The following is a 144,179-nucleotide window of genomic DNA, read 5'->3' as shown; positions in this document are numbered from 1 at the left end:
CATTGATCCAATACGACAAAAAGAGGTCTTTATCAATTTTCCTCAATCTTGAGCGGAATGCTGTTAATTGAGATTTATTCTAATATATTACATCATTTAAATCCCTGACCTGTGATCACAACAGGGGACTTTACCATTCCCATCCCGAGGTAATTACCATCTAAACACCCAGCAAACACACCATTCAGGGGCTTTTGTCATGGTCTGAAGGTTCCAGTAAATGTCAAGTTATTATTTTTAAAAAAATTCCGTCTCGACATGATATCGCAGACAGACAGGACGATATCCTCGACCATCACGTCTCTCTTTTATTTATTCTTCACCTCAGCGTCAATCTGAATTCCCCATTTGGGTGTTGTGGACCTCCAGCTCTAGATTGCTAGAAGAAGGTGATGCAATTTTTGTACAACCCACCCCTCCCCCGATGAAATAAAGGATGAACCATAACACAATGAAACCTCCGTCGCAATATTGTTTACCACAAACAAAGACTGACATTCGTCAAAACCATTCACCATCCGTCCTACATGTCACGTCATTCATTTCTCTACTTTATCTATACATTCCTCTTATTCTTTATATTCTTCCACTTTCATTCGGTTTTATTTAAAAGTATTCTCTTTTCAATTTTAATTTTCCTGTTCCTATTTTCTTCTCCTCTGCGGCCCCCATCTATTTCTCGGTCTGTCTGTGAGTTTGGCTATTTGATTTGAGATAATAATGATGTCATCACATTCAATTTGGCCATTTTTCATGAATATTCTCCCATACCTGATTATTTTTCCTTTCAAAGTCCAAAATTTGACTTTGACTATTAGAAGTTACAAAATTTGATCAGAGTATGGGGTATCAAGATTATCCAATTGAATTATCTTTAAAGTGATGTAATGGCTACTTTCAGTTTAAAAAATGTGTACTCATAAAAATTGTCTGACGATTAAACATAAAAAAAAGTATTCCAAACGAGGGTGACTATTAAATCGGCAACACAATGTATTATATTAAAGAAACTGTGTGTTATTTCAGGGACTTCACTAGAATGCCAGATGAAAATACACCAAATAAATGAACTAATCTTCTTTATCAAACTTGTATTTCTCACTTTTCATCTCTTCTCAAAGATACACAAATATATGTACTTTTAAGGATCATCACTTATTTTAATCGCTACTTATCCGTTCATAATATTCCTCATTAACATAAACTAACTTGTTAGTTTATGTTTATTTTTTTATTACTCATAACGAGGAGGTTTTAGCTGTATATCACACATCGATTACTCTCCAGCGAGGTCTACGTGACAAACCTGAACAGTATAAGGTGATAAAAATACTTATATAGTCGCGCCAGACTGTTTGATTATACCGGAAAACTTTATTCTTTTACTTTAGGTTGATACCCAGTACGATGAAAAAATACCAAACTTCGTATCGATAATGTACATAAAAACGCATAGTTTGTTTATGATACAACTTAAAAATTCATGACAGGAGTTATCATTATTCTTTGGCGTCACCTGTACATGGGGTGAGAAAAGCGCGCTAAATCACTTTGACCAACAGGGGCCAGTTGCATAAAACTTTTTACCTGAGAAAACTCAGGTTGTTTTTACCGAAGTTTTTGCCCTGTGCTAAAGTCAACGGCGGAAATCAGACTAACCTTAGTTTTCAGTTTTTACCAGAGTTTTCTCAGGTAAAAAGTTTTATGCAACAGGCAGGCCTCTCCTCCCGATTTGATTAATGATTGGGGTGAATAGTGCAATGGGTTCTTAACAAGCAAATGTGGCGACCCTCCTCTATACGGGGCCCCATTTTACGTCCTTTCTGAGGGACAGAGCGTTTTCCACTGTAACATAGCCTGCATCTGTGGAACAGGGGACAGGCTTTAGTCATCCGCCCGAGGTGGACTCGAATCAGGAACCAACTGAGCTAACTCGCTCCCTCGAATGAAGAGATAAAGGTTGATCCTTTTCTTATTTTTATTTACTGAAGAAACAACATTGTCTACATGAAAATGAATAATAATAAATTAATTTTGATAAAATCTTTATGAATAATTCATTGTGTGAATTTGCTCGGTTTATTAATTTTCTGATGATTTAAACTCCAGTCATGAGCTACTTTGAATTGATTGGCATGTACAATCTTCAGTATTTTGATAAGCATTTCTCATCTGGGACTTTTTTTTAATTATTATTTCATGAATTTCTAGGGTTGATTTCTGTTTTTAAAAAAAGAATTACATTTGTGTATATAATCTGGAATTATAATTGTATGATGTAATTGATCCCTTGTAATCTTGTAGTAAAAATCCAAGATTCTGTCCCACCGTCATATCTCATTCTTGGAAAAAATTCTACATCATGTGCATCTTCCACTTTCCACTGCAGTTTAATTTGTTGTCTTCAAAAAGTTACGTCTTTGAATTTCTTTCTTTGCAATAATTGAGTTGGGTAACTTTGTTCTACCACCGTGACATTATAGAGCGCCTTACGAAACATACCTGGTGAATTATGAGATATACAATTTTTTTTAAAGGTATATTGTAATACCTTTTTTACCATTGTCATTAGAGTCTGGCATGCTTTTATCCATGATTGATAGATTATAAAAGGCATCGTGTTACAATAAGAAATACTTCCTGGAAAATGCATTTTCTCAATACTTTACATCGTTTTTTTTAAATGAAATGTCATTGTAATGCTTTATGACTCAAGACCCTCAGAAACGTTCTAGGCATCCTTTTTGTAAAGAATACCCAAATATTATCATAATATCTTACATTTTAGATGGCATTTGGGCTACACATGTGTAATAATAAAACAGATATAAATTTATATGATTATTTTATATCATAAGCTGAAGAGAAACCAGTTTTCCTGATTTCTTTTCAGAAGAAACTTTTAGAAAAAAGCAAAAACAACAAATTGTCAGTATCGTATGAATTACTGCAATTACAGAGAAAAATATGAAAGCGCAAGAATATTTGATCTAGTAGCAATTATGTTATTTTTGAATGATGATGTCTAATAATGTATTCAATTTATCTATTTTCGATAATCCCCTTTCAAAAAATCAATAATATCATGTAAGAAATACAACCACAAAAATCGGTAAAATATTAGTTACACTTACAACTATTTGATATCTGCCAACACGTCCTTCTCCTCCAAACTTTCCAAAAAGCCTCTCTCGATCAGTTCACTTTGTTGTTCAGTAATATGTGGTTTGACGATGGAGATGAAAATAGAGCCTGGGCTGAAACACAAAATAAAAAGCGAAACTGGCAAATGCTATCTCTTCAACCACCCAATATGTCTCAGTTTGGCCGTTGTTTCCTACGGTATGAATATTCTCAATCCCTTTCCCAGTCTAGTTTAATTGCGCTACTTAAAAAAGAACCATCATTTCGCACTACCACACGTCTTTAAGTCGTCATCTGAAATGAACGCGAAGCGCTTACCTTCCAAAGATAATGCATCGAAAAGGAACCACTCGCGAGCCAATCAGAACACTTGATTTATCATCGCACACCTTGTCCACGACGTCCGGCCAATCATACCGTAGTTTAGATACAGGGGGTGAATGCTTTGGCGTCTCGGCTCATTCATTACTTGATAACAAAATGTATGGAAGAGATGTATACAATTGTTTTTTGGCAACGCATGGTGCAGAATCAACCCATTCACCTACGTATCAAATCAAATATCCTCTACCCATTAGTAAGGGAGGCATATACCGCACTCTTGTCGTGGTACAATGTTTCGAGCGTAATGTTATCAATTCTTTTAGCCCGTCTTCCCACAAGAAGCTTTGCGAAGCTTGCCATTGTCGTCTAACAGCATCAATATCATCTTATTATTCCTCCAACCCTGTGCGGTGCCACGTTCGTAAAAACATGCATGTAAATTATAATATCTTGTGCCTTCCATATCAATCCTAACACACGGCATATTCGATATCAGAAAAAAAAAATTGCTATGTCACTATACGTCTATACCAGTATGCTGCATATGTAGGCCCAAGCCCCAACGCCCTAAAAGATGGCAAGAAAATACAACAAAAATGTGGGATATTACACATTTAACAGTGCTCTAAATAGTCGTGGATTGATTCGATCAATCTAATCTAATATCCACTGTCATAATCATCACAGTGGCGATAGTGTGTAAATGGTATGATATTTCTTGTCTGTCTCGTTTTGCTAAAAAAAAGTACACATCTAGTTACCAAGATTGCGTATAGCTTTCTGCATTTAGTTGAATGTATATAAAATAGCACTGTTCGGCATTAGCGCCGTGTGAAACATCGAATTCCCGACTTTCATCGTGTTCATGTGTCTATAGCCAGACGCTTTATACCACTCCGCACCTCTACTCCCTCAAAACCTGAAAAAATGGCATGTTACTTACTGATCACGACTGTTAAACAACCATACCCACCGGAAGTGGTGATTACACATGAAAACGCCATTTTCTTCAGATTCCTTGCTGATAATAATTTTCACAGAAAAGTGTAGGCCTACATGATAAAATCTGTAGTCAGAATCTTTGTCCGTCGCTCACCCCCTCTCTAGTAGAAACATAAAAGTTCCAGATGGCATCAAAAATGCCCGAAAACAGTACTTCAGTTGTTTATATAACATTCTTATTATTCACTGTGATATTCTTTCTAGATGATAACAAAACTGATAAATTCCATTTCCCTGTTACTCATCACTCATCTCGATACTGATGTCATGTGGTCAAATCATAATTGATATTCCTAAAACTATCAAAATATGACAATGAAGTGAGATGTAAAAGTTTATAAGATGGCCTGAAGTAGATATCTATTCCGTACTGAATATATTTAAAAATATCATTGTGTCAAACTTAAAGTATACTCAATGCTTTATTATTTTATCCCGTATTCCATACAAAAACTTTTATCTACAGAATGATTAGAAGGTGCGCAATGCCGCCTGTGAAAAAAAGTGGCTTCAATGAGCTGCTATATGGGTTCTATCACCAACGATGATGGCGCCATGGTACTATATTAACCCGTTGCTTTCTTAAATGGCGTATCACTATGGAAATTACATATCAAGCAGTAAATGGGCAAGGATGGTAAAAAAAAAGTGCGGTTTATTCATTAAGCAGTTCATTACTGTTGGTGAAGATGATGGGCAAGCTATCGATTCTAAGATGAGCATGATTTAGCTCCTTACCGAAGCCTAGCTAAGGAAAGATGGCGTGTACATGTGGTTGATCAAGGTAGTAATAGTATATCTCGTAAGCTGACAGTATTGAGGTCCTTATGGCAATCATTCTTTTTTTTTTTTGAAACTACTATCAGGAAAATCAATCATAATTATCAACTGGAAAAAAAAATTGAGAGAGAACTAGAGACAACACTGCTGATTTAAACAAAAAAGAACTCTTTAAAAATAAGGAGTTGAAAACAATTCCACTTGATTTAATGAATTATAAGGTGGACGGAATAAGACTTCGAGTTTTTCCTTAAAAACATTATTATCACAGACAAATGTTAGCCCAGAAATATAGCTGGTTAGAGTGGCTTCCTATGCTTTCTTACGTATATTTTCTAACCTCTTCCGGTGAAAGTATACATCTAAAAACCTCCCGCCCTCGATAGTAAAATTTCTTTAAAGTTTCATCTACAATTTTTCATCATCATGCAAGAGTATTCGATTTGCATCGTTTTATTCAATAAATCAAAAGATCAATCGATCGAAGCAAATTACTTTAATTAGCTTTGTTCTTACCATTAATAGAAAATGCCACTTGGATTAACATCATTCAAACGTCACCAGAAAAAGATTAGATTCCAATTATGACAAGGAATGACTAGACATATGAAGCAAACTAAATCAAAATTAAGCATTTGGACTGATCCGTAGTTGTTACATTCGACCATTTTAATTTTTTTCATGACAAATTTATATCTGTGCTTGGAATACTCAATTTTCTCCAACCCATTATTCTTGAAGCAAAATGATGACAGATTTCCTTTGTATAGCAGTTTTTATAAAAAATAAATAAATTTTAGCGCCTCTTTTTTTGTATTGTTTTAAGAGACGCGTGTATAATTGCGATGTAAACTGAAATCTAACTAGGAAAACAAGAAGGGCCCTGCTATTATTATTACCCCGGCTAAGCTATATAGGCAACTGATTAAGGCGCACACACCTTTTGAGAAATTACTTTTCTGCCGGTACCCATTTACATCACCTGGGTCGAGCGCACCACACAGTGGATGAATTCCTCGCTGAAGGAAATCACGCCATGGCTGGGATTTTAACCCAAGACCTCAATCGTATTTTTCCCCACCACACATCCCCACTCACACACAATTATTCGAAACTCAAACGCACACTCCACCACTACACACCCTCACCCGCTCACAATCATTCGAAACTCAAACGCACACTCCACACTGCACACCCTCACTCACTCACAATCATTCCGAACTCATGCACACTCTACCACTGCACACCCTCACTCACTCACAATCATTCCGAACTCAAACTCACACTCCACCACTGTACAACCTTACTCACAATCATTCGAAATTCTCACACTCACTCACAATCATTTCAAAGTAAACGCACACTCCACCACTGCACACCCTCACCCATTCACAATCATTCCGAACTCATGCACACCCTCACTCACTCACAATCATTCCGAACTCAAACTCACACTCCACCACTGTACAACCTTACTCACAATCATTCGAAACTCAAACGCACACTCCACACCCTCACTCACTCACAATCATTCCGAACTCATGCACACTCTACCACTGCACACCCTCACTCACTCACAATCATTCCGAACTCAAACTCACACTCCACCACTGTACAACCTTACTCACAATCATTCGAAATTCTCACCCTCATTCACAATCATTCGAACTCAAACTTACACTCCATCACTACACGCCACTATCACTCACAACCATTTCGAACTCAATCTTACACTCCTTCACTACACGACACGATCACTCACAACCATTCCGAACTCAATCTTACACTACACACCTCGATCACTCCATTATCAACATCACCCACAATCGTTCTGAACTCAAATGTACACTCCACCATTACACACCCACACTCCACCACGAGACACCCACACTCCACCACTACACACCTCGATCACTCACAATAAACCCGAACTCACACTCCACCACAACACACCCACAGTCACAATGATTCCAAACTTAAACCGACACTCTAGCACTGTACACCCTCACTCACAACTCAAACTCACATTCCACCACTACACACTCTCACTCACAATCATCCCGAACTCACACTCCACACCTCGGTCACATGATCACACTCCGCCATTGCACACCCTTACTTACGCACAATCACTATATGCACACATTAAGCACCCACAAACTATTCCGTTCTTCACGAATAAAAAAAAACAAGAGAGAAAAGAATCGTACTGATTGCGCTGCCATGGATCAATTCACTCATCTTTATCTCACTCCTGTTTGGACAAAAGAAGGAGAAGAAGATCTGCCAATAAACACTTGTTATCCTGACCGGTGTGTGACTGTTATCATACCTACCTATCCATGCTTCATAACACCATCTTCAGATCATTTCAAAGATGCGTTCATACACTCACCTCGTGTCTCCTTAACAAACCTACTGGCAAGTTTTCGACATTCTTGTGGCTTTAAACACATTGGGCTTCGAACACCCCCCCCCCAAAAAAAAGATCGGCATTAGAAAAGCTTCTAATCAGAGTGAACACCCCCCCCCCCATAATAATATTATTGTCCTGGTGGTAAAGAGAAATATTGCGAACCTCTGAATTCATATTTATTATATGTAACAGTTGTTACAGCAACTACAATAGGGTACACACCATAAAAACATAGATGGAACCTGTCAATCAACGAGTTCAAGATTGGTAGAAGTAACAATCACCTACAAAGCTAACGTACTAATTTTCCGCTATACCATGGCAGATAAAAATATTAACAAACAATATTTGCACTCTCGTACCAGATTTGATTTAATCAGTAACGCTAAAGTGATGACGATTATTCTTTTCTATAATAAAATCCAAAGCTTACAATATACGCAGTTTTTATTTTTTAAAAGGGGAGAGAATTTTGGGGAATTGAAGTCATTCAGAATACAGTTTGAACGCGGTGTAAAGTTCTCATGCTTGCTGATTTCCCTTGTTATAGACAGGAAATTATGAGACTGAAGGGGGAGGTGAAATAGAGGAGAGAAAGAGAGAGAGGGAAATAGAAAGAAAGAGGGAGAGAGAGAGCAAAGCAAGAAGATAAATATGATAAAAGAGGTATTAACCAAAGTCGTCAAGTGAAATTATAGGTTTACTACCTAGTCCATGGAATATATTGCTTCTTACACACGTAAATTTCGATGATTTTTTTTTCTTGAGTTGATGTTGTATTTTATCAGGGCCTTATAAAAGACCACAACTGTGGTAGAACTGTGGGCTATCTTAAATAAATGAAATTCATGTAAGAAAATGTAATAGGCCTATGGGAGGTTTGAAATTATCATATTTGTCGGAATTATATTTAAATACGTATGTATGAATTCATACCTGTAATGTTGATGTGGCCTGATGTTAAACAACGTCTTTTTCATTTCAAGTGCTTTTGTCCATCTCTTACCTAATTTTAGGGTTTCAACATTATGAATCTAATGACTCATGCAAACAGAGGATATAAGTGCTATCTTTTCCAAACAAGCAGTTACATTTTATTTCATCTAAGCCCATAAATAAAGGCGATGTAGTGTGCATAATGCTAATTATTTTGTTTGGCGAAAACCCACGCTTCCAAGAATGATACTTCACTTCCGTTTGACTTCATTTTCGTGAGAAAATAAAGAGAAAATTTTAACAATTAGACGCCGAGTTCCCTATTCGCCTTCTCAAGTCCCATTCATAACAAACTGTGTGATTAACAACTGTTATTTCGTCCACGCGACCGAAAGATAAACCGAGCTGTACGACTAAAGTTTCTTTTTCAAGGGGTCTGGTAAACGATCTCAGTCTAAGGACTCATCCTGGACGTCATCACTCTCATAACTTACGGTTAAGGATAGAGCATACAAGAAGCAGTTTTTTCTCTATTGGTTGTTTGTGTATTTGCTCAGAAGTCCTGTCCTTGCATGCAACGCGAGAGGAATGAACGAAGAGACGATGGGCTGTTTCGCAATGTTTTTATTATCATCTAGATATTCCTAAAGAAATCACCCTGAATCTATTATTTCTATTTAAAAAAAAACAAGTGCAGGTTATATACACCATTCTTAATTCCGATCGCATTTTAGCGCAGTCGTATTTTAACCGCCGCAAGTTCTTGAAATGTAAAATGAATATAATCTTTTTCTAAATCAAGCAAAGTCGTGAAGATATAGCAGAGATCCAACATTCCTCCCATTTAAATGCGAATGCGCCTATTTACAGAATTGCCGAGGAAAACTAAACTAAAAAATTTAATCAAGTAAAAACTATATAATATTCATGCTTTTTCAAACGAATTTATTCAAAAGTAACATTCTTTCGTTTCTTTGCTTAAAAAAAACACAAGGGCTTCTTTGGAACAGTGTTTATGGTCTTCAGTTGACATCGCCGAAATTGAACCTTTACTAATGCCCTTGAACAGACTACGAGATAGTGATAGCAAACATGAACGAATGGGATGCTTTCTCGGAGAAATGCATTTCTCAAAGGAATATCATTTTGATAAAGAAAGGCGTGCTTGAATGCCTATTGAAAACGCGGAATATCACACCTTGCAAGAGCATGAAGAGAGATGACAGTCGTGTATTTCATCCGTTTGCTCTCTGATTCTCTATCACTTATCATGTTGAAAGCTCAAAAAAAAAAGATTGGTGTCTAAAGGAATGTGGCCCGTTCTCTCTGTTCATGCTGTTGGTATCACATTTTCTCCATTCCTCTATAGCTCTCTCTCTCCTTCCCTCCTACCTGATCTCTCTCTCTCTCATCTACTATATTACTATCTCTATGTCTAATTATTATACATCTACATCTATATTCTTCTTCGTTGTATATATATATATTTTTTTTTTTTTTGGGGGGGGGTTAAATATATATATTTTTGTTATATGATTTCTAATTCACTTTTGCTTGTATATATTTCGTATGTTCTACATTGTAAAGCGCTTTGATATGGATTACATGAAAAGCGCTTTATAGGACTAAGTTATTATTATTATTACTAATGTGGACACACTTCAGTTTCCTTTTCATCGCTTTATTTCATTTTTTCTATACGTTTCAATTTGTAACATTCCCCCCAAAAAATATGATTAAGATACAGCTTTTCTCATTGCTTGCCAAGGCAGAACACTGTTTTCTTTCCTCCCTCCCTTCTCTTCATTAAAAAAAGCATTAGGTAATCAAGGTTAAATTGAAATAAGGGCAATGAAAATATTAAATGGACACATTAATACGTAGCTCTTCTCATTTCTTACCAAGGCAGATCTGTTTAGTTCCCTCCTCCCTCCCTCCCTTCTCTACATTGAAAAACACTAGTTAATTTGAGGTTAAATAAAAATTGCAATGAAGGTAATGAAATACAATACAGCCACGAAAGTATTTTCTCATTTAATTTTATAGGGTTACAACGATTTGCTAGAGTAGAATGACCAGGGGGTGTTTCACAAAGATTTAAGTATGACTTAGAGTCGCACTTAAATGCCTAGTTGCGCGCAGTATAAAAGGCATGACAGCATTGGTCAGATCATGCCAAGAGGACGCGCACTACTGCGTATAGATCAGTAAGATTGCGCGTTGCATATCATACGCGTCGACATTTAACTGCGACCTAAGTCATACTTAAATCTTTGTGAAACATCCCCAGGTCTGAATTGCGTATGTATTAATTTTCGAATATAATTACGGTTTCCCGGATAGGCCGACAGTCATGTAATATATAGAAAATAATCACACAGTCGCATATTGTGCAAATAATTTATTGGAAAGATACTATACAGATAGAAACAAAACTTGATAAAAAGCAACTAAAAAGCATAATATTTAATGTGATAAATAGAACGATAACATGATCCGTTCTTTTGAAGAAATGACAATAACTACTTTTTTATAATCAATTGGACGTCGAAAATATATACAGGGCCGTCACCAGCTTTTTTCTAGGGGGGGTGCTTTTTATGAAAAAAAACACAAAAACACAAAAAACAACGTATTAACTCAATTTCATGCAGTTATATAGCCCGCCGGCCAGATCTTTTTCAAAAGAGCCCTCAAGTATCCCTACCCCCCCTCCGGTTGTTTGTTTTTTTTTTTTTTTTGTTCTGAAGGGGGGTGCGTTCGCACCCTCCGCACCCCCCCTGGCGACGGCCCTGATATATCAAATATATATTAACTACTAAATGCAGAATGATGCTCACCAACTCAGGAAATTCGAGTATGAAATAATAATTCAAATGTGTTGTTGTTTTTACCTAATGGTATCCACATTGTGCTGTATATGTTATGGAGTATTTCAGATGGTTAGGGTTAGCAGCAGTCATTCCCAAAATAGTTCACTTTCATATAAAAATAATGTACTTCTTCTAACATCAATGATCCCACATACAGAAAATACTTTATTAGCATTTTGGAAACAGGGAATGGTGGTATGCTTGTCGAGGGTCTTGCCTAAACATGTTTACAATCATGACTTGTCTTTCATCTTGCTGTTATTGAGTGCAGAGCAGTATTCTTGATTGAGTAAAATAAATGTGATTTTCAATTTCAACTGCAATTTCAAGAAACATCTTTCCCCTCGCTGAATTTCTGTATCAGTCACCTTGGTTGGATGATCGAATGTTTGTTTTCATTGTTTTTCTCACAACATTCCATGCTTATCTGACTCTGCTGAATAACAAAAGCTGTCGCCATATTTGTTTTATCCATTCTCCTAAAGTGATTATTGTAATAACTTGTTCTCTACTCCTTCGATGTAGACATCGCTGCATTAATTTCATCTTTATTGTTTTCTAAAGTGCATTTCCCAATTACAATATTGATTACTTTTTCAGTTTTCCCGGGTTTCTGCCGTGTTCATAAAAGAAGTCTTACCATTTCATCTCAGATTTGTTAATGAATAAATTCAACATGGTCATCGCACAATCAACCTATTTACTTACCTTTTACAAAATGTTAATCGATGAAAGATACGCTAAAATAGAAGCTACAAGATATTTTTTCTCATTTTACTCATATCAATCTTCGGAAAATGACTAAGAACTTGATACGAAATCTCTTGCTTTTAACTTTCGTGATTAATCAAATACATTTCACGCACATTGTGAATGAACCTAAATAAACAAACACAATATCACATGAGATTTATAAATAGATTTTTAAAGCAAAATATTATACAATGAAGGCCACAGCTAGCCAGCTTGTAAATTATTTTGATATTCCAATGTCATGTTAATCCGAACAAACATTCCATTAAAAGTCGAAGTCATTAGCCGTCCTCATCACACTTCTCTCCTTATTCTTTTTGTGATTTAGTATTAACAAACTGATTTTCTTACAAAGTGCTTGAAATACAGAGCTTAAATTGACCCTTTTTCAGATCGGAATATCAAATATTTTAAGCTCTCGCTTCGCTCTCCCTTTATTGATTTTCATGATAAAAAAGGTATTTAGAATGCCCAGATTCTTGGTCGAAATCTTCCCCCATGTTTATTTAGATACGCACTTTGTCCTATCTTTAGATCATTATCCAGTTTCAGATCAGAATATAAAAAAAAATCTGCTCGCGCTCGCATTATTAATGTAGGATGATTTCAAATTACTCATCCTTTCAGTGATTTACAAAACATGAATAGAGTGTACCATTTTTAGTTGTAAATCTCGAATTTTTACGCTCGCGCTTCGCGCTTGCATCAATTTTTAGTTATATAAATATCATTTTCACGATTACAAAAAGTGTTTATAATTTCCAATCTTCAGGTAGAAATGTCAAAATTTTCAGCTCGCGCTTCTCTTGATTCTTGATATATGTAACGTCTTCATGGCTAACTGCAAGCAGCCGATAACAGATCCTTTTTTATCAGATCAAAACGTATACATGTAAATCTCTTTAAAATTCCTGCTCGCGATAAAAATCTCGTTTAGGATCACAAACATTGCACAGAATGTTTAAATTTTAGGACGAAATAAATGTAAAAAAAAATAGCTCGCACTTCGCGCTGGCAGTAATTATTTAGTTGGATAAAAATCTTGATTAGGATCACAAACATTACACAGAATGTTTACATTTTAGGACGAAATACATGAAGAAAATAGCTCGCACTATTCAAATAAGACCTGAGATTATTATATATAAGAATAAAGCTTAGAAGTGACAATTAGGACTACCCCTTCAAAGAAACAAACAAAAATCAACTTCGAGCGGCCGATCGGAGAAAAATGTGGCTAAAAAAATCCTGGCCCCCTATTGGCAAAGGCTAGGTCCGCCCCTGCTTCTAACCCAATACTTATCACTGACAAGACATAAGATTAAAGTAAGTGGCTAACATGGCGGGTTTTGAAATGTCAAATCAGTTGAAAAGCCAAGGTAATATTGTCCATTGTCAAAAAAAGTATCAGGTAATAAAGCACGACAGGAAAAATGAAATGAAGTATCCATTATTACAGCGATCGTAATGTTGCACGATATTCAGTGAGCAATCTATAAAAAGACGAACCATCATTTTTTTTAATGGTGATATCAAATGATTCGACGAAGAACTTTGACGTTAACCTGAAATCAACACCTACGCATTTTTTTCTTTGAGCTTTTGATCTACTGTATACTCTATCCATCAACAACAAAAATCGTCGTATGTCATAAATTTAGTTTAGATGACCGGACGTGGATCTACACGTATATCGTATCCATAAAAAGGTACTAATTAAAGGCACTACAACTGCCACTTCTTGCCCACTAAATGATGACAGGTGATAATAAATCACAATCCATTGACCGGCTTTACCGCCAGCTTTTTAAACAATTGAGAAAGCACCAAACAATCTCGTAAAAGTCATTGCATATGTGGCTTAATGTGTTCTTAATAAGAACCAAAGATTTTGGTCACTTCTTTTTCATCGTATACTGGTGTACTTTGAAAGTAGGCTACTTTATAGAAAAGGGGAGAGCATTAAAGAGTGACTCAACGGTTGTCTTAATGGCCACGCCCACGGAATGAAGATAAATCAATTTAGGCTGCAAAAAGGTCTTCCTCGGGATTTTAATTGCAAATAAATAATGGCGCATCACACAATGTCATTTTATTACAAAGAGACATATATGAAGGGGTATCTTACAATAACGATTTTACTAGTCGAAGATTTATCCCATCAATATATGACCAATGAGGCGTCCGCGCGTTGCAGCGGGAGGGGGGGGGGTATCATTTTTTTTTAAAATGTAACTTTCATCGTAAAATGAATACTCAAATTATACATGTAATTGAAATGGTTTATCGCCATTATCAATGCAGAGCAGAATTCTCTTAGCTAATATACGTGAAATTGAAACTCTTCATGAATTAAATTACGAGAATTTCAAAATGAAACCCGACAAGATAAACAGCTAATAAAGAGGAAGGGGATAATCAGGAAAATTACCAGACACCTGTAAAGACCCTTGATAAGTCACGTAACAATACATTTCTTAGCTATACCATGTATACCAAGGGCAATATCACTGAGAAAATGAATAATGAGGTATCTATTAAGCATAAAAAAGGCACGGAACAATGATGGGGGGGGGGGGGCGTTCTTCGCCTCAATATGCATTATACACTTCATTTTTGGAGATGGTAAATTAAGATTACAGGTATATGACTATATGTACCAGTGCATATTTCATGGAATTATGAAAGAATCATAATCTACGAATCATTTGTGTTTTCGTAATTTCAAGTAAATGAGTTGTGATTCTAAGATGCGTCCAACATTACATCAAAAGGAATTTGTGTAAATAAGAATAAGAGATTTGCACCATTCAACTCGCTCTGCATTACTGAAACTTTCTGAAAGATAGATAAAAAACATTTCATTGAGTGTGTGTATGTGAGTGGGTTGGTGAGTTTGTGTATGTGTGATGGGGGACTTCGAACATTATACGGCGTATCTGAAAGTGAAATTCATAGCACTTTCGATTGGGTTTAAGAGGGAGCACATCACGTTCAAGTGCCCGTTGTTGTGGGTATGTGGGGTTAAGGTGTGTGTGTGTATGATTTGTTAAGATTCCAAACTTGGGATGGGGTCTTTTAACAATGCTCGAAATCCGTTTCCACACTATTTATTCTTGCAATAAAACCAAATATGGAGAGTTAGGAAGCAAATCCTTGCTAAATGAAACAGAAAAAACATCGAATATAAATGATCAAGTGTCGAGGAGGGAGTCAAAGACGTTTGTTCATTTCGTGAAGTACTTGATTATTCACCAACAAGTACATGTAATTGCTTCTTCATAAAACAGTAACTCCAAAAAAAGATATTGACCACAATCTGAGAAGATGAAAGAGGGCTGAACGTCTTCTTTTACTATACCATGGACCTACTAGTAGTAGGTCCATGACTATACTGACATTGCACGTTCTGAACAGTGATTCAAACATTTTGAAAATATATATTTCATCTAGAGATAGGTTTCTCTGGAAAAAGAAAATACCGTTGAAGACTGAATACGCATTTTCCCTCACTATCAGATAACTCCCATCCAGTCATTGAATAAGCTAGATAAGGAGTAAAAAAGGAAGCTTGTTATGGAATAGAATCTTGATGGGGATATGTTAACCAAGCAGGCACGCCCTCTGACAATTTACCATGCCGAAACTAAACACGTTATACCCATTCACCCCAAGGCAATGGTTTTCCCGTTAATTCAAGCTAACTTTGACCGTGAAGGTGCCACCGGAGGGCCGATACGATGACTATACACACAACGTCATCCAATGCCTACACCTGTGCTTGGAGAAATGCAACCATCACTTTGTTCAAAGTTGTAGGTAGGCCGGGCTGGGATGGGATGAAGCCTCATCGATGTCGTCTTGTCTAGGGGCCATGTGCCAACTGGTCAATGACTCTTCCAACAAATCGCTCTTCTGCCTAAAAACAACATCAGGTGAACGCACAAATTAAAAAGATCAATTCCTTGTCTTCGTACCCCTAAAAGACCTCTTATTTTGCCTGGACGTACAGAAATAGAGAAAGAGAGGGGGGAAGAGAAGAAATAACGAGGAAAACGAAAGAAAGTCGATACATCCATTGGGTTCGTCTTTCGGAATGAGTTAAACGAAGACGATAATTTGAGTTCGATATTGATCGGTCCAATCAGAGAGTAGTGTTAACCAAACAAGATAGCAAGGGATCATATGCAGAAAGAAACAAACGGATGCGATTCCCTGATAATTGTTCGATGTTTTTGTACCATTTTGCAAATTAAAGTTCACTCGCCGGGTTTATATCCGCACTCCGGCAACAGCAATGGATCACAATCTAACTGGATAGGAAGCAGCGCATGTTTTTAAATTCTTCGCGCTTCTTCAGCCCGCTTTTTTCCTAGTTTCCTTGTAAACCTGAAATCATTTCATTTGCCCATGTGTGAAGAGGAGGAGATATAAAGATTGGCCAGAGACCGATCTTTCTAAATGTTCAACCTATTTTCTGATGGATCGATACTAATTACTCATATGATATACATTGCATATTCCAGTTGTGGTATCGAATAACTTTGACCAGGTATAGAGGGAATCTAATTAATTATAGATGGGTAAATATAGTAACTACATACCGGTAGATCATGATAAAACATGGCTATAGGGCTTGCTGCAATGTAATTGATAATTCAATCAAACTTAAAGGCCTGTTAAAGGCCAAATATACCATGATTTAGGTGGCCTTTGAAGAAATGCAAAAAATGATAGAAACGCATCAATCAAAATAAGTCGCAAGTTTTCTATCATTAAAAAATTATAAAATTTTACTATCAAAATTAATTTCAGTTAAATGCAAATCAAATAAATAATTCTATCATAGAGACATTCTCGAGGAAGCAACGTGCAAAATAGTGTCATCTCGAAAATCACTTACGCAAGATGCTGATCTTTGGAAGTGGGTGTGTATCATAAATGAGAAACAATTATACACATCGATCATCGCAGTGATATGATGTCAATGGTAACAATATTTTTCATCTGATAGGACAAGATTCAAACATCTTTCATCTGTTCTTAGCAAACGATTGAATTTGAAACGATGATTATATTACGTCACCACCAATAACATACACACATCTACTCACACACATACACACACCCTCTACGTGTTAAACCAATTTACACGTAGAAACGTACAAGTAGTGTTTTTTTTTTTATTTCAAATTGGCGGCATCTGTGTAGTTTTGGCGACTGTCGTTTGTTTGTAAATGATTTCAGCGCAATTTTCATAGTCAACTCGAGCTTTACAAGGCAGTGCTTTTTTATTCTACACCTTTTTTCTTCTAAATCTCTCACCCCCACCCATCAGCGCTTTCCAACCAATACCAAACAAACACTGTTAACGAATAACACATATAAACATAACCAGAAGGAGCGTAAACTGCAAAAATTTCGGTGTTGATTTAACACCAGCCCGGAATAACACCAGAGTAGTATTGAAACGAAATCAGTTTGGAATCAAACCGATGCTGTTTTAATACTAATTGGTGTTGTATAAAAACCTACCTGGTGTTAGATCAAAATCAAACTTGTCTTGTTTAACACTTCTTGGTGTGTGTATAGATTCCGGGCTGGTGGAAAATCAACATCGGAGTTTTTGCAGTGTAACACTGAGAACCAGTTTGGTTTTAAAGTTCGGGATTTACACATTTACTTTAAAACCAGGTGGGTATATTCTCACACTCCTTTTCATTTTAGATTAGAGTAAATTAGAGAGAAACTGGACGAAGTAGGGAAGAATATTGGCCAAAATCCCGAGGTTTACTGACAAAAAATGTACCCATTCTTGAGGTCACTTAGTGATTTCCAGGGAGATTTCGTGAAGAAGCAGGAGACAAAACCTTGGACTTTCCCTGTACATGTATTATATCCCCACTGTAGAAATGAAGTGTGGCTATGCGGGTGAAATGACCTACACTGTAAAATCATACTCTTGTTGAAAATGGCTGGGTGAACAATATAAATTTCTAGGATTTAAAATAAATCCAAATAGGTTGTGAATAGTGACCTGGCAGGGGGGGGGGGCGTTTCATCAACATTTTTGTCCGACAAGTTGTCAGATCTGACAACTTTTCTGGGTTTTGATTGGCTGAGAAGCACTGTTACTATGGTAACTGTCGGATAAAATGGGACTTGTCGGATAAAATGTCTGACAAGTCCTTTCATGAAACGCTCCCCAGGAGTACATTGGATTTAAACTTTTAAAATCTACAGGAGTCCCGGGGGGGGGGGGGCACTTCCATTCACGAGTGGATACCATGCGCGACCATTGGGTCTCGAAAAGCACCCTAAACACGTAATTTTCATATTCTGAAAATGCACCCCTTAACAAGTATTGGCGTGTGAAACCATACCCTCAAGAAGTATTGGAAACAAAACGATACTCTTGGCAAATATTCCCAGAAATGAACCCCTAAACAAGTACAGGAATGTTTTATTGTTACGGGTCCTTCGGTCGTCGGCTTTACCTTATTTGGTTTAGTACGACCCCACCGTCTACACCTCGCGCAAATCGGACTCTAAACACGAAGTGTTGGGGCAAAAAGGACATCCTTTATAAAATATTTTAAGTTTGTTTTATGATCCCCGCAAATTCGACCCTAAACACGTAATTTTCCTAGAGAAATAGATACCCTTTTTTCATTATTTTTGTGTTTTTGACACCCTTATCACGTTACGTACGTGCCCTATCGTGAGAAAGACATCCTTTTTATGTGTTTTTTGGTCGCTCATGGTATCCACTCGTCAATGTGAGTGGCCCCCCCCCCCCCCGGGACAGGAGTTCAATTCAAAGCTGATAGATTGGAATTCAAATCTTACTTTTATGTACAAGTTAATCATCACGATCAAAAATAAATCCAATGACCGGCTGGTCTGTATGCAGAGCCGATGTGAATTTATTCTAATTCCTTGAAATTTAGAGTGAAGGCGTCAGCTCTTTATTGTCAACTTTATATTCATAATTGACTATAAAAAGTCATTGACTTTAGACATTTTCGATTATGATTAGACATTACCTGCATGTTGCATCCTTGCAGCTTACTACTACTGATCTCGTTGTTTGAATTAGTTTGAACTTTAGATTTAGTGAGGAGAAAGCGCGGAGCTCCGCCAGTAACCATTTCCTTGATGTATTGGTGTCATTGTTCTCACGATAAAAGAGAGAAACATAATCCAAATTGTATAAATCCGTAACAAGTGCCGGAGACCTCCGGGTTTTATAGGGTTAAGTTTTGGGTTGCAATAGGGTGTTATGTTAAACTTGAGGGTTAAGCTTAGGATGGGGTATAGTGCTAAATCCATGTTATTTGTCATTCCTTTAATGTGTGGAATTTGAAAAAATTGCTCATATGCATCATTGATGAGCTACAACGAATCCATGACACATGCTCCGGCGACGATTGCTCCGGTGACAAATGCTCCCCAAAATGCGACATTTGCTCCGCGACATTTGCTCCTCGACATTTGCTCCGCCGACATTTGCTCCGCCGACATTTGCTCCGCCGATATTTGCTCCGCCGACTGTTGCTCCGCCGAAATTTGCTCCGCCGACTGTTGCTCCGCCGACATTTGCTCCGCCGACAGCTGCTCCGCCGACAATTGCTCCGCCGACAGTTACTCCGCCGACAGTTGCTCCACCGACAATTGCTCCACATTTAGCGACAAATGCTCCGGCGACAAATGCTACCTGAACGACACATGCTCCGGCGACAATTGCTCCGCATGTAGGGACAAATGCTCCGCCAATAATTGCTCCATCGACAGTTTCTCGGCATGTTGCTTTAAAAAATAAATATAAGACCTAAATAAAATACCTGCGACAAATGCTCCTCGAATAACAATTGCTCTGCTCACGATTGCTCTACCGACAGTTACTAGGCCTAAAAGAAGACAAGACACTTGCTCTGATGACGTAAATATTTGTTACATCCTTTTGCGTTACATACTTTTTTGTATTGTTTTGTTTTACCATTCAAGTTGTTGTGCCACTTTATATCATAGGCGGATCCAGGGGCGAGGGGCCCGGGTCCCCCCTATTTGCGGAGCAAAAAAAGAGAAAAAGGGGAAAAAAGAAGAAAAAACAGGGAAAAGGGAGAAAAAAGAAGAGGAAGACAAGTGAAAGACTTGGAAAATAAAAAGAATCTTTCATATTTCACTATATAGAATTTTCGCTCGCACTTCGTGCTCGCATTGCCTGTTTGATTTACATAATTATCTTGTTCAATATGGAGCTTAAATATCAAGTTTGGAAGTCAATATGTAAAAGATATTTCGCCGCGGATATCGAACTTTCATTATTTTGTTTGATTTACAAATTGATTGTTTTAAAGTGATTTTTGAAAATGTTAGTTTTACGATCTGAACATCAATTTTTTTCTGCTCGTGCAGCACGCTTGCAAATGTTAACTTATCAGTTACCTTTATTAATTTCGTGTATTCCATAAAGTTTTCAAAGTATCCCTTTGCAGGTCTGATAGTCAAAACGTATCAGCTAGCGCTGCACGCTCGCATTTTGATTGGCAAGTAATGTATGTCTCAATATTGATTATACAACAAGCTTCTTAAAATCCACATTTCGTGTCAGTCTATCAAAAGTTTCGGCTCGCGATTTGCGCTTGCATTAATTGTTAAAATGTATTCACTCATTCATCTTATTCATTACCAAAGTTCTTGAAATGTCCGGTTTTCAGGCCATGATTTCGTGCCCTACTTAGGCATATTAGCTTAAGAAAGAGATAGGAGAAGATGGGAGAGGTTGTAAAAGAAATAAGGAACAGAAGTCATGAATGTAGAGAGAGAAAAAAAAATTTAGTACAGGAGAAGAGAGGGACGGGGGAGAAAGTGGTTTTCAAGAAAAAGGGAGAAATAATCGAGATAAAAGCGCTGATGGGAAATTTAAGTTCAGCCAAACTATTTCTTTTCGCTGAGCAATTCAATTAGGAATGTTAAAAATGTATAGAATAATGATAAAAACCATACAGCTTTGGAGAAGAAGCGTTGTTAGTTTTACAAAAAATAAATTATTTTTTAGTGGATAGCATTTTCGACGGAGCATTTGTCCCTACATGCGGAGCAAATGTCGGCGGAGCAACTGTCCCTACATGCGGAGCAAATATTGGCGGAGCAATTGTCGCCGGAGCATGTGTCTTTCGGGTAGCATTTATCGCCGGGGCATTTATCGCCAAATGTGGAGCAAATGTCGGTGGAGCAACTGTCGGCGGAGTAACTGTCGGCGGAGCAATTGTCGGTGGAGCAACTGTCGGCGGAGCAGCTGTCGGCGGAGCAACAGTCGGCGGAGCAACTGTCGGCGGAGCAACAGTCGGCGGAGCAAATATCGGCGGAGCAAATGTCGGCGGAGCAAATGTCGACGGAGCAAATGTCGAGGAGCAAATGTCGCGGAGCAAATGTCGCATTTTGGGGAGCATTTGTTACCGGAGCAATCGTCGCCGGAGCATGTGTCGGGTTACCGCTACAACTGCTCTACAGTAGAGCAGTTGTAGCTCATCAATGATGCATATGAGCAATTTTTTCCAAATATACTAGAATATTTTTAGTGCTAGATTCAAGAGAACAGGTAAATCGTTACTTTTTAATGTAATTCATGTGACCATAAATCACTGTAATTCCTCCAAAATTTATTTCTTTACTTCATATTAAACAGTTCATAGAACGGTGACCTCGCTTAAACTGGAAATGATTTTAAGTGTGGGAATGGAAGGTATGAAAGAAAAAAAAAACCTTGTCCATTTAAACATGAAAGAACAAAGGATCGAGTTTCATTTGAAAATATATAGATATGATCTGTTAGATTATGGTTACTTATTCGTAACGCAACCGGTCGATTACGGATTGAGACCTAACGTCCCATTTGAGTTCAAAATTTACGAAATATGAATTCAGGGTTTTTTTTTAGTTTTATATAAGACTTATCCTTTTTTTGGTACTAAATGGTCTACCTTCTTGAACAGCATTTAGGACGTGATTTTCGTTGATTACACTTTGTGACATACATACTGGTATTCGATCCTATCGAAATACTCATCTACTTTCTCGTGCCAATTAGGTCAATTTATTTCTCTTTATTTAAGCGAGTTTGAAATGGGATGCTACTATCTCAACTTTCCCAGCTACTCAGCATATAGATTGCTCTATCAAAGTTTCATTCTCTTCTCTTTCCCTCGTCTGCGTACTCGTATAGGGTTTGATTATCGCAAAGATTATCACAATGAAACGAATTGTAAAACGACTCTTAGGCAAACTCGAATTCAACAGAAGCGTTACGACAAAATGATTTTATCAACAATGTACCTAGCTTAACGTAATGTCCTTTTTTTACTGTTGATAAGGTGTGCGTGATATTTTTTAAAATAGTTAAATAATCTCAAACAATAGTTTGAGATTATTGATCCTCTTTACCTGCCCCAAAACATACACACCATCCACGTATCCATTCAATTTTGTTTTTGATCAATATTAAAGTCTTAATTTCCCGACCTCCCCACTCCCCTTCTACCTACTACAGAGGGCGCGTCGGGTCTAGTGGTTCTGACTCTCGCCTTTCAAACAGAGGGTCTAGGGTTCGAATCCTAACCATGGCATATTTTCCTTCAGCAAGAAATTTATCCGCACTGTGCTGCACTCGACCCAGCTGAGGTGAACGGGTACCCGGCAGGATTAATTCCTTTCATGCACTGAGCGCTGGTGATGGTAGCTCGAGCTAAAACCGGGGTAATAATAGCAGCGCTTTGTATCCTCAGGCAAAAGGCGCTTTATAAATACAGCTATTATTATCATTACCTTTCGCCCTCTTTCTTTCACACTCTCCCTCTCCCTTCCACTCTCTTATTTTCTTCTGTTTGATGTTATCTTTAAACTGAAACACTAATAAATTTGATACATGATGTTTAAAAGGCCTCAGAAATAATAATTAAAAGCACATTTACATAAGCGAACACTCTTCGTGATAATCATTTACATGTACAACATAATTTTTGAAAGTGGTAAACCGATATTAAATTTCACGTTTTTGTCAACATATACCACGTTTTTCATTTTAAGTGCGCAAGGCGCCCATAAACGTTCAATAACAAATTTGCAGTTTATAAATAGATCTGAATAAATGAGAATATCTGCCAATAGACAGGTTTTCTCACAAGTTGGAACGCCAAGATAAATAAAGTTGGACAAGTTCCAAGTTAGCATGGTTAGCGACTAAAGAGTCCCTGTTTCAATACAGAGGATAATCCGACATGCAGAGAATAATTTTCTTCTCGTTACTAGTATACATTTCCTAAGAAGGGATAATAGAATCGGTCAAAAGTTGGAAGGAGATTTTTCAAGGGTTGTTGCGTATGTTACACCACATAGGCAACACTCTCTGGAAATCAGGTTGCTATGCTAAAATGCAGAATTTCGACCAAACTCGCCTTATGTTTCGAGTGACAACTTTTTTAGGGGTTCGTGTGGAGCCGTGATATGTGCAAACGCCGGGATATGTGCAAACACCGGTATATGTGCAAAATTTCACCGGGATTTGTGCAAACAACGGAATTTGTGCAAACGCCTCGCCGGGAAATGTGCAAATCTGTCAAAATTTATCAACGGCATCTGTGCAAACGTGACGACGGGATATGTGCAAATGAACAATTTTCACGGGAAAAGTGCAAACCTCCGGGATATGTGCAAATCACTGTTTTATTTCCCCGGGATATTTCTCATGAAAATTAATGTTTCATAATATTACTGCTAAAATGACAAACATGCCTGCATAGGGGAGAAGCTACAGCTAGTGTCATCGGCAATGAAACGCTTTTCAGAGAGGCAGTGGGGGGGGGGGCACCAGGCTTAGTGGACATTTGCTCCGGCGACACTTGCTCCGATGGAAAATCTATACATTAACGAAACATTAAAGGTAACCTCCAAAACTAAATACACCCTTATCGTAATCGTGACAATATTCTGAACCAAAAAGTCTATCACAATCCTAACACTAATACTATGCCTTCTGAGATATTAATTGTCGCAATTGTCGCAGGAGTATATGTCGTGTCACCTTAAAGAGACATATTTAGTACTGTTTCGAACACTGCATGGGGCAATTAATTAAGGGGGTGGGAGGGGCAAGCATGATTTCCACTGATTCACACATTGAACTTGATCTGTTGATTTCATTTCCAGATTTCATCAGAAGTTGTCGAATTTCTTTAAAATTTAATTATAAACCCAAAATGTCTTGATTAATATGGCTCGGAGGCCCCCCCCCCCCCCCTCAACGAGTCGCCCGATATTTTCGCCGCGCAAAATTTTTTGACCGCGCTGCTCGCTGACATTTTACTTTCAAGTCTTGCACAACATTTGAGACCAATTTTGCGTCACCCGGGTACGTGGTTCCGAAGTTACGCAATGTTATGTAGTAAGTGCATGTCAGACCAAAAATTGCTCAAAAACGTGATTTCGTGTACAAAGTCAAGTAAATTGTGTTTTCATTCAAAAATCATAAATATGTGATTATTTTTAGTTTTGCTGGCCTAAATGTATGTATTTTATGCTGTTTATGATCTTAGAAGAGTCCCCAACGAATTTCATTGAAAAAAACAATGAAAAACAAAAGTCCAAAAACAAAGAAATACATAAGAAATTGCAAAAACAATATAATACATAAGATATTGATCTGATATCACAAATTTTTCATGTACACTTGCTAAGAACATCACAAAGGGTTTCTATGCCAAAGATTAGAACATTTGGAGCTTTATTTATGGAGTTAGAGGAAAAAGTATGATTTCGCATACTAATTACGCATAAATTAGCATAATTACGTAATAACGATTTACATGAAATAAATTACTATATAATTTTGTAGATTATATCACAGACAACATGCGTGCTAATTTTCGGTGCGATCGCGCGGTCGAAGGCCGAGATCTCAAGGAGGCCCCCCCCCCCCCCCGGCCACATGAACTCCAAAAATACCCCGGCCTAGATAAGGTTAAGTTGCCCCTTTTCAGAGTGAAATTCTTCTTCTGTAGTGTGTACATTTTCACCTTTGATCAAGTGCCCCATATGAATATTCTGATAAATGCCCCTTCTCTCTGCTTTGATCAAATGTCCAATTTGCTAATATAAGGTATATGTATTTGCAATTAGCGTCCTTTCTTTTATGCCGGGGCATCTGAGCCGAGGGAGGGCACTTGCCCCCTAAGAAATGGACCTCGTTCCATGGACCCCAAAAGTTTTCAAGACCAAGAAATAGAAAGGAAGAAAAGGAAAGAAAAGTGGTGAAATATGATAGTGTTCTCTATGTCAAAATCTATCGCAAATGCTATTTTTTCATTAAATATTTCAAAATTTTGCTTGCTCGCTCACAGCTTTAAAGAAATTTTGCCCCATACGCCATGTTTGTCCCCCTCAATCATTTTGCTCATTAAACTACTAGGGTACATATGCTATTTGTTTTAAAAAAGTTTTTTTGTTTCGAGTGCCCTTTTCAAAAGAGGAAGTTCCCTTTTCGCTGTGCCCTCCACTCCCCCTATCAATTTTGCTCTGCCGACCCATGCTGGTAGTCTCCTTTTCCAGACCTAATGCGACCTTACCCTACAAGATGAAGGTTATTAGTCTACTTTTTAATACTCAGTCTTGGCCATATATTCTTCCAAACAACAGGATTAACGCTATACCTGACCTAGCTAAGCGTAGTCTTTACTCAAAACCCGGTGGTTAAAAAGCATATGGATATAGAGTTATTATTTTCTCCAGACCCAGTCATTTTTTAAAAAAATATCAAGAATCTTCGAAACTTCAATCCCGTCATCTTCAATACTAAGTCCGTGTAATGTAGCACATGGGTATACAGCGTAATTATACAGTGTGTGTACAGTGTAGTTTTTTTAATAAATGGGTATGGAGTAAAGGCTATGTTATAGGTACCAATACTATGCAGACTAGGAATGGCTCGTGAGATGGGATCTGCTACTGGTTTGCGAAGCAAACCAGCCTGAAAGGGCGAGCGAAGCGAGCCATTTCTGCAGCCTCAGTCTGCTATGCAGACTCGTTGAATCAGCTGAGGTACACACACTGCAGATGTGGGTCTACATTTGTAGACTAATAGGTACCCATGCTTTGTTATATACTATTAGTTTGGAACATGATGGGGACTTAGTATTTAAGTTTTTTTTAATCACCAGGTTTGGAGTAAAGACTACACTCTATATCAATTTTTTTTCCCACAGAGATGAGACGGTGGGGTCGTCAAATTGAAGATCTCCTATTTTTTTCTTAATAACAGCGTCTGGGGTAAAGACTGTGCCCATATGTCCATGCTTTCTTACAGGTTCTTAATTTTAAAGATTATAACATAATTTTTTAAAACGGGTCTGGAGTAAAGACTGCGATATGTACCTTTGCTTTATAACGGAGTCTTAGGCTTGGGTCTTAATTCTGAAGGTTTTTTAATCAAAGGTCTGGAGAAAAGACAATGCTTTATATCCATTCTTTTTTCACAGGAATGAGACTGTGGGGTCTTGAAAATTTGTTTAAATAAACTGGTCTGGAGAATTGAGAATACGTTATATACACGTTCTTTATAACAGAGTCTTAGTAGTGGAAGATGGCGGGCGTAAATAATTTTGAATTTGTGTAATCACCCGGTCTGGAGAAAAGACTACACTTTAAACCCAGTAACCACCGTTAGTTCAGTTGGTAGAGCGGAGGACTGTAGATGATTGACAACTGTTAACCTTATGTCGCTGGTTCGAATCCGGCTCGGTGGATGTGTTTTTTGGGGGGCGCAAATATTCACTACTGAATGACACGCGTCGTATAAGCTAAAACAACAACAACAACTTATTCCATAAAGATTAGACGGTGAGGTATTAAATTTGATTTTTTTGTTATTGAAACAAGGTCTAGGGTAAAGACTACATTCTATATTCATTTCTACAAGGTCTTAATTTGGTAGACGGTGAGGTGTTGCATTTTTAAAATTATTTTTGAATGGCTATGCTCCTTATGTATGCTTTAGTACAGGGTCTTAGTTAAAGGGGAAGTTCACCCTGAAGAAAACTTTGTTGTAAAAATAGCAGAAAAAATAGTAAAAAATATTGGTGAAGGTTTGAGAAAAATCCTTTAAAGAATAAGAAAGTTATTAGAGTTCAAAGTTTTGGATTTGTGACGTCATAAACGACCAGCTGCCCCATGTGTTATGTAATATAAAATGCATGAATTTCAAATTTTATATGGTTGCTGATGACTTTTGTTTTCTATTCATGATCGGGTGTGAAATGATTTGTCTATTGATATACAAAAGGTATAGTAAAAACCATTTTCAATTTTCTGAGAAAATGACATTTCACTGATTTTTTTACCATTCGCTATGTAGGAATGCTGCTCGCATATGACGTCACAAATCAAATAATTGAAATTCTAGTAACTTTTTAATTATTTGATGAATTTTTCTCAAACCTTCGTCATTTCTTTTTATTATTTTTTCTGCTATTTTTACAATAAACTTTTTGTCAGGGTGAACTTCCCCTTTAAGAAGGATCTTCAAATTATTAAATGACCGGGTCTGGAGCATTAAAGACTACACTCTACATCCATGTATTCCAAACGATAGTGGGTCTTTAATTTAAGGTTGGTCCCCCCCCCCTCCCCTGCCTCTCTGAAAAGCGTTTCATTGCCGATATCACTGTAGCTTTTCCCTTAATATGCAGGCATGTTTCTCATTTTTAACAGTAATTTTATGAAACATTTCATGAGAAATAGCCTTTATATGGATAAATGCAGTGATTAGCACATATCCCGGAGGTTTGCACTTTTCCCGTGAAAATTGTTCATTTGCACATATCCCGTCGTCACGTTTGCACAGATGCCGTTGATAAATTTTGACAGATTTGCACATTTCCCGGCGTGGCGTTCACACAAATTCCGTTGTTTGCACAAATCCCGGCGAAATTTTGGACATATACCGTTGTTTGCACATATCCCGGCGTTTTCACATATCACGGCTCCACAGTTCGTCTTCTGCTTGTATTTTTTCTCCTGACAAAATCACCTTCATTTTGGAGTGAAAATTTTTAAAAAATTGCTCGTTAATTTTTTGGTTCCCAAACCAGCACCCCCTTTTCAAATGCCATTTACAGGGCCCTAATTTTATGATTGAGATCTTATTTAACTTTACACATAAACTCACGAACCTATAGAGGAGAGAAATTTAATCCATTCCCACCATAATACCCTAACCCTAATTCCAAATACCATAATGTATATCTTTTGCAAAGCATTACAGGATTTTACATTTATCTTTCTTGATTTCTTTATTAACTTAAAAAAAAATATTACTACTAAGGGATAGAGAGATTTAGAGGCAATGAATATTTTCCAGAATATCAAATGTTTTTTTAAATTTGCAGCTAGATTGAACTGTAGGTGACCTGGCTATCTCTTCACTCATCATGGCGCAATCTTTGTAGATAAGATTCCCCCCACAGAAAAATTATAATCATACAAAATCTTTAAAAAATATATACCAAAAAAAATTGTTACTCCCAACAAAGTGGTAAATTGTCAGATCTTTCCGTGCTCTACAACGACATATAACGTGCAATTTCTAGACTTTTTTTAACGAAATAATTGTAATCTAATATCACAGGAATTTTGATTCACTTGCTGAATACTTCAAATGATTGCATTATACAGTGCGTATCAAAAAAAGTTTACACTTTGAAAAAGCCCTGGGAATTAAAAAATAAACAACATGTGGGTAATTTTTTCACATATATTCTTGGGTTTGGGTCTCATCTTTCCAATGAAAGTAAAAGTTTTGACAGAATGTTACACTTGAGTGAGCACTGTCCATTTTTGTAAAGCTAGCGGAAATCTGTTTGCGCAGAAATGCTTGTTTTCACGCTGTGTCAAGGGGGAAAGGGCGAAATCAAACTTACCCTGCGAAATATTTCTCATACATTTCCATTGCACTTTTAGTCAATTGAAATAAAACGGATACATTAATGTATTTTGTAGCATTTTGTAGCTATTTTGCCACCCAAATTGAAATTTCCACACTTACTAAGCACAACCTTTACATTTTTTGTGCCAGCTGGATCTGAGGACATAAATGAATCTGAACAAAAGTTTATATCAGACATCTCCAGCATTTTTTTTCACTAAGTTTTTTATCATTTAAAGTGGGTTTACATTTCAGTTTTCATTTAATACTTGTTCCTCCGCACTTTTCCCAAGCTTGACAATGATTAACAAAATGAAAATCAAGCCTAAGCCATATCATGTAAATCACAGCTCATATGGTCACGATGGCCTTGGTGTGTGGGGGAGTGGGGTGGGGCGCAATGCACTCTTCGAAGTGTTTTGGACAAGGAAACAAGTTAAAAAAGGTAAAAGATATCTTCATATCAATTTTACTAGCTAAATTCCATGTTTTCTTCAATATTAAGGTCTACTTTTATTCGCACAACTATTTCAAAGTTCTGCGCAAATCATTTTTCACTAACTTTTCAAAAGTAAGTGATGCTCACTCAAGCGGAAATATATTCGACAGTTATATCGTCATTTGCTGAAATGGATCTGTACCAATGTTAAATTGTGGAAAATTCTTCAGGATATTACAAATGTATAATTTTACAGGGTTTTTTTGTAAGTGTAAACATTTTTTTATACGCACTTTATATGATGCTGGTGTCGCTGGCGTTAGTCCCGGGGGATGGGGGAAGGGGAGGGTGGCCTGTTCGATCATCCCCCAACTCCAACCCCCATAAATTTCAAGGCAGAAACGATATTTTATCATATAAATATCATCAAATAATAAATACTCCTTTTATTGCGTGAATGCATCTTTAAATGTTACCAAGGTGCTCAAAATTGCTCAATTCTGCATTTAAATTCCACAAAATTTCCATGAAAATTATGGCTACAATATACTCCTTTATTTGGCTTTTTGCAAAGGCTATATCCGCTACATCACGAGAGCGTGGTTATAATTATGAGTTCATTAATGAATTGTATTATTCCAACCAATTTTAGATATGGCCATAGCTTTTACCATAAAACAAAATATCCTTTTAATACACTGGCATAATTGGGAGGGGCATATCCTCGCATCTTTGTGAAGTGGGGGATAATTTGTACAGCCCTACAGCAAGTTAAATCTACAAGGAGTTCAATACTGATGACATAGATCAAATAAATAGTGTTGATAATAATACATTTGGGACAGCAATAATACCCATATCCATACTATTCTACCAATCAAAAATTGCATTAGCTAGCATAACAATCTGATATTATTAACAGATTTTTATTCAGAATTTTTAATGTAACATCTTCTCTGCATACAATTTTGAAGATCATTTGCATCATAGTGCTATTTCAAGTCTACATTGTTGTCTGTGATGGCCTATCATTCATTTCATAAGTCAACGATGAGCATAATCCCATATTTTTCCATTCTCATCTCACCTCTCAACTAGTGAGGAAATGAGTTTTCATTGCAGAAATCTGGACTGTTTATTCCTCATTTGCTTGTTTAAATGAGAACCCTCTATAATTTATGTCCATTATTAATTTAAACATCTGTATGCAACTTTTTCAATGCTCGCTTGGAGAAATATTGAATTTTCTATCAACAATGAGCATGGCGAAAATTCTGATTATCAGAGAACGGATTTCATTTACCAGAGCAGACTCAACGTGATCTAGCACCAAAGAAAGGGTGATGCATCTCTGCAAGTCACCTAAAGATTCAACTATCAACATCCAGACATGCTTTCTCCTCAAGATGGTTTGTTTGAATTGCCAAATCCAAAACAAACTTCAAATAGTACAGGCCCTAGCCATCGCAGTGTCCTACAGAAGGTGCCATAGACTCATAACCAGGGCTTGGAGTTAGGTTAATACGTATCTCCACTTTGCACTTGGAGTTAAGTTAATGTAGGCACCTCTCATCTACTATGGGATTAATCCTCATAACCAGGTTTAATGAAAAGGACCCAAAGCTGATGAATATACAAAAACATGATGACAAAGCCTTGATGATTGCGTGGAAGTCAGGTAATAAATCCAACACTTTACAACCGGAGGGACATTTCTGCACTGAATACTTTAAGTCAAGAGATTTCATAATTTTACACATACTTCCCAACTCATTTACTTTCACTAATCTTCTGACACCCTTTCATCTACACCCGCACACATACACTCTCATAGACCCCCAAACCACACATGTACTTACATAGATCTTCAAACACATACCCCTCCCCCACTTCCCGAACCCCATTTACTACCATTATCTTTCTATACACTCTCCCACCCTCAGATGCCTACATACCCTCACATACTCAGTAACCATCACCCATGTGTTATGGGCCATGTAGCAGATCAAATGCAACCTGGGGCTGGTTTGAAAAGTATGTTCAATGTACGACTGGCAACCGCTCTTGTGGTAAACGAGATACAAGAGCTTTTCCATTTGAATGTGATGGGAGTTTCCAATAAACCTAGTCAAATCTTGAAAATATTGAATTTCCAATGCAGATGCTTGTTTAAAAATAAAAATGAGAATTTCAATCTACAAAGATCGGGGCCCCTTCTTACAAAGAGGTGCGATTGATGCGATCAACCACAACTATGGTAAGCCACCAACGCCAACATGTAAAAGGCATTTGTTCAGTTACTTTCTAGATACAACATATTTTTATACATCCATCATTTTCTTTTAAATTCAGTGTGCTTTTCTTTGCTTACAAAGGACCATGTGCAAATTTCCTATGGAAAATAAAATATGATGGATTTCCAGAAAATTGATATTGATCGGATCAATCGTTACTCTTTGTCAGACGGGGTCCGGATTTCATCTGTAGCTGATGTGAATCAAAATTATTGAGAATCTGACTTACTACCCAGGATTGGGTCTTGCCTAAACTTTTGCGTAGTTTACAAATAACCTATGAATCACCTTTCTGAACTGTATCTAATCAGTTGTGTTTATACTGAATGTTTCAGATTTTGATACCGTATCTACACTTAATCGGCATTTGGTTCAGAACCAAAAGCCGATGCAGAATTGGTTTTTGGTTTGCGTTTACACGTTGTTACAGCTCGCAGTTCAGAACCGCAAGCCGATGCAAAAACCTGAAATGATACGCACACTAACAATATACATCATAATAAAACAACGCTGGATCAGTGTGCTTACAATTATGTCAAAATGGTAAAGTAAATGAAATGCGCACAAATTGCCGATGCAGAATTGGCTTTCTGTTTACACGTAGTAAAAAAGCCGATTCTGCATCGGCTAAAGGTCAAAACCTACTACTTGATGGTGGTTCAAATTGCCGATTCTGAACCGCGAGCCGATGCAAGTTACTCGCGTTTACATGCTATGAAAAAGCCGATTAAGTGTAAACACGGTATGAGCTGCACAAAATGCACACTACATATACATAATTATAATAACTAGCAATAAACTAATTTGTGCACATTTCTTTTCAAGAAATATTTATAACAGTAATTATGATGTGGACTTCTTTAATGCCAAATCCACTCAGTAGGTTGCTCAAGGCACATTTAAAGAAATTTTTAAAGGAAATGCAGAAGAAATAAAAAGGAATGTTATTGGTGTTGAAGATGTAGTTTAATCACTTAGCAATACAATATATTGCACCAACGAACAACTTAAATAATATTAGTTAATGTCGACAAAGTCAGGGTAATCAATATTAATGATAATAATGATAATAATAATTCAGGCTATTAATATTGCGAATATATCCACCTTATAAGGTGCTCAAGGCACTTTGTATTACCCCAGCTAAGCTAGGCTCCAGGTTTTTCTTTAGGAATTCATTCCTGCTGCTATCCATTTACCTCACCTGGGTCAAGTGCAGCATGATGTGGATGAATTTCTTGCTGAAGGAAATTGAAGCTGTGGCTGGGATTCAAACCTACAATCTTCTGATTGCAAGAAATGATGATTGCAAGAAATGGGTCAGAACCACTAGACCATTTTCCTTTTTGTTCATCAAATGCAAAACATGACCATGCATAAATCCACACAAGTATGAAGAAACATCAAATTTGAAGATCGCCAACTAACAAAAAAAAAATGCAAATCATGCCCTTTATTCCACAATAAGGCATATATTGCACTTCTTTGACACAAGGAACAAAAGTTCAATTTCCCGTAAAAGAGCAAACGGTGTCTGTGATTTACAAAGATATCAACGCATGAGCACTGTAGTTTTCCAGCATTTCATGGGCACTTTTTGATGAAATATTTAATTGAGGAAAATAAAAAAGGACAAATTTAAACAAATTCAAAGCTTAAATTCTGTAATGTGTTACTTGCTCCCATTTGTGAAAGTTGGGCAGCATAGGTATCAGAAGAAACCAACCTGATGAGGCAGTTAAGATCCTGGGTCGATATAAGTTCACCAGCCATCTTCTTCTTGGCCCGGAAGAAGTGATGTAATAGCTTTGGTCTTGACCAAGGATAGAACATCCGTCTCCTTGATGGACAATGTTGGATCTAGACATGGTGAACTATATAGTCTTCTTCTTCAGGGTGAGGGGCTCTAATTACTTTGGTCTTGACAAATGATAGAACATCTGACCTATTAATGGAAAATGTTGAACAAAGAAAAGGTGGACTTCAGTCTCCTTCTTTGATGTCTCTTGAGGGGCAATTCTGAATCTGCTGGACTGCTCAAGCGATTTAGAGTTGTCTTAACTTGGGTTCTGGCCCCAAAGTGCATGTCTATGCTTTAGGCTTACATGAGTTTGTCTAAACTGCTAAATTAACTGCCTGGTCTTCAAGAGAGAACAACACCATTGGAGGACTAGAAATTATTCTTAGGCGATAGTCTCCAGTGTTGGACCTCCTCATCAGCTCTTTCTCTCAGGTACATGGCCAGCAGGTAGTACACCCGTGACTTTATAGCTGAAGCTGTACCATAATCGAGATATAATTGAACAACTGGTTGGACCACATCACCAGCTCTTCCTCTCAGCTACATGGCCAGCAGGTAGTACAACTGTGTTCTGATAGCTGAAGCTGTACGATCATTGAGAGATGAATAACGACTGGTTAAACCTCTTCATCAGCTTTTCCTTTCATCTACTCGGCCAGTTGGTAGTACAACCTTGTCCTGTTAGCTGAAGCTGTATGATCGGCAAGAGATGACTGAATGACTGGTTGGAACTTCCTGTGAGCTCTCCCTCTCAGCTACATGGCCAGCAGGTAGTACAACCGTGTCCTGATATATGAAGCTGTACGATCATCCAGAGATCATTGAAGACAAGCTTCTGACCTCTTGGTGTACTGCTACGTTAAGAATAAAATCTGTAGAAGTATAGAGGAGAGGATGAAAAGGGAATATATAAATAGCCGTTATAACATCGAAAGTTCAATTCATACTGATACATACATACTTACAATGCAAAGAGTTGAGATTCAAATGTTAATAAAATCGAAGTTCCATATCCTCTTATCTAAGTTCCCGACATTAAGCAGATATTTGTTCTGTCTCGTTGTAAGATCTTGCAAATACTAATATATTCATCCATAAATAAAATGTAATTTTTATTTTCCATAACTAAAATGTCATTTATTCTCAACAAATAAAAAGAATGGTTTACAGATTTGTGATTTATTCATTTTCCATTCACAAAGCACAACAAAATCAAAGTAACAATACACAGCCAAATTTAAAGTAAAACATCAATCGGAATAATGCATAAGAATTGGAAGGTATAAACAATGAGAACTAATGCGAACTAAAGTAATTTTGACTAATAACTCGTGTTACAATTTGTGTTTATCAAATAGTTTGAAATGAACAATTTTAAACAGGACTTATCATATTACATACTTTGTCCTGGTGTGGTTTAGAGCAAAATAAAATAAGTTCACTCTTGTTGACTACTGTTAACTATTGAAATGAACAATTTTAAACAGGACTTATCACATCACAGACTTTGTCCTGGTGTGGTTCAAAGAAAAGAAAATAAGTTCACTCTTATTGACTACTTGTTGGCTGACTTGTTGACTACTGTGGAGCGTTGTGGCCCAGTGGATTAGTCTTCTGACTTTGAAACAGAGGGTCGTGGGTTCAAATCCCAGCCATAGCATAATTTCCTTCAGCAAGAAATTTATCCACGTTGTGCTGCACTCAACCCAGGTGAAGTGAATGGGTACCCGGTAGGAAGAAATTCCTTGAATGCTTTGAGCGCCTAGGCAGCCCAACTAAAGCCGGGGTAATAATAATAGCAGGGCCCACTGGGAAAACAGTTTTCAGAACTGAAGTGACTTCCCTGGGTAAATATACCTATATTATTATTATTATTATTATTATTACTGTTAACTATTGTTAAGACATGCCCCAACTGATGTAATTTCAACATGCTTACCACCCTATCTCATTTTTCCAGGTAGAAAATGTAAATAGCTGATTATTACATACCATCACTAGGATTAGACAAAGAAAAATTGGCACACTAAAAATTTCAATCACCAGTGGAGTGATCTTAAAATAAATCTTACCATTCTATATAGGCCATCAAGCTTTGACTGGACGTTTGAACCAAAAGCCTTCAGATTCCGGTGGTCATTCTCCATCTTTTGCATTGTTTCCTGTCAAGGTATGAATAATGTAAGAAGAAGAATGATAATAATATCTAGGCCTGGAAGTAAAACCCAAACCATCGAAGCATTCAATCGGTTTACCGACAATCAGCGACCGAATATGACTTTTTACACTAATCAAATGCTGATTATTGATTTGAGACATTTGATTACCGAAAGTACATGGCTATAATCTTCGGTATTTGAAAACAACCACAAGACAGCAAAAGGAATTTGTTAATTTGTAAATCATAATGAATTCCAAAAATTTTTACTCTTTCAAGACATGAAAATGACGGTTCCGCCAGCCACCGCGCATCATTCAGGTGTGTCATAGGTGCTGAAATGGGAAGCTCAAATGAGTCAACTCCCTCATTATTTGTGACCACCAGTAGGTCGTGTTTTAAAGTAGGTCTACCTGTTTCTGTGATCTGTAATCCAGGAATTGAGATTCATGGATTGTTTAAACCATTCAATTGTGTACCATGATGAGCAATCGAATGGTAAAAAAGGGTACTCATCCTAGGCCTAATCAAATCTATCAAAGCCTATTTCAAGTATTGCTAAATCTTCCAAAAAGTGCATTTCACCATTCTAATTCACTAATCCAGGTGGGTGTTTCATAAAGCTGTTCGTAAGATACGAATGACTTTAGGCACGACTGGTACCCCTTTCTCATGCCAAGTGATATATCCTTATGTAATTGAGTTAGGACCCAAGATTATGTTCCAGCCGTTCGTAAATTTGTGAGGATCACATAAACATGTTTGTCCTAAAAAAAGTTATGATGTGGAAGATATTAAATGAATAATTCTGGATAAATGTTGTAATATCACATGAAAATCATGAGCTTGATAAAAATATAAGAAAGGCATCTTTTTTTTTCATATAATGATCCCTTTTATAAATCTAGAATCATTAAAACAATCACTCAAATATGCCAATGCGGAAAGTGTGGAACAAACTTCTCAGTAATTTGAAAATCTCTAATTCAGTAAACAGCTTCAAATCAAATTACAAAAAAACATTTCTTAAAAAGATCGTTCCTAACCCTATTTGGATATCTAAATGCTTAAGCAACTTTCCCCTTCATAAATAAATTTACCTACTGTAAGCCATCTATTATTGACTTATGTAATTCCACATTTTGATGACATAAACATTTAGTTGAATATTTTTTTGTTTTTATCGTGTAAACATTTATTGTCCTTTTGTAATGACTGTACATTATAAATGTTTGATTGCTTCCATTTGTTTATAACGCTTCATTACTTATCTCCAATAAAATAGTCTTGATTTACTCTTATGCTACCGTGTATTTAGTCTGTTGAAAAAATATATGTGTACATACGTCTTTCTATTTTTGACACAAAACCAAAATGAAAAACAGTGTCATGAACTTGTTACCTCGCTTACATACCTGTGAATAAAATAAATAAAATAAATATACCAATCTCCTCTAACAATTTTCACTATACATAGGACCAAGACAGGAAGGACTTTTGTTTGAGGGGGGGGGGGGGTGGGTCAAAATATATTTTGTGTTTACTTCAGACGGGATTAAGACATTCTTAAAGTTCAGGAAAAACAAGCATATTTGATTGCTGATTGCAGGTATTCTACAGAAACAATGTATAATTTGAAGGGTGGGTACTAGACAGCAGTAGCACACTGATATACAATGACAATTTACTAGAATCTGTCATTAAAAGTATCAAACCCTTTAAAAAAATTACTGAACTCCTGTGTTAGTGTCGAGCCTTGTTATCATTCAAGAAAATGAGCCATAAAAAGTCAAAAGAAACATGAGTTTGAAGATGATTACAAAAAGAGAAATATGTGCTCTGTGATTGGTACTTCCACCTCTCACAATATTGTGATTTATGGGGTCAGCATGTCAACCTAAATAAGCAATAATTGCCACCGGAGAAATATTGCTTCACCAACGATTTGGCGGAAGGGAGACTTTCTTTCAGCGACATCACTGATTTATTCACTCATAAAATTTAGGCTCTCTTCCTAGTTTCTCTCTCTCTCCCCTTCCCTCTCCCTCTCTGCCCCTAGCTCTTCTCTCCCTTTCACCATCTCTCTTTATTTTCCTTTCAAGAGCCCCCCCCCCACCTCTCTCTATCTCATATTACCTCTTTCATTTCCCCTTTCAAAAGTCCTTCTCTCTCTCTCTTTCTCTCTCACCTCACCTCTCTTTGCTTTCCCCTTTCAAAAGCCCCTTCGCTCTTTCTCTCTCTCTCTCTCATTACCTCTCTTTCCTTTCCCCTTTCAAAAGTCCTTCTCTCTCTCCCTCTCTCCTCTCTTTGCTTTCCCCTTTCACCCTTTCAAAAGCCCCTTCGCTCTCTCTCTCTCTCTCTCATCATCTCTCTTTGCTTTCCCCTCCCAAATGTTCCTTCCCTCTCTCAAGTGCCCCTACCTCATTTCTCTTCTCTCCCAGTTTATCAACAGTATTTGTTACTGATTAGAAACTTGGACACTGCTGCCCAATATCTTGCTATGCTTCACAGTATAGAGCAGGTCCTTATACTTTCTTATTGATTTTCAATGTACAATCAACTTTGGAGCAATTGTACTCGGCAAATCGAGTAATTTCATATATTCCTTGGTAAATAAATCTAAGTCAAAGCAATTTTTTATGAATCGATTATGCAAAACATGCCATACAAGTTTGAACCTTTTTTAAACTTTTGAGACCAAACTTGCGACCCACCGATAACAGATTCTGAAATTATCTGATATTTCGTAAGTGTAAGCCAGAACCCAAATTGTTAAAATGTGACTTTGTATACAAATCCAATGCATTTTTTAATGCCAAAATTCATATGTATATTTATTTAAACTAATGTTCATTAAACTAAATAAAACTTATCTTGTTCATTATCAGAATAAAAACACACTGGTAATTTTTATATGAAAAAAAATTAATAAAGAAACAAAAGTAAAACAAGTGGAGCGCCTCTGGCAGTCTCACCTGCATCACGCAATTCAATATAGCAGCACAGGATGTTCAAGGAGACTTGATTACTCTTTATGTCCAAGTTCAGTTGTATGAACTAGACCAATAAACTTTCACAGTTATGATGGTAATTTAACAAAGACCCCCAACTTGGCCAAAGTTTATTGACCCTAAATGACCTTTGACCTTGGTCATGTGACTCAAAACTCAGGCAGAATGTTCAGTAATACTTGATTAACCTTATGTCCAATTTTGACTCCCCCAACATGGTCTAAGTTCATTGACCCTAAATGACCTTTGAACTTGGTCATGTGACTAAAAAATCTGCCAGGATGTTCAGTAATACTTGATTAACCTTAAGGCCAAGTTTCACGAACTAGGTCCATACTTTCTCTAAGTTATGCTGTCATTTCAAACACTTAACCTTTAGTTAAGATTAGGTGTTGACGCCGTCGCCGCCGCCGTCGGAAAAGCGGTGCCTATAGTCTCTCTCTGTTTCACAGGTGTGACAAAACCCCCAAAATACATAAAAAATTAAAAAAACAATAAAATACACAAGAAAACAATTATGATATATTTTATAATGTACATTTGATCAAAATCCTAAAAGAGAATCAGTGGATTAAAAAATAGCTATTTTGGGGCCTTATTTGGTCAATTAGAGCAAAACTACGATTTTTTCTATAAATCAGCATAATTTATGAAGTATGAGATTGAATTTGATTAGACCATTTTGTAGATTATGCAATGAGTAATCATTAGTAATGTATGTGCCAATCAGTTTTTCATTGCGATTGTGTGGTCAATCCACCCCCCCCTCCCCTGGGATTATTTATACTTCAAAATATCCCAGTCGTTTCAGGGCTATAAAGTAAAATTCCTCTATCAGTCAGTAGGCACTAGACAGGGCCCAAAAATGTGGCTTCGTTCATCCAAGTGATATTCATGACTAGAGAGGTTTTGCATATTTAATGAGCTTGATGCAGATCAAAAAACCTCTTTTAATTCGGTCATTGTTGCTCTAAAATTACATCAAAGTTCATGATTTTGGTAACATTATAAAGGAGAAGAATCACTCTTTCAGGTCATGTGTTCAGATTCATTTAAAGATTTTGTAATACTGATGAATTTTTTTTTCCTTAACATGCAACAAAAATTATCATTTTCACTTGACAAAAGTTGTTTTTCTTACACTTTATTTTTGTTTGAGCCCAAATGATTTTTAGAGCATGATAAAGCTGAATATTTATGCTTTGAAATGGTACAGGATTCAATACAAAAATTGGTTTAATTGGGTCAAGATCACACTCTTCATTGGCAAAGTACATAAAGCAGCTTGAAAACAAGAATACTGCACTCTGATTGGTCAAAGAGACCACACACTCAACAGTTCCAGCGCTGGGTTCAAGGCAAGGTCACACTCTCCATGTGGTAATCTCATCAAATTACGCACGGTTGTTAATTTGAAGCCTCATCCAGCCAATCAGAACACTAGATTTCATATGCTACTCCAAAATCTCGTCTTGAACCTTGGTGGGAAAATTGTGCTCTTTGCCCAATTAAAAGGTGCCGCATATTAAGAGTGACATTGTGAGGAGGTACAGAAATACAACTTTGTAGTGATAAAGATATCTTTGAGGCTCAAGTAAAAAGTTTTGCAAAATTTTCAACAACAAAAAAACAGAGGAAGAAAATTCAGTTTTGATGCACATTTTCAGGCCTAAAATTCACTTATTAATCAAAATATTTCATACAAAATAATTTACCAATATGAAAGAGTAATATTCATTCTATCTGACAGTGCAATGATATTTAATTTGACTTGAGATTAAAGTAGGTAAATTCTTAGAGAAAGAAATTCTCATGAATCAATAGATTTTGTAAGGAGGATTCAGCCACGAGATGATTTGGATGAATCTGGCCCATTTGCTCAATAGCATACGGACCTGCGGTCAGACTGTAAGTTGAAAAGTTCTGTGGTCCCAATAGTTTCAGCTATATAACAAAGTTATATTTAATTCTCAACCGACTAAATACCTGGAGCGTCCCATGAAAGGATTTGTAAGAGATTTCATCTGACAAGTCCCAGAGTAACATGCTTCTCAGTCAATGACAATCAAAGAAAGTTGTCAAGTCTAAAATCTTGTCGGACAAAAATGTTGAAACGCTCCCCTGGTATTTCGTATGAAGAAGAAGGTATGAACGCACTGACGGACAGAACAACAAATTCCAAATTATCTTGTACTCACAAATCCCGAATGGGGGTTATTAAGTTTGTTTTTTCAAATTAAGGTAATGTTGTTTTGAAGTTTGTACCAAAAGGGTATTACCATCTAATAAGCAAATGTTTCTATGGGAACATATAATCTCCACAGAGAATGTAAAACAATATCCAGGGACCAGTTAGGGATGCAAACTAAAGAAAGAAACCACAAAAAGCTTCAAGTTTATTCTTTTAACACAAATGATCCTGTTATCGGGAAACATTCAGCTTTGTTTTTTTAAATTGCCATCATTTAAATGCAAAGCATCAACCACAATGAGAGCTTGATTTCCCTGTTGAAAATTCAAGTCATCAAGTTTAACAGAGAATGTGTGAGAGAAAGAGACAATAAATCAGAGAAAGTGGAGAGGAGTGTGTGGCAAGAAAGAATGTTTAATTAACAAGGCAAAAGTGATTAAAAAGTAAAGGAGAGTGAGTGGTAGGAAAGAATGGTTTAACCCTAAATAGACTGGGCTATTTCAACACCTAAGAAGACGGGGGGGGGGGGGGCTGATTCAGCCCCCCCTTATGATCTCGGCCGTCGATCGCACGATCGCGACGAAAATTGGCACATGCCTTACCCATGGCATTATCTACAAAACTATAACATCAAATTCTGCAAAAAATCTCATGTCTCATTGATTATGCTAATTTATGCATAAAATCATAAGTTTGCTCTAATTAATAAAATTATGCCCCTGAAATGCTAATTTTTGTTTCACATACTCTAGATAGGCATCTGATCAAATTGATTTTAAAAAAATTTCAAAATCACTTTTATTTTCTTATGTATTCTATTGTTTTCTAAATTTCTTATGTATTTCTTTGTTTTTCGACTTTTTGTTTTTTATTTTTTTTTCAATGGAAATTGTCAGGGACTTTATTTTGACCATAAAAAAGATGAAATTAATTGATTTTAAGCAGTAAAAGGAAAAATAATGATACATTTATGAATTTTGGCTAAGAACACTATTTGCATTGGATTTGTACACAAATTCACGTTTTTGAGTAATTTTGGGTCTGCATGCACTTACGAAATGTTAAGTAATTTTGGAACCGCGTACCCGGGGGTCACAATTTTGGTCTCAAAAGTTGCGCGAGACTTGAAAGTAAATAGTGAGCGACGCGGTCAAAAAATTTCGCGCAGCGGATTTATCGCGAAAAATGTCGAGGGGGGGCTGAATCAGCCCCCCCCCCCCCCGCTTTTTAGGGTTAAGATTAAAATGCACTTGGAGAGGAAAGACGGGCACAAATATGGGACAGAGCACAGTTTTACTTAAAATTTATAGTCCAAGAAGAGTATAAAAAATAGGAAATCAAAAAATCAAAAGTAAAGAGGAAATGAGCTTCTGGAATGAAATAAATCATAGCATGCTAAAATTAGACACGAAGTATAACTCAAATATCATAACTCTAATAGTTTGGATTAAGGGCAGAACAGGCAATAAAAGGTTGCCTTTATTAATATCATCTTTTAAAAAATGCTGAAATACTATTATGTGTGCAGCGCAGACCTGGAAATTGGCAAAGATAAAATAGTATAACTCAAATAATTTGCATTATAAAAGTGCAGAGCCGGCAAAAGGGGGCAATTTGAAAAAGTTTTTTTCATGTTATTACCAAAAAAGTCTGTACTTAATTTTATGAGTGTAGCAACGAAAGTGAGGACTTTTCATAATGAAAACTGCTTGTGAAGAAGTGTATAAAATTTGATATTCAATCATATGGGCATGAAAGTAGAAACCAAATAACCATTGACCACAGAGTCCACACTAAATGATAATCTTATTCAGGATTTAATTCCAAGATGAAATTAAGTACGCCTATAGTGCAGAGTATAACGTACTTGAGTAGTACCGACTATTCATTCTTTTTAAAGAAATAGATCATCTAAAGTCCACACCCACAAATAAATGAAATAGGCATTAGGATAAATACTTATCCAAATAAAAATGAAAATTAAATTTTTCTGGGTAGTTAGAAAGTTAGAGGCAAAAGAGCGAGAAAGAGTCAGGGAGAGAGGGAGAGAAAAAAGGGATTTTCAAAAAAAATTCTCACATTTTGAAATCAAAAGAGAAAAAAAGTATCCCACCTGTAAAATCTTGTACTTCCTGCGTAATGACATCTGTTGATGAATACTGATTGCATGGTGACGTCTTAATTCCCTCAGCTCTAACTCTCTCTCTGAAAAAGAAAAAAAAAACACAATCACAGGAGGGATCTAAAAAAATCCATAACTAATCATCACAAGCCAAGGATGGATCAGGATTTCATTATTGATCAAGGAATGAACATGCCTAGAATAATAACATATTTTGTAAAGATTTTCTCAGTGCTTCCAGAAGGCTTACAGAAAAAAAAAACTTCAAGAAAAACAAATCTGAAGAAAAATATAATTTCAAGTTGTTACAAATTGAACCATGTAATGATAATATGATGACAATGACATTAAGTTTTATCTTGAAAATACAGTAATAAACAGTGTGCTCTTTGAGCTGTCATATTTTTGAAATTCAGATTAAGATTTAAAAGATTTCCTGATATTGTTATAACATATTTGTAAAATGATTAGAAATGTCTTCTGATATAAGCACATAAAAAATTGGAAAAATTATCATTAAACATTTGAAAATATAAGAAAATATGCACAAATTTTGCAACAAAATTACATTCTAGAAATCAATGGGCAATATCATGCAAAGTCACACTGTCACAGTAATGAAATGTCAGGCATCGTAGGGCCCAAATTCTGAAGTAAAGTTTTTAACTTTAAAAATATCAAACTCTGCTAAAATTATGGGAATCCTAAGATGTCAAAATACTGTTTACATTTCATATTTCTAATATTCACTAGGCTCTTTCCGTATTCTTAATGGTGAAGTTAACTGTCTTAAATTTAGCATCCCTGACAGTTACGAAATGACTTGGGTGTCAAATAAGCTGATAAACTGAACCTATATATATAGTTAGAGATTTGTAACCATACATGATTTGGCTTTCCATACATGTAATTACACCACAACTATACACCAGAGTTTAGAATATGGGCCTGGATACATTATTGACATGTGATATTTAGTTGATGTGACTGCAGTATTATACAATCCATCTGCAATTTACAATAAGCTGATATAAAATAAAGTACAGAATAAATAGAGTATACAATGATGTATTCTCGTGAATGTTGTATTCGGGATGGACTGCCCCCCCCCCCTACCCCCTCCATCGACTTTTCAAACTACAAGCAGTACAATAAAAATCTGAATTTTTTTTATTTTTATTTAATATGAATAAAAAATGCAAGTTTATTCATGATAAAAATTATTTGCAAACCCAATTTCACCTCAAATTTTCTTTCTTTTTCCACATGTCATCTTTGTAATCTAATTTATTAAAGGGTTTCCACAAAGAAAAATTGAGAGAGCTAATTTTTTCCTTATGTATCTATTTGTTTTTAGAATTTTTAATGTATTTCTGTGTTTTTTCATCTTTCGTTTTTAATTGTTTTTTCAGTGGAAATTATTAGACACCATTTAACAACTAAATTAAACCCTAAATTAATTAAGCAGACCAATTAGAATGTAAATAATCAAACTTTTATAAATTTCATCTCCCACAGACTTAGTACACAAAGTAGAAAACGAGCCATTTTCGGCATGACATTGTCTTGTAAAAAGTCCTGTAGCATCGCAATGCTATACATGTATGTTGCGAATTTGGTTTCAAAAGTTGTGCGAGGCTTCCCACAAAAAGGTTTGCAGCACTATCTGTTTGCATTTGGAAATATTGCGCGAAGTGTCGAGGGTGGCCATCATAACACCCCCCTGTCCTTTTAGGGGTATAACACTTAACCTCCAAAACTAAATAAACCCTAATCCTTATCTTTATGTTAGTCTGAATCAAACACTCTATTATACTTCTATCTCTAACCCTATGCCCTATGAGATATTACAACCGAGCAAATGTGGCAGAAGCATACGCCGTGTCACCAAAGATTCAGCGTGAAACGTACCAAAATGTAGATCCATGAATGTTGATCTGAATCCCTCGGTATGTGGCATACCATCTTTGAAACATTCACATGATTTACAATCATCTGATGTTGATGGTACCTCAGGTTGGGACCCGCTCTCTTCCAGTTCATCCAAACCAAGGGTTTCTTTGTCCATCTCACCTGTCAAGATATTGAAAAATATTGACTTATTTTTTTTCTTTTTTCATTTCATTTATTCTTCTACAAATCAATAAATTACAAAATAAAGAACTGATTCTGGTAAAGTTAGCTAATTATAAGAAGTAGAAATGCAAAATGAAGAGTTTTTCATTCAAAGTGAAGTGACTTAAAGTGAAGCATGAATTGTATACATTCAGGCCCTCAAGTATTTCAAGTCTTATTCAAATATAGTGAGACAAAACTCAGCAACACTGCTCAAAGTACTTAGACATGGTGAGATTAATTACCCCAATCCTGATAATAAAAGCATAATATGCTTACAAGCTAGGTCTAATTATTCAAAATAGGGTTCACAAACTCATGATATAATTCATGTTCCCATTTTGAAGTCGTACTTATAATTTATCATAATGATTTTATCATAATTTCATAAGTGATGTTTAATGAAAATACATAGAATTTGATGTCAGAGTTGTGTTTTTATACACAGAGACTATAGCAAAATAATAATAATATCATTCTCTCTGCACACACATTTTTCTTAAAGGTCAAGTTCACACCAAGAAAATGCTGACTTGAATAAATAGAGAAAAATCAAACAAGCATAGTGCTGAAAATTTTATCAAAATCGGATGTAAAATAAGAAAGTTATGACATTTTAAATTTTCTCCTATTTTTCACAAAACAGTGATATGCACAAATAGGTGACTCAGTCGATGATGTCCATCACTCACTATTTCTTTTCTTTTTTATTGTTTGAATTATACAATATTTCATTTCTTATAGATTTGACAATAAGGACCAACTTGACTGAAGCATATAGTATCAAACAATGATAATTCCACATGTTCAGGTATCACTTGACAATGAGAAAACTAGAATATTTCATCTAATAAAATACAATAAAATAGTGAGTGGATGATGTCATAGTCTCCTCATTTGCATACCAGCCAGGATGTGCAGATAACGGTTTTGTGAAATTAAGCGAAATTTTAAAAAGTCATAACTTTCTTATTTAACATCTGATTTTGATAAAATTTTCAATGTTATGCTTGTTGGAGTTTTCTCTTTATTCAAATCAAATTTTGTTGGGGTGGACTTGTCATTTAAGCAACTATACTACACACTCCCTCATGTGCGTCTCTGTGCTATAGATTGCCAGCATACTACTAAATTTATTGGCCTAGTTCTCAATATTCCATGTTTGTAAATCTGATAATTAACATTAATTTTAAAGACTTTCACTCGAAATTGATTGTTCAGTGCAACTAGTCGAGTTCGGGTTCAATTTGATAAAAGCATGCAATGCTCTGATATACTTACATATTTTTGCAGCCAGTATGGTCATGTGATATTTGCCAAGTAAATGCTGCGACATGTTATGATCACTGTGAAAATACATATTACACACTTTGCATTGAAGATAATTGCAGCCCTAATGAAAGAGAGAAAAGAGAGAAAAAGAAGGTAAAATAGACCAATCCTTAATGCACATTATAAAAACTATATTCAATAACCAGTAGTTAACAGGTAATACAGCCAAAATAAACTTTCAGGTAAAACTGATCCATTAACATGTTCTTTTTTATGTCATACTCTCCACACTCCAAACAGTAATAAGACATACAGGTGTACAACATTCACAAATATACATGGGGTAATTTGATGTTCACATTTACTAGTAGAAGACTGCTACATGCCTATACGTGTAGTATGCTTTGTGTTCATGACATCCAAAGTAAGTTGTTAGCATCACGGAACACAAAGCATGTATTGTGTTCCCACTATCCAGGTGAAAGACATTACTTGAGGGAATAAAAATTCATAACTTTCTTACTATCTATCCATTGTGTTTTGTTAAAACATATACTAGGGCACTGTTTCAAAACTTTTTTGCTATAATGATAAATTTACAATCATTCAATTAGATTGAAGACTTGTACTTATTTTTAACTGATATTGCAAATTTGTTATTGAAACAAATTTTATGAAAGGGGCCCCTGTCTGCTGCTCTGCCATTTTTGCCTCTTGAAACAATTATCCATCTTATTTATTTTTTATTTCCATTTTGATCAAGGGATACTTACCAGAATATCATTCTTGCTCATGTTTGACACCTGTTCATTCATCGCTTCATCACTTTCTACAGAGTAAGATAAAGAAAACAAATTCAAATATCAAACACACACAAATTAACAACTGAGTAGCCCCTACAATAAATCTGTTGGACTTGGTTAAAAGACACAGTTCCCTAACCCCCCCCCCCTTTGTTAGGGTTTTAAATTAAAATGTAATGAAAACAGAGACAATACTATCAAAACAATCAACTTCAAACTAAATGAAGTTGCAGTTAACACTTGATTTAAAGAGAAAGACTTTAAAACCAAGGTGAATTGTCACCATATCATTCTGGATCTAGATCTGGCACAGTAAACTGAACTTTGAGAAATCATGAAATCTCAGCTGAAACGATAAAACTATCGCAAGAAAAAGACACACCTGGGACGATTTATCATTATTGCTGGGGAAAAAGACAGAACAATTTGGTGAAAGCTCATGCTTCTTTTGCTTATTTCTGAGCAAATAACACAATTTTATCCACAATAATCTGGCATATACTTTTTTATACAGACACTTGTTTTGTCATTTTATCGAATACTGTATGAACTCATTTTGAAATCGTTACAATGGCATTCATCTTCAAGAGCTGTAATCAACATGTATGCAGCAAAGAAGATAATGATGTGAGGATGTACATGTACAAAGGCAATGTTGACTTATCAAGGAGCCGAAAACACCAAATTAATAAACTGAATGTACAGTTGGTTTGTTCACTTGACTATGATCAATGTTTCCAAACATAAAAATATGCCATATATATATGTCAAAATATGTAATTACATATCAAGCACAGAGCCAAAGTCAAAATAAACCACACAAGGCTTTATCTTAACAGCACATTTGAACAGTGAGGCTTTATCTTAACAGCACATTTGAACGGTGACAATGGCAATAACAGAGAAAAAAGAATTACCAGTGAAATTTCTGACAGAATTTTGAGTTTGTTTCTTGAGGAAAGCCTGACAGCTGGATGATTCTTGGTATTCCTTGATTTCTTTGATGTATCTCTCCTTGTCCTTCTTCTCCATGTCCAGGTATTTCTTCTTCACATCCGCTGCTAGACCGCTCCACATCTTACCCAAGCTAGATGAAATCTTACGACCGACCAGCTCAGGGTGACTGGCACGGAACCCTTCTCTCTGCTCAGCAAGAAACATGGCGTACCTACAGTTGACAGGGTTGGTCGCATTTCATTCATTAAACCTATGAAGCCTACAAGTTTTTTACATGTAGTGTAACATATTAATATTCTCAAATGTTCTATTTCAGATTATCGTTCACTGTATCTATCATGAATGTACAATAATAGATAGTGCATCGAGGTCATCGGAAACACTGAAAAGTATTCCAAAGGCTCATGCGCACAAATTTCCACACTTTTTTCTCTTGCATGTTGTTATACGTATTGGTATAACCCAATTTACTGGTACATTGTACACAGAGGAATAAAGGAAATGAACTGTGTAGGTATTTAAACATATATGTTCTTGCAAAACAAGAAAAATCCATTCCATGTACATTCCGTTTTACATTCTTGTAGACTCTCAAGGCTAAGGCAAGGGCATGGTTTACACCAAGGAAACATCTGTAAGCCAAGCATTTTAACATTTAAACACTGGACTCAATGGACTACCCATGAATGCATATGTACAGCATCCATTATTCAGGTTCTTTTCCAGTTAGTGTTAACTCGTAATATACATGCTCCAAAGCTATGATGTTTATGCGCATTTATTTGAATTCTACTTACGCTGATGATGGTGGTCTGGGAGCTTTAGCCATCTCAATGATATTTTTCTTTCTTTTCTTTCCCTTTGGCCAGCCTCCTTTTCCTTTCTTCTTCTGTAAGAAATCATAAAAAGGACAGCATTTTTAATCAAATGACCATTAAAATATAAAGAAGAAGGATCCTGGCATTTTACATGATCATTATAATTATCATTCTCATCAATGTCATCATCACTGAAACCATCATCTCCTCCATCATCATCATCATCATCATCATCACCATCACCATCATTTTCATCATCACCATTTACAACATCATTATTGTCATTATCATCGTCATCCTCTTCATCACCACCATCATCATTATCATCATCGTCGTCACCATCATCATCACTCTCATCATTGTCATCCTAATAATCCTCAACATGATCATTATCATCTTCCTCTTACTCAACATCATCATCACCGTCCTGATAATCATAACTTTGGTACATGGGTGTGTTTGTGTGTGTGTCGTATGCAGGATGGAGGGCAAAGATATTTGTGTTTGTACGGGGATAATGTTCTAATGTGTGTGTGTGTGTGTGTGTACGAGTGAAGGAAGAGTGAAAGGGGAGAGAGAGAGAGAGAGAGAATTGGGGCAGGGATCCTTCAGCTGCCTGTCCTCATTCTAGTCCGATTCCCCTTTTGGCTTCTGTTCTCCTTTTCTTCAGGGCGGTCATTTTTTCTATCTCGGCGCTTCCCTCTTGAAAACTTTTAGATAATTATAATCTTATATCTGCCTTTTTCTTATTGTAATGTTTCATGATCTTATACTTATTTATCATGCTAATCATTTGTATATATTGTGATTGTTATGATTTATTTCAATAAAAACTTAAATAAAAAAAAATAAATAACTTTGGTACATACACATCCAAGCTAAGAAAACAATTGATTAGAGACCATTTCATCAACTAAAATGTTGAACATAATATTACTGTCTAATAAGAGTGGGAACTGCTCAAATTTCTAGGACATTTTCTATAACAGAAGAAAAACAAAATGTTAAAGAAAAGCACCTCGGTTACTACAGGTGTTTTTTCTTCTACTTCCGGTTTTGGGGCTGAGGGTACATCTGATGCCATGTCAACAGTCACAGAATCTGCCGGTTCCACTGGTTCAACCGACTCCACTGGTTCTACCGATTCCACTGGCTCATCATTCGTTGCTAGGGCAACATCATCATCTTGTGCCATGGCAACCAAGTTTTCTCCATCTTGGGTACAGACCACATATCCTTGGCGGATAACAAGCTGACCTGTGAAATCAAATATTATGAAAGAGAGAATGCATTGAATGTAAATCATCATTACCATCATTATCACCATTTACAACAAAATTATTGTCATTATCACCATCATCCACATTTTCATCATCATCATAGCCGACCTAGCCGTTTCTGTGGCAGATCCAGGATTTTGAAATACAGGTGACGCAAGGAAAAAAAAATGAATTTGAATCGAGGGGGTGTGATTGATAATTTTATCAAAATTAAGCTATATCAATAGGTATGTTCAGTGGAGGATTCTGATGATATGGAGGAGTGTGGGGCTGAGTGTTCCTCTCATCCCCGCGCCTCTGTTTGGATCCACCACTGGCTGTATTATATGACTAATAATGGCCTTCCATAGGTGTACCTGAAGATTGAACTTGTATTAGGATAAAGCATACCTGTTGGGTGTTTCAGAAAGCTGATCTTAAGTTACAAGTGACTTTACGAATGACTGGTGATCCTTTCTTGTGGTAAATGATGTACAACAAATTACCATTGATGTTGATTTAGCGCTTAAGAATTAAAGGACCACCAGTCGCTCGTAAAGTTGCTTGCAAATATCTTATAAACAGCTTTATGAACCCTTACCTGGTTACATTTGATAACTGAGGGATTGATAGTGAAAAAAAAATAATTATGGGAGTTTAATAAGAAAAGATATTTAACTCCCACACTCATAACTGTCGATAACAGTTCAATATCCTTAAAGGGGAATGAAACCTTTGGAACAAATAGGCTTGTGTAGAAACAGAAAAATCAAAGAATAAGAATAAAGAAAGTTTGAGAAAAATCGGACAGATAGTGAGAAAGTTATGAGCATTTGAATATTGCAATCACTAATGCTATGGTGATCCTCCTATTGGCAATGCGACAAGGATGTGTGATGTCACTGATGAACAACTTTCCCTTTGGTGGACTATAAAATACCCTAAAAATGTCTCTTGCTTTTTCTTATGATGATACAAACTCTTTATCCATGATGTATTAAAAAAAAATATGTTTTACATGCCCTCATGTAGAAAGAACACATGATTTATGGATAGATGTGATAAAAGAGGCAATTCAAGTGAAATATATACTAAAGTAATGGGGAGAGTTGTTCACAAGTGACATCACACATCTTTGTCCCATTGCCAATTTGCTATCTCCATAGCATTAGTGATCGCAATATTCAAATGCTCATAACTATCTCATTATTTGTCTGATTTTTCTCAAACTTTCGTTGATCTGTTTCTTTGATTTTTCTGTTTTCACACAAGCTATCTTCTTCCAATGGTTCCATTCTCCTTTAATGAGCAGCAGGTAGGAACATAGGGATGATGAATCCTATATACATACCTGTACTGGAGAGTTCAACACTTGGTACTCCTACAACATTGATTAGGTTGACCGAGTCATTGCTACCATCTAGCTCTCCTACATTGCTACTGGCCTGTTCAACAGTCTGTACAAGCTTTGCTAACTCATGAGTAGGGATCTGGCACGTGACCGGGATCTCTTGTCCTTCGTTAGGTTCTACAACTCTGTCATTGCCACCGACCAGTATCTGGGAATCAGGTTCAAGGAGGGAGGACGATGGTACTGAATCATCTACATCTGTCTGCAGGGTATCAATGATGTTTATAGATTCTCCATCACCACCTATGAAATAAAAACCCAGAAGATGTAAACTATGGTCACATTCGCTGATATGGTTTACGGTACACCATGTGGAGTGTTACAGAAACAGTGGATAGAAGAAAAAAAAGAATAGATAGGCGAGAAAGTGGAGATTTGAGAGGAGAGCATTCTTTCTCAGAAGTAGTCCTGAAAAGGACTGTAAACCATCATCTATACTAGCTGATTCAAACCAGCATCTCCTCATCCGTCCTACTACTCAAGCTGTTTTTTTTCAACTCATCAATCTCTTCTGGTTTACAGTCCTTTTCAGGACTACTTCCAAGAAAGAATACTCTACTCTCAAATTTCCACTTTCTCGCCTATCCTTTCCTTTTCTTCTTCTATCCACTGTTTCTATAACACTCCACATGGTGTACCATAAACCACATCAGCGATTGTACATGCCACCATGCAAACCTTCAAACAGCATATGGTCACATTATTTTAAAGACACTATCAAACAATGCAAGCTAACGATGTGAAAACTGGTTTGTAATTTTTACAAAGATTTACCCCCTCCCCTGCCCCAAAAAAGATCTGAAAATTTTGAAGTTTACTAAGGCAGGTTCGAAACTAAAAATAAAAGAGAAAAGGCAGTATGGTCAGTTTATGAAAGGCAAAAGAAGAGCCAGGGCATTTAGCTATTTATTGGATAGCTGTATGAATAGTAAAAAAAACTAACCTGGTCCTAGTTCTACATTGCCAACTAAGTTTACTGTGTTGGTATTTGCAGTGAAAACCACATTGGTACTCCTTGGCATAGAAGACAATGGGTTGTCTTGAACCTCCAAGATCTCCATCCCTAACTGAGTCTGATCACCAAGACTACTAGTCCTTACAACCTCCTTCTCACTGAGTGCACCCAACGACCCTGCGACCAGATTGATGCCAACAGACAGTCCATCACCATCCTCCTGTATCTCCCTGTTCATGGATTCACCAATGATGACGGCAGGTCCAGAAGACAGTGCCCTCTGTTGATTAAGACTCTCCGGTAGGGTCTGGAAGATATTGGTGACCGCCCGTAAAGACTCTGGACTGATGACGGTACCAGTAAGCAACCCTCCCGGCCCACTTGATAGCCGTCGGAGGTTCGAGCTGATATCTGAGAGGGTGACATGTCCGATGCTGGTGGATGCAGCTCCAGAGGTGAGAGGAGAGTCTGTTTGGATGGTCTGATGAGCATTAGAAAAAGAGGCTACCAAACTGGAAATGAAAAAACACACATGAATTTCAAAAATAAATCAACACACTTTACACAACCACTAAAGTAAATTAAGCCTCTTTTGCAAAATAAAAAATACTCTTTTTTCACAAAATGGTCTATGGAATATTAGACGGCTGAAATCTGTCCTTTTTTTATACATTTTTTAACAACTTTTTGGGTTTCTCCTCCTTCACAAATGGCTAGCTAATGTTGTGAGGAACTTATAACACATTTATTCCCCGAAAAACCAAGGTTCTGACTTCACAAAATTGATTTCTTATATTATGAAATTATACCGTGGTGTTGATTACTAGATTCTGATTACCCCTAAAAATTCAATCATGTACATTTAACCACCAAGGGTAGATGGACATATCAGCTGCAGCCAAATGTCACTCGGAAGAGAGCCTCTAGTAAGTACGACAGCCAAGTTCACAGAAGTCAAGATCATGAGTACACTATCTGGACAGACTAAGCTCAAACATCATAACATGTATGCACAAAGCACTCCCTCATGCATGCTCTCCTACATGTACTGCAACTGTGATACACGTAGGCAGACACTTTTCAATACTGCCCATTTGTACAATGTATGACGGACTAGTCCAAGGTAATGTCCTCTCTTTGAAGGAAGACAAGATTATAATTCCCAAATTCTTAAGGCCATTTTGCACATCGATGTCATAGTATACTACCCACAAGTGTTGTTGTTGTTTGTTGGAAATTAATGGCGACCAGTCATACTTGATTATTACTGCCAACTCGTTACTATCCTTCTTACATGTACTTGATTTTATTTTTGACAGGTTCAGAGGTGTGATAATTTTACTGTTCTTAGTCAGGGCATTATCATCGATCTTGGCAAAGAATAAAAGGGCTTCAATAAACTTGTCGAACTTGATTATAAATATTATAAACAATTATTATTACAATAATGATTATTCAAATTTAAATCAAGTTTTAAATTTTATTTGTTAAATAAGAATTTATCTATAAATTGTTATTCAAAACAGCATTTTGTTATATTGTGTATCGAAGCTACGTACATGTACCGTAAGTACATGTAACGGTGTATTAACCGCACCTTTTTCTCGGCGGGATAGAAGCAAAAGTGGGGGGTGCGGTTTATACACGGTGACGGTCTGAGCCAGCCCACCGTAACCCCTCCCGTACATGTACGATGTCTGCCAGTTCACAACACATCGAGTGGCCGGGCGTAGCCGCCCAGGCAATGTCGTTTAGAGGGGTATGAGCCGCGGGTAATGGGAAGCGATTATTACAATATTAATTAAATGTTGTCCATAACAAACGCACCCACCTTCATGACACTAATTTTGACTTTATTCTCGATTCAAAGTAGTGAAGTTTCCTTGCTAATTTAAAAAGAGACGCAAAGCATACTCGGTAATATTTTGTCACTGCTGAGCGAGAGTTGAGTGAGCTTAGATTGCGTGGTAATGTGGTCATAGTGTGACTTAAGCTGGCACTATTCAAAGTCCCGTTTCGCGCCAGCTTTTTTTTTTCCTTCCTGTTTGCTTTTCAGAAGATACCATGTAAACCGCGCACGAGAGAGACGGCACAAAGCCGTAAAAAACAACTGGAAAAAATGTCAATTTCTTTGTTTCTTGAACCTTTCTGTAATCCCGTATCCAAAATTCATGCTAAGACATCAAATTTCTGAAAGTGATTGTGAGGTTGTGATGCATGAAATGTGAATGTTTCTTCCTCCTACAGGCTACGCCGGGAAAGACCAAATCATAATTTGATAAGATGTACTGGCATGACTGGTACTGTATCATAGTTTGCAATGTAATGGCAGTGCTGTGTGTGTACACTGTGACTGTGAGCTGAGTGAGTGTGTAAGTTGCCAATATTGTCAGGACCGTTCTTTCTTCCTAACATTTGTAGATAAATTGATCAAGAACAGCAGATTTCCGCATACCGGTAATCTCTTTGGATTCTTTGAAATCTTAAAATCTTAGATTTTGTTTCTTCGTACCTCAAATATGCATGTTGTAAATGTGAGAATTCGTTTTTTTTTTTTTAGTCCAAAGTTGGGGGTGCGGTTAATACACTGTTACTTACGGTACATCATAACGAAGCGGTTCAAGGGTCAAGCTTTATTGTATGTGCGGTATATATGAATGGATCGAGGGATCTACATGAGATCAGTCTGGTAAGAAACCTCTATTTTTTCACCTTTTTATTTATTAAAATATTTTTTGCACTTTATACGCATTAGGCGTATGAAGGTGTATAGATAAATCACACAAATTTACATGTTTCTATCTTCAAAGATGGATTTCCTATGGCTATGGAAATCCATCTTTGTTTACAAGTGTCTCTTATATGTATATGGGAGGCTTCGTAATGAAGAAGTATATGTCAATATATTTTTAAATATCATCACAAAGTCCTCAAGGCTAAATCCAAATAAGGTTGGCAATGGTTGGGCCATTTGGCTTATTTTCTCTTTTTCTTTAGAACAAATGCTTGATTAACACTATCAGATTCCATTACAGGTAATCATCTTAATAATTTGGCTCTTAAAGGAAAATGAAACCTTTGGATCAAGAAGAGCTTGTGTGAAAACAGAAAAATCAAAGAAACAGATCAACAAAAGTTTGAAAAAAATCTGACAAATAATGAGAAAGTTATGAGCATTTGAATTTAGCAATCACTAGTGCAAATGGAGATCCTCCAATTGGCAATACCACAAAGATGTGTGATGTCACTTGTGAACAACTGTCCCAGTACTTTTGTATATATTTACATGTAACTTAAACTGCCTCTTTTATCACATCTATCAGTAGATCATGTATTCTTACTATAGGAGGGCATATGATGTAATACAATTTTCAAAGAAAACAGTATGGAAATAGAGTTTGTATCAAAGATAAATTTTGTGGGTAGTTTATAGTCCACCGAAGGGAAAGTTGTTCACAAGTGACATCACACATCTTTGTGGCATTGCCAACTGGAGAGTCTCCATATAGCATTAGTGATTGGAATATTCAAATGCTCATAACTTTCTCATTATTTGTCTGATTTTTCTTAAATTTTCTTTGTTCTTTATTCTTTTAGTTTACTCTTTACACACAAGTCCACATGTTCCAATGGTTTCATTCCCCTTGAAGTGAATTTGATTCTCTTCATTACATGTATCTTTTTTATACGAAAAATAGAGATAAAAAAATGAACATTTCCTTGCCAAATTGCTTTACACAAATAGAGGGGGTACAAAAAAAATGCCCAAAATTCAAGTTTTTGAGTGCTCATCTAGTGTTACTTTAAAAATTAAAAAAATGCAACTGGAAATGAGTATTTTTGGTCACAATAGCTTTATTTTGGAGGCGCGATAGCTCAGTCGGTAGAGCAGGGGTTTCGGATTCCGGTGACCCAGGTTCGATTCCAAAGTGGTGCGCCAGTGCCCTTCGGTAAGGCATTTATCCTCATTACCAGGTCACTCAGAGAGGACCTTAAGCCGTTGGTCCCCTGGTTGCTTGCTCATAGACATTCATGCTTTCTTAGCAGTCAGTAGATAGACCAAAAGCTTCGGTCTCTGTTATGTTGGTTGTTCAGCTGAACTCCGTTGGCTTCACTCACCAAATACAGAGACCGAAGTTCTAGCGCGATCTGTACAGGAGACTCAATGGCCATATGTTTATGTATACCCAGTTGTTGTGTGTCCAGACGGGTTGTGTGTCCAAACGATCAGTTTTAAAAAGTCATTTGGAAAAATTTACAAGCGAAGTTTCATCAATTTTTAGTACAAAATGTTAGGAAATATTATAAAGAACAAAATAGAAGATGATTACAAGGAATGAATTCATATTTTTAGTGTAATCTAATGTTGTAACCCGCACCCGTTGCGGTACGGGTTAACCTGCCGGTATGCCTCCGATCGCGGGTTGCGGGCCGGGCCGAGTTCATTCTCAAACCCGCAGAACGTCATGCGAAAAAAGGGAGAATAAACGACGCATAATAAAAACATTCACAGTGAAAATTGAGTAAAGATCATGTGCTTCTTACGTGGCAGATTCTTTTAGAGACGTAGATATTTCCTTTTAAAAAATGCCGGCATATTTTTGTCTTGTGAATAGTGAACAGGACTGAGTCGGAGACAGTTCAACATGATAAATACATCGAGTTGCTCTTTCAAAGGCCAGCGCCAGTGCATGCAGCGCAGTCAAAAGCAACCGCATGGGCCAATGAAACTCGATGTTGAGTTTCCCGTCCCATTTTTCCCAGCTCATAATGAGGAACCGATTTCATTATTCATTATTTTTCAGATGAAAGTTTGACCTTTTGTAACCTTTTAACGCACTTTATTCTGTGGAACTTGAAGCCAGGGAAAAATTAATCATTTTTTTTCGGGGGCTCCATTTTCATTTTTTTTGTAATAATTCAGGGGCTCTTTTCAAATGCTACGTTTTTGTATTTTGAGGAATACCTGTTCACTTATTAAATTAATTATTACTTGTTGTTTAATATTGTATGATTTTTAAAGCTTTTCATGCTTAGAATCTTGGATGTGGGTGTGTTTGTGCGGGTGAAACTGTGAGTTGAACTTGATATAAATGAATTTAATATCTAATATTTACTCCATCTAATTCCAGTACTTGGCCATGTAATAAAGGCCCGCATACCCTTACTTTTCCTGAAGTTCTTTGAAAACGCAGATCTCCACGAAAATTGTATTTCTCTATGGGGGAGTCTAAATTTGGTGAGAATGAACTCATTAATAAAGTAAATATACATGACAATGAAGAAATCATGAAACTTCATTGGCAGTTTTGAAAAATATACCCGAAATATAAACTCTGTCTGAAGCAGAAAATCACCATCATTGAAGCCTTTACAGAGCGAATTGTCCCCCAGAGCTCTGGCAGAGAGACAGAGCTCAGACTAGCTAGCACAAGCGCCAATGCGTACGTGTGTGAGCCTCCCGTCGGCCTTGTAACAGATTGAGCTTTGATGATTTTTTTGTCTGATATTTACCTCATCCCCTGGAAAAATAAAACAAATGATTTTTAAGTTATAATTAGGAAATAATATAAGTTATTTTGGATGTTACTAGGCCGTATGATAACTCACCAACGCGAGGTTACTAGACTTTGGGATTTATTGAGGTAGCTCAACCATACCTCGAGCGATGTTCGTGCAGGCTCCACCACTTCTACGGTTGTTGAGTGGAGCCTGCACGAACATAAGAACAAAAGAAAAAAGATTTACAGGTATTTACAAGATATACAAGTAATTGTGTTACTGAAAAGCTTATATTAATTTTTTAAATCAGTTTTGAATCTAGATATCCAAACAGTTTATTTTCAGAATTTGATTTTCAAACGCGGGCCAAATTTCATAACGCGGTCGGGCGACGGGAAACTGAACATCGAGTTTTAGCGGCCATATTATCGAATGAAATACAAAAACAGAAGCAAATAATATAGAGATAAACGAGGAGAAAAAATGACTGTATCATTATCCAGGTATTTATTGCAATTTTGATTTACTTTATAGACGAGGTCCCATAGAATTGAATATTGTAATTATGATTGTGTGAGTCGCAGTGTCGACCGACCTGGACTGAAAAACAATCCTCGCTGGGCAGCCTGGGCTAGCTAGCGCGCTGAGCTGCGGTTCGCTAGCTCCGATCCAAGGCGTTAATTGCGAAATGCTTTCAATTTTGAGATCAGAGCGGACCCATTTCATGGTACAAAGTCACCCCAAAAAACATTTTCTCTCCGGAATAAAAGGCGAATTTGCAAATTGTAAGTAAATTCACTCTAGGCTAGGTAGTAGTAGACATATATTTTCCTGATTTGAGCCTGTATTGCGTGGGGATTGCAGAAATAATGTTTTTCATTTTTCAAAGATAAATTGACTTGCGGGTTAAAACCCGACGGGTCAGCGGGTCCCGCTTGCAAATTATTGGATTATACGGGACGGTACGGTTCGGGTTTTCACTTGCGGGTTACAACATTAGTGTAATCCACAGACAAAAAAGGCTTCAAAAAGATAAAGTGTTCGGACACCCGACCCCCCATCCTACTTAAGATCCGATAAAACGGGGAAGTGAATTTGCGTGACAGCCGAGGTAAGTCACTGTTTTTGTTCCTTTTAACTTGATTTTTCTCCGTTTTTTGTCAATCAATGCCAAGAGGGAATATTAATTTGCATTTTGGTAGCGTTAATTTTCAAAATTTTGATTCATTAAAGACAAATATTGAAAAGCCCAGACGGAGGGATTTTGCATTGCAAGTCCCCTAATGGTGGCTACACGATAGCGAGCCGTCTGTGTACGAGGAGAAAAAAAATGTTAAAAAACTCCTCGAAACAGACGGCTGCCAGCTGTCTAAGCAGTCAGGTAAAAAAAACCTCGGTATTTTATTATGATTCTTTTAATTAAAAGTGTGTGTTGTGACACTGCATTGGCATTCCTACAAGCAGAATGTGGCATTATCATGATATTGGGAACCACTGTTCACTTCATACAGCAGCGCTTTATTTAGTCACACGCACGGTTCCCCATTGCATTTCCACCTCCATTCACTTTGTACACAACAAGTGCGCATAGTACCGGGTCACTCACACATTGTACGAGGTTAGTATGTACTAACCTCGTACAATAGACCGTGTTTGACCCTGGATTTCGAAGTAGTCGGCAAACATCGCTTCATTGCTGAAGTAATATTTGCCGAAGCTCCTTCTCGCTACGCACCGGGGCTCTTGCCGGTAAGTAGCAAGAGTTTGTTGAATGTAAAAATAATAATAAAATAATAATCCGATAAAAAAAGCACATTTTGCTTACCTCGGCCTCGAAAGTGACTTCGCTTGTCTCTTCCACGGAAATACAAGGAAGCCCGTTGGTGGCGCTAATAATTTCACAACCTTGATTCAGCTCCTCGGTAATTTTATAACTGTATCTAAATTCTTTGAATGCGCAATCCTCATGATTAATTTACTAATTATGGGCACTAATTAATTAAATGCCTTCAAAAAACATAATTAATGATTATTATTGGTGATGATAACACTCATTTGCATTAATTTAAAAAGATGACTGATAAAAAAAATGAAAATAATATACGTGCCTGGAAAGAAACCAGCAGTACAAGCTTTGACGAACGTCAATAATACGTATACGGTATACCAAAGTCTATACAATGAAAAGATTGGACACTTCACGGACTTTGCGTAATGCCTTGCGTCGATATGCGTGTAAAATAGTGTAGGTGCCTATTCTTTCCCTTGTCGTGTCTTTGATATGAATATAAATCGCGCGCCCTCTTCAGGAGAAAATTGATATCAACGCTGACTGATTTCTATCTCCGTAAAATCTTCACTAAAGATCAAGAAAATATACATATTTTTAGAAAGAAACTTCAAGGAGAAGTCACGGAAGGATCTAAATGATTCGGTAAGTGTCATAGCAGGATGTGGAATATGTATTTAAACATAATATTTTATGTGGGCAAAAGCCCACTGTATTTTCGAAGTGTAGTGGTGTGTCGCGTGCGTATGACTGATAATCCTTCACTCGCGAGACGATATGAACCCATGGGTGAGTACCGGGTATGATGTGAGACTGAGTGGTTCCCAAAAGTTCAAAACCACGATTTGGCCCAGAATGTTCATGTTGGTTGCAGTGACTGAGTGAGCAAGTGCCAGTGAATGATTTACTAATTACTAGCCCTAGTAACAAAGTTACTAGGACTGGTAAAACAAAGTAAGCTAGCTCAGCTAACACGACACGCCTAACGTAACGGTACCTCTTCGAACTGCCGGGGGATCCCTGGCCTGTCCGGCTGGACTTACCCGGTCGTGTCGATAACTGCTGCGTCAGGTACAGAAACAGTAACATTTCCCATTAAAGATGTATCAGACCCTCCAAACTTGTCAACATGATGTTCTGTATCATCACTGGTGAATGAATCCAGCGAAAACTGATGCTCATTTACTCCTGTCAAATCATGATTCTCCATTATGAAATCATTGAAAAGAAGGCATTAATTAAGCAGAAACCGGATACTAAATTGTGTCGATCATCATCGCATCCAAGATCGCATGCATCATTAACACCGACCGTGCGCGCGCGCGCGCGAGCTGCATGCACGATATCAGTATGGCCGGTGTCATAAAAAATTGGCCGGTGTCATAACGGGCAGTCGATTAGTACCGGCGAAACTAATCGGCGGCTCCTTACCCGCCGTTTTGTTCCGGATTTTGTTGGGTGGTGCAATCGTCATATTCGTCAATTGTTCCTTCCAGGCGATTTGTTCCGATCCGCTGTTAACACCCCTTTAGCTTTGTACGCCAGTGTTATTTGAGGAATGGGGTTGAAGACATGGCTGGCTTGCATGCCAGGCTTGCGAATTGTGATCTGATGCAAGAAATAAGATGTGATTGGTGACTGGTGCGATGGGGCGGGAGGTTGTTAAAGCACTTCCCTGTGATCTTCAAAGCCTCCAAATAAAGAAAAATAAATCTTTTACATAAGGGGGGGGGGGATAAAGACCTTCATGATAAGTCCAAACGGAAATGGAACCCTCATTCACACCTAGACCTCACTTATACACACACACACTCTAATCAAGCACACAACCGCCCCAAAACGTCTTTTGCCTCCTTATAGGCAGATAATACGGATACGTTTTAGATATATAGTAATGCTAAAAAAAAAAACCTCAAGAATAATTAAAAAGTGCATGTAGTACAGTCCCCCAAATTATAGTGTAGACCTAACAGATGCAGATCCAGGGGGGGAGGGGTAACTCTGAAGGGGGAAAAAAGAGACGAATTGACCTTAAATATTGGTGAAAACCTTTGTTTCTTTCGTTTTCCTTTTTTTTTGCTTATTAATTGACATTTTGGCGGACCTTAAATATATTTTTTCTTTTTTCTTTTTCTTTTAAATCGGTACTGGTCTTCTTTATTTGAATAAAAAAAATGTATACACACATAATTTTACATAAGTACACAAACAAACGTTTTAACAAGTTATTCAGTATTAAATCTTATTTGCTGATATTCATATACACATTTTCCTTTCGTTTACCTGTCTCATTATCACATCTATTTCCAGAACATTATGAACATAATTTCAAATCATAAAAACGCCTCTCCCCTGTATGTTTACCGTCTTATTTTCTTATGTAGTGTTGTGTTTATTATTTTCCTTTTCACTTTTATGTATGTTTATATATATATACAGTGGCGTACCGTGGGTCATGGCATTGGGGGGGGGGCACCAGCAAATATTTCGAGTCACTTAGGGAGCGCGCGAAGCGCGCTCAGTTGCTAGGTATACTGACCTAATAGAGATATTTTAAGGACATGCAGTGCCATTAAACGGATATGTAGATCACTGATTAAATAATGCGAGCGCGAAGCGCGAGGTGAAAATTTTTGATATTCAGACCTAAAAAGGGACATTATGAGCATTTTTTTTAAAATCATGATACGTACCTGTCCCGCTAAACAAACATTGCGAGCGCGAAGCGCGAGCTGAAATTTTTGTATATATTGACCCCAAACAGGTATATATTTTAGGAATCCATTAAGAGTATACATTTTCAGCATATTCATCTAATGTTAGTACCATCCTTTGCAGATTTTGTTAGAATTACATATAAACACATTTAGCAATTTTTGTAGAAATGGTAATCATGATTATCATACGCATTTTACTAATCAAATACCGCGAGCGCGAAGCGCGAGCTGAAAATTTAGATCTGAAGAGGGGCATTTTAAGGCTTGTTTGCAGGAATTCACTAAGATCGTACGTATTTCACTAACCAAATGATGCGAGCGCGAAGCGCGAGCTGAAAATTTTTTATATTGTGATCATAAAAATCGACATTTTAAGGACTGATTTTAGGAATTCATTACGAGCAGACATCTAACCAATCAACTAATGCGAACGTTAGCACGGACAGGAAATATTTTATATAAAGACCTTAAATAGGGCAATCACTTTAAGTAGTCATGAAAAGAAGCAAATGTCACTACATGAAATAATAATAACTCGAATTGCGAAAAAATATAATTATTTGGTGTACAGTATATTGATTTGAAAACGGGAGGTTTTGGTACAACAGGATTATCTCGTTAAACAGTCTATGCGAGCACCAGGAACAATAAAGACATAGGCCCTCAGCAAATAATGTTTCATAAAGTTTATGAAAAATACTTCCTGTAATATAAGATAATTAAAATATAATATTTATATTGAACATAATTTCGTCTTTCCCCACTACGTTTCTCTTCTTTTCTCCCTCTTTTTCTCCTTTTCCCCGTTTTTTTTTGGCCAGCCGATGGGGGGGGCACGTGCCCCCCATGCCCCACCCCGTAGTTACGCCACTGTATATATATATATATATATATATATATATATATATATATATATATATATATATATATATATATATATATATATATATATATATATATATAAAAGCATCTTGGTTTTCCACGTATTGGCAATAAAAAGACATCAGGAATGCGACGAAACAAATTCACGAGTAATGCAGTTTTTGTAATGCCAACAATTGAGTTCTTTTATTCACTCTCCATATTTTCGGTAGACCTCTACCTTCTTCAGGGAACAATTCAAGAATCTTCCCTGAAGAAGGTAGAGGTCTACCGAAAATTTGGAGAGTGAATAAAAGAACTTAATTGTTGGCATTACAAAAACTGCATTACTCGTGAATTTGTTTCGCATTCCTGATATATATATATATATATATATATATATATATATATATATATATATATATATTGGGTGTCCCATGCACTCATCAAACTATGGAAGCTTAGAAGTGCCACCGAGATGTTGAGATAATTATCTTGGGAAGTCGACATCATGATAGCAAAAGATCAGATGACGAGATCCCGGATCTCATTCATGTCGGCATCTTTTAGAAGAGATGATCATAATGATCATGGATCGAAGATCTTGTCATCTGGTCATCTCTTCTAAAGGATGTCGACATGACGAGATCCGGGATCTTGTCATCTGATCATCTCTTCTAAAACATGTCGACATGATGAGATCCGGGATCTCGTCATCTGATCTTTTGCTATCATGATGTCGACTTCCCAGGATAATTATCTCAACATCTGGGTGGCACTTTTAAGCTTCCATATCAAACCCCTGCTTTTAGGGGCACCATATACTGTACATTCATGTATGATTTTGTATATATATATATTTTTTTTTAAATGATTGAATAACATGAATTGAATCGTAACTACAAATAGAATATGATGCATTATTAGATATTAAAATTCTTTTCTTTTCCCTTTTTTCTTAAACCTTAAACAATATGCAAAGGCTTAACAAGAACTAGTCACTTTTTTATTAGTGCTTCAACGTATTTGCAAAATCTATCAACCTCTGTACACAACAAAACAAATGTAATAAATCACTCAACTAATTGCACTCACCACAAAAATATGTGTTTGTTAAATTCCATTACTTTTAAGGTCAAGTCCACCTCAGAAAAATGTTGATTTGAATCAATAGAGAAAAATCAGACAAGCACAGTGCTGAAAATTTCATCAAAATCGGATATAAAAATAAGAAAGCTATGGCATTTTAAAGTTTCGCTTATTTTCAACAAAATAGTTATATGAACGAGCCAGTTACATCCAAATGAGAGAGTCGATGATGTCACTCACTCACTATTTCTTTTGTTTTTTATTGTTTGAATTATACAATATTTCAATTTTTACGAATTTGACGATTAGGACCTCCTTGCCTAAAGCACAAAATGTTAAAATAATGGAATTACATGTGTTCAGTGAGGAATGAAACTTCATTTCACATGACAATGACGTGAAAATAAAAATAATTCATATTTCATATAGTAAATTACAAAAGAAATAGTGAGTGAGTGATGTCATCAACTCTCTCAATTGGATGTAACTGGCTCGTTCATATAACTCTTTTATTGAAAATAAGCGAAACTTTAAAATTCCATAACTTTTTTATTTTACATCCGATTTTGATGAAATTTTCAGTGTTATTCTTGTTTAATTTTTCTCTTTTTATTGAAATCAAGTTTCTGTTGAGGTGGACTTGTCCTTTAAGCTACAGAGAGTAGATAATAAATTATACATAAAATTGAAATTAAAATGGGCTATTTTTCCGTTATTATCTTGAATACTTTGAGTTTCAGTGTCCATGTAAACAACCAAGAAGGCTAAAATTTCTCTCCAAAATAATTCGGCCCTTGATTTTTCAACATTTAATTGCAACATCTCTTGATAAATTTGTTTTACTTTAGAGTTACAATTAAGAAATGTATTTAAAGATGGCATGAACAAAGGAGACAACTTAAATATAGGTGGCAATTTTTATTATCACTTGTCAAATTTCCAATGGGTAAAATTTGGCTTTTTAAAAAATCCTGCATCATGTACCACCCCGAAAGAGTCAACTCTGGATCCGCGCCTGCCTAATATAAAATAGCCTAAAAATAATAATAGTAATATTAATAGTTATATGATGATGGTAATAATATTAATAATATTGAGTATGATAATATCAAAATTTAATAATAATCTTTCTGCACCCCGTGGGTCCGGCCGCGCGGTCGGGTCCACCAAACCGCGTGCGCGAGCCAGTGGCACGAACAACATAGCTCACGTGCAAAAATCCTTCTTTTATGAAGCTGAATAGGCCTACTCTTATTTTAAAAACATTTTTGAACAGAAATCACAATTTCTACATTAAAAATTACACAAGGGTATTTTGAAACATCATACATATACTACCTTGGAAAGATCAAAGAATTGATAAATGTGGAACCAAACGGCGCCACTCCTATCGTTTCGGCCAAAATTTGAACCAGGCATTTGGATCCACTGATCTCTCTCTAGTGCATGGAGAGATCAGTGTTTGGATCTGGCAGGCCCGATCGACTAGCCGTTTTGTACTGCCAGCGGTACTAATCTGCTAGCCGTTTTGGACCGTTTGTTCCCGGGCCAATTCGCCTATGACATCGGCCAGCGCTGCATATGCGATCGCGCGCTCGCACTTAACTTTAGCTTTGCGCGTATACGGTACGTTCTGCTGGATTGATTGATGTGGCCAGCGATCTGTGTTACTGCACAAATTAGAAAGGTTAGTAATTTAATATTGCTTAAAAGGATGTTGGATTGTAGTGAATTGTTATGATTTAGATATAGATCTATCATATTTGTCTCATTTGGTAATTGATAGGAAAATCTGATGAAGTTAAATTATGCTCCTTCATAGTGTGGCTTGGAGTCGGACCGTGCTTCCAACACAATTTCTTACACCTGGGACGGGGCTTGGAGTCGGAGCGGAGGCACATGACGTGCATGTGCAGGAAGGGAACCCCGGCGGATCGCGAGCCGTTGCCGTGGCCGTTGTCCGAACGGCGAGTACGTAGTACACGGGGGGGGGGGGGGGGGGACACTCACATATTGGTGGTACCGGGACGTGCTGCTTTGATGACCCCCCTTTTCAGATGTAATTTTCAGTTCTCTAGGTTTAGGTAGAGTAAATGTCAAAATTATTGGACTCTTGACTTAGCCGGCAAAATGGACCAAAACAAAAATACCATCATGAATCAACTGTCAACATTCAATGAATTTATTTCTGAAGTACAACAAGAATCACTCTTAAAGCTTGTGTACCGGTATAGTTTTGGTAAATCCACCAAAATGCACCTATCACTATTCAAATTCATTGCTAGCTAATATGAATGGATATGCCCTATAACAGTTATGATGTGGAGGATATGAAATGAAAATGTGTTTTACCGGATAAATTTTGCGATTTTACATGGAAATTTAACTTGATCGGGTCACCCGATCAAATTAAATTATCTGTGTGTTTTTGTCTTTCAATTAAATCCTATTCCAAATCATGGAATGGGCTGAAACTTTCAAGATATGTTCTTTGTGTGTAACTTTTGGATATCTAATCACTAAATTTATAAGATAAGTGCTTGAATGCCCATTTTTTAAATTTAAAACAAGCATTGCCGAGAGAGGGCGCTATATATCCAAAATTTGAATACCGGTATTTGAAATTTTCTCAGAGAAGTGCAGTTGGAAAAATATCTAACGGTCTCTACGCTTCAGTAAGACTGTCATATTAGATGTTATTCGATCATCAATCACATTATTGACCCTTTACCAAAGCTATACACAGGCTTTAAATGTTGAATATTATTGTCATAAGAAAATAGAATTGAAAAAAATATGGTAATCAGAAAATGTTTACTTACTACGAGAGGCTTGTTTTTTCCCCAAAATTGGACGCAGTTTCCAAATATCTGTCAGTCACATAAAGTCTTATAGAGCTAAGACTAGAGACTAGAGTAAGACAGATCATGGAGATGTGCATCTGATGGTGATCGATGACAATGCACCTGATGGTGGCCTGTACTGTTTCCAGAATGCAGAAGAAGATCTATGACACTAATATTATTGTCATAAGAAAATCAAATTGAAAAAAATATGGTAATCAGAAAATATTTACTTCCTACTAGAGGCATGTTTCTTTTCCCCAAAATCGGACACAGTTTCCAAATATTTGTCACATAGAGCTAAGTCTAAGAGTAAGATAGATCATGGAGATGTGCGTCTGATGGTGATCGATGACAATGCACCTGATGGTGACCTGTACTGTTTCCAGAATGCAGAAGAAGATCGATGACACTATTAAATGTTGAATATTATTGTCATAAGAAAATAGAATTTAAAAAAATATGGTAATCAGAAAATATTTACTTACTACCAGAGGCTTGTTTTTTTCCCCCAAAATCGGACACAGTTTGTTTCCAAATATTTGTCACATAGAGCTATGTCTAAGAGTAAGACAGATCATGCAGATGTGCGCCTGATGGTGATCGATGACAATGCACCTGATGGTGGCCTGTACTGTTTCCAGAATGCAGAAGAAGAAGATGATGAACACACATTGCTCATTTACAAAAACATAGTAGGCCTACTTATGTAACTTGCTGCCTTTTGCTGAACTTAAAGTACAGCAGAATAATTTAAGCATAGGCATGCCATGTGGTTTCACCCTGCACCAGCCAACGTGACTTCAAATTCAGACTCAAGTTCAACTTCAAGCTAATTTTGGCATAATTGTGAGATTATTAGAAATGCACAGACCAGGGGGGGGGGGCTGGATCAGCACCCCCTGGTGATCTTGGCCGTCATTCGTGCGATCGAAAATTGGCACGTGCGTTACCCATGGCATAGTCTACAAAACTATAAGATCCAATTCTACAAAAGATATCATTTTTGTCTCACCTGCATAGCAGAGTGAGACTATAGGTGCCGCTTTTTCGACGGCGGCATCAACATCAAATCTTAACCTAAGGTTAAGTTTTTGAAATGACATCATAACTTAGAAAGTATATGGACCTAGTTCATGAAACTTGGCCATAAGGTTAATCAAGTATTACTGAACATCCTAGTAGAGTTTCATGTCACATGACCAAGGTCAAAGGTCATTTAGGGTCAATGAACTTAGACCATGTTGGGGGAATCAACATCAAAATCTTAACCTGAGGTTAAGTTTTTGAAATGTCATCATAACTTAGAAAATATATGGACCTAGTTCATTAAACTTGGACATAAGGTTAATCAAGTATCACCAAACATCCTGCATGTGTCACATTACCAAGGTCAAAGGTCATTTAGGGTCAATGAACTTTGGCCGATTTGGGGGTATCTGTTGAATTACAATCAAAACTTTAAGTTTTTGGATCTGATTCATGAAACTTGGACATAATAGTAATCAAGTATCACTGAATATCCTGTGCAAGTTTCAGGTCACATGATCAAGGTCAAAGGTCATGTGAGGTCAATGAACTTTGGCCACATTGGGGGTATTTGTTGAATTACCATCCTATCTCTGTAAAGTGTATTGGTCTAGTTCATAAAACGTGGAAAAAAGAGTAACCAAGTATCACTGAACATCTTGTGCGAGTTATAGTAGTTTTCAAAGTCGGCTCTGCTGCTATGTTGAATCGCGTGATGCAGGTGAGACGGCCAGAGGCATTCCACTTGTTTAATTAATCATGCTAATTTATGATAAAATCAAAAGTTGTTTTCTAAGTTTCTTATGTATTTCTTTGTTTTTCGAGTTTTCTTTTTTATGCAAATTGTTGGGGACTTTATTTTGGTGGCCATGTGAAATGCACATATTGACAGGAAATGTGGTGTTGTTTAGAAAACATGATCATGAGGAAAGATTCTACAAATTGTAGACTGGACACTTTAGCCAATTTTTTTTTCACTTATGCACACAACTTTGCTTGCTGAAGTGTCCAGTATTACCCATGTACCGGTGGTGTCTTTGTATGTACGCCCGTCCCATGGGACGTGTTAATGGTAACATGCTTGGTGTCCGTCCATCCGTCTGTTAATTTTTCTTTGTAAACTCGATAACTTCAGTTTAACTTTAACCGAGGCTCATATAATAGTAGACCGGCCAAAACGATTTTTTATACTTTGGACGGCAAAATTTGTTAATGCTTGCTAATGCTTGGCATCCCAGCTAAAAGTTTTGCAAAAATGCCCAGGAATAGCGTACGGCCGGATGCCAAGCGCAATTTTGCGTGAAAGTGTCATTTTTAGCGTAAAATCTGAAAGACTGTCGAAAATCACGCATTTTTATATTTTGACGGATTATCATCACATTTTTTATTATCTTTGATATGAAATTATTTTTATTCAGAATTTCAAATTATAAGTCTACTAAATATGCATTTCAAATCTGAATATTACACACACATATATAGCACAGGGAAACATAAAACAGCGATTTCCTCGAAATAAAAGTTTGTGAAAACTATCAATAGTTTGAAGTTTTTTTACGCAACATAAATTCTTCGATTTAAATGCGTTTATCCATCGAATGTATAGTAAATGTCCTAGTGCCACAAATATTAAAAGAATTTTCAAGTAAGATGGTAGATATCTCATTTTATGTTATCCGAAAGGAGACAATGTGCATTTTACCAGGTGCGCATTTTGAAAGAAAAATTGAAAATACCGTACATTATGCACATGATTACATGTATAAGTACATACTAAAGCGAGTTTTTATTTACACGTAAAAGTCCATAATAAAGCGAGTTTTTAATTGGATAGCTCAATATGTCAATTCCTTGCATCCCAGCTAAAAGTCTTGCAAAAATACTGAGGAATAGCGTACGGGCGGATGCCAAGTGCACTTTTGCGTGAAAGTGTCATTTTTAGCGTAAAATCTGAAAGACTGTCGAAAATCACGCATTTTGATATTTTGACGGATTATCATCATATTTTTTATTATCTTTGATATGGAATTGTTTTTATTCAGAGTTTCAAATTATAAGTCTACTAAATATGCATTTCAAATTTGAATATTACACACACATATATGGCAATATGACACAAAAAATCGTGATTTACTCGAAATAAAGGTTTGTAAAAATTATTAATGGTATAATGTTTGTGTTCCGCGTCTCAATTTCGTCAAGATTTAGTGCTAACCGAATAAATACTTAATAATTGTTGTCATGTCACATATAGTGAAAACAAATACTGAAATAAGATGCAAGATATATATCATTATAGTAAATAGTGGTAGTAAAATACGAGCTGTGATTGGCTGGATTGGTACCATGTGAAATATAACAATGCACATTATTTTATCAGATGCGCATTTCTGATAAAAAAATATACAGCGCACAATATTACATCGATATTTTATCTTATATCAGTGCGATACTCGTCATGATATTATATAGGATTAATGTTTGCTTTTGTAGAGTTCGATCTTCTTGCTATTTCCACGAATGAATTGGTGCTGAACTTAAATCTACCTGTGGCGATATTCAGAAATAGGTCTGATATTTAATTTGCCGTTACCATGGCAGCATTAATTTTACAGGAATATCTATATCCAAAATCATAGAAAACATACATGTATGAATAAAGCGATTGAATTAGCAGTTTTAAACCACTCTGTCAATCTACATTTTACTTCAGTTATTTGATTATCAAAGTATATTTTTAAAAAAATGGCCGTTGCACGGCAGTACCAATTTTTTTGTCTCGCCGGCATAGCAGAGCAGGACTAAAGGACCCACTTCTCCGGTGGAGGTGACGGTAGTTTTGATATAACAGCGTCATATCAACCTTGAAATCTTAACCAAAGTTACATTTTTCAAAATTTCATTATAACTTTGAACGTATAGAAAAAAAAATAATGACACTTAATTCTAATGACACTTTAAAGGTCAAGTCCACCTCAGAAAATTGTTGATTTGAATCAATAGAGAAAAATCAGACAAGCACAATGCTGAAAATTTCATCAAAATCGGATGTAAAATAAGAAAGTTATGACATTTCAAAGTTTCGCTTATTTTTAACAAAATAGTTATATGAACGAGCCAGATACATCCAAATGAGAGAGTTGGTGATGTCACTCACTCACTATTTCTTTTGTTTTCTATTGTTTACATTATACAATACAGTGCGTCCCAGAAAAAACGAAACCGAGATTTAGCGATCATTTATCATTACTTAATCATAAATAAAATAGACAAATGACCTACCAATGTAAAGCTTAGAATCTCCTCTTTCATCTGATATTACTTAGATCATTTTTCATTCATGCATGAGTGAGCAAAAACAATTTGAAGGAAGGATATCAAAAACTCATTTGGCGGGGGGTATCTGGGTTTCAAAAAGAAAACCACATTTTTGAAAAGTTCAATATCTCCTCTTTAATTTGATACCTAAATTACAGAAAATGGTCAAGAAATAACAAAGTTCTGGTCATTTGAAATAAGGCTTGAATTTCAATAATTTCATAAAATGAAGAGGTTCTCCAGGCTGGCTTTCAAACTCACTCGACACTCCGTTTTGTTGACGATCAGCCATGCATTAAATCTTTTGTTCACCATGCGAAAGCTTCTGTAGGAAATCGGTGAAAACTCGTTCATCTCATGAAATTATGGAAATACAAGCCTTATTTCAAATGAACAGAACTTTTTTTATTTCTTGACCATTTTCTGTAATTGAGGTACCAAATTAAAGAGCAGATATTGAACTTTTCAGAAATGTGGTTTTCTCTTTGAAACCCAGATACCCCCCGCCAAATGAGTTTTTGGTATCCTTTCTTCAAATTGTTTTTGCTCACTCATGCGTGAATAAGAAATAACCTAAGTAATATCAGATGAAAGAGGAGATTCTAAGCTTTAAATTGGTAGGTCATTTGTCTATTATATTTATGATTAAGTTATGATAAATGATCGCTAAATCTCGGTTTCGTTTATTCTGGGACGCACTGTATTTCAATTTTTACGAATTTGACGATAAGGACCTCCTTGCCTGAAGCACAAAATGTTAAAATAATGGAATTCCACGTGTTCAGGGAGGAATGAAACTTCATTTCACATGACAATGACGAGAAAATCAAAATATTTCATATGATAAAAAACAAAAGAAATAGTGAGTGAGTGATGTCATCAGTTCCCTCATTTGCATAATGACCGAGATGTGCATATAACTGTTTTGTGAAATGAAGCGAAACTTTAAAATGTCATAACTTTCTTATTTTACATCCGATTTTGATGAATTTTTCAGTTTTATGCTTGTTGAATTTTTCTCTTTATTCAAATCAAGTTTTTGTTGGGGTGGACTTGTCCTTTAAAGTACTTATTCATGTAATTATGTTTATAATTTACAGTATCTTCAATTTTTACACTGTGTGTAATATTCCAAATTGAAATGCATATTTAGTAGACTTATAATTTGAAACTCTGAATAAAAACAATTCCATATCAAAGATAATAAAAAATATGACGATAATCCGTCAAAATATTAAAATGCGTGATTTTCGACAGTCTTTCAGATTTTACGCTAAAAATGACACTTTCACGCAAAATTGCGCTTGGCATCCGGCCGTACGCTATTCCTGTGTATTTTTGCAAGACTATTAGCTGGGATGCAAGGAATTGACATATTGTACTATCCAATTAAAAACTCGCTTTATTATGGACTTTTACATGTAAATAAAAACTCGCTTTAGTATGTACTTATACATGTAATTATGTACATAATGTACGGTATTTTCAATTTTTCTTTCAAAATGCGCACCTGGTAAAATGCACATTGTCTCCTTTCGGATAACATAAAATGAGATATCTACCATCTTACTTGAAAATTCTTTTAATATTTGTGGCACTAGGACATTTACTATACATTCGATGGATAAACGCATTTAAATCGAAGAATTTATGTTGCGTAAAAAACTTCAAACTATTGATAGTTTTCACAAACTTTTATTTCGAGGAAATCGCTGTTTTATGTTTCCCTGTGCCATATGTGTGTGTGTAATATTCAAATTTGAAATGCATATTTAGTAGACTTATAATTTAAAATTCTGAATAAAAATAATTTCATATCAAAGATAATCAAAAATATGATGATAATCCGTCAAAATATCAAAATGCGTGATTTTCGACAGTCTTTCAGATTTTACGCTAAAAATGACACTTTCACGCAAAATTGCGCTTGGCATCCGGCCGTACGCTATTCCTGGGTATTTTTGCAAGACTATTAGCTGGGATGCCAAGCATTAACAAATTTTGCCGTCGAATCCTTATCTAGAGCACTTTTTGAGGTTTGGCCGGTCTACTATAATTGGTGTGTATGGTACTAGCATGAATCTCAGGAACCTATTGATTTTTAAGGCCAAAAGGTCAAGTTCACAATGACATGTTTTCAACACACTTCTGAAGTCCTTGTAAAATTATAACTTTATGTTTAACTTAACCAAGGCTCATATAATTTGGGGTGTATGATACTAGTATTGATCACAGGGAGCCCATTGATTTGAAGGTTAAAAGTTCAAAGGTCAACCCCACAGTGACATGTTTTCACCACCTTTCTGAAGTCCTTGTAAACTTGATAACTTTATGTTTAATTTAACCTAGGTTCATATAATTCTGTGTGTATGATACTAGCATGGTTCCCAGTGAGCCTATTTATTTTAAGGTCAAGAGTTCAAAGGTCAAGGTCACAGCTACATGTTTTCATCTTACTCTTTCAAGCCCTTGCAGACATGATAATATCAGTTTAACCAAACATAGGCTAATATAATTTGGGGTGTATGATACTAGCATGGATCCCTAGAAACCTTTTGACTTTGAGGTCAAAAGGTCATTATCACAGTGATATGTTTTCATCTTTCCCTTCTGAAGTACTTGTTAACGCAATAACTTTAGTTTAAAACTTAACCTACACGTAGGCCCATATAATTTGGTGTGTATGATACTAGCATGGATCCAGTAAGCCATTTTGAGAGCAAAAGGTCAAAGGTCAATTTGCCACCTTTCACTTTTCTTGCTTGATCAATAACTCCATTATCCGCATTACAGGCGAGCATACCATGTGCTTGCCCTAGCGACACTCTTATTTAGAATTTTAGAAAAATAAAAGCCAAGAAGGTTTTAAGAGACCGTAAATGTATGTGATATATTCAAAGAATTTTTTAGAGTAAATGTCTTGTTTCCTGGAGACTTGCACAGAATTGACACAGGTTGGATTCACAATATTCCATTGTCTAGGTGGAATTGATGGGTCAGCTGGACATGGCATGAGTTTCCATTTTTACATTGCTGCCCATTTCCTGTGCTTATTCTTGGAGCATTATTTTTGTTCCTTGACCATATTCCAAGCATATTTTCCTCTGCTTGTAATCGTTGACCAAATTGAAATTAATAACTGAATGTAATTAATGATTGTGATAGTTTGAAATGCAAAGAAATGAGACAGAGACAATCATTGCTTTTGCCTTGTGCTTCATATTCAAAGTGACAAATGAAAAGTAATTGTGAATAAAATGCAGTGTACATGTAACTGTGTTATTTCAAGATTATAGTTTAACCCAACTCCGCAGTCAAAAGATTTAGTGAGTTCTTTCTCTCTCTCTCTCTCTCTTGAGGCAGAATATAAAACTCTGTTTGGATATATAGAGTAAGTTTTTAGCTCATATTTGCTCAAAATGACAGATGTAGATTGTCACTGATTGTCTCTGTCTTCTTTGCTTTGTCATCACAGGTCCTTGGTCAAGACTTATGTGTGACTGAGAATCAACTCTCTCACCATGGGCCTGTTGACAGACACTCGAACCCAAGCTGTCCTGTCTCGTATTATCCTGGCTGTCCATAAGCCTCTGGAGGTGGTTCTCTATATCGCCGGTGTGGCTTCATTGTTTGCATTGGCATTCACCCCTCTTAATGATAAGACTTACTTCTCTGAAAATGCTCTGTTACCAGGCCTGGTGGAGAGGAAGTACCTGATTGATCGTAGCATCAAGGACTACGCCAAGGAACTGACCCGACTTGGAGCTGTAGATAATGGTAAAGGGCCTATCCCTGAAGAATGGCTGAAAGCTCAGTTTATAAACCTGGGCTTAGATGTATATTCACAAAACTTTACTGTACAGCACCCGTTCATCACTAAAACAAATGGAACCCAAGGAACTGGAGGTGTCACTGGAACCAATGTGTATGCTATTCTTCGAGCCCCAAGGATTGCAGGTACTGAAGCTATAGTCATCACAGTACCCTATCGTAATAAAGAGGCTGAAGCAGGCAGGTCAAGGACTCACCATGGCATTGGCCTGATGTTGTCATTAGCAAGCTTCTTCAGCAAGAACACATTTTGGTCAAAGGACATTGTCTTTGTGGTTGTGGACAAAGAAGAGGTTGGGATGCAAGCCTGGTTATCAGGCTACCATGATATCCAGTCAGAGTATCTCCAAACAAGTCTAATGCTCGGACGTAGTGGCTCTATCATTGCAGCCATCAATTTAGAACTTGGTTCTGAATTTACTGATCACATTGACTTGAAGATTGAAGGTTTAAACGGACAGTTGCCCAACCTGGATCTGTTCAACCTGGCTGTCAGACTTTGTCGTTTAGAGAGGGTCCCTGTAACATTCCAGAATAGAGCTGACCCTCCCGAAAGACTGGTGCTAAAGTGGGCAGGACTAAAGCATTCAGCCACAACAATGCTTCTCAACATGGCTAAGCAAGCTAGTGGAAAGCCAAGTGGAATCCATGGTCTGTTTGTGCGCTACCACATAGAAGCCCTGACTCTCCAGGCTCATCCTGCAAAGCGTGGGTTGGGAGTAGAAGCAGTTGGACGTGTCATGGAGGGAGTTGTTCGCAGTATCAATAATCTCCTGGAGCGGTTTCACCAGTCTTTTTTCTTTTACGTCCTCCCCAGCTGTGAAAGATATGTTTCAATTGGCCTGTACATGATTCCGTTTGGACTTTTGTTGGTTGTGCCCACACTGCGCGCTATGGCCCTTTGGCTTCTTGCAGTTCAACCCATCGAACAGATTACCACTTCAGATGAAAAAGATCAGGATGAGAAAGAGGACATTGATAAAAAAGCAAAAAAAGAAGGTCGTCCCTTTGGTCAAGTAATGCCTCTCATAATAGGTGCACACATCATGGGAGCCATACTGTTTGTAAGTCCACAGTACCTCGTCAGTGAGCACATCAAAGCGTTCAATGTCAGCCAACAAGGTGCCATTGCTATTGGATTTGCAGCATTCTTTGTTGGCTCGTCATCACTTCCCATTTTTGGTCGGAGGAGTAATTTTCAAACAAATGAGCAACTTCCTTCGGACTGGCAGCTCTTAAAGTGTCTGACACTCATTTGGTACACTGTGACTCTGCTGGCGGTGTCCATGTTCAACTTTTCTCTCGCTTTCTTTGTTGCTGTGCCAACGATTCCCATTGTGGTCCTTGTCCGACCTGTAGAACGTGTAATCTTGAAAATAATTCAGGGGTTTCTTCTGATGGTGATATCCCCCCTATCTTTGATATATTCTTTTATAACTCTTAATCATGGCTATTTTCATTCTAGCGATGCTATGATAGACATTCTTAACCAGGGATTGTACAAGACTGTAGAATCCTTATTTGAAGGTGTGGTCAATGCTTACTTGTTTGGCAACAAAACATTTGCTTTGATAACACTTGTTTGGTTTCCCATCTGGTTTCTGTTTTGGGTAGTACTCTTTAGGAAAGCAAGTAGTACAAAGATTTCTAAATGATTTGTGTCAAAAGTTATCTATATAAAGCATGTGGAAGTAAGAATCTAAATAATTTCCTGTCCTAAATACATGTATGAATTTGTTCTTTCACTGATGACACATACAGTTTAATCTGCCCGAGTAAAATATTTTGGGACCAAAAAATGTTGTTGATAATGCAACATTGCACTCCAGTCTGAAAAACAAAATGCTTTGACATACACTATTCTTTGACTTTCATTGTTTTGAAAGTTGAATTTAAAAGCGTAGTCAAGTGTACATGTAAACCCTTGGTATGTAAAACACAATTGGCAGTCACATACATGTTAATACACTGTTCCAGTGAAATTCATCATGCAAATGATAAAATATATTGAAGTGAAATGCAATTATGCACAGTGCAAACTCAAAATGCAATTGCATTGGTTATGGACAAAGTCAATAGAAAATCTGTTTCATCTGAAATTTATAAATAAGTGATTATTCTCACTCTTATTGACAACAGTCATTTGATATGATGCTATTTATGACTGAATTATGAATTCTGTCTAAAAAACAAAATAAAAAGATTATAACACAAAGAAATGCATAAGATATTAAAAAAAACAATAAAGTACATAAATTGATTTTGGTAGATTTTTTTTATTTTTAGTTGTTAGGGAAATGCCTCAAAGAATATTCTCACCAAGAATTAGCTTTCTAAGAGCTGTATTAAAGCAAAAAGTATGATTTCTTGAATAAATAAGCATAATAAATTCATGTTTAACATATGTGCACTTTTTGCAATTTACCTTATATGCATTGGCGTTTATTATGTCATTCTCTACCATTATGCAAATTTTCGTCGCGATTGCATGCTGAGACTTAAGGGGGCCTAAACCCCCCTTCCCCCCCCCAGATTTTAAGCATACAAAATAGCCCAGGTTAAAGGGTTAAAAGATAATTTTTTCAAACCCTTGTGGTGCAGTCACATTTCCCCTGTGCCAAGTCAAAAACAGCAGTTTTCACATTTTTTTGTACCTGCTACACTTAGGTGGTTTGAATTAAACAGCTGTTTTTGACTTGCCGTACAGCCGCCGTTGGGGAATTGTGAGAGTAAAATGTTTGACCAATGCATTTTCCAATGTACATGTAAATAGTGCATTCATACATAGCACTTGAAAGATACTTTGAGTCTCACTGCTCTGAGTACTTTTTGATAATGTCAGTTTAAACAGGATGCCTACATGTATGTTTATCGTAATACACATTAACATTACATAGTTTTTGGTTTTTTGAAATAGTGATGGATGTTGTACACGTAGCCTTGCCACATTTTTTAGCAGTGGATCCTTAATATGGTCCAGGGAATCATAATAAAAAAACAGAAAACTATGACCAAGTGTCTTGTATAAACTTACAAGCCACAGCCAGGGGGGATTCAGGGAGTTTGATTGAACCCCCTAGATTTTAAGGGAGAAAAACGGCTCCTTTTGTCCGAAAAACCCAACAAGTTTTTCTAATGACTTTTTTTTTGCTTGTCAAATTTTTCAGCCAAGGAATACAAGGAATCAAACCCCCTCATGAACTTCCCTGGCTACGGAGCTGTATTTGTGTTATTTGTAAATTACACTGCATAAATAGAATCTTGTAGTTTTGCTGTGAAGGTGATCAAAGAAAAAAGACTAAACATTGATTTCTAAAATGTACAAGATTTCAACGTCCACGGATATTTTGTTTTGATGCCATATTTGTATTGTTTTGTATTACGGATGTTGCTATCATGTCTGCCTGTCATCCAAAATAAATATAAATTCAACACCAACAAAAACTTTTCTGATGATTTCATTTTAAAAATTAAACTGGGATTCAATATCCAAGGCAATTATGGTATAAACTGACTCCTCATACGCTGCACATAATAACTTTTGTTAGATTACAAATGGAACAGGCTTTGAGAAGGTACATGTACTGAGGGAATCATTTGTCCAAGAATGGACTGGCAGATACTTTTTTACCAAGGAAAAAATAAAGCTATTGCCAGTCCAACCAAGGATGATACCATGACTTGTTATAAAATATGACTGGACCTATTTGGACATGCAAATCGGGCAAACTTAATGCCAGTGCTCTTTGACACAATGTTTTTTTCCCCATTTTCTAAATTAGTTCTCAAGCATTTCACAAGCTCTTTTAATTGCAGTGCAGTAGAATATTTGCAAATAGTTTCTGCACTATATAAATCGGTATATATATTGTAGTGATCACTAATACCTGGTCACATTTGTTCTACGGCGTCTGTATGGCGAGTCGAAAACAGTAGTTTCATTCATTTTTATTTAAACCACCTATATGTAGCTGGTACAAAAAAATGTTAAAACGGCTGTTTTGGACTTGTCGTACGGCCACCGTAGAACAAATGTGACCAAGGTATAAATGGCATACATGTAGGGAACGCCACACTGTCACTCTGGATCCTTGCAGCATGACTGAGCATTTGTGCTTTCATATTTGTAACCCATTGCAAACCATGTGTTATAAAGCCCGTGTGGTCAGAGGTGCAGTCTCAGCCCATCGTGTGATTACAATCCATTTCATCATACGATAATTGCACTTACTGGTGATCAACATGGAAATTACTTTTTTATATTTTGATTATATGAGTGTTATTCTTATAATGTGACCTAGTAGGCCTATAACCACACCCCCCAAAAAAAAAAAAAACACACTCTTTCCCCTCCAAAATATGTAATAATTAATTTAAAGATAAATGGGGATGGTGATGATGATGATGGTGGTGGTGGTGATATGATTATAGTAGCTGTGATGATGATGATGATGTGATGATGATGATGGTGGTTGTGGTGGTGGTGGTGGTGGTGGTGGTGATATGATTATAGTAGCTGTGATGATGATGAGGATGATGATGATGATAATGGTAGTGGTGGTGGTGGTGATGGTGGTGGTGGTGTTGATATAGTTAGGACTTGATATAGTTATAGGACTAGGTGTGATGATGATGATGGTGGTGGTGGTGATATAGTTATAGTAGATGTGATGGTGATGATGGTGATGATGATGGTTGTGGTGGTGGTGATCATATTTATGATTGTAGTAAATATGATGAAGATGATGACGATGGTAATGAAATTTATATACATACATGTAGTTTGATGATGGTGATGATAGATGGAACTCATAATGATATCAAAATAATGCTAATGATTGTTTGAAATAAATGACATGGATATCTGGAAAGCGAATGAAAGATTCTGTGGTCTAGATTTTTCATGATATTTAATGGACTGGATTGATATTATACAGACCTTAAAGCATGTGATTCAGGGATGAGTTTTTAAATGGCGATTATTGTATCATTAAACAAGTGCAATAAATTTTATAAAATGGACCAGTGGTGCCTATTTTAAAAAATTTTGCTTAATTGAAAGGTCAAGTCCACCCCAGAAAATGTTGATTTGAATAAATAGAGAAAAATCAAGCAAGCATTATGCTGAAAATTTCATCAAAATCCAATGTAAAATGAGAAAGTTATGACATTTTAAAGTTTCGCTTATTTTTCACAAAACAGTGATATGCACAAATCAATGACATGCAAATGAGACGGTCGATGATGCCCCTCGCTGTTTCTTTTGTTTTTTATTGTTTGAATTATATAATAATTCATTTTTTACAGATTTGACAATAAGGACCAACTTGATTGAATCATATAAATATTAAACAATGCTAAATTGCACATGTTCAGGGAGGAATTTATCATTGTTTCACAGAACAACGGAGAAAATTGGAATATTTCATATTTCACATAATAAAATACAAAAGAAATAATGAGTGATGTCATCAGTCTCCTCATTTGCATACCGACAAGGATGTGAATATAACTGTTTTATGAAATTAAGTGAAACTTTAAAATGTCGTAACTTTCTTATTTTACATCCAATTGTGATGAAATTTTCAGTGTTATGCTTGTTGGATTTTTCTCTTTTTATTCGAATTAACTTTTTGTTGGGGTGGACTTGTCCTTTAAAGGTCCCAGTTTTAACATGTAGCACAATATAGTGAACCTACATTGTTTGGGAGAGTGTGATCTACATTACTGTATTGTGTTACTTCTCTCATGAATAGTGTGAATTTGTGAAATGTACAGTACAGGGTATAAGACCATGATGTGTACTCTAACTCTCTTCTAATCTCCAGCTTCTTTGAATAATCTTTTAAAGGATTGACAGATACCGGTAAGGCTATTCCCTTTGGATTTCCATGATTCGTAGAACATTAACCAACCTCTTGAAAAGTGCTGCATCATCTTTAAAAATGGCTGACGCTGTCCCGGTGACTACAGCACTGTCTGCTGATGGAGGTGGCACATTGGTATCAGCCAGAGCAGACGATAGGAAGAGGGCAGCAGATAATTTGTTGGATGATAAAGACAGCAAGATACAGAAAACAGAGGTATGGATCTTCAGAAAATCAAATTATACTTGCATGGTATGCAGTGCATGATGGTGCCATGGTTCTGAATTGACCCCTTTCCACCTCCCTTTGACCTCTTAACTCTTTGCATGCTGAATTCATTTTGGGGGATATTAATGGCAATTGTTTCCATGTTATTTTCTTCAATTAAAGATGGCCATATTGCACCATTGATACTTCTTATCATTATCACTATTATATAGATGTTATCCAAAAACTATTGCATTTTATTTAGATGATCTAATTTGAAGGTAGGGGAAAACTAATTATTACGATAGTTGAATTTAATTGTACGAATGTGCAAGATTGCAACATCAGCATGCAAAGGGTTCATTTTTTGTCTCACCTGCGAAGCAAAGTGAGACTATAGGCGCCGCTTTTCCGACGGCGGCGGCGGCGTCAACATCAAATCTTAACCTGAGGTTAAGTTTTTGAAATGACATCATAACTTAGAAAGTATATGGACCTAGTTCATGAAACTTGGCCATAAGGTTAATCAAGTATTACTGAACATCCTATTAGAGTTTCATGTCACATGACCAAGGTCAAAGGTCATTTAGGGTCAATGAACTTAGACCATGTTGGAGGAATCAACATCGAAATCTTAACCTGTGGTTAAGTTTTTGAAATGTCATCATAACAGAAAATATATGGACCTAGTTCATGAAACTTGGACATAAGGTTAATCAAGTATCACTGAACATCCTGCATGAGTTTCACGTCACATGACCAAGGTCAAAGGTCATTTAGGGTCAATGAACTTTGGCCGAATTGGGGATATCTGTTGAATTCCCATCATAACTTTGAAAGTTTATGGATCTGATTCATGAAACTTGGACATAATAGTAATCAAGCATCACTGAAAATTTTGTGCAAGTTTCAGGTCTCATGATTAAGGTCAAAGGTCATTTAGGGTCAATGAACTTTGGCCGAATCAGGGGTATCTGTTGAATTACCATCATTACTTTGATAGTTTATTGGTCTAGTTCATTAAACTTGGACATTAGAGTAATCAAGTATCACTGAACATCCTGTGCACGTTTCAGGTCACATGACCAAGGTCAAAGGTCAATGAACTTTGGCCGAATTGGGTGTATCTGTTGAATTACCATCATAACTTTGAAAGTTTATGGATCTGATTCATGAAACTTGTACATAAGAGTAATCAAGTATCACTGAATATCCTGTTTGAGTTTCAGGTCACATGATCAAGGTCAAAGGTCATGTAAGGTCAATGAACTTTGGCCATGTTGGGTTTTTTTGGTGAATCTCTGTAAGTTTATTGGTCTAGTTCATAAAAAGTGGACATAAGAGTAACCATGTATCACTGAACATCTTGTGCGAGTTAGAGTAGTATTCAAAGTCAGCACTGCTGCTATATTGAACCGCGTGATGCAGGTGAGACGGCCAGAGGCATTCCACTTGTTTGTAGACTATTGCCTCCTCTTGAAAAATCCTTGATCCAACAGTCGAAAGGAAAAACATAATCACAATTACATGTAACTGTAAACTTACTTGATTAAATCTGCATAATGGTAGTGACCAAAGCGAAGGTTAAGGTTAATAATTGAAAAATATGACAAGACTAGTACAGAGGACCATTTTATGTCTATCAAATATGGCATTGTAATTTTATAAATTGTTTGCTTTTGTTTTAAAATTTGTTTTGTATCCTTTTTTAACATCAAATAAAGAAATGATTAGAAAATGAGATAAGAATGTTGATTGTCTTGTACATTTACAGGATACTGTCAGCAGCACAGTCACCAATGGTGGTAGTGAAGGTCAAAAACGAAACAAGGTGTTAAAACGTAAAGTAGCCATTCTCCTTTCTTATGCTGGGGCAAACTATGTCGGCATGCAGAGGTAAGCATAGTTCGGTGACTCGATATTGTTTTTAGTTTTTGGACGGCATGGTTATGGTTAGGCTTACTAGTGGGTGTAGAACATTAAACTCGTAATGGAAGCATTACAATGTCATGAGTTTGCCCATGCTATTTTGAAAACATTAAGATTTCAAATAATAATTGGTGCATTTTTCTCATCATGTAAATGTTACAGTGCTTTGTTACATCATGTATTAACAAGGCGTGCGTAATAGTACTTCTTCATAGCCTATCAAACACAATGACTTTAATTATTAGTGAAAAAAGTGAGAGGTGAATCTGGCTACTCTCATTCACGGGGACAAAACCAGATTTAAAACTTTGGATTGAAGATGAGTGAAAGTTTTATTACAAGTATTGAAGGTGGGCTCTACATGTATGCCTGCATGCCTAAATTTGTTGATGTTGTTCTTTGTATTCTTGAGAGTGAAGTGTGCTTTATCAAGACTAAAACAACATATTCACTAAAAATCTTTAAACCACCATTCCACAGAGAACAAGACAGCCGAAAGACCTTTGAAAGACCAAGAATCTTGGTTGATCTTTCAGAGTTCTCTCATTGAACCTGCAATGGTCTTTGAGGTCTCACATGAGTCCTGACGAATCTTTCAGTGGTCTTCATGAACTTCAAAACTTTTTGAAATGGTTCAAAACAGTCTAACAACGGTCTTACAGGAATAAAAAAAGCAAAATAATCGTGCCCCAATTTTATCCATCAAAACTGTTTTTACCCTCAGGAACCCGGGAGTACAGACCATTGAGGAGGATCTAGTGAATGCATTGGTCAAATCAGGAGCCATCCCAGAGGATTGTGGAAGGAACATGAATAAGATGAGCTTTCAGAGATGTGCAAGGACAGACAAGGGGGTATCGGCAGCAGGTCAGGTAGTCTCACTCAAGCTACTCATGCTTGATAACCTAGTAGATAAAATCAATGAGCATCTACCACCCGTCATCCGCGTCATGGGTAAGCTTAACTATTGTTATAAAATCCATCACCTTCTTGCTAGATAGTACCTTGATGAAGTGTGATGTACCTTTTATTTGGAAGTGTTTTGTCTTGCTTAAACAGTTATGGTTATTAATAGGTCTTATAATCACATTTATATCCTGAACATACAAGGCTTTCAAAGAGCATTTATATATGAAACATTCCTTTTTTCAGGATTGGTTTTAATACTTGATTATAATATTCTGATTTTAGATAAAAGTAAGTTATACTTTATGTATGAGCAAAGATAAGTAGGAGGGGAATATAGAGAGAAGAAGGCCAATTAATATGTGACAATGGGACATGTGACTGCTTCACCAACTGGATGAAGGTGGGGATTGCAAAGGCAACACCCTTTTTTATGTCTTATTTCTTTTCTCTCAGCTCTTCATACCCTGTGCACCCATTCTCTTTTTCCTCCTCACTTACATGTACCTACGTCTAGCCAAGTCAGTTGCCGATATCAAGGTTATTAAAATGCATTTTTCTTGACTCTAACATTATCTTTACTACACACCATGTTCAATAATTTTTATTCAATTGGAGATATTGTTCCTTTAATGTTAGATGCCCTAACTTATTTCTTGAAAAAGTCTTGCATCAAGTTAAATTTCTTGAACCTTTTTTTACAAAGACATTTGGTTTTATTTTCACCAGATGTTGTAAGGACAACAGGAGGTTTTAACTGCAAGAATAATTGTGAGTTCAGGACCTACATGTATCTGCTACCAACATTTTCTTTTACTCCGCTAGAGAGCTTCACAGAAGAGAAATACAGAGTTACTGGTTAGTACATATATTCATGGGTAGATCCAGGATTTCATGATAAAAGCAATTATCAGTAATATACAACATTAATAAAGCACTTAATACACATTGTTTATTGAAAAGTTGAAGAACTTAATAATAACTTCTGTCAAATGGATGGAGGGGGGGAGGAATACTAGATAACATAAACATAAGCCTTCACAATTTAAATAAACAAAAATAAAAGGGGGAAGGCAAAGATAGAAGAGGGGCACTAAAATAGGCTGTGAGGGGAAATTGAAAATTGAATAAATATTAACTTATTAACTGAATGATGAATTTTAAGTGCAGCAAAGTATGAGAATTAATCATTAGAGTTTCAGGAAAATACTGAGTAGTGTTCAAATGAGGCTTGTGATCACGTGAAAGAAAAAATGCATGAGGTTAAGTCCACTTTCGTAAACAATTTTCCCAGGATCAAGGCGTATTAAAGTCACAAAGGCGCAACTTTAACACATTTATTATAAAATGCAAAGATTGTCATGTTTATTTGTTTTAATTTTCTACAGATGAAAAGATTGAGGAAGTGAATGAGCAACTCAAGAAGTATATTGGCACTCACAATTTTCACAATTTTACATCAGGAAAGTAAGTAATACTTCTCAGTGAACATCCATACATGTTATAACAATTTTACATCAGGAAAGTAAGTAATACATCTTAGTGAACATCCATACATGTTATAACAATTTTACATCAGGAAAGTAAGTAATACTTCTCAGTGAACAACCATACATGTTATGCATGGCTGGATAGTCCCATTAGCTTGTATTCCAAAGTCAAGTTTAAGTATTAACCCTAAAAAGACTGGGGGGGGCTGATTCAGCCCCCCCTCGACATTTTTCGCGATAAATCCGCCGCGCGAAATTTTTTGACCGCGTCCCTTGCTGACTTTTTAATTTCAAGTCTCGCGCAACTTTTGAGACCAAAATTGTGACCCCCGGGTACGCGGTTCTAAAATTACGCAACATTTCGTAAGTGCATGCAGACCCAAAATTACTCAAAAACGTGAATTTGTGTACAAATCCAATGCAAATAGTGTTCTTAGCCAAAATTCATAAATGTATCATTATTTTTCCTTTTACTGCTTAAAATCAATTAATTTTATCTTGTTTATGGTCAAAATAAAGTCCCCGACAATTTCCATTGAAAAAACAATAAAAAACAAAAAGTCGAAAAACAAAGAAATACATAAGAAATTTAGAAAACAATAGAATACATAAGAAAATAAATGTGATTTTGAATTTTTTTTTAAATCAAGTCGATCAGATGCCTATTTAGAGTATGTGAAACAAAAATTAGCATTTCAGGGGCATTATTTATTTAATTAGAGCAAACTTATGATTTTACGCATAAATTAGCATAATTAATGAGCAATGAGATTTTTGCAGAATTTGATGTTATAGTTTTGTAGATAATGCCATGGGTAACGCGTGTGCCAATTTTCATCGCGATCGCGCGATCGACGGCCGAGATCATAAGGGGGGGCTGAATCAGCCCCCCCCCCCCCCCCCCGTCTTTTTAGGCGTTGAAATAGCCCAGTTTATTTAGGGTTAAGACCATGCTCAATTGTAAATTATGGGAAGCCCAAAACATCAAGATTTTGTTTATATTGTAAGCTTCTTATGTGAGGTACTTCTCCATGCCTTATTGGCAAAAGAAAAGAAAAAATACTATGAGAAAACTTGTGGGTTAGGAGTTGGATGGAATTAAATTATCATAGAGCAGTGCTGTAAGAACTCTTTGTTTTGCTTCTTCATGTGGACTTACTTACATATGTGGATCCAGTAATGTATATTCTTAATTTACCTGTATTTTATTTTAATGGCACTCTCATTAAAACAAAAGAATATATGGACTTTATATGCATTAACCTTTAGTCCACTTTCTACTTACTCCATTTCAAATGCAGAAGAAATGAGCACCATTCTCTTTGATCACTCTTTGAATGAAATACAAAATCAAACTCATGAAAGTTTCAGACATACTTTACTGGTATTAATAATTTTAGTACTTTGTCTTTGATTGTGATAATTTTCATGTATAGAAGAAATCTATCAAATACACTTTTATAAAAGATTGAAACAATTTACACCATTCTCAAATCTCTTGTTCCTTGCCAGCAGAGCCAAACTTACCTGTTTTTCCTTTCTCTTTGTCTCTCACTCTCTCTCTTTTCCTTTGAAGAGCCTACAAAGATCCCAGTGCCAATAGATACATCAAGGAGTTCACATGCGAAAAAGGCTTTGTGGATGATGGCTTAGAGTTCGCCGTCATAAAGGTCAAAGGTCAGAGCTTTATGCTACATCAAATTCGCAAGATGATTGGTAAGTTTGTCTTTTATTTTACTTGTTCTATTTGACATTATAGAGAGTTATTGCTTCCAGGATGCAGGAGAGATTCAAGAAAATAGGAAATGTATTGTAAAGTGCCCTTCATGACAGAGGACAACCAATAAAGCCTTTATCAAAAACAGCAGTTTCATCATGGACTTTGAAAACCCCCGACAAATTTGCAATTTTTCGTCAGCTCGGAAACTTTGGATAATATTGCTTTTCTGGTTCACCAATTTTTTACGAAGACATCCCAGCTGTTATCTTTCCCTAGAAACCTCTATGTTGATTGGTCATTTACTTGAATAACTACATGTATCCAGCAGTTATCTTTAGATAGTAAGTGGGGTTTATCCCTTTTGTATCTAGGTCTTGTTCTAGCTGTAGTGAGAGGGCTGACCCCACCAAGTACTATTGAGAGAGCCTTTGAAGAACCCAAGCTAGACATTCCTAGAGCACCTGGCTTAGGCCTGGTATTAGAAGCGGTATGTTTACCATTGTCAATACACTAAAAGGGGTACTCAGGATGAAAATAATCATACCTAATTGAATAAGAGTTAAACTCACCAAGCCAAAAGAAATCTGATAAGAAATATTAAACAAGGTAATTTAATTTCAAATCTTAGCAATATTTTGTGATAATGGTTTGATGCATGCAGTCATGAATATTCATTAGGTGGGCTCATGATGTCATGTCCCCACTCTCCTATTTCTTTATGATATTGCATGAAATCATCTTTATTTTTCATATCATATTTTCATGTACGGTATGTGTGTTTGATATGTTTCCCCTGTAACAAAAATGTTGTACAATTGATAGTGCATACATTAACCCTTAGCATGTCATGGATACATTTTTGTGCAATTGAGTTATCATTTTTTCTTTAATGCTAACAGTACATGTTATATCCAATACTACTAATAAGCACTCTAATTGATTGGGTATTTATTGATTGCACCATGAAATACAAATGCCAGTTGTGATAACTGTTTCAAAATGATTTCATACACAATCCAATATGACTACCTGAGTGTTAGTATGTATGAATAAAAAATAAAGGCCAAATGATTCTTGAAGAAATTACAAAAAAGCATTGTATTTCATCAAAATGTCAGGTCTTTTTCCTCGTTTTTTAAAATACACCTCTCCACATGTGCTTATTTGTGGTGTTAATTTTTAGTGTGATTATTTTGCTGCTTATATTTCATGATTTCACAAAATTTGGTTTATGTAACTGTACTAGATCTATATCCTCAATGATATTGTGACAATTAACCTTGATTTTACAGACTTTCTCATGAAATCATTGTTTACTGCTTTTAATTTTAACCTAATGCTATCAATACTCTTCTGGCTCCTAGGTTCATTATGATTGCTACAACAGACGATGGGGCAGTGATGGGCTCCATGAACCACTCACCTTTGAGCATTCTAAGGTAAGCCATTCTAAAGCCAACTCTTAACCAAAATTCAAATGCATAAGCACACATATACAAAGTCTGCATAACAAAGTTTGTGAATTATCATAAGCAATAGTGGTAGGAGTAGAGGAAACGTTGCTCTATTTTTTGGCTGGAGTGGCATTTCATAGTATTCTAAAAAAGTGGAATGTTCAGGATATCCCCCAAGCTGTCATTACAATATTGACAGACTTCCTTTGATATGGCATGGTGGCCTTTTATTATTATATATTGTAGAATACCTGTCTGTGGCTGGGATTTAGAAAGATTAGTTGATGTATTTTGTAATCATTATGATAGAGTTTGAGATTTCTCTCAAAATTTCCCTCTATATGTGTTTTTGCGGAAGGTATAATATTGAAAATGTGAGGTTCTTTTCCTATTAAAATATTGTTAAAGTCTGATACTAATCAGTTCGATTTTTTACAATATAAAATGGACCTTTCTAGATCTAGTATTTGTAGATCTATAATTTTTTAGTGTAACTGTGTGTTCAATGACTTTCTCTTGAGAATTTTGCAATCTGACCCCAAGGTTTACTTAATTATTATTCATGTTTTTATTCTCTTTTGTTTTTATAGGATAAAATTGAGGCATTCAAACACAAGCACATCTATCCCAACATCATTGTCAGAGAAAAGTACAACAAGTCGTATCCTTTAACATGAATCTCTGTTAGTCTGCTGAAAAGACCCTTTGTGCGCTGATGTTTCGATTTTGCACATATGTATAATTCTGTTTCTGTTTATGGTTACTCCTGTAGGAACTCGACAGGACAGCATTTTGCTGGTAAACGCAAGCTGGTATATAATCAATTACCTAGGAAACATTTTACGTCTAGGTTAATCAGTCAGAGTGGCTGACCTTATAGATGATAAATTTTATTCTTGGGCCTTTTTATCAAAGTAGAGACAATGGCAGAGTGGGGATTCAAACTCACAACCTTGCAGTTATGAGTCCAATGCTCTAACCACTGGACCACACAATACGTTGACTTCAACAATTGTAATAATTATTTTTCTCTACTAACTTCATATTAGAGAAGCTAATTAATGGCAAAAGTTATTGGACAGCATCTATACAGTGCATATCAAAAAAAGTTTACACTTTGAAAAGCCCTGGGAATTAAAAATATACAACATGTGGGTAATTTTTTCACATATATTCTTGGGTTTGGGTGTCATCTATCCAATGAAAGTAAAAGCTTTGACAGAATGTCACACTTGAGTGAGCACTGTCCATTTTTGTAAAGCTCGCAGAAATCTGTTTGCGCAGAAATGCTTGTTTTCGCGCTGTGTCAAGGGTAAAGGGTGGAATCAAACTTACCCTGCGAAACACTTTTCATACATTTCCCTTGCACTTTTAGTCAATTGAAATAAAACGGATACATTCAAGCAGTTTGTAACAATTTTACCATCCAAATTGAAACACTTAGTAAGCACAACCTTTACTCTTTTTGTGCCAGCTGGATCTGAGGACATAACTGAATCTGAACAAAAGTTTATTTCACTAAGTTTTTATCATATTAAAGTGGGTTTTCATTTCATTTTTCATTGAATACTTGTTTCTCCATACTTTTCCCAAGCTTGACAATGATTAACAAAATGAAAATCAAGCCTATGCCATTTCATGTAATCACAGCTCAGTGTAAAGCAAATATCGTCACAATGGCCTCGGTGTGTGGGGGAGTGGGGTGGGGCGCAATGCACTCTTCGAAGTGTTTCTGGCGTTATTCATGATTAAGGTCTAATTTTATTTGCATAACTATTTCAAAGTTCTGCGCAAATCATTTTTCACTAACTTTTCAAAAGTAAGTGGTGCTCACTCAAGCGGAAATATTTTTCGACAGTTATATCGTCATTTGCTTAAATGGATCTGTACCAATGTTAAAATGTGAAAAAAACTTCAGGATATTACAAATGTATAATTTTACAGGATTATTTCTAAGTGTAAACTTTTTTTATACGCACTGTATAATAATCATCAGTATCAATGGTTCAAAATGGAAATCTTGAATCAAAGAAAATAACATGGAAACAATTATTTCCCCAATATTAATTCAGCATGCAAAGAGTATATCTTGTAGCAGGGGGGCACAAACCCCTCCCCCCCCTCTCTCAGATCTTCGCTGTAAAGCTTGTCCAATGTTGCAGATGTAGGCAGTAGGTTGTGAAAAATAGCCCCCTGGAAATCAAAAAATATAGCCTGAAAAATCTGTATTATATACTTGCCTCCTTTATTAAAAAAACAAACAACTTTAGTCCAGGCCGGTTCATCTCTACTTATATAATGTTTAAAAGAATAAGATGTGGTGGCTTACTGTTCAGTTTTTGTAGCAAAAAGAGTAGGTGTATGTATTTCCTTAATGCATTCTTTGTGACTGATCAGTATGTTTCAATGGTTGACAACGTTACCCCTTCACACCTATGACGTAGTAGGCACCAGGAATCCATTGAGAGTTGCACATACAGAAATGAAAGCAGCCATTGAAAATCAGGTTTGTTATTTTAGACATTTTCAAGGGCTGGCTTATTCAGTCACGGCAGGGACTAGCTGTGAAATGAAATCAGTGTCCCGGCCAACAATTGTCCAATATTCATATCTATTTGGTCAGATTTACCTCACACTTGTGAAAATTACTCTTACCCCCTCTCTCCACTTTTCACAATTCAATGCATCCTCCATCAACCCATTCCACCAACTCTCCTCCACCTGCTTCTTCCATGTCTAAGCCATCTCCTCCACAAACCATTCACCTCAAACTCAGAAACCCTTCTCACAACATGCCCATACCGATGTACCCAATTTGTCTTTGATTTTTCAAACAATAGGACATAATGTTCATTAGGAGACACAAGAATTGTTGAATAAGCAGGAGATATAATGTACTCTTTGTTGCTTGGCTTCAAAAACTGTGGGCTGATCTTGTTCTATATTTTAGAATGTGAATTCATTTGTTTTTATGCACAAATCAGCCCACAGCATATTTAAATTAATTTACTTAATTGATGGTCCAGAAACTATAGCAACAAGCATACTTTTATTTTCCTTTGTCAAGAGCATGCATCCATCATTAGATCTTTGTCAGTATATTTACTGACTTAAGGACAATGTTACACAAAATCTGCACAGAACATGGTGTTAAAATCTAAATCTGAATCTAAATCTGAAAATCCCTACTGGTTTAAACCAGTTTTGTGAATTTGGATCTTTAATTACTTTTTTGTTGAAACACATGTTTTGGTGAATTTGTTTTATTATTTTTTTTCATTATCATCATCATCACCTCCATCACATCCATCATCATTCCCATCATCACCACCACCTTCATCACCACCACCACCATCGCTGCCATCATCACCACCACCTTCATCACCACCACCATCGCTGCCATCATCACCACCACCTTCATCACCACCATCGCTGCCATCATCACCACCACCTTCATCACCACCACCACCATCGCTGCCATCATCACCACCACCACCATCACCACCACCATCACCACCATCATCACCAACATCATCACCACCATCATCACCAACATCATCACCAACATCATCACCACCATCGCTGCCATCATCACCACCATCATCACCACCATCATCACCAACATCATCACCAACATCATCACCACCTTCGCTGCCATCATCACCACCATCATCATCACCACCACCATCATCACCACCATCACCAAAATCATCATCACCACCTTCGCTGCCATCATCACCACCATCATCACCACCATCATCACCAACATCATCACCACCATCATCACCACCATCATCACGGACATCATCACCGACATCATCACCACCATCATCACCGACATCATCACCACCATCATCACCACCATCACCGACATCATCACTAGCACATTCATTAACCTTTGTTTATCCAGTATTACCATTATTTTCTTGTTTCACTTCATTAAGGGCAATTCATCATCATCATCCATCGAAGCATCTAACACTGATAAAGAGTCGGCCATCCAGGCAGAGCTGAAAGAGAGATCAGAAACTTCATCAGAACACCTACAAGAAACAGAGCCAATCCATTGTGAGGGAAGTGATACCAAGCAAGACTCTCCATCCTCACCTGCCAGGAGTCCAGAAGAAAGCAGAACAGAAACTCTTTCAACAAATAAGACTGATGAGACCTCGTAAGATGGAGTCAACTGAAATACACACCGAAATCCCATCAAGAAAATCATGGTCTGCAAATTCAAACCAGTGCTTGAAACTCTGAATGTGATCATCTATCAAATTGAAACATTGAATTACTTTTTAAATTGGAAAGATAGTGAATCCATTGATACCATTCATTCAGCATTGCTGAAGAGATGACGACATGGAATATTGGATGTTACTGATGGATTCAATTTTGAAGTCATTCTAAATTTGCTTTTATTTATTTTAGAAATTATTTCAGGATTTTTAAATGTTTATACACACATGATTCATCATGATGATAATCATTTTTAAAATATGTTTCTCTTCAAACTTTAATTGCAGATTTTAGCTGTTTACATGACTATCATGATGACAATCATTTAATAAAGATCTTTAATATGTGTTGTAGAGTATGCAATGTCTGTAGGATGAACAGTGCTGGAAATAACAGTTCTCAACCTGAATATTGTAAAATCTTATTGTTTGCAAACCATATGAACATTTGCGGCGGAGCAGAGGATTATCGTTTGTGTTTGTAGGGGGGGGGACGGCTATTGTTGCGTCCCCCCCAAACACAAAAGATAATCCTCTGCTCCGCCGCCAATGCATATGAAAGAATATTATAGCCTTTGTTTTTCACCTCTTTGCAAATTTTGACAAGTCATGCAGGAATGATAATGAATCATAAAATGTGATAACACATCTTTTCATACCTTTTGTGATCATTGAAAAATGACATGCAATGCTTCAACAACCTTTACTTACCCAATTATTTTCATGATTGATAATGCACAACTACGTAAAAACAAAGTCCATACTTCATAAGATTTACAATTATACATTTATATATGCTGTGACTGTCCGGTTAGCAATTTTTTAAAATTTCCATCATGGTTCATCTTTTCCTCTTATATGCTTTTCACACTACACTTTTTTTCCTTAACCCCGGGAAATTGGTGGGGCTAAGGGGGGTCTTAGCCCCACCAATTTCCCGCGGTTTAGCTTAGCCCACTTCATTTTCACACTATGTTTTAGCAAATTGTGCTAGCATGGTAAATAGTACGGTACTATCTGGCCCTGCAAAAAAGCAGGGTTAGCCGGCTTATTGTGGTGCTAGCACCACGATTGCGGTGCTGAGAGATGCAGTGTTAAAACGAAACAGGGCTAAGGAAAGTGGGGCTAAGCATTAGCCAATCACAGAAGTAGAATTGCAGGTTAATCACGCTCTGTATGGTAAATCATCAATATTCATGAGCTGAGGGATAGTCCGGGGTTAACGCATTAACCCCGGCTGAGCAGATAGTATGGGGTTAAGGATAGTCCAGGGTTAAGGATAGAATGGGGTTAAGGAAATGCTGTGTGAAAAGCATATTACAGTGCTGTTATTGATTAATGTATAAACATTTCTTGGGATACTGCAGATACATCTACATGTTTCTGGGTGCACATCTCATCAATCTCTCTTGAGGTGCTACTGAACTGAACTGTAATATGAAAAATGTCCCTCAACACTTCAGCCTATTGTAATAACATTCCCTTTCAAAGAAATTCTTAGATGCTTTTTTGTCTTCTTTTTTCTGATCTCAATTTGTGGTTGTTGAATGGCTCAGGAAATGCCAAGAGTCTGCAGTAAAAAAAAATCAGTGTAAAGGCCAAGCCTCCCTTTCCTGTGTTTATTATATGTACATGTATAAGCTTCATTTTAGAACTTTACCAACAGACCAGATGGGAGTTTCATAAAGCTGTTCGTAAGTTAAGAGCAACTTTATGAATGACTGGTGGCGCTTTCTTGAAGCACTGTATTTTCATTGATGTAGCTTTAGCTCCTAAGAAAAGATCACCTGTCGTTCGTAAAGTCACTTGTCACTCAAGAATTACAGCTATATGATACACCCATCTGCTGTGTGTTTCATAAGGCTGTTTGTAAGTTACAAGTGATATTGCACACATGTGCCTTTCTTGGGAGCCTATGATATTCACCAATGAAATATTGGGTTAATATTATTGCTCGCAAAAAAATTGTTAAGTTATGAGTAGCTTTATGAAAAGCCCCAGTGTTACACAATGCCTTTTTTTGAAGTTGTGCACGGCCTCTTATACAACTGAAATATGAAGGGTGAAATTAAATGCCCTGTGCTTTTCCTGTGTCCATCGCAAAAAGAAAATTGCAATCAAACACAATTTCATCAACTAATGAGAAGACTGCATTTCTGACTTGCATATTATTTTAATGAGATGTGTTTAAATGCAACTCTTTATCTGTAAATTTTCTCTGATGTCATCAATATATGACTTGCATCATTAATTATAAAATAGTAATCACAGAATTGTTGGAAAATTTTCAACTTTATTTATTCTAATGAAAAAGCCATCCTCTTGGTTCTCCATGTTCTAATTATTCACAAATTTGTTAATATCTTTACAAACTGCTATATGAAACAGCTCCTAGATTTGTGGAAAAGGGGTAGGGATGGGCAATCATATATACTGTCATGTGTAAGAATAAATGCATGGCTTTTACAAGATTTGTTTTGTACATGTGTCAACTACAGTATATGTGACTGTATTGTGTGTTCTCTAGCAAATTTTTTTTAAAAAAATGAACTCCTAAACAAGTACAGGAATGTTTTATTGTTACGGGTCCTTCGGTCGTCGGCTTTACCTTATTTGGTTTAGTACGACCCCACCTTCTACTCCTCGCGCAAATCGGACTCTAAACACGAAGTGTTGGGGCAAAAAGGACATCCATTATAAAACATTTTAATTTGTTTTATCATCCCCGCAAATTCGACCCTTAACATGTAATTTTCCTAGCGAAATACATACCCTTTTTCATTATTTTTGTGTTTTTAACACCCTTATCACGTTTTGTACGTAACGTGCCCTATCGTGAAAAAGACATCCTTTTTACGTGTTTTTTTGGTCGCGCATGGTATCCACTCGTCAATGTAAGTGGCCCCCGGGGGATGTTGTGGCTCATTGGATAAGTCTCTTGACTTCAAACCACTATAGGTTCAGGGTTCAAATTCCACCTCAGCACTTGGTCCTTTAGCAAGGTGTTTGTCTACAATTGCCACTCTCCACCCAGGTGTAGTAGATACTCAATAGGAAGGAATTCCATGAATTCTGGATGTGCCCGATCTAGGTAGCTGTGCTAAAGCAGCAGCTCAAAACATTTGTATTAAGCGCGATATGTTGTATACGGTATTATTATTAAAAAGATTTAATATTCAATGATCCTTGCATACCAGCCCCCTAAGATTGGATTGCCTTCATTTTTATATGCATTGTCCAGTCAGGGCCCTGTTGCAAATTGTGTTTCGATCAATTATAACTAAAAAATCAAATACAAACCGACTTTCAAGTTCAACCTATGAATTATGCAGATGAGGGACTTGCACATAGTTTTACAGTTATGTTACCCTATCTAGGCTGGGGTATTTTGGGAGTTCATATGGCGGGGGGCCCCTGAGATCTCGGCTGTCGACCGCGCCGAAAATCGGCATGTGGGTTGTCTAGGACATTATCTACAAAATTGTTTAGTAATTTATTTCATGCAAATTGCTATTAAGTTATTATGCTAATTTATGTGTAGTTAGTATGTGAAATCATACTTTTTCCTTCAACTCCCAAAATAAAGCTCCAAATGTTCTAACTTTGGTATAGAAACTCATTGTGGTGTTCTTAGCAAGTGTACATGAACAAAATTGTGATATCAAATCATTTTCCTATGTATTGTATTGTTTTTTGCAATTTCGTATGTATTTCTTTGTTTTTTTACCTTATGTTTTTCATTGTGTTTTCTATGAAATTTGTTGGGGACTCTTCTGAGATCATAAAAAGCATAAAATTAATACATTTAGACCAGCAAAACTACATATAATCATACATTTATGATTTTTTGTTGAAAACGCAATTTGCATTAACTTTTTTCGGAAACCACATACCCGGGTGATGCAAAATTGGTCTCAAAAGTTGCGCAAGACTTGAAAGTAAAAAGTCAGCGAGCGGCGCCATAAAAAAACTTCGCGCGGCAAAATATTGCACGAATCGTTAAGGGGAGGGCCCTCCGAGGCCCCCTCCCCCCAGATAAGGTAAAACCAAGCTCTATGCAATGTGCCTCAGTCAGGCCTCCATTAAAACTGCACAGGACAGTTTATTTTGAATGATCATCCACACCAGTTCACAAACCTCATTCTTGTCATGCAAAACAGTTCAACACTTAAACAAGCACATAAAAACAAGGTACACATTCTTTTTCATTTTAAACAGCTTTTATTAGTAAATCATATACAGTTAACAACTAAACCAAACAGTGTATATTCCTTTGGTGTATCCATTTCCCTTACTGAAGTTTGACTAAATTCATGCAACTTCATAAGCGCAATTTGTCAAGATCAACGTTTCATTCAGTTCTTAACTGTATATTATCAAAGCGATGTGAATGTCGTGTTAAAACAATAGGATATACAATGTGCATTCAGGGAGGAAAGTATCTCTGAGGAATGAGCAAAAAGAACAAGTAAGCAAAATTATTACAGAAACAGGATTTCTCTTAAAAATATTAATTCAAAATGTCTGGTCAGAAGGCTAACAACTGCTCAATTTTGGGGGGATGGTAATGTGAACATCTAGAACATCTAATAGCTCCTAGACAAATTTGCCTTGGGGATTTTTATTCATCACATTTAGATTTTATTGGCATTTTTGTAAGTAATAGTAAACTAGGAATTTAGATAAGATTTGTTAATCCAACATAGATCTAGTAGACTAATGTTTACTTCATACACAATCCATTTAGCTTACCAAAAGACAAGGATCCCTACATCTCATAAATTAAAACAGATGATGTGAGGCTCTTATCTGCGCATCGGCTCAAATTGGCTCATTTGATAACTTAAGAATTGTCCAAAGTCACTCTGCTGCACGTCATGACTTCAAATAATAATAATTACAATATCCGCGGTAACAATACACATCACTTAAAAACATTGTATTAAAGGGGAAGTTCACCCTGAAGAAAACTTTCTTGTGAAAATAGCAGAAAAAATAGTAAAAAATATTGGTGAAGGTTTGAGGAAATTCCGTTCAAGAGTAAGAAAGTTATTAGAGTTCAAAGTTTTGGATTTGTGACGTCATAAACGAGCAGCTGTCTCATGTGTTATGTAATATAAAATGCATAAATTTCAAATTTTGTATGGTTCCTGATGACTTAATTTTGTTTTCTTTTCATGATCGGGTGTGAAACGAATTGTCTATTGATATACAAAAGTTACAATGAAAACCATTTTCAATTTTCTGAGAAAATGACATTTCATTGATTTTTTACCATTCGCTATGTAGAAATGCTGCTCGCATATGACGTCACAAATCAAATAATTGAAATTCTAATAACTTTTTAATTATTTGATGAATTTTTCTCAAACCTTCGGCAATATTTTTAATTAATTTTTCTGCTATTTTTACAATAAACTTTTTGTCAGGGTGAACTTCCCCTTTAAGGGTTATATAAATGTTGCATATCATATTACAATAAAGTTATCACATGCACTAATTTGAGCCAACGAAATCAGAGCATTATTTGTAAATTTCTTAGCCAATTTTTTTTAAAGTCATACAGATATAAGGTCTCAATAGATTTGACTCGGGCAAAGTTACCTGTACTTTATTTGTATATGTAGGTGAGGGGAAAATATTTGTATTGAGCTCAATGATGGTTAAAAATAACTTATTACAAGTTCAGATTTTTCTTAGCCCCTCTGGCAGAGCAAAGACTTCAGCTAAGCCTTAAAAATATTTTGAAATATTCCAAATCCAAAATATTTAAGATTTGCAGTCAGTTACATACATCATTCTCACTACTAACAGTGAACGCAAATGAAGAATTTAACACTTGATGCAAAAAAATAAATAAAAAGAGAGAGCTTATAATACCCATTCAAATAATATTTCCATGGCATCATTAAAGGCAATACAAGAAATGTACAGAGCAAATATATTTGGGAATAACAAGTTTATACATGACCACATACATGTACATGTGCTCTTGCACGGGCATGAATGTGCTTCATGAATAATATTATGTAAATGATATCAAACTGATAAACATTCACAAAGATTGCCATCTCCACCTATATTTAATTTCAGTGCCATGCCAAAAGGTTTGTCCACTTAAGTCTATATTTAAGATGACATGTATACAAGGAGGTAACACTGTTCACAATATGCCAATCGATGAATTTCATTCATGTACCATTGATGTACCACGAAGGTGTAAAGAAGTAGCGGGGTCTCACACTAACCATTCACTAGCTTTTAAATTTATATCGCAATTTTACCATTATTTTTTTGTATAAATTCAATACTGGTACTGGGCTTCTGAAAATTATCTTAGAAGAAGAACGGTGTGCCACATGGAAGTTCAAAGTCAGGTGGGATGATAGATACAAATCCCATTCTTAGCTTTAGAACCCATCAATGCATTCATGAATAATATTATGTAAATGATATCAAATGATATCAATCTGATAAACATTCACAAAGATTGCCATCATCTCCACCTATATTTAATTTCAGTGCCATGCCAAAAGGTTTGTCCACTTAAAGTCTATATTTAAGATAACATGTATACAAGTAGGTAACACTGTTCACAATATGCCAATTGATGAATTTCATTCATGTACCATTGATGTACCACGAAGGTGTAAGGAAGTAGCGGGGTCTCACACAAACCATTCAATAGCTTTTAAATTTATATCACAATTTTACTATTATTTTTTGTATAAATTCAATACTGGTACTGGGCTTCTGAAAATCACCTTAGAAGAAGAACGGTGTGCCACATGGAAGTTCAATGCCAGGTGGGATGATGGATACAAATCCCATTCTTAGCTTTAGAACCCATCAATGCATTCTGCATACATTACAAGAGTTCAAGTTCCTTCCTATTGATTCCCCAGAGGAACGGGTCACCGGTAATGAAAAGCCATTTTACAGCATAAATCTGAAGTAGTGCACGCTGTTTGACAAGATTTAATCAACGTTTGAGTCATTAATATCAACAGAATAATAAAATATTGGATAATTTGAAGAGGAAAAACAACAACCAAGAATACCATATTATAAAGAGGGTTCATTATCCTAATTAACAAAGGTTACAGTCATATTATTAAAACATTTGTATGTCTCTCACATTCTCAAAGACATAATGCAGTCCTGCATTTTTGGAAGCCTTCAGTGTTTTTTTTTTCAGATTCTGCAAGAAAGCCAGTACAAATCTTAAAATAGATAACAGTTGGCAATTCAGGATTACAGATATGTATTTATGGAAGTTACATAAAAATGATATTAATAATAATTTATCTTGGCATTACACTACTTATATTTTGGGGATACACGTGTGTAATTTTGTCATGAAATCTGAAAGAGAGCAACAGCTTCTCATATTTTGAACTATTTCTCATCTGACTCAAACATGACTTGGTGCCTAGAAATAGATGGATATTAGGCATCTTGTACAAAAGCAAGACTGAGCCCCATATCTCCATTTGGAATCCCGTAAATCCCTTTTCATTGATAATCTTCTTTGATAAAGAAAAAGAGATTGGGCTGTGGATAAGATGTAACAAAGCATTTTTATTGCAGAAATCAATGCTGCTATAAAGGAATGATGCAGTTTCCAGCAGCCTCATTTATCTTTTCTGTGATGAAATGCAGATTCAAGGCCGTCACATCTTTCCGTGCAAGCCTTAAGGCGAGTTGCAAGCAATCACCTGGAATTCACCCGCAACAATTTTTCAGCATGTTCACAACATTTCTGTGAGCAAATCATACTTGTCTGCGGTCCTGCGTGCGAAGTTCTGTCAATGTGGACGAACTGTGGGCAACATGCGGGTAGCAAAAACAGCCACCCGTAAGTAACACGAAAGGCCTGAACGGAACTATGTGATATACTGTACCTTAGTGATAAAAAGATGCCTGTGGGATTCCTGTGTGAAAGACGTAGCACTTACTTTTCGGGAAGGTACTATGTTGCTTGTGCAATACTGTTGAAAGTGATTTCTTAGAAGACTTCAATCAATATGAGATTCAAATGAAGTTATAATGAAATGAGGTCATGTGAGTGTTTCATAAAACTGTTACAAGTTTTGCACTAATTGTAACCCATCTTGAGCAATATTAGATTCTCAATGTTTACAATGGACACTCCAAAATTTTGATTAATAAGGCAATAGAAAATGCACTTTTAAATATGTTAAAACGGAAAATTTTGGAAAAAGACTTTTTTCCAAAAGGAAGGGTCACCAATTGTGTGTAAAATCATGGTAAATGACCAACAGCTTTATGAAACACCATCAAGTCTATATCGAAATATTGTAACCTTCATTTTCTAAAACTACTTGCCTACAAATAAATACATAATACTAAATAAACGCATTATAATGCAACAATGATGACATATATCAGTATTTGTTGCTCCAGCATCCTGATGTGAACAAAGGTGAGGTTTTTTTTTGTTCTACTAGAATGCCCAGTAAGATCCCAAGAACACCATCGTAAAGTGTGAGTAAACTTCCATAAAGCTGCAACCTTGGTGGTAATGGGTTCAGATCAGCAGGGATGTAGTCCATGCCTGCATGCGGCAGGGGTGTGAGTGGTCACAAATAAAGATTTGAAAAAAGCTGAAGTGTTGAAAAAGTCTGAAATAAAAAGAGCTCCCATTCTTTTTCAACAGAGGAAAGCCAAAAATAAGCTGAAAATCAAAAAAAAAATATGAAATCAGATAAAAATCTGAACTCTCACACCCCTGATGAGGCCACATATTACCATTTTTGTATGGCTGAGTCACATGTACTAAGTCTATGGGAGAATGCTTCTACCAGCGGCCTCATGAATTGGAAATACTGGCCTTGACTACATGTACCCTGATCTACAGGGTAAACATGTAATTGTGGATTTGCTTATAAAAATATTATTATGGTGACTTAGTGTGGTATTTTGTCCTATCCACAAAATAAGCATGAAATTGACGAAAGCAAGATAACAGTAAACCTACTGCTCCCCATTAGCATACATGTAGACTGTTGGATGGATTTCATGCATAAAATAGCCACAACACTGCAGCTTTTGCCAATACATGTAACTCACGTATATTAAACTGGGTACAAAGTATCACCAATATGGAATGAAAAGGTAGACAAAGCTGGAGTATATTCCATGTAACCAGCAAATATTGATGATTGGGTAAAGCATATTAAATGACATCTATGTACCAGAGCCAATTTGACATTGGTTCAACTTTTGTTCAAGTTCTGCAAATGTAAACACAATCCTTAAGCTGTAATTTCTGTCTCCGCAAATGGACCAGTTCATTCTTCTATGCATATCCAAGTATCTATATAGGTTTAAAGGTCCATTATTGAACAGGATTTCATTGCGCATTTAAGACCGGATGACATTTCACCTCTTACACACAAATCTTTTTATTTACTTTGAAGCTTTTTTTCCATGCCAAACTGCATTCATATTAAGCTGTCAAATGATCTTTATAGTAACATGCAATTTTTTGTCAGTGAGATACAGTCAAACTTCAGAGACAGCAGCTTGCCATTTTACAGCATTTTTTGTCTTTCTCTCTTTATAGCCATTTTGCAGCCGTTTTATAGTCCTTTTGTAAAACAGCTAGAAATCTGTGAATTTGATCAATTTGTTTATTAGGATTTTTTTCTCAAGGATTAGTAAATGAAAAGGATAAAAAGTGAGTATAAATTTGATTAATTTGCACACCTTGATGCAAGGTGTCCTGCTTTAGCCTGCCCATAAAGACTAATAGCTTATAATAGCTGCATTTCTTGTCTCCATGGTGTAGTCTTTATGGACAAGTTTGACTTTAAAGGGGAATCCAACCCAAATAAAAACTTGTTTTTATAAGAAAAAGAAAAATCAGACAAGTTGATAGGTGAAAGTTTGAACAATATTGGACAAACAACAAGAAAGTTATGAATTTTTAAAAGTTGTAAATATTGGTAATCACTATATTCATGGAGACTTCAAATTGGCCGCATATGGGATGGCACAGTGATGTAAGGCAAGGACTACTCTTCCATGTACTCCAATACATATTATGGCTAAAATGTCATTTTTCCCAAAAGTTTTATTTCAAATTATATTTTTCTTTCATAAGGACATAAAACAATATACTACCTGGATTATATTTAGATTACTGCCCCAGGGAAATTGGTACATAGGAGAAAACCACAAATCCCTGATAATAAAGTACATGGCCTATGGGAAAGTTGTCCTTGCCCCTTGTCATAATTTACTTACCCTGTTGCCAATTTGAAATCTACATAGTATTAGTGATCTCAATTTTAAAGCAGCTATAACTTTCTTATTGCTTGTCCGATTTCTTTCAAACTTTCACCATTCTGTTTAATTTATTTTTCTCCTTCCCAACATAACATTTTATGGCCAAGGCTGGATTCCCCTTTAAGCCAGAATATTTGACCTCTTAGAATCAGTACCCAATCTGAGGCCCCTTATACACAACTTGTTACAATAACAAATTAACAAATAAACCTACTGAAGTCAGTTGATTGGACTGAGAGATAGTAAACTTGCAATAAAGATTGTGCATTTGTTATTATTACAAGTCTTTATGAACGAGGCCCAAGATCATCTCAACGTATTTTACTTGCATTAATCTGTACATGACTGATTATGCTATTACACATTTTCCTTTGAACACAGCACACACACATATATATGTGAGCTCAGTCTTACAAGTTAAAATCTTTGGCCTGTATTCTGATAGCAGGTTTAACTTAAACTCAGGTTTAATTAAAGTTATGGTTTAAGTATGGATAGCAAATCACTAACGGTAGAGATATCATATTTCAGCTCATTTGGCTCTCAAATCATTCATAATTCATAATAATTCATTCATAATGAATCAGGAAAGAGCACAGTAAACATAAGAAACGTTCAACTTAGTACAAAATTCTAATACTTTTGGCTTCCCATACTTAAACCACAACTTTTAACCCGACTTCAGAATACAGGCTTTTTTAGTGGTTCTGGATTCATCAAAGTAATAACATGTGTGATGAGAAGATGATCTGTGAAGCCAAAGAATAGTCGTAATCCTTATTCTGGATTTGTAGAAAGTGTTTCATAAAGCATCTTATCAATGATCAACACTGACAAATGTGCCAATCAGATGCAAGGATTTCAGTAACTTATGACAACTGGTCTGTGAAAATTACACTACTAGTATCTGTTTCATGAAGTGCTCCCCAGGCCCAGTTCAACTTAAACTGTGGTCTAAATCTGTTTTGAGTAAAGGAAGCCAAATGTTATGCAAATCTCAGAACAGTTCGTGTTACTAGTAAATTTAGCAGCAAATTGGGTATCCAAACTATTCAACCTGTCTGTGAATGAGTTTTCTTCACCTTATAAGAATGGGAAGAGAACCAAGGCATAAAAAAACACTTTTCAATCATTGGCTTTCTATGATTTCAGCACAGACTAACAAGTAGACCAAGGTTTACCTGTAAGTCAACTAGGAGTTCACAATGTCTCCATCACCACTGGATGTGAGCATACAACATGTGTACTAGAGTCTTGACACATACAAATACATAACTTACACTTCCTAACAGAGATGCCAGTTTGTATAACTCACTGGGCCTGAAAAATCCACAACACATTAAATCCCCATATGTGATGTAAAATATAAAACATGAAAGGCCTGAAATGGTATTATCAGGGCCTAAAATCAGGAAAAAGCCTGAAGACTGGCTTCTCTGTTCTTTAGTCCCAACCACAGTGAAGGATTTTTTCATACAAATACATAGTAACATAACTTAAATAAGCCTCATTCACACATTAGGGCCAGTTTCATAAACCTTGTTAATTGCAATAACAGTTAAAAGCTACTGAAATCATCTAGTCTGATTGGCTGATGGTAAATTTATGCATTTGTTATTATAACAAGTCTTTATGAAATGATGCCACGGTGTGACAAAGCTCAGCAACAAAGTTCAGCAGTATTATGTGTACAAAGTAATTGGTTATAAGAAATATCTTGCCTACACAACATTGTTTTATCACAGAGCAACCCTAATACTGTTCATCTCAAAATAAGCTATTCTCAAAATTATGCAGCTTTTCCTTACAAATTGAAGACAGAAAAAATACTCATGGCATTGTAATTATCTTGTTATAATATATATCAAACAAGGCTTGTGGCATCAAGGATTGTGATGTCATGAGTTTGTCAAGTGCAGCTACAGGACACGAAGAATGTAATGCCCAAAAGTAAAGTGATGTGTCTCATCGTATCTGAACACTAAGAAAAATGTTGCTGAGCTTGTCTCACCATAGCATAACAAGGTTTAATTTAGCACAATGAACAAACTCTGTGGATACTCTCAGCCCCATAACTTCTGTCATATGACCACAAATCTTTTATAACATTGCAATAAAAATACTTATCTCTGTACCAAGACTTTTTAAAATACAAAATGCAGCCTTGGCAATAATAAACGGGGACACAAAATAGCGACCTATCTATCTAACTCTGTCAGCCGGGAGATGTGTTTACATGATAAATACTTTCTCCAGTTCATCCATGGAATAGACTTTCTTGGTCTTGGGACATATAATTCGACCGTTGTTTTCAGCAGCAAAGGTCAGGAGTGACTGTATAGGATAAGATGAAAAGGAAAAAATTCTTCAATTGGTGGTAGGATTAAATTTTCATGCTAATGCAACAAGAACACTTTTTAAGAAGAACAAAAAATACATACAGCATTTCAATGCATACAATCAGACCCAGCACTGGTACTTTTTGAAAACAATTGCAGTCACATTTGAATCATTCTAATTTTTTATTTTGTCATATAAAATATAGCACAGATACGTTATATTGGCTTTGAAGGTCCAACAGATTCAGGTGTTATAAAAATCAACCTGAATTTTTTTTTTTTCAAATGTATAATTAAATTCGAATAGTGTCATTGATCATGTATTTGGGTATCTTTCTACAATGATAGACATTTACAATGGCTTATCTAGGAAAAGCAGTACAAAAGGTAAATGATAGACTTGTGCCCTCTTCAAAACATGCAGGCCAGGGCAAAATACCAAAATTGCACCCTTCCTAACTATTTAGTAAATCTAGGACTACTTATTATATAAACTTTTTGGACACCCCCCTGTCATGCCTATGGTATATCACCCCCCCCCCCCTACCTAACTGAATATTTAGACACTTATCATACCTTTTCACCATAAACATAGCCATTTGGTAGCATCATAGGTGGGTTATGTTCATTCATTACTTGACCTGTGAATAGTAATTAGCAAAATAAATCATTCAATGTTATAGTATTCCAATCTACAAATACATAAACATACATTTATCCTTTATAAATATGAATATTAAATATACAATATAAACATACATCCCGTATATAGGTATCATAATATTCATTATTTTGTTTGACGCTATATTTTTGGAACAATGTGGTTATATTTATGACAATGTTAAACATTATTCTGACTTTTACAAAAGTTTTCTGCGGTGATTTTTAATGCAATGTGTCTCTATCAGTTTTTATAGAATAATCTCATACATTTTCATGTCCCCCCCCCCCCTTCTCTCTTAGAACATCAATAATTATGTGTGCAATGATTCATTGCTTGTTCCTATCATAATACAAACAAATTCAAATAGAAGGTAATGCTTTCCATAAGAAGATGTGTGGTTTATTTTGCTACAGGGCCTGTAAGGGGATCCCCATTGCATTAGTCTTTCATCACTATTACCATTAACACCCCCCCCCCTTTGATGATCCAATCGGAACACATTTATTGCACATCAAGTGGGTTGACTCATTATTATTTTTTTTGGTTGAATTCCCTATCTATCGTTCCCCCCAAATTGTTTCAAATAAATTAATTAGAATTGTTTTTAATCTAAGATATGTGGTTACTTTTAAAGACATTTTTGATGTAGGGATTCAAATATTTTACATAGCTGGATGTTATAATTATATTTATTTCTTTACAAACCTTTAGTATCTCTGATTTTTTACTTTTATCTAGACTAACTTAATGTCAGGTTAGACTTATGAACGCACAATGAGAATAGCTGCTATACGAAGACAGAGGAGATATGAAGGGAATTAAGAATAGAATGGAATGGAAAGAACAAAATATTGAAAGGATGTAAGAAAGCATTACATAGCCATACCTGATATTGAACAGACTAGTCTTGATTGTGCACAGTGAGCAAATGGTAAGCTCTTAGCTAATTCATTCAAGTTCTTGCTACATACAGGGCAATCAGCATTCTTAGCATGGTCTGTGTAGCATTGTCTAAACAACAATAAGGTCAAGGAGTACAATAACATCTTCAAAGTCATTAAACCTCATATGAATATCAACCATGGCAATGATCTCAAAATGAAATTGAAATAAAAGAATTTAATTAAATGACCATTGTTTAAAATAGTACATAAAAAATTACATATATTGTAATGAAAAAAACAATGAGACATCATTAATTGCATTACTAAAAACATTGGAAGGAAAAACAAATAGTGATATTTTGGTTGCGGATATGACATTTAATGTTGATCAGGCAGGATTATCAATCATAGACATTAATTTTTATCATTAAGGATACGGTGTTTTCATTGCTGCCAGACCAGCCTCTAGTGTCAACGTTAGTACTGGTGTTGTGTTGAACTGGAAGAGCTTATAGTTCTCCTCACGGAACTGACTAACTAGTTTTTGCCATCGTAGGTCATCGAACAGTTCCTAGACATAAAAAAGTGATAAAATACGACAAATGATTCATCAAATTAAATGTTTGTTGTTTTTCTTAGATGATGAAAGGATCACAGTTGGAAAATTAGGTGTGTTTTTTACCAGCAAGTGGTTAATATGTTTCACGTCCTTTGAAACAGAGAATAATGTTGAATAAAATTTCAAGTATTTACAAAAGTGTTGGATTAATCAGCATTCAGATTTTTTAAACAGTTAATGGCGTAATATACTGTACATACTCTATCAAGCAAATGGTCTCTATTTACTGGGTGTGAGCAAAATATTCCAAGCAAAAATGTAAGCAAACCATTTATTTTATTTTGATTTGCCATCGTCTTCCATGGAAAATTTGATACCCAAAATGTTTATCTACTAAAAGATGGTTCTAAATCAAGAGAGAATCAAATAAAGTTTAGCAGCCAACAGATGTTATGTCATTTTTACATATTTTCTTCTCCTTGCCTAAATACAGGTCTGTTTATCATCTCCCCACTCTTGCCCGAAATTTCCTGATTTCAACAATAAATGATTGCCATCCCATAAAATGGTACAATTAATTAGCTGAGCCCAAACAAGATGGTATGTTACAGAATTTTTCAACTTTCCACTGATTTCTAGAGAGTATGGTATCATCGAATGATAATTTTTTCACATGAAAGGTCAAGACAAATTTACTTTTACTTCCCGACAGTAACCGTAAATTTCAGTTCAATCCTTTACCGTATAGGATTTTAACGATGACTCTGACTCACTTTATATTCTGATATGTTTGGATTAGAAGGAAACGCCAGAAGAACCATTATCTTCTTAATCTGTTCACCATCAAGAGAACCAAAGTATTTTCTAGCATGCCTGACTGCCTCCACACGGAAATCACATCGGATCAATTCTATGAACTCTTGCGTACGTAGGTTGACTTCTAATGTGCTCTGGAAGAAATAGAATAGAAAATCCTGTGTTTAGTTGAAAAATAAATGAATTCAATTATAACTTGGTCTCATTTAGCATATAAATAATCACCTGAGCCCATTAATCTATCTTATCTTCTACAAAGCCTTGATACATGCCGGAAACAGGTTTAGACTCAGTTTTATATGATTTTATTGGCCCCTAAGAGGCACTGTAGCTTACAATTTTGTACAGTGTAAAGTTTGAAATAGCTGTCAAACTTTATATTACACATGGAATTACACAATTTAAAACAAGACAGTGTAATGAGGGCTGGATTAACCATACAGTGTATGCAATTTCAGGAAGACATTAGGCCAAAGCAAATTGTAAAGCGATAGCAAAGCCACTGCACAATCTCTCTGTGCTCTCTGCAGCATTGCACAAAATCACATGATCTGTATTTCTGTGTATAGGATGAACAAGTGGAATGCCTCTGGACGTCTCACCTGCATCACGCGGTTCAATATAGCAGCAGTGCTGACTTTGAATACTACTCTAACTCGCACAAGATGTTCAGTATTACATGGTTACTCTTATGTCCACTTTTTATGAACTAGACCAATAAACTTACAGAGATATGATGGTTATTCAACAAAAAACCCCAACATGGCCAAAGTTCATTGACCTTACATGACCTTTGACCTTGATCATGTGACCTGAAACTCGCACAGGATGTTCAGTGATACTTGATTACTCTTATGTACAAGTTTCATGAATCAGATCCATAAAGTTTCAAAGTTATGATGGTAATTCAACAGATACACCCAATTCGGCCAAAGTTCATTGACCTTTGACCTTGGTCATGTGACCTGAAACGCGCACAGGATGTTCAGTGATATTTGATTACTCATATGTCCAAGTTTAATGAACTAGACTAATAAACTTTCAAAGTTATGATGGTAATTCAACAGATACCCCCGATTCTGCCAAAGTTCATTGACCCTAAATGACCTTTGACCTCAATCATGAGACCTGAAACTTGCACAAAATATTCAGTGATGCTTGATTACTATTATGTCCAAGTTTCATGAATCAGATCCATAAACTTTCAAAGTTATGATGGGAATTCAACAGATATCCCCAATTCGCCAAAGTTCATTGACCCTAAATGACCTTTGACCTTGATCATGTGACGTGAAACTCATGCAGGATGTTCAGTGATTCTTGATTAACCTTATGTCCAAGTTTCATGAACTAGGTCCATATATTTTCTAAGTTATGATGACATTTCAAAAACTTAACCTCAGGTTAAGATTTCAATGTTGATTCCTCCAACATGGTTAAGTTCATTGACCCTAAATGACCTTTGACCTTGGTCATGTGACATGAAACTTTAATAGGATGTTCAGTAATACTTGATTAACCTTATGGCCAAGTTTCATGAACTAGGTCCATATACTTTCTAAGTTATGATGTCATTTCAAAAACTTAACCTCAGGTTAAGATTTGATGTTGACGCCGCCGCCGTCGCAAAAGCAGCGCCTATAGTCTCACTCTGCTTCGAAGGTGAGACAAAAACAATGCATTGTTCCTACACAATCACCGAACATCCTATACATTACAATCTGCTTCATGTGGTCAAATAAACATAAATGCTAGTTGAGGTAACTGTATCAAAAAGATTTCTAATGAATCCAATAAAATAAGTGTCTGCATGTATAAATATAATATGTTCCAAATAATTCTGATAGAAATCTTTGATTGCTGAGAAATGGGCAAAAATAAGTATGGCATTCCTATTACGTGTTGATTATTTTTCCAAATGCAAAAATACACTGCCTAACATGTGTATATCTGTGTTGATCATCTTTAGAATGATAATTTTTCAACTTTAGCTTTAAATGATTTTGGCAAGTAACACTATGTGAATTCACCATGGGGCCATTTCATGAAGCTGTTTGTGGTTACCCTCTCTATTAAATAATCCAAACATAGCTGATTTGACAGAACAAGATCCACCAGTGCACAAAAAAGTTGTGGGTAATTTTACAAACCTTTCTGAAACAAGATTTTTTTATTTAATAGGCATCTCAAGAAATCAATGTCTGCAACTGCATGAGTTAAGCTTTGATTCTGATAATTTCAAAGTTTACCTTTATTCTTCTTAGCTTGGTTTTGTTGTTATGACACCATTGTAAACAAGGCGCTGTTTCCCGTCTGATTAGAGATTCTTCAACTTCTTTAGAAACTAGAAACAGGTCTATATTTGTCAGATCCTAGAGGATAGGAGAATACAAGAAATTTTAAAAATGGAATGAAAAATGGCAATATAAAACTTCCCTACATTGGTGAAAAGAAATCATGTAACAAATGTGTGATTTCCTGTAACAGAGAAATATGTGTTTGTCATTTTATCAGCATGATGGTTAACTGGCATATAGCAAGATCATGAGGAAGAATTCAATATACAACATATAAACACATCTAAGACTAATTTTTTGTCATCATGGCACTTTCTTGCTTTTACCCAAGTATAGGACAGCTTAAAATCCTTTCCTAGTAGAAAAAAAAAACTTTTATCACTTTTCAAACAGGAAATAATCTATAAATGACTACAAAAACCTAAATGTAACATAAGCAAATGGCTTCTACTGTAATGATCAGTTGGAATTTTTTCAGGATTTTCAATCTAAGACTCAAAATCTATTCTTTGATATCACTTGTCCATAATTTAGTTTGGGCTTATTTTCAATCTTTTTTAATTTGCTCTCTTCCTGATAGGCAGTGAAAGACGAATCTTATTACGTAGAAAAGTGCTTTTAATTCACTACATGCAAACAGTTTAGGGTTATTTCCTTGTATGTTTCTTCGTTATGTCACAAGAAAATTTGTAAATATGCTCAATGTACCTCAATTTGAGAATGTCTTGCTAGCTTTACAGCAGTCTCATAGTACCCTGCCCTGAGGAAGTATTCAACCAACATTCTATCTATCCTCTTCTTCTTCCATTGTGAGAGGGAACTACCCGTTGTGGTATCATGTTCCTTTAGGTGGGCAAGTCGTTTCTTACAGGCCTGGGCGCTCTCTTCCTCCAGTGCTATAGCCTCCGCAGCCTGGAAATAAATATGACAAACAATGTCAGGGGTTAACATGATACATTGGTCCTTTTATAATAAAATGTCACAATTCATGAAAGAGACATGTATTTTTTGGCCTATAGCTTCATATCTATGCATAATTTCTGCAATACTTCATTATCATTATAATTATTTGAATCACTATTACCCGCAGGTCTCTCCTCCCGATATAACTGATTGGGGGGAGTGCAGGTGGACCACTACACCAGGGTTTCCCCCTACTCTTATATGAATAGTGCAATGGGTTCTTAACGGGCAAAGGTGGAGACTCTCCTCTACATGGGGCCTCCATTTAATGTCCTATCCGAGGGACAGAGTGTTTTCCATTGTAACATAGCCTGTATCTATCAAACATGGGAGAGACAATGCACTGGCTTCAGTCATCCGCCCAGGGTGGACTCGGACCCACGATCTTTCGTTCGACAGGCAGACACGTTACCGACTGAGCCAACAATGCTCTCATCAAGGTAATAAACAGTCTGAGCAGCCAACCTATTAAATGCATATCTTTTAAAACTTTCGCAATTGATTGCATTGAAAACAATGTAGAATCATTCATGAAAATCAATCATTGAGATTTGTGTGTTACAGCACCTTGACAATTATTTATGATTGGTGCAAAAAGTTTCATTTGAATAGTATACAATCATTCCTCTTTTTAATATTAAAAATTGTTTTGTGTGTGTGCAGGCCCCCTATGCATTGGTGTACCAAGAAACAAACCTAAAGTGTCCTTTTGTTCTATTTTAGTTTCTTTTGCGGGGGTGGGGGGGGGGGCAATTAGGGTTGAAAATTGATTTATTTATGCACTGGAAGCTTTCCATGGGAATAGACACATCTTGCTGAGAATGTTGGGCATTTTTCAGGAATTTCTCAGAAATATTTGTAATTTTCAAGAGGTATTTTCTGATACATATACAGGAAAAAGAAAGAATTAGCTGGGTAAATGTTGCTAAATCATGCTTTTTCAACAACGTTCAAGGCAAACATTATGCTCAAACAGCAAGACAAGGAACACAACTCAGCAGTATGTGTGAAAAAAAATCCAGAAAATCTCCAACTTCCCAGTGAGTGAAAATTCCCGAAACTTTTCGTGGAAATTTCCCGAAATTTCTGCATGGTTTTCAGCCTTTCGCAACTCTATACTCTACGGTTGTAAATGAATAAGAAGATGTCATTTTGTGCCCTTGACCTGATAGTTCTAAATGAATGTACAAAACTATGAGATTTCTTTACCTTTCTCTTAAGGACCGACAGCTTGTCCACAACTGAATCAAGAAGGGTTACTACAGACCCGACAGTAGGTTCTTTCCCATCTAGACATTTCTCCAAGTCATTAGTAACCTGTATCACAAATATAAACGGACATGAAAAATATGATTATCACATTATTCAAACTGGCAATACCGGTAGTTATTTTAAGGACATGTAATGCATTCATATTTATCACCCAAAGTCATGTAAGAATTTTTTTTTCCTGAACATCATCTTTGAGCTCTAATAAATAGGTTTCACAAAGAAAAATTGCAAAAGCCCTATTTATCCTTTTTTTTTCCATCTTTTTAAATAACTAAATTAATAGCCACAAATTAGTTAAGCAGACCAATTAGAATGGAAATATCCTTTCGTGAATTTCAATTTCAGCTCATGAATTTCATCAAATGAACCATTTCAACATTACATTGTCATGAAAAAAGTCAAGTGGTATCGCGATGCTATACTCTTATGTCACGAAAAAGGTCTCATAAGTTGCACGAGACTTGAAAGAAAAAGTCATTAAATTTTGCGGCACTAACTTTGTCCCATCCAGAATGATCGCGCGAATCCTGGACGGGGTCATCATGCCCCCCCCCCCCGTCCTGTTGTTTTGTCATTTCTTAGCAATTACACATTGTCTTCCAGAATCAAAGGCACATTTTTTAAATTCATACATACCTTGGTTGTCATTTTATTGGATTCTGTTCCAACTTGTTTCTGATTATTACAACAACTGGCATTTATGTTTAAGTCAGGTCTGAATTAAACATGTAACACTACTTTTCTTGTTGATCTCATTCATAATGCATCCCTTAGTAGAATTTCAAATCATTTATCATGTAATCATTCAAGGATTGATGAAGGGTTTTTTTTTTCTTCAGTATTATTTTGAAACTTCAAATTCAAACAATAAAAATATTAGCTTCATTTTTACTGATATGCTTTTTTTTCATTGATCTTCATGTATGTTTTGTGTATCCATTTTCAAAATAAGACCAGTAATGTAGAACTTATAAACATTTCCCTGACTCCCCAAACTGCAAATCAAATTTGAGAAGTAAAATTGTACCTCCTGTAATCAATGACTTGATTGATGGACTAGAAGTCTTACCTGCATAACATGTGCGACTTCTCTATCGATGACCTTCTGACAGTTCCTGAAATTCTTGTTCAGGTTCTCATAAGGAACCTATAAGGATTGAACATAGATTAATGGAATAAGTATAATTTATAATATGATGGGGTGTCCAAACTTCGCGCACTTTTCAAAAATATTCATCAGGCTTAATTTTGTCCACAAATTATTCATAATTTATACAAAACCAATTCAAGAAATAGTTACCACATTTACGGCAAGATTGTAAACTATAAAATCATGGACGAAAATGTAAAGTAGGTCAAGGGGTTTCGCCGGTATCGCGATCTCAAAATTCTATTCCGATCAGCGAATGCGGGCTGTGCTGGAAACTCGTTGAGAAAAAGTGTGACCTAACTTCGCGCACCAAAGCTTTTGTGGAGATTTAAACAAAGACTCAAGCTCAAAAAGTGAAATATTTATATCAGATTGATGGCAAAATGCTATGGAATCGGTTAGTACCACATTTAACTCACATTTTTGATGATTTCTGCTTGTAAAATGGTGATATCGTGATTCTTGTTGCTTTCTTCAAAACAGGCGCTAACGGTGACAAATTTGCCGATCTTTTGCCAATATTTTCATGAATACTGGACTAATCCTAAAGAAACTTTCACCGAAGGATAATTTTAGGTCGCTTTTCACATTGATGATGTCAGATTTTAAGGATATTGGCTAGTTTTGGAGATAATGACCGTCCGCGAAGTTTGGACACGCGCGAAGTTTGGACTCACTGCCATACAGATTCCCCTTGGCACTTTAATTTTCACCTCTGTAGGCCATCCCTCATTGTTTTGAAGTCACCTGAGCAGCTGACTTGGGGCACCATACCATGGTAAGATGCCATAAGTCTGTGCAGTGCCCCTTGACTTGTCTGCGCATACGCAGATCTGCGTGATTCTAAGAAAAGAAGATACACAAGTTTACATGCAGAGAAAGCTCGGTTTCTTCAGATGATGCACACTAGGCACTCGCCGCAAGCGGCTCGTGCACAGTGCGGCATCTATCTAAAGAAACCTCGTGTGCTCTGCATTTCCACTAACGAACTCGGCTGCATGCATTATTTGTATAATATACCTAGTTGTTGTGTGTCCAGACAACTTGTGTGTCCGGTCGATTTTAGAAAGTCATTTATTGGAAGAATACAACTTGAAGTTTCATCAGTTTTTATTACAAAATGTTCGGAAATATTTTAGAGAACAAAATAGAAGATGATATCAACTATTGAATTCATATTTTTTGTGTAATCCAAAGACAAAAGAGACGGCTTCAAAAATATAAGTGTCCAGACACCCAACGGCCATCCTACCAGTTGTTGTGTATGTGTCCGGACAGGTTATTTTTTGTGTGTCCTGACTGAGTGATGATTTAGAGTCATTTGGAGAAATTTACAAGCAAAGTTTTGTCAATTTTTAGTACAAAATGTTAGGAAATATTATAGAGAACAAAATAGAAGATGATTACAACTATTGAAATTGAGTTAATATTTTTATTGTAATCCAAACACAAAAAATAAGGCTTCCAAAATAGTGACTGTCAGTGTCTGAACACAATCCCGACCTTTCGTTTGAGGACGCGGACGCTTATTTACAACGGTCGTTGACTTTGGAAGGGACTTTTTGGGCCCGTCATCATGGTCGTAAAACTCAGTCCTGCAATGCAAATTGTGTGACATGAGATTTTTTTTTCGTTTCGCATCTGCGACGGAAACATTCAATATGCGTTTCGTGTGCAAAATTCTGGTTGCTACTATGGTAACAGCGATTTATCCGATTGAGGACGACTTTCCAAAGCCACATTTGACTCCTCCTAGAGCTCGAGAGGCCGCCCGGGGGCCCACTTCCATTGATTAGTGGATACCAGTAGCGACCACCCGTAAAAGGGGACAGAGTGGGCAGGTACGTTACGTATATAGGCCTATGTAACGTTATAAGAGTGTCAAAACGATGTTTAAAATGCTGAAATAAGAGATATATATTCAATACTTGTAGGGTTTCACAAGCCAAATACTTGTTAAGAGATGCATTTTCATAATCTGGAAAAGAATTGCTTCCCTTGTTTAGCATGTTTAGGGTACTTTTCGAAACCCCATGGTCGTGCCTGGTATCCACTCATCAATGGAAGTGGTCCCCCCGGAATTTAAATCTAATCCCCATTTCTGGGGAATGTAAAACATAATGCCCCTCACATCGTGTGCGAGAGGCATATCGTTTGTGTATAAGGAGTAAACAAAAGAAACAAAGAAACAAAAGAAACAAAAGGAAACGAGTTCAAAGGTATCGCATATGATGTGTACATATCAACGCATGCGAAATGTTCGGCTGGAGAGGTTGATCTTATCCATGAAATCAATTGCCAGTGATCCACCAATAATCCACATTAAATGTAATATCGATTCGATGGACTGTAATGATCTATATTTAAGCCTTCATTCAGTAAGTTTTTCCTCACTCAATATGTTCTCGATTTGTTTGAAAAACCACTTTCTTCTCCATGTCATAAATCTATTTTAGGTCCTGCATTTTGAATATCTCCAGCCATCAGTCGTAATATACATGCATGTATGCGGTACGGGTGTCGCGGAAAGGGATTTTGCACACGAAAAGCAGATTTGTAGGGCCTGTAACCCCCCTGTTACACAAAGCTTAGCATTGATTGTAGAGCAGTTTTCTACGTTTGATTCTATTGACTGTAATGCACAATCAATCTTAAAAATCAAGTGTATGATTAAGCATTAACTTTTGTGTTAGGGGACCCGAATACTAGCGTCCGTGATGATTGCGAAAGGTCCCAAATATTTGTGCAATGGCAAACTCGCAAAGGCAAAAAAAGAGAAGGGGCTTCAAAACTGTCTGTAGATTGCTATTGCTAAGGTTAGACACCCAACCCCACATCCTTATGCCTCGGTGTTTATGAGAGTCATAGGATAATCAACTCTCCAAAAAATCAATCGTGTCACCATTACTACTCGTATCAGTATCACATGCAGTCAGTATAGATGAGTGTTTACAATTTTTGCTGCCGAGAAAATACAAGCCGGGAATCCAAGACGAACTTCCAGAAGCACTCAATCTATTTTCATCGTATTTTCAACTCAAAATACCTTGAAAGTTATCGTTATCAATTACAGAAACTATAAGCATGCTACTGATATAATTTTAAGCAGTTAATTATAGCTAAACACAGACAGAAAGAGTTATTCTACCTTCAATGTCGCGTGTTCCAGGGTGCAAATGTCAGCCATTTTCTCGAATTCTCGTAGGCCTACCGGTTCGACATCCTCGACTGCTCCAGCAGGCCGGATCGATCGGCTACTAGCTAGCGCCAATTCGGCACCGGTACCGTAACGTACGTACGCCCGGAGCGCGGCGGAGGGCTTGGTTCCAGCACGGCAGATAATTTAAGGGCGGGAGGTAACTCTTCCCCAATTGACTTCGTGTTTTCACGGGGGAGGGGGGGGGGATGGTTGTCCTGCAGTTTTACATCATAATTTTCATCCTAAAGGCCTTTGTAAAAGGTATGAACACGAAGAGCAAGCTGAAGGGGGGGGGGGGCGGGTGGACGAGGCCCGGGGGGATTGACCGGTAAAGGGCGCCTTAATTGGCCATGCAGGCGCGTAGCCAGGGGGGCAGTCGCCTCCCCCCCAAAAAAAGAAAGGGAAAAAAGAGAGGGGAAAAGGAAAGCGAAGGGAAGAAAGGTATAGCTTTGTGGATTTTTCTTTTCTTTTTTTCTCTCAAAAGAGAAACTCCTTCACTCTCAGTGCTCTATGATTTTTTCTTCCACGCTGTGCGTGGTTGAATTACAATATTGCAGTTCTCCTTTCTTTCCCTCACCCTTTCACTAACCCTGTTCTTCCACCTTAGCTATATGTGTTTCTTGCCAGTTAAAGTTCAAATGTATACATTAGGGTATGGAATTAGAGTAAGGTTAGGCCGAAGTATATGAAGTTATCTTTTTTTTCAAATTCATAGCGCAATAACTGGTCGGGTCGACTCCGGGCGGGTAAAATCTTTATATCAATTTTTGCCGTCACCTCCATATAGGCAACTTTTCCCACTTTTCAGCTCATTACTAAACAGCCATAATTTGGGGGCAAACAGGTTCCTAATTAAAAGAGGTATAAAAAAACAAGTGGAATGCCTCTGGCGGTCACACCTACATGATGCAATTCAATATTGCAGCGGTGCTGACTTTGCCAACTACTATAACTCACACAAGATGTTCAGTGATACTTTGATTACTCTCATGTCCACGTTTTATGAATTAGACCAATACACTTACAGAGATATGATGGTAATATCGACAAATACCCCCAACATGGCCAAAGTTCATTGACCTTTGACCTTGGTCATGTGACCTGAAATGTGCACAGGATGTTCAGTGATACTTGATTACTCTTATATCCAACTTTTTTTAACTAGACCAATATAATTAGAGTTATAATGGTAATTCAACAAATACCCCCAATTTGGTCAAAGTTCATTTAGGGTCAATGAACTTAATCATGTGACCTGAAACTCATGCAGGATGTTCAGTGATACTTGATTAACCTTATGTCCAAGTTTCATGAACTAGGTCCATATATTTTCTAAGTTATGATGACATTTCAAAAACTTAACCTTAGGTTCAGATTTTGATGTTGATTCCCCCAACATGGTCTAAGTTCATTGACCCTAAATGACCTTTGACCTTGGTCATGTGACATGAAACTCAGGCAAGATGTTCAGTAATACTTGATTAACTTAATGGCCAAGTTTCATGAACTAGGTCCATATACTTTCTAAGTTATGCGGTCATTTCAAAAACTTAACCTTCAGTTAAGATTTGGTGTTGACGCTGCCGCCGTCAGAAAAGCGGCGCCTATAGTCTCACTCTGCTGTGCAGGTGAGACAAAAAAATTTGGGGGGGGGGGAGTTCAGTCTCCTTATAGAATCGCACCTGACAATATTGTATTATTTGGCCAAATGGCTATCATGCAGACTATTGTATTATAAAAACATTATACCTATTGTACAATGCCTATAAATAACTTGTTGGACATGAGCAAATGGGAGGCTGAATGTCAAACCATTGCACACGTACCTTCCAAAATTACTGTCCATAATGTACAGATGCAATACGCATAGGGCTTACTGGCTGAAAGCGCATTACTGCTGCAGTTCAGATGCACAATGGAGGGTCTTTGCTTTTTGCTAAGTTCAACAAAGGAAACAAAATGACTGTATTTTCGCTCATTTCCGAGGCATTGTACAACACGAATAGCGAATACTAGTACTCTTATTCAGGCAATGGAAAAAACACTCTATTCAACTCAGCTATGTCTCAAAGAGCATCTTTCTCTCACCTGACAAACCTTGCACTATCGCACTCATGCATATTTTATATTGATCTCCTTTTCATAGTTTGTGATTTACAAAAGAATGATCTTTTTAAAGGACAAGTCAAACCAAAAAAAAGTTTATTTGTATAAAATGAGAAAAATACAAGAAGCATGACACTAAAAATTTTCCATCAAAATCGGATGTAAAATAAGAAAGTTATGACATTTTAAAGTTTGCTTAACTTCACAAAACAGTTATATGCACATCCTGGTCGGTATGCAAATGAGGAACCTGATGACATCATCCAGCCACTTCTGTATTTTTTATTACATGAAATATTCTAATCTTCTTTTGTATTTTATTATATGAAATATTTTAATTTTCTCCTCATTGTCAAGTGAAACAATGATTAATTCCTCCCTGAACATGTTAAATTAGCATTGTTCACTACTATATGGTTCAGTCAAGTAGATCCCTATTATCAAATCTGTAAAAAATGAAATATTGCAGAATTCAAACAATAACAAGCAAAAGAAATAGTGAGGGACATTATCGTCTGTCTCATTTGCATGTCACTGAGTTGTACAACATAACACTTTTGTAAAAACATAAGCGAAATTTTGAATGTCATAACTTTCTTATTTTACATCCGATTTGGATGAAATATTCAGTGTTATGCTAATATGCTACATGTAGTTTGATTTTTCTCTATTCAAATCAACATTTTTCTGGGGTGGACTTGACCTTTACATAGTTGACATTAACACATGTTTTCTATTACTCTTGACCTCAGATCAATAGAAATACTGTTTGTTTTTTCATCCGTTGCACTAATGGTTTTTCATACAATTATGATAAAATGCATTCATAGAATCCAATCAGAAAGAAATCAACATCATACCATGTAGTAACTAGACAAGAATATTTAATCATGTTGTTCCTCCAAGTGTCTATGGAATTTCATTTCAAACTTCTTTTCGTTAATACTAATGACTTTAAAAAAAGAAATAATCCCAAAAGTAAAAAAAATATATATACACAATAAGTAGAAAATAAAGGACCATCATTGTTCAAGAGTGAACATGATAATTAAAAAATGAGTGATGAGTCATGCAGAGCTGTAAAATAAATACCCCTATCAAAGAAAAAGAGATGAATGTAAGTTTCAGAACACTTGTTTAAATAGTTTCATAAAAAACCTAAACTATGTCCTTTGTACTTCAACTTCAAACTTAAAATAAATCAGATTTTTACATGAAGGCAGATATATCACTGGGGTGTTCTTAAATTTATTTAAATCATGGCTTCATTATGATTGATATGCAATCAAAGGGCACAACCTTTTTTTCTTTACAAAGATTTTAGAATTCAAAATTTACATGCAATTTGCAATATAGCTTTGTTCTACATGATCACATCCAATATTGATATTAGATTTTCTAAACAAGGATATTTTTTCAAATAACCGTAGCCCCTAATTTTATGTATGGAAATGAGGACAATTTCATTGAAAATAGGACATAAACCACTGTTTGCCATAGGGGTGTGTTGTCAAAATTATCAATAAAAAATAGACCAGGGCTCCGTAACACAATGATTATCAATTAATGGTATGCTTGATTTTCATGATTGATTGTACAATGTAGTCAATGCAATCAATTTTAGAAAATGTTCTACCATCATTGCTAAGATTTGTGTTATGGGCCCAATATCAGAAATACCTCATGTAAGTATGTTCAAAATTACCTTTCCTTTCATTAGGATAGGCAGATTTCAATTAAGATATTAGGTAAGCATGCCTGACATACTGTATAAGGATGCAGAGATTGCATAGACCAGGTGACTAGAATAGCACATCACTGAACAGTTTATGAAGGCAGTGGTAGCACCAGGGGGGGGGGGGGGGCATTTGCTCCCCAGTCATAATCATCGCCCCCCCCTCACAAAAAAAAGAAAACAGAAAAAAATATAGTAAATGCTGTCATAAGCATCCTACTTAAGCTGTAAAGTGCTCCAAAACATAATAACAGTCGCTGTTGATTAGATAAATAAATGATCTCTTCGATAGGATAACATGAGGCTTGAAAATCCAGTGTTTTGAGTCAATATGCTTCTTGCGATTAGTTTTCATTATTTTAGCAAGATACACATCCTACATATTCAGTTGAAACTACGCGCTTACATAAATTCTTTTTAGTAAGACTCTGTTAATGATTAAAAAAAGTGCTTAGAAAGTCCAGTTATTATCTCAGGATATTTAAAAAATTTCAGCTCGCGCTTTGTTCGCATTATTCATTTGGTGAGATATCATCTTCATGACCCACTGCGAACAGGCTTAACAGGTCACTTTTCAAGTCAGTAGGGCCTACATTAAAAATTTTAGCTTGCATTCCGCACACGATTTTGTGAAACAGACAAAATATGTTGTGTCCGGCTTTGTCCCCCAAAAAGTTCTTTTGTTCCCACTTGCCTCCACAGTTTCAAAATCTTGGTGCCGCCACTATATGATGGTATTTGTTGCATTTCTACTTTGAATGCATTAGCATGTTGCTACTTGGCAAACTCTTTCTTAGTTGCTTATGGATGCATTCTTGCTTTCCAGTGTATCTAATGAAGAGCACACTTCAAGATAATGTTTTGTTTATTCATTGAATAAACAAAAAATTAAACTTGGTGCTTTTCTCATTGAATATCACACCACCATGCCACTTGATATCAAATGACCCTCTTCTGATCATGCACAGAATGGAACTACGAACTGGTCTAATGGGTAACAAATTTATACAAGAACATGGAATGGTCAAATGTTGTTGTTCTTGGACCAGAATATGAAAAAGCATCATTTTCTAAATCAAATTTTGTGGAGTTGAACATATTTGTGTGGTCCCAAGACAGTTGACTATGGTAGAGTCATTGTCAAAGGATATTAGGTCAGCGCTAAGGTACTCATGCACTGATGCGATTATACATCTACATCTTAATTTGCAATGCCATACATCTCTTTCAATTCAGTATTTTCTCAGTTTTTTAGCATATTACACACATATATCATTACACACATTTGAATTATGTACATTAAATGAATTATAATTTAGGAAAGGACTGATTATCATAATGCTGTAAATGTCACATCAACCAAGTATGTTCTGACCCCCCCCCCCCCTTCCCACTGCATTCAGCCATGATCAGTTAAGAAAATTCAGTCAACCCTTCAGTATATACATGTATAGTATATCATCGATTCTTGCTCTGTATTTTTTTTTTCATCAAGAACTAAAAGATGCAAAGACAGGGTGTAACACATTACTTATGTAAGACAAATAATGCAGACAGAACACAGTGACAAAACAATTGCTGCTGAATCACAAAACCTTGTTTCTTCATTGCTGATGAAAAACTCACTTTTTTGCTTAAAAAGTTCTCTAATCCCAGGACATGAAGTCATTAATATATGTTAGGTCAGACTATAAGGCAGTCACATGATTCCATCCTACTAAACTTTACACTCGGGGAAGATACAAGGTTCTGTTACACTTGCAGCAATATTACTCTTATACATGTACATTGGCAATTAAAAAACCTCCCAAGATGGATGTCATCTCATCAGAAAGCAAGTCCAGGTTTTCATTTTTATTAAAAGTTTTTTGTGATGCACAACTCCACAATTCCAAACTCCCCTAAAACAGGGACACTGCTCCATAAAGGTGACAACTCTCTACCAAACCTGAGATGGATGTCATCCAAACGAATGCAACAGCTTCCAAAATGTAACCTAAAGTTACCAACACCTCTCAGTTTGTGCATACAGGACAATGTTCTCTTGGTGTTAAAAGATGTGACAAAGTTCTACTTGCTCCAACATCAAAAAGGAATTTATGAGGATCTAAGCGATGAAATCAAGAGGGCGATTGAAGCCTCCTCTCCTGTTCATGTACTGCCTGTTATGAAGATAAAAATACAGCAACATCCATTTAAAGATACCATACTTTCGTTATTAAATAATCAGTGAATATACAGGTACATATATACAGAGAGAAAAAAAGAGAGAGACAGAGAGAAGTAATGCAATCTTCAGACTATTGCCCAAGATCACTGTCACTCTCATAAATGAGCAATGTACATGTACAGAGTTCATCCATGAAACAATTCTAAAATTCTTCACATCTAAAAAAAGTAAATTAATCGCAAAAATTATCCATATGCATGAATATGAACTCTTTGAGTTTTGAAATTCAAACCTGTGACCATTAATCTGATCAGATCATCGTTACTCACATAAGCACAGTTTGAAGTTGATACATGAAAACCTCCATGACCTTTGGTATTTGACCTTGTGACCCCAGAATCTACCCCCTCCCTTAGGTACACATGGTTCTTTAAACTCTGACCTTGATACCCCCAAGAACTAACAAGGGATCTGTTACATGAAGGTTGGATATTAATCTGCCTATCAAGACCATTCTTTGCATATCTTGCTCACAATACTGACCAGAAACTAATTAGAATTGAGTTTTCATATTCCCAATCTATCACAATCCTTTGTAGTAGAGGGACATAATAAACCTTTCATCTAAATCACAGAAACGATAATGGGCTAGACGACCTAAAACAATGCCTCAGGCATCGTCAAAATGAGGAGGAGGAGGAAGAGGAGGAGGAGGAAAGAGGAAGAGGAGGGAGGACGAGGAGGAAGGAGGAGGAAAGAGGGAGGAGGAATTAGGAGGAATGAGGAGGAAGAGAAGGGGGAAGAGGTAGAGGAAGAGGAGGAGGGAGAGGAGGAAGGAGGAAGAAGAGGAAGGAGGTGGAGGAATAAGGAGAAAGGAGGAAGAGAGGGGAAGAGGAGGGGGGAAGAGGAGGAGGAAGGAGGAGAAAGGAGGAAGAGGAATTAGGAGGAGAAAGGAGGTGGAGAAATTTGGAGGAAGGAGGAGGAAGAGGAGGGGGGAGGAGAGAAGTAAGGAGGATAAATGCAATGAAAATGGAAGGAAAAATAATGAGCAGAAGGTGGAAGAGTACAGTATAGTATAAAACTTTGCTTTATAATAAGACTTACCTGTACTTCCTCTTTGTTTGTATGTTAGCTGCAAATGCGTTACTTGCACCATCTACATGTTTACCCTGTGAACATAAACAAACGTTTACCCTGTGAAAATAAAGAAACAGGATAGGATGACCATGTTTTTATCACAGATGTTCATTGAATTGACAGATTTGCAACATGTTTTATTGTGGATTTCAACAAAAAAATTTCTAGGAAAAGTTCATAATCAAGGAATATTCAAGCAAGTGTGAAACTGCAAATTCAGATGAAAATTCAGTGTTCAAGTAGCAAGTAGCTGATGCGTGAAATTAAGTGGAAACCTGAAATGTCATAACTTTCTTTATATGGATTTTGGTAATGTTTTCAGTGTTGTGGATTCACAATTTGATTTTCGCTTTTTATTCATATGAACTTTAGAACATGTACCATACATGCATCAACTGAGAATTCAATCACTGAATTCTCAGTCAAAATTACTCTTTATCTGGTTCAATGCATTTATTCCTGGGTCTGAAAACCAGATTTGTGTGTTAAAACCAGTGTAATAAGCATTGGGAAACTGGGTTCGTGATAATATACTGACACCATAAAAGCACTAAGAAAACCTGCCGTTAATAGTTGCATTGTTTATTCTAAGGATCCAACCAATTATTATTCTGTCCACCAAGGTCCTGTTTTATAAAGAGATCTCTGTAACTATGGTAACCATTCCAGCAAGTGCCATGGGTAACATGGCTCAGAACCATTATCTCAGGCATAGGGCTCAGATGGTTTAGCAAGTTTGCGCCTAACAGGTTGCTTGGAATGCTATGAATCCAGTGACCGGGTAATAATAAATGTGAAGCACTTTGAACAGTCGCAGATTGATAAAGCGCTATATAAATGCCAATTATTATTAATATGTCAAATTTTTTAAACTCACCTTGGTGGTATCAAATGCTGCAAAACCCATGACTTTCATCATCTCAATCTCATCCTCTGTCATGTCCTCCAACTTTTTCTCTGAAATGAACACCACAAGATATAAAACATGCTAAATGCAACAACCGGCACAACTTGCACAATTAACATGCATTGTTTTAACATGTCTTCATAATGAAAAGTAACAGGATTCAACCTGCATGTCCTCAGCCCTAAAAAGGGGGATTTCACACCATTTTGTCATATAAGGGTGCTTATAGCTAATAGAAAAAAAACTACCCAGGCCTCTGTAACACTTTCTTCACCTTAGGATGTGCATGTATGTCTATTCTTATGCTTCATGAAATTTTTGTTGGACTTTATAGCAGAGTAATTAGTATTTTAACTCAGGTAGTAAATGAGGCATAACACAGGCCAAAATTAAAAACTGATTTTATTGCATATACCTTAATGAATTTAATTCAATAAAGTGAAAGAGGATCAGGACCCAATCTTACAAAGAGATATGATTGAACTGTTCTACCTCAGCTACATTAAAATCCATCAATGTCATAATTTTTACTACAGGAAATTTGCAAAATGTCCTTTGTAAATAAAGAAAGAAGCACAATGAATTTTCAAGAAATCAATGAAGGTATGAAGATACATCTTATCTAGAAAATATTTAGCAAAAACATGAAATTAGAAATTGACGCTGCTGGCTTTCCATAGTTGTGGTTGATCGAATCAATCGCAACTCTTTGTAAGATGAGGCCCTGGTAATACCCACAAATAAGGTTACGTGAAACTTACTGGTGTTCAACTTATGCAAGCTTACTATTTATAAATTACTATAAAATGATTCCACAAGAAGTCACTCTCCTAGAATTTCAATTTTTAATATCTTGGCAGTGCATTGATACTGGTTTAATCCATGATAGAAATGATTTCCTATCTTCCACTTACCATCAATTTCTGGCTTTTCCTGTTCATAACTCCGTCCTCTGCTAGGCCCAGGTCTCTCCGGTGTTCTGCAGAAGAAGGATCACAGAATTATATTTTTAGTAAAAGAACTGATATCAGTACAAAAACACAAACAGAATTTTGAGATGCATAGGTGCATTCTGAAAAAAAAGGATAACATAATTACATTCACTGATTCTTGTGGTGCCAACTTAGCAACTTTAAAATCACTATGAAAAATGCTCAAAGGTATTCATACCAATATTTGGATGAAAAACTTTGCCTTTAATGCACACAATTTCTGCAAGTATTAACAATCAAGTTTATCTTTTAAAAGTCAATAAAAAACTCAGAATTAGAGAGAGAAAATCCAACCTGACAATGTGTCTGACTATAAGGAATTAGAAAGTTATAAATCATTAACAAACCAGCATTTGATTAAAACCAAATCACACAGTGCAATAAAGCAGATATTTTCAATAGAAAGCCTTTCAAATCAAGGTTGACCGTTATCATACCAGGTCGTAGACATTTAGAACTGAAAAGTGCTGCATAGTTTATGTAATCCAACTTCTGTGAAATAGATCTACATTGAAACCAGAGAATGCTCAAGATCACCAACACAAAGAAGCACATGCTTTATTATGACTCTGATAAATATCTGTCTACCTAATAAAACTTATTTTACCACTCAGCAATTACTATTCTTCTACCAAAATAATTGTAACACACATTGGCACTTCATTCTATAGTTACATAACCAAACACATGGGTGACAATTTGTTTGTTTTTCTAACATTCATACACATTTCATGATCGTTACCACTACATGTTTAATTGAAATACTGAGATTACAGAACTTACTCGCTCCTTCTTCTCCTCCTTGGTGATGGAGTCCGGGATCTTCTCCTCCTTGGCGACCTTGATCTTGACCTAAAGCAAAGGGAAAGGAGAAAACACTATCAACTAGGTCAGAGCTGCCAACCTGAAAAAGTACATTTCAGAAATTTAAAGGATGAAAATCAGTATTTTCAAAGAAATAACATACATGTAGGGCAACACATTAAAACTGAAACATCATAAGAAATTAGCACTTTGCATGAAACCATCAGTATTCTTTTTTATTATTATTATTTGTTTGGCGTCACCTGTGCGTGGGACGCGAAAAGCGAACTGAATCAGTATGACCCGCAGGTCTCTCCTCCCGATATAACTGATTGGGGGGAATGCAGGTGGACCACTACACCGGGGTTTCCCCCTACTCTTATACGAATAGTGCAGTGGGTTCTTAACGTGCAAAGGTGGTGACTCTCCACTACACGGGGCCTCCATTTAACGTCCTATCCGAGGGACGGAGTGTTTTCCATTGTAACATAGCCTGCATCTACGAAACATGGGAGAGACGTTTACACACAACGCACTGGCTTCAGTCATCCGCCCAGGGTGGACTCGAACCCACGATCTTTGGTTCGACGGGCAGACGCGTTACCGACTGAGCCAACACCGCTCTCATTTGTAGGAACTCAATACTGAAAGTCAGTACTAGTTAGCAGCTCTGCTTAGTGGCTACTCAACAAAGCAATACCCATAGGCTTCATACAGGAACAGCTAGGTAGTCAATTGGTCAAGTTCATAATAATGAAAATATAACAAAGTAACCATTGCTTGATAACAGTTAATGGTCAATTCCAGCCAAATGTTGCATTTTTCCATTTTCAAAAATTTCTTTTTTGAGCAATTTTGTTTATACTGTTTATAAGTGTACAGTTCAAGGTTTACAAAAACACACTTATATTTACTATACCCTCATTCATTCATAAAATACGCAATGTGCACTCTGTTGCATTTTGGTACTAAGATTTCATAGAAAGTGTACAACTTTCACCCATCCCTGGCTCCTGGCAAGCAAAGGGTGCTGATGAAAAATTCCACTGTCCATGTGACCTCCAAGCAATAATTTACCTTTAACTGTATTGTTTTACACGCTGCATTGAAACTATGAGGCACAAAATACATTTCAAGGTGTGTATGTTTGATGTCCCATAAGTCACAGTTTTGAGCATTAAGTTTCCCTCATATGCTGCCATAGACTCCTGGAGACAAGTATTGGACTTTTTTATCTACCATAGGAGATGCTTGCATCAACAAATCAAGCTGCATCTGTATTGGACTTGAAATAGCTATACTGGGGGGACATACATTTAAGTCCCATAAGTCACATGTCCCATAAGTCACATATACAGTTCGTAAACCATGCCACCTTAAAGCTGTCCATGACAGCAAAGAGAGAGACAAGAATGCTTAAAAGCTGGAGAACAGTATGCTGACTGTCAGAAAAAAACAGTCTGAATATCATAGGCAGTGCATTGAACAAAAAAAAGTTTGCATTGTGTGCCCAGTCCAGAAAGAAGGAGAAAACTGAATATGATCGCTAAAATGCAAAGCTGAGTGCAGGTAAATTGGGTTTGTTTCACCCTAGCTTTTATTAATTTTTTAGGTCCAGATCACTCTCTTGGTTTTCTTGTCCCTTTGGAGTATGCATCCACTGTTTTACATATGATGTGAACTTGGTATAAACATGTACAATGTAGTTCCATGGAAACTATTAAAACCTATGTCAATGTCCCATCAGTCACAAATTTTGTAGTTGAGCGACTCTCTGGATCCTGTCAAAATAAGAGCACCAGTCCTCAGATGCATTTAAGGCTACCATGAGCAGAGCTATTAAAGCCCCTGTAAATGCCAAAAAATTGTTCAAAAGCTTGCAATCAAGTTTTCTCAGAATCTTTCTTTCCGCCTGCCAATAGAAAGGAACACGCGCATTTAAAGTGGATCGAAGTGTGATGTCATAATGTCATGAACATCGAATAGGCTGGTTCTAAACCTAGTCGCAGCTGCATGATCGTCTTACACATTTGTATTTGCAAAAATGGTGATGTGTGTTGTCCCTGGTTGTTACCATCATTCTGAGAGTCGTAAAAGGGCACTGGTTCATAAAGCTTTTCGTAACTTAAGAGCGACTTTAAGAACGACCGATGATCCTCGTGGTAAATGTCATCATAAAGGATCACTAGTCATTCTTAAAGTTGCTCCTAACTTACAACAGCTTTATGAAACGGCCCCAGGTTATTTTGTTTAGAACCAGGCCGGCATTACACCATGACAACTTACATCATCACTTTGGTACTCTATAAATGATGATGTCCTTACAGACATTCAGAATTTCTATGAAAGAGATGACATATCAACCCAAGCAGCTGGCAAAAAAGAAGTTGTGATAGGGTGCACCCCCATGATATATTTTTAACCAACATTTTTTGTATTGCCTGAAGTGTATAGTTAATGAATCTTGATGTTCCCTTTGTCAAATCGTGTCCCATGGGGTTCCAAATTGGCAATTTTTGGCGGCTATCTTGGATTTTTCATGAAAATCAATTATTTTAATATTTTTTGCACAGACAATGGTAAAATCTTCCATGTAAATGAATACACTTTTTACTATACAAGTATACATGTAATGCAGTTTAGATAAATGTAGTAGAAATCGATTGCAACCGTTTTCTAGACAGTCCAGTTAATACATTTTTTTTAAAGAACTTATGCCAAAATTTTGATATTTTTTGTCAAAAATTTGCCTGTGCACTGATATCCATCTGTTTTATCATAAACATCAACTAATGAAAAATATCAGCATTTGACACAAAAGAGAATATATTAACAAGAATATTGATATACTTCATGGCAGCATTAATGTCTTAATTTTCTTACATGTACACTGTAAAAGTCATTTTCTTACCATACTGTACGAGACTGAGAAAAGCAACATTTATTTGCCCCATCTGTAACAAATATGTCCTATCATTATGTCCCATCAGTCACAATGGAAAGTGTGTACATTTTTATTCTAATCGTTCATTTTTCATCTGTTTGCTAAATATTTATGATTGGTAATTGTTTATTGATTATTTTGTACTTATTTGATTACAGTTCTTAAAAATTGATGACAAGTTACATATGTAGAACCTTTTTTTTTTGGTTAATGTTCCCTTTATATAAATGAAGTGCATGAAAAGATGTTTCTGCCCTTTGTTGAATTTATTTCTGACACAATGGCATGAATTATTAAAGGTGTCATCTTATTAGGGAATATTTATTCATGCTGAATTAAGTTTGACTTAAAAAGTAATTGAGAGGAAATGTAAATTCCATGAAATGAGATAGGGTCCCATCAGTCACATTCACTTGTCCCATAAGTCACACACAATTGCACACAACTACTGAAACAAATGAAATGAATCAAGTCCAATTCAAGTACTGTTAGTGAGCACTATCACTGGTTAATATCCCAGCCCAAATTAAAAAACATTGTCATAAAACTGAGATAGATATGGCACTTTGAACAAAAGAGCTCAATTTGTGTGGTCCATCAACGTCCCATAAGTCACAATGACATTTCTGAAGATATAGCACCCTATGCAACCAAGCTGAAAGCGTGCATTTTTGTATATAGTCAGTTTCAGTATTCTTCTTACAGTTTAATAAAGGAAATCCATGTTTGTGCAGCTACTATTTCAGATATGCACCTCAGTTATGTGGAAAAAGGTATCAAATGTCCCATAAGTCACAATGGAATTGACCTAATGATAGTTAGCATTTGTATATTCAGATTAATCAAGTGTATACTACTATTTGGGGGCTTCCTCATAAAGTTGATCCTAATTGATATATATGTATGACTTCTCCCACATCTTCATACAACTGGGTCATGCAACATAATGATTAGCGATCAATCGTACGATTGACTCTCATGTTTAATTGTGCATTTTAAACAAACGCAATCAAAGAATTTTTATGATTGCTAAACTTTGTGTTACGGGTCCAAGGTGATATTCTTGTGCTAAATGACCCCTACATGTATGTAGCTGATTAAACACTAACAGATCATCAGTCATTTGCAAAGGTGTTTATAAGTTAGAAACAGCTTTATGAAACACCACCATGGGCCCCATAACACAAAATGTAGCAATCGATCACAATGTCAATGGTAGATTTATTTATGATGCCTATGAAGAGTAGATAGCACTTACTTAATCTACAAATATCAGTCACCTTCCAACATAAACCAGCCACCCCAAGTGCACGTTTTTACAAACAAAATTGGTTGTATTACAGTCCGACCTTTCTTATCCGGACACGTTGGGACTGGCACCAATCCGGATCAGGGATTTATCCGGATCTGGGAGACCCAATATTAAATACACGCAGCTGCGCTGCTGGCTGCCTCCCCAGGCGAACGGCGGTACCTACATGTTATCTATTGTAGTGGGTGCACAGACAGTATTCACTGCAGTGTCAGTGCAAACTATATGCTGTATTTTTACGGAAATGAAATCGATCAATGGCTAAAACTGTTGGATAATTCACCTGCTAAAATGATTGAGGTATACATCGAGCATACCTCGAAAAAAAGAGAATGACTCGATAAAACTAAGTTTTACAATTAGATCATCGCGGCGGGTATCGCAGCTTCGCAATGTCAGCCATTGTTACACTGACAGTAGGCTTAAACATGATAGATGGTGCTATCAGTATTGAGGCCTAACTTTAGCTAGCAAGACATGTGTTGTTTTTCCCGGGAAGCCAAAAGAGAAACGTGATGAAATTTTTGCGCTGCGCCCTGATTTACTGGAAATTATCATGCCTAAGTTCTCTCGGTGATTTGGGTGACATATTTTCATGAAAAATAATTTTGTTGTAGGTAGACTAAATTGGAAAATATATGTAATCAAAGTGAGTTTGCATATAGGATTGAGTTTAGATTAAAATCTCCTCACATACTAGATTGAATTAAAGAAAAAGAAAACTTGGCAAGTGTGCGTCCGGATAATAGAGAGATCCGGATAAGGGGAGGCCGGATAAGAGAGGTCGTACTGTACTTCAAAATTTTTCTTTGCTTCAATTTTAATTTCATTTTCTATTTGTTCCATTGCTTTTGCAACATGTACCTATTTTCCTGCTGAAAGAATGAACTGAAACTAGCTACAAAAATTGGCAACAATTACTGTGTTTACACTTAATCGGCTTTTGGTTCTGAACCAAAAGCCGATGCAGAATCAGCTTTTGGTTTATCTTGCAATGCGTTTACAGGCTGTTACAGCTCGTGGTTCAGAACCGCGAGCCGATGCAAAAATCTGAAATGATACGCACACCAACAATATATGTCATAATAAAGATAACGCTGGATCTGTGCGCTTACAATTACGTCACAATGGTAAAGTAAATGAAATGCGCACCAATTGCCGATGCAGAATCTGCTCTCTGTTTACATGTAGTAAAAAAGCTGATTCTGCATCGGCTCGCGGTTCAGAACCACGAGCCGATGCAAAAGCCGATTAAGTGTAAACACGGTATAATGCCAGATGCTTGTGTGGATGATTTGTCTCTATATTCAGTATATAACCTGAATACAGCAAAGTTGATACAGCAAAGAGATCATGCCAACTTACCAAGCCATGACAGACACGATTTGACATTACATGATTGCAAAGAAAACTATACCCATTCCTTCTGTATTTTTTCGAAGTATGTACATAAGAGAAATTTTACAAAGAGACCAAAATTTTGATCTTGTACAATGTTTGTTTTTTTCTCCATCAGGATACTGTATTCCTGTATTAATAGCAGAGTTCTCCCAGGCCCAGTGACACAATGGCGAACAACGATCATAAAACAATTTTTGCAATCAATTTGCATTGAAAACAATGTGCAATTAACTTTGGAAATCAAATGTGCGTTCAATCACTGGTTTGTATTTCTGGCCCCTACGTGTATGTCCTGGGGGTGTTTCACAAAGATGCTGACGCATAAATGAAATGCATCGCCCCATCTTATTGATAAATATGCAGTAGTGCTCTTCCTTTTGGCATGATCTGATCAATGTGGTCATGTGTTTTATACCGTGCGCAAGTAGGCATTTAAGTGCGACTCTAATTCATACTTAAATCTTTGTGAAACCCCCTCCTGTACCTCAAACTGCAGCCAATCCCAAACCAGCTGACAATACTTAAATAGCTTGAAGAAAAAAAGCTGTAATGCTAAAGTCAAACCAACGACACCAAATCTTGACCAATCAAAGCTTCTGTGTTTTCCAATGACATACCACTGGTAAATTTGGAGTTGGTTATGCCATTGTGACTGTGGCATCAATGTGTTCCTGTCTTACCTTGATCTCCTATACCTCCGTACAGGTGATCTTGATCTTGAGCGACGTCTCTCTGTGAATAAAAGAAAATAGTGTTTGTTTAGTATGCTAATTGTTGGAAGAAAGCAGCAGGTCTAATTCCCTGGGGAAGATGGCTGAGAGGGTGGGGGGTACTCTGGTAAAAGACTCAGGTTTTACGAAAGTAAACAACTTTTAGTGTAACTATTGTACCAACTATTGAATTTTAAATGCTTAAATACAAGATCAATGACTTATTCAACTACAGTACCGTGAGCCCACATTTCCAAAAAAATTATCAAACCAGATGTAGATCAAATACATGTTTAGAAATGGACTGCAAAATCCATACAAATAAAAATAAACCAATTTTACATGTACATATATACAGGCTTTAAGACTTGCCATGGGTGGATTTCTATAATGGACGATAATAAGGTTGATGACATTTCATAATAATCAGAATTAGGCCAAAAAGAGAAATTAGTTGGTTATACAATAAGAGCATTTAAAAATCTGGATTTATTAATTTTTCCCCATTATTTGTTAATACAAACACAAAATATAAATAACAGAAAAGATTATTAAATAACAGAAAAGATTATTAAATAACAGAAAAGATTATTAAATAACAGAAAAGATTATTAAATAACAGAAAAGATTATTAAATATAAATAACAGAAAAGATTATTTATAAAAGAACTATTTTTATAAAAGAACTATTAATTTTCTCAAATCAAATAATATACTTTCAAATTCCCAATTTGGATTTAGGGAAAAGCATAGCACTACACATGCATTATTGAGTTTCATTGAAAAAGCGGCACATTCAATCGATAAATCTTCTCATTTAATTGGTTTGTTCCTGGACTTCTCCAAGGCCTTCGACACCATTAATCATGATATTTTACTAAACAAATTACATCATTATGGAGTGTGTGGGAAGGCCTTGGAGTGGTTCAGGAGCTACCTCTTGAATAGGAAGCAATATGTCTTTTTAAACGGATGCAATTCTCAACTGAAAAAAATAATTGTGGAGTTCCACAGGGTAGTCTTTTAGGCCCAATTTTGTTTATAGTTTATATTAATGATTTTTGTAGATCATCAGATGTTCTTTCTTTCATTCTCTTTGCGGACGACTCTAACTTATTTTTTTCACATAAAAATCCTCTTCACCTTGCTAATACAATCAACTCTGAACTAAAAAAAGTCACCCAATGGATAAGAGCAAATAAATTGTCAATAAATTTACAAAAAACAAAATATATGTTGTTTAGCAACTCTATTAATACACTTCCTGTTGATATTATTTTGGATGGTACTCCCTTGGAAAATGTATCCCATATTAAGTTTCTTGGAATAACAGTCGATAATAAGCTCTCATGGAAATTCCACATAGATAACATATGTAAAACTATTTCACGCAACATTGGTATAATTAACAAGCTTAAATTTTGTTTGCCATTATCGTCCCTGCTTACATTATATTCATCCCTTATATTACCTTAAATTATGGAATTTTAGCGTGGGGCAACACACATCAATCACTCTTAGACAAATTACTCCTATTACAAAAGAAGTCTCTTCGTGTCATATGTCACAAAGCATATTTGTCTCATACTGACCCATTATTTTTGGAACATAAAATATTGAAAATTAAAGACTTGTATTTGTTCAATCTCGGTCAGTTTATGTACAATTATAACAATAACAACCTCCCAAATGTATTTCATTCAATGTTTCCAAAAAATCAATCCATTCATAACTATCCAACAAGGCGATTGGGTGAATTCCATTTACCACTTCTAAGAACTTTGCTGGCTCAGAACACATTTATATATGAGGGACCGAAGTTATGGAACTCACTTCATAATGATATAAGAACTGCAAAATCTTTGAACTCTTTTAAGACTAAATTCAAATTATCTCTATTAAAATCTTATAATGTATCCTCAAATTAAATCTTATTCATCATCTCTGTCAAGAGGCTAGTCATCATTTTTACTATAAAGACTATAATTAAAACATAAATCATCCCTTTTTTTAATTGAAAAAAATCCTTCCCAATTGTGCTCGGTTTTTAACCTCATATATTATTTGTGTCTATCCTCTCATCTTTTTTCTCTTTCCTGTCCGCTTATCCGCCTTCCTACCGCTTATTTATTTACGGCATCAATCACATTTTTCGCGCATTTTATTCTTTCCAGGTCATTCTATATATTTTTTTCTCCTGGGCAGTTCCATAAAATAGTAAACCTTTTGGTCAAAATTTCAAAATCCTACAAACAGAACAAATTAGGTATCACTTGAAAGCTAAGACACTGAAATGCATAAATCTGAAAGAAATAATTTCAAACAATGTATCGTTTCATTCTGGTAAGGCATTGAAGTCACCATAGCAACAAACTAAAATGTTCCTTATTTTAAAAGGTCAAGTTTGCAACAAGTTTTAAACCTTTTAAAAGCTTTGAAATGATCAAAGTTGAATGTTGTCCAAGTTGTTATTATGTCAGGTTTCTAAAAAATAAGTTAGGTTTTTTCTATTTTTCTTATATTTTTTTAAACCAAATATATTAAAAGCAGGCACTTTCAAATGTACGTCCGACCCCCTTTCACATACACTTTTTTTCTTACAAGCAAAACAAAAGCAGATAAATTTTCCCAAAGTCAGATGCAAAGCAAGCTTGGTTTGTTTAATATATACACCAGAAGGTAGCTCACCACTAGTCCAGGATTTCAAGTTAAGTGGGGGTCGGACGTACAACATTTTTGTACTTCCGACCCCCTGTACGTCCGACCCCTTTGAAACTTTTTATTTATGAAGTTATCTTTCACTGCTCAGATGTTTTTTGCAAAAGTTTAATATCATAACATCTTTTACTCTTATCAATCTTTAAAAATTGAATACAAATTTCAATTTCAATCTAGTTTAAAATGGCCTTTTTGGATTTTTTTTTTACCCAACAAATACTGGGGGCAAAATTCACCTCCATCTTTAATATTTTGTGTGATAGTCCTTTAACACACTTTGATATGGCTGTATAGTTTTGTTGGTTTTTTCATTGAAGTCTTGCACAAGTTTTGAGACCAATTTCACAAAGAATACCACACATTTTTGACAATATGTAGATTTTCAAATGATGATATCATCTTCAAGAAATGGTGATTTATTTGTGTTTTGTGTGCATATTAAACGGAAACTGCCTTCTTTCATCTCAAATTATCACACAACTTAATGAATTTAGTGTTAATTATGACTGAATAATAGCCTGCAGGAAATTAAAAAAGACAATCAAAATCAAAAACCTACAAATACATGAGAAATTTAATAAACAAAGAAGTTCCATATAAAAGAAGAAATTGCCCCTTCCCTCAATCTCAGGTACAGCAATTGCCCCTCTATGGGAAATAGATCTGCCCATTTGCTATAATGGTACATGGATGTCTAGACTATTCTACTTTTGCCTATGATAGGGGTGTAAGTTATGAAAATGTGAAGGGTTATTCATTTAATTTTGACTTGTTCTCATTTCTTTATTTCTGCATCAACCTTGTTCAAACTTAGTACAAATGATCCTTGGTTGATACCATGTGTGTGTTGATGAGGTCAAATGTCATCTAGGGGTCAAAAGGTCAAAAAATAAGAGGCCATTCAGTCATTTTTGACAGATTTTGTTTAAATCATTTTTTTGTTTGCATCAATATTGTTCAAACTTGAAACAGAAAATCAGTGGGTAATACAATTATTTGGTTGATGAAGATGATAATTTCTAAGGTTATTTAGGGGTCAAAAGGTCACTTTTGCTCATTTTGTTATTTCAAGGTCAATTGTTCAAGCTTTCTAGGGGTCAAAAGTTAACTTTCGATACCAGTAGTTTTTTATGTGTATTGTATTCAAATGTATTCAAACTTGGAACAAATTTTCAGTGGGTAGTACCACATATTTGTTAAAGAGGATGGAGAGGTCAAATGTCATCTAGGTGTAAAAATGTCAAATGATATATTTCTGCATTGATTTTGCCCAAACTTGGAACAAAACAATCAGTGGGAAAAATTACATGTGTTCTTGAGGATGGAGAGATCAAAGGTTATCTAGGGGTCAAAAGGTCATATTGCATGTTTTGTTGATTGTAACATCAGGGAAGACTCATGGTTCATAACCCACCTTGTTCAAACAAAGTTTGTAACAGGACAAGTTTTTTAATGTTGAAGAAATTCTTTGTCATGTCTTTTGCAAACCATTAAAAAAGATACATTTTGCTTGAAGTTTAACAGTAAAAAATATCCTGCATTGTGTGAATAGTTAAGTTGTTTCATTATTGATGTGATCTAAAAATGTAGATATCAAAATGGAAACAGTTTAAACCCACTGACTCATTTGTAATAGATATGAGGAGCATCTTGCTTGACTGTGAGAAAAATCAGTATGGGGGTCGGACGTACACTGTCTGAATGCATGTCAACTTTAATCAAGCATAACTCTTCACCAGCATCAGATTCATTTGTTAATTCTGTCTTATGTGAAAGACAACTAACCAAACAATATGTATATTTAAAAAATCCAGTTTAGAATGCCTATGTTTTGTGTAACTGATCTTCAAAAGGGGTCGGATGTACAGTGTGCAAATATTTTGCACAATGTACGTCCGACCCTTTCAAAGTGTACGTCCGACCCCAAATAGATCAGCCTGTAACTAAAACAAGGCAATGCCTATCAATTTCTTTGCTTCATTTCTCTTAAGATTCATCCTTTAGCTAACAGCTCATATTACAATTTTAGTACCTGCATCACAAAAATCACAGAGATTTTGACATGAACTCTAAAAGCATAAAACCTGCTTTCGTCTGATGTACGTCCGACCCCTCACATTTTTGCCCATATTTTCTATTCTTCATATTGCAGCCTATTCCTGTCATGGTGTCATGATAACCTAGGTCACATGTCATGATATACAAAAAAAAATAAAACACTGCTATCAAATCAAAGGAGATACAGCTCTTAAATGTGTCCGAATGTACGTCCGACCTTTATGGAATGACCCTCCTTTTATACACATTGAATCCAGTTTGCTTGAGTCCACGATGGCATGTGTTCTATCTACGTTTAGCAGCACCCATCCATCTTCTCAGGGCATTCTCCCCTTTCTCTTTTCTTTTTTTTTGGGGGGTGGGAAGGGTGGATATATTTTTGGATATATTTTAGGACGGTTTGTTTTGTCCTATACAAACTATATTTTTTGATATCTTCGTATTTTATATTTTGTAAGTATTATTTCTCTCTCATTTATTTTTTTTTCTCATTTGATTACATATGTCTGCATTTGTACTCTGTTAATGGTTTTGTTATGTATTTTTGAGGGGCCCACATTGTACAAGCATTGCTTTTTAGTGGGTCCCTCCATTTCCATCTTAATTTAATTTCTATTGAAAAATAGTATACTTATTTAAAACCTCCAATGTGTTGCCCAAATCGTGTAAGTTTTTTTTCACAACATATGTATTATTATTTTTGTTTCTTTGCAATGGATACAAATACTTATTTTTATATATATGGTATACAATTTGTTTTTGTTTGATGGAAGTGAAATAAATAAAATTGAAATTGAAACCTAATCTAAATTGTATTTGTAAGCTTCAGTTTTTGAATGCAACATTTTAATGGATTTTAGTTGTGGATTGACAAAAAAAAAATAGATGAATGACCCTATTACAATACATAAGGTTGGTCAGTTGAGGACAGTCAGACAATTTTTTTTTTTTTGGGGGGGGGGGCCAATGATATACAGATATAATGTTACTATTCTTCTTCACAGAATTTAATACATTGCCATTATAGCATCTACACATTTTCTACTCAATTGAGGGCATCATCATTCATTACCTGTAAATCTCCTGCGTCTATCCACATCTCTGTCTCTGTCTCCTCGATCTCTATCTCTAGGTGAAAATGACCTTGAACGTCTCCTCTCTAGGGTGAAAAAACACAGTGTATAAATGAAATTTCAATGTACTAAGCTTGCATGGGCAAATCTACAAACTATGAGACACCCCTTTTATGTTTCAAATGACATTATTTTAAAGGTAAAGGGTATTGCATACTGCATTGACTTTGGTGGTCACTTGTAGTAAAGAGGGCCCTGGGAATAATTTCATGAAGCTAACTCCAAGACAGTTGTATCTTTGTTGGCCACCTTCCGGAGATATCAGCTTGCCAACAAGTTCATTTCATAAAACCATGACAGATATCAAATACAATAACATGTACAACAAAATGTTACAGAAATAGTCTTACTCATGATGCTTCCCCTTTACATTTGCCGACGAAGAAAATGCTGCACAGTTTTTGGCCAATATTGTGTCATTTCTGTTGAGCAAGTGATAGTCTACCATAATATTGGGTTCTCAATAATTGAATTTTTAATTTATGAGCCTCCAAACATGTATCCGAAAATGCTGACTCAGATGCTGAATGCAATGACCTCGTGAGCGAGAACAGGTTGTTAAATCTATTTGCAATTTCGTGTAATTGAAGTGTTGCATGCATTGTGCCTGTGATTTTCTTTTGCACGGCGGCATGTTACGAATGTATGGACTATGGGTACATGGGTGGCCTTTCTCTTCAAAATCCCCGAATTATATGTAAAGTGAATGGGTGTGCAGACATGGAGCAGCATTTTTTGTTCAATCTGAAAATGACTACATGTAGCTAAGGTTTTTTTCCAGGAAAATCATACATTTCTCTCAATTTTCGACACACATACATGTACGAGTTTGATCACAGTTACAATGTAAAGCCTAAATTCAGATTTAGATCTAGATTTACTAATATTAAAGGAGCATTATCAACTGATTTTTTGTGTGAAATCAAAATAGACAATGATTAATTTAAAGGGGAATGAAACTTTTGGAACAAATAGGCTTGTGTAGAAACAGAAAAATCAAAGAATAAGAATAAAGAAAGTTTGAGAAAAATCGGACAAATAGTGAGAAAGTTATGAGCATTTGAATATTGCAATCACTAATGCTGTGCTATGGAGATCCTCACATTGGCAATGCAACAAGGATGTGTGATGTCACTGATGAACAACTTTCCCTTGGCCTTGGCTTTGGTGGACTATAATTATACCCTCAAAATGTCTCTTTTTGCTTTTTCTTATGATACAACCTCTTTATCCATGATGTATCCTTAAAAAATATGTAATACATGCCCTCATGTAGACAGAACACATGACTTATGGATAGATGTGATAAAAGAGGCAATTCTAGTGAAATATATACTTAAGGAATGGGGAGAGTTGTATTAGTCTTGAGGACGCAATGATGATGATTTTTTTAGAGATGTCATATACTTCTTCATCATTGACGTCTTGACACTCTCTCCATAGTGTCTTCAGCGAAGGACCAAAACAAAGATGGATTCCCCCCAAAAATCCATCTTTTTAAACCGAAGTCACTAGATGTTTGTTAATTTTATTAATTCTTACACCTTCCTACGCCTAATGCGTAGGAAGGTTTTAAATATTACTTTTAAAAATGTAAAAAAATGAAGATTTCTTACCTAACTGATGCCGCGTAGACCCCTCGTTCCACATGTAAACAACGGAAATACAATAGCGTCGACCCTTGAACCGCTTATGAATGACGTACTTGCGGAAAGCAATGCCGTCTTAACGAACAATTTAGAGATAAAAAATCTTATTTAACAAATATAAAAATTTATTTCGTGATCTTAAATAATTTATATATTTATATAAATTATTTATGATCACGAAATAAATTTTTATATTTGTTAAATAAGATTTTCGTGATCTTAAATAATTTATATATTTATATAAATTATTTATGATCACGAAATAAATTTTTATATTTGTTAAATAAGATTTTTTATCTCTAAATTGTTCGTTAAGACGGCATTGCTTTCCGCAAGTACGTCATTCATAAGCGGTTCAAGGGTCGACGCTATTGTATTTCCGTTGTTTACATGTGGAACGAGGGGTCTACGCGGCATCAGTTAGGTAAGAAATCTTCATTTTTTTACATTTTTAAAAGTAATATTTAAAACCTTCCTACGCATTAGGCGTAGGAAGGTGTAAGAATTAATAAAATTAACAAACATCTAGTGACTTCGGTTTAAAAAGATGGATTTTTGGGGGGAATCCATCTTTGTTTTGGTCCTTCGCTGAAGACACTATGGAGAGAGTGTCAAGACGTCAATGATGAAGAAGTATATGACATCTCTAAAAAAATCATCATCATTGCGTCCTCAAGACTAGCCAGCGCCCGCGGTCGACCGAGTTGTCCCGTGCCCGTGGATCGAGTTGTGCCCGATTCCACTCGTGCGTGGTACACGGTCATGACGGTACCGGTATAGTCACGTATTGTATTACCGGACAGTATCATATTTCCGGACGCGCATATTACTGCGTACGAAATCAATTTCGTACCGTAAGACTTCCGCAGTTCAACTTCACAGATTAATTCAAAGAACAAGTTTGCAAAAACAAGGAGAAAAAATCCAACTTTTACCTTATTTTTCTCTAAAATGACAGAAAATGCTTAAAATATCATATAACATAGTATTGCATTAACAATTGATCCCAATCGATCTATTTTCTGATGGCAATACGGACCTAATTTCGGGCCTGATTCGCCAAATTTCAATCTCGTCCGCTCCATCGATCAGATCGTCGACGGCTAGTTCTCAAGGTATGTACCCCGGCCGTCCGTGCGCGAGGTAGATAGAGAGCCGTCAACGATCGTCTGCGAATCGATAGAACTTGACTGATCGAGGGTCACGATATGAACGAGCATTAATACTGGAAAGTGCCATATCGAACACGCAATCAAAATTTTTAAAAAAATGAAATTAGTTAGCAAACACCAATTTATTACAAAGAGCTGCTCAAAATCGATATAAGAAAGCAAACAAAAACTTAGAATTTACTCATGAGATGATATATCATGAAAAAATCACACCAACTCTTTCTTACATCATTATAATCAAGAATATTTTTACCCGTCCGTCGCGCGTCCGGAATTATGATGTAATTTGTCACGCACGAAAATAATCGTTTTTCGCGGAGGGGTATGCGGCAAGTGCGGTGCAAAGAAAAAGGATGGAAAATATAAAATAATTTCATCATATTCATAATTTTCAGAATATTTGGAATAGCAAGGTATAATTTTTCTTCATTGTATTTCCTCTGGTTGTCATTTTTAAAGCACTGAAATAAAGGGTTCCCCAAATAAAGGTGTCCGGCAATAGGATACACTGCCATACCGTCCGTAGGTACACACGCGAAGTTTCGACTCACTCGCCATATTCAACTACAGGAAACTACGTGTATTTAAGCGCAGTATAAAGTGTTAAGCAGCATTAAAATTTTACCTCTCCTTCTCGGTGATCGAGACCTACTTCTGCTCCTACCCATATTCTTATTTTTCACGGAAAATCCTTCTGCAACTAGTATTCTAGGCCTAGGGCTAGGCCTCAGAGTCGAACAACGATCAAACACTCGATCGCAATATCGCCGAATATATGCGAACCTAGAGGGCGTTGGGCCGCGCATGGATTACAGTGCTTCTCAACCTTTTCTAACTCGAGGACCACTTTGACTCTCAGATTTTTTTCGAGGCCCACCCACCAAACTTTAAGAAAAAATATATGACTATACTTGTCTCGACTCAAAGATTGTTTCGATAATTATAAAGAACATAATTAGTGCGTAACTTTATGATCTTCTGCTGCAGTGGCGTAATGAGCAATAAAAAAAATTAAGAGGGTTTGATATGGCATATCGCCGTACAATAAATAAAATGTTGCGAGCCAGCATGGTGAGCAAGCAAAAATTTCGACATTTTTATTACAAAAATCCAAGTTTATGATAGATTTTGACACAATATAAAAAATTATATTTCACCCTTATCCCTTTTCTTTTCGT

General features: G+C 36.1%; 4 protein-coding genes across 9 annotated transcripts; 1 reads left to right on the top strand and 3 right to left on the bottom strand.

Moving 5' to 3' along the window:
- Positions 1-30,080: 30,080 nt before the first annotated feature.
- Positions 30,081-61,411, bottom strand: LOC121424997. The gene is made up of 12 exons (XM_041620912.1): positions 61,144-61,411; positions 52,798-53,321; positions 51,795-52,097; positions 50,203-50,441; positions 49,164-49,255; positions 48,327-48,577; positions 47,380-47,435; positions 46,616-46,727; positions 45,131-45,292; positions 43,211-43,302; positions 35,810-35,899; positions 30,081-34,609 (listed from the first exon to the last, which is right to left on the bottom strand). Exons 1-12 carry the CDS (start codon positions 61,308-61,310, stop codon positions 34,592-34,594), a joined length of 2,106 nt encoding a protein of 701 aa, XP_041476846.1. The 5' UTR covers positions 61,311-61,411; the 3' UTR covers positions 30,081-34,591.
- Positions 61,412-66,062: 4,651 nt separating this feature from the next.
- On the top strand, positions 66,063-93,785 carry LOC121424847 (tRNA pseudouridine synthase A-like). Of its 5 annotated transcripts, XM_041620658.1 has the most exons (13): positions 66,365-66,454; positions 81,640-81,871; positions 83,637-83,758; positions 84,516-84,745; positions 85,427-85,555; positions 86,086-86,160; positions 86,277-86,280; positions 87,764-87,903; positions 88,279-88,394; positions 89,272-89,346; positions 89,952-90,022; positions 91,759-91,867; positions 93,306-93,785. In XM_041620658.1, exons 2-13 carry the CDS (start codon positions 81,680-81,682, stop codon positions 93,534-93,536), a joined length of 1,494 nt encoding a protein of 497 aa, XP_041476592.1. In that variant the 5' UTR covers positions 66,365-66,454; positions 81,640-81,679; the 3' UTR covers positions 93,537-93,785. The 5 variants fall into 5 exon arrangements, with proteins under 5 accessions (XP_041476593.1, XP_041476588.1, XP_041476592.1 ...); XM_041620659.1 differs by lacking the exons at positions 66,365-66,454; positions 86,277-86,280 and adding an exon at positions 66,063-66,077 and having other exon boundaries at positions 86,086-86,164; XM_041620655.1 differs by lacking the exon at positions 86,277-86,280 and having other exon boundaries at positions 86,086-86,164.
- Positions 93,786-104,450: 10,665 nt separating this feature from the next.
- Positions 104,451-118,189, bottom strand: LOC121425177 (E3 ubiquitin-protein transferase MAEA-like). The gene is made up of 10 exons (XM_041621180.1): positions 118,003-118,189; positions 114,774-114,851; positions 113,642-113,749; positions 112,178-112,381; positions 111,422-111,544; positions 109,130-109,306; positions 108,235-108,368; positions 107,800-107,924; positions 106,826-106,890; positions 104,451-106,244 (listed from the first exon to the last, which is right to left on the bottom strand). The coding sequence occupies exons 1-10, from the start codon at positions 118,039-118,041 to the stop codon at positions 106,143-106,145; spliced, it is 1,155 nt and encodes a 384-aa protein (XP_041477114.1). The 5' UTR covers positions 118,042-118,189; the 3' UTR covers positions 104,451-106,142.
- Positions 118,190-121,026: 2,837 nt separating this feature from the next.
- LOC121424834 (U4/U6.U5 small nuclear ribonucleoprotein 27 kDa protein-like) lies at positions 121,027-143,770 on the bottom strand. Of its 2 annotated transcripts, none has more exons than XR_005971434.1 (8): positions 143,627-143,770; positions 140,120-140,206; positions 134,242-134,293; positions 127,884-127,952; positions 127,023-127,087; positions 126,079-126,158; positions 125,169-125,258; positions 121,027-124,056 (listed from the first exon to the last, which is right to left on the bottom strand). XR_005971434.1 is itself a non-coding variant. In XM_041620635.1 (8 exons), exons 1-8 carry the CDS (start codon positions 143,667-143,669, stop codon positions 124,002-124,004), a joined length of 516 nt encoding a protein of 171 aa, XP_041476569.1. In that variant the 5' UTR covers positions 143,670-143,770; the 3' UTR covers positions 121,027-124,001. The 2 variants fall into 2 exon arrangements, 1 of the variants encoding a protein (XP_041476569.1); XM_041620635.1 differs by having other exon boundaries at positions 125,169-125,233.
- Positions 143,771-144,179: the final 409 nt, after the last annotated feature.

The sequence above is a fragment of the Lytechinus variegatus genome, chromosome 12, assembly GCF_018143015.1.
Source record: "Lytechinus variegatus isolate NC3 chromosome 12, Lvar_3.0, whole genome shotgun sequence".
NCBI lineage: Eukaryota > Metazoa > Echinodermata > Echinoidea > Temnopleuroida > Toxopneustidae > Lytechinus > Lytechinus variegatus.
The sequence above is the reverse complement of the archived record's forward strand: the minus strand, read 5'-3'. Positions and strand labels throughout refer to the sequence as shown.

What these genes read in the sequence shown, in the direction of transcription:
- LOC121424997 (XM_041620912.1), bottom strand. Translation starts at nt 61,310, where the DNA reads ATGGAGAATCATGATTTGACAGGAGTAAATGAGCATCAGTTTTCGCTG. An exon ending in CAATGTAGAACTAGGACCAG is followed by an intron (nt 52,098 to 52,797) that starts GTTAGTTTTTTT and finishes TTTATTTCATAG; the next exon opens with GTGGTGATGGAGAATCTATA. An exon ending in AAACACCTGTAGTAACCGAG is followed by an intron (nt 49,256 to 50,202) that starts GTGCTTTTCTTT and finishes GATTTCTTACAG; the next exon opens with AAGAAGAAAGGAAAAGGAGG.
- LOC121424847 (XM_041620654.1), top strand. Translation starts at nt 75,479, where the DNA reads ATGGGCCTGTTGACAGACACTCGAACCCAAGCTGTCCTGTCTCGTATT.
- LOC121425177 (XM_041621180.1), bottom strand. Translation starts at nt 118,041, where the DNA reads ATGGCTGACATTTGCACCCTGGAACACGCGACATTGAAG. An exon ending in CAAGACATTCTCAAATTGAG is followed by an intron (nt 111,545 to 112,177) that starts GTACATTGAGCA and finishes CCTATCCTCTAG; the next exon opens with GATCTGACAAATATAGACCT. An exon ending in GCTATGTTTATGGTGAAAAG is followed by an intron (nt 106,245 to 106,825) that starts GTATGATAAGTG and finishes TATCCTATACAG; the next exon opens with TCACTCCTGACCTTTGCTGC.
- LOC121424834 (XM_041620635.1), bottom strand. Translation starts at nt 143,669, where the DNA reads ATGGGTAGGAGCAGAAGTAGGTCTCGATCACCGAGAAGGAGAG. An exon ending in TCGATCACCGAGAAGGAGAG is followed by an intron (nt 140,207 to 143,626) that starts GTAAAATTTTAA and finishes TTTTCACCCTAG; the next exon opens with AGAGGAGACGTTCAAGGTCA. An exon ending in GGAAAAGCCAGAAATTGATG is followed by an intron (nt 126,159 to 127,022) that starts GTAAGTGGAAGA and finishes TGTTCATTTCAG; the next exon opens with AGAAAAAGTTGGAGGACATG.